Genomic DNA, 134,819 nt, shown 5'->3' with positions numbered 1-134,819 from the left:
TTATTGGACGGTCTTGCATATACCCGTATCTATTGTCTATGAAAGTAAAGTGAATATTAAGAAATCGATTATTTTACTTTGATTGAAAGCCTAGGAGGTACCTTCGACTTAACAACGTACCTACGATGTATCTCTTTTCTATTTTGAGTGGTTCTTGCAAATTAATCGCATATTCTAATAGTTAATCAGTAGATTAAAAATTTGATAACACGTTTTTTCCTATGCTACGGGAAAAGTTCTATAGAATTATTTCAAATATCGAAGGAAAATTTTTTTTATGACGTATGGAGCACTTCGAGGTATGCCAATTTTCGACGTTACTTGAACTAATATTTGACAAAATATTAATTGCAATTAATACCAATGAGCAGAAAGATATTCTATTTCACGAATATTTTTCATATGAGTTCGAACTTTGTACCAATCAGAAAAACTCGAAGTCTAACTTGTAATCATTAGCAAAACCGAAAGTTCTCATACTTATAAGATTCTTTATTCATTTTACTTATGTTAATCAATTTTTATTATACAAAAAATAGTAAAGAAATACTATAATGATGTCGAAGGTGTAATCTCAGATGTACCGGACGAAGTTTTACGTACCACGTTATCGTTTGCGAATTCTTTTGTAAAGAATGATAAAAACTGTAGATGTAGATGTCGACTTTACAGTGAGAGATGACTTTGGCTGCGTAGTAATTGGACTATTCAACAATTATTTCTATCAACCATAAATTTCATGTTACACTTGCCAACGAGCATCGACTCGAAAAATCAGCTGCAGCGAAAACCGCTCGGTGAAGTCTGGGCCAAATTGGCCTGACGTCTAGGGGATAACAAAGCTGCGTGTGGTAGAAACTGCGTGCGTTATTCGAAGAATATTATAGGCTGCGTAAAGAACTGCTCAAGCATGATACCCGGGGCGATGATACCCGATGATACCCGACAGCCTGCAGAGATAATTGGTGTGGACCACGGTGTAAGAATAATAGGTGGTCCGGCTGCCCTATCCCCGCAATGCTAAGGCTTGTGATTATTTTAGCATAATTCAGTGCTCGGCCACCAGGCGGATACATGTCGCAAGGGCCAATTGTAAACAATAATGGCGGCACGTTAGGTTTCATGCTCTAAGTTTCAATCACAACAGAGGAGGTATAACCATTGAAATATAAATCGTGAATATAATCAACGATAACGGTGTTCAACGATATAATATTTATTTATTATTTATTTAGATAAGAATACATTTAAATATGGTCAAGACTTGTTGTGTCTGTCATCAACGTGCTTCAGACGCGTATGGGAAGAACATATCTTTTTTCAACGTTCCGAAAGAAATTTATTTGTATAACAAATGGAAAGACTCAATTGCTCGTATTGGTGTAGTTTTGAAAAAGGTTTTTGGAATACCGACTCCTTACAAGTCATACTAAAATTGTAAAAAAGTGATTTTTTCCCTGATGTTTCGTTCCGTTCACGTTACTAACTTCAGCCTCATTAGAAAATAGTATCTAATCTATATTGCAGCAATTTTTTGGGATCATTCGGCAAGCAGGAGCTGCCAATGACCACCCTACGCTTCCTTCATTTTTGCAACTTTATAAATTGATATCAATATATCAACTGTTGAAACCCCCGAAATTTGGAAATTGTACAGTACAAGAAGATATGCACAAGCCTTTAGTTTCATCGGCAGATTACCCAATGATTTTCAAAAAGGATACTACACACATTTCAAAACATTTGCAAGAATTAAAGACAAAGTTAGACTCCATTATCCAAACAACAGAATGGGAATGCGAAGATATTGTCAGGTTTGACCATGATTATGCGTCGGCTTCGGTTGTCAATTGCATAATATATTATGTAACCGGATTTTTGTGTCGCAAATTAAGAAAACAAAATAAGTGTCAAGTATGTCAGAAAGCTTTTCAGTCTGTTAAAGATAATGATACTCTCAGCGAAGCAGAATTAATTAATATGAAAACCCGAGGTGGTTTAATTCATAGCAATATTTTTCTGTTTTCTCTTCTATCAGCGATCGAGAAATACTTTTGTAAGCACATAGAATCTGAAAATTGATCTGTATATGAATCGACTGTGTCTGACATATAGAATTATAGCTTTTCATTTCCTTGCGAACAACACAAGGATGAAATTGTGTCATATATCATGCACTAATCTATAACGATGAGAATGCGACAATGGGCAAAAATTCATACACGGGACATTTTAAAGCAGAGCCGTGAAAAGAGAAAATTATCAAGGTTGATGAGTACGTAGTTTTTAACAGGAAATTCGTAACGTTGCTGCAATAGAATATTGAAAAAAGGCACAATTTTGTGACTCAAATATTGTTATTGCAAAATAAGTGAGACACATAATGTTTGACTAAACTTCGAAAATTTTATCGTATAATTTCGTGTGTTTGAAAATTTCAAACTTTTATCAATCATTCTGTTGCGGCAACGTTATGAATTTCAACCTCATAAGTTTACTCGTATTTATTTTATATTACTTTACATGTTTTATATATTTTATAATTTGATATTATTGTTATTTTATGTTGGCAACTGCAACTTTTGCTCAAATTTTAATATACATGACACCCTCATCTCCTCTTTTTCGAACACTGTGTGTGCTATAATTGTTTACAATTGACCCTTGCGACACGTATCCGTCTGGTGGCCAAGCACTGAATTATGCTAAAATAATCACAGCCACCAAGCCCCAGCCGGACCACCTATTATTCTTACACCGTGGTGTGGACACAAATTTGTCGACGTGCCACCGTAATCGATCACCGAGTGTCGTTTAAAAACCATCGCGCGCTCATTTTATTATTTTTGTATCACTATCCAGAGAAATATTATCCTGATAGCTTTTTGCTCTGAAATTTGCTATCAGTCATCTGTTGAAGCCATGCCTATATGCTCTAAGGCTTATTATCTAATATTCGCCAATTACACCGGCACACAAAAAAAAAGTTGTCTGTACTTTTGACCGGACCCACCTACGGACATGTTAGTATTTCGACCCGCTGAATCCGAATTTGAAGTCCGTTTGGTCCGGTCACCCTCCAGATTTGAGTAAAATGCAAAAAACTCATTCCCTTTCTGTCGTCACGCTTTTCGGCCAGAAGGCTCCCTCCATCTACTATATGCTCTAAGTAATGAGCCGATTGCTCTTGGGTGGCGCAAGAGCCGCGGTGTTCGACGTCAACGAGATAGACGTGAGACCCGAAAAATTCTTGGAGTGTCTTGCAGTTCTTAATCATGCAGCGTTTGCGTGTGTGATCGTGCGTATGGAGGGGAAATCGCTGGGATGGCTTTATAGTGAAACGCTATCTATCTAGCGCCGACCGTATATAAATCGTGTGGAAACGGATTTGAACGATCATTAGTGAAAAGACGTTTCAAAAATGTTGCGGTTTTTAACACTCCTTCTAACGACTGTTGGTATTATTAATTGTGTTGAATCTCGTATCAATATCAAATTCGGTGCAGAAACTCAAAATGGACAATGGATTACAGAACACAGCATTTCTTTACCACTCACGGTTGGAGGCAAAAATTATTTTTTTGGTATACATGGAAGCAATTGGTTCATTCAAGAATTGAGAAGTAATGGAAGGATGGGTCAGGAAACGAGCCACGGTTCATTCAAATATTATTATGCCAAGGCATTCCAATATAACATCAACGGTAGACAATTCATCTATTGTATCAATGACTACTACTATTGGTTTATCCAAGAAATTTTACCGAACGGAGTAATGGGAGCTGAAACCGACAGAGGATACTGGCCATCGCTACCCACCATAATATTTCCAGTTAACGTTGGTGGTGAGCATTATGTATTTAGTCTGACCGGTAGGACTTGGTTCATTAAAAAATTGAAAACCAATGGACAATTGGGTGAGCAAACTGATAGTGGATCGTGGAATGATTATTACACCTTGGGATTCCCATTTTCCATACACGGCCGTCAATATTTTTATTGCCTCGAGGACACATATTGGTTTATTCAGGAAATTTTACCTTATGGTAAAATGGGTAAAGAAACCAACAACGGGCATTGGACGTCAAATCATATACTGTATCTTCCGATTAGTATGCACGGCAAATCCTATTTTTATGGTGTGTATCCTGGTCAAAAACATTGGTTTATCAAAGAATTGTTACCAGGTGGTAAAATGGGTTCTGAGAAAACAAATGATTGGTGGGAAAACTATTATGCCCTGTCGTTTTCGTTTCAAATTGATGGAAGACAATATTTCTATGGTCTTAGCGCATATTATTGGTTTATTCAAGAATTGATACAAGAACCCTCATTCCGTCTTATTTCAACCGATAGACGAAAATATTGCAATGCAGCAGAATATACCGTTGGATGGCGACGAACAAAAAGGCAAATTAATAATAGCACTTGCAACGTTGAATGTAGAGGATTGAATTTCGTCGAAGAATATGTTACCGATGTTAGAAATAACGACTTTTATCATACAGCATTTGTTACGAGTCCCACAATTGCCGTAACTTCGTACTCGAGTTTTCGAGTTTACGCGGATAGTAATCATGATACCGCTATCGATTTAACAGTGGTTATGGAAGCTACAATATATAGAAGACATATAGGTAATGCGAGACAGGATATATCTACCGAAGTGCACCGATCTATGAGACGAATGGACCGGCAAGGAGATGATGAAGCAGGACATCTTTTGGCAGATTCCTTAGGCGGTCCAGGAGCTACATATAATTTCGCTCCACAAAGTCCTCGGCTGAATCGAGGAGCTTCCGTGGCTGGAGGTTACGTACCTGGTGAGGACTGGTTTGAGATTGAAGGGTTAATTCGCAATTTCATCCGTGCGACCAACGGCCACGTACGTTGGAGTCTGATCGTACTCTACGGCGACTTGCAAAATTCCCGACGACCAACACATTTCTTATTATCGATAAGATTACTGAGTGAAAATGGCACTCTGATCAATTGGGAAGGAACTTCTGCCATTTCTGCATATCAATTTAGCAATATACCTACGGCAGCATGCACAGATTTTACGCATCCTTGGTGGAACATACGATATTAGGCTTTTCGGATATACAGAATTTTTAGTTTCAAGAAAATTATAATCATATGCAAATCTATTCCGTTCTATTTCATAATATACGGCAATCTTTTTGCCATTTTGTAGCTTATTAAATATTGTTTTCATCAAATAATAGTGAATTACCTGCTTTCGATACTGATAAGCGAACGCATACATTTTATACTTTTCTGTCACATTACGATAACTATCTGCAAGAACGTCTCTTCGAGAGAACTGGATATCATATCGTAGAAGTCATGGGCCGGCTCAACAGCGACATATACCGTGAACCACAGAGGACGGAATACCGCCACTCCGACTCGGCGTGGGTGCTGCCTACAAGGTTTGCGGATAGGGTCAGCTGGTTGCACGATACATGGTGCGCACCAATGTGGACCTCCAATCGGCTAGACTTATCTGCCAGGAGCTGAACCAACTATACCGCCTGCTATTCCGTCGGCTATCAAATACGGACGTGTTTGTGCGATACGCACGTTTCATCGGACGATCCTAGCGTGATCACAAGCCCAGAACGAGTAAGTGCTGGACCACGTGAAACTGGTGGGCCCTGCGTGAGGAACCAAGGCGAAGACCAACGCCCCAGCATGTCTCGGCACAACAGCTCTTTTGAACTAGTCACCAGCTGCCGCGCAGGAGAAATAGTCGGCAGGGAGAACATTAGCGTAGCGAGGATCCGCACCTCTCGGATATCGATGCCGCAGTATCGCCAGTCGGATCGCTATCTTCAATGGACCACGGTCTTACATACGACCGTGGTATGGATCCGATCCTCTCGCACATGGCGCGAAGCGGCTGATGCAACCGCTTCTACGCATTGCTTGATGGATCGATATTCTATCATACGACAACTTTCGTAACTGACTTCTCCCATGTCTTGCATTCCTGTATCGCTTACAATTTTTTACTGCTCTCTGTAGAAATTATCTTGACCGCTTTTGTTAAATATGATAATACTATTCTCTCCCTACGTTTTACCCGCTTACGCCTGAATTATCAGCATTTACTTTTAGTGATCTTAGATTGTGCATTGCATGCTAGCCTACTATTATCTGATCATTTTAAGCCTTGTTGTTCGATACGAACTCATAGTAATAGTATCGCGAACCACCAGCATCTCTATCTGTCGCTTATCACACGAATACCTGTCTCGTTGATCTCTCAACTCTCACTCTCACCTTTCTCTCTGGATGTAATTACTTTTCTTGAATCCTTCGACTGAACTCAATCTCTTGCTTATTGTCAATAAACTGGATACTATTACCTTTTCACCTGCGTTTCTTGTGTTTCATCTATTGGATACGACCCTTCCATTCTCCCATTATCTTGTCTAAACTGAGCGAATTGTGGAAGCCGTCGTAGAGCCTGATCTTGTCCACCTCAAATTTTCCTTCTACCTTTGGGTTATCTTGACAGTATCCTTTTCTTTCATCGTTTCGCCTATTGTATCCTCCCGTTTTTTGAGGTTCTATACTACCTATTTTCTTTCAGTTTTCATGTAAGCGAGTTTTTGTCAACGTTGCGAACACCCGAGTTCTATTTGGTTTTCCCTTCTCGTTACCGACCGTTTATATAATTTTATACCGTGCTTTGTGTTTTCTTATGGCTTATTTTACCTTATTTTTAATTATTGACCACGTCGTTGAGCCTTTATGACCGCCTGTGTTAGAATGCCTATACCTATGGCTATTGCCCATGTCTATTCAAGTTCCTGTATGATGTCGTATTTTGATATCGTTGTCTCGAATTAGATTGTGAGTCTTTTTGTATTAAATAAATAAACTAGTGATTGCAGTAATTTCGTAAGTAAAAGATGCTCGGACGCTCGTCCGTGCGCCTTCGGAAGGAGACGGAGAAGAGATCCAAGGAGAAGTACGCGACCTCCACGCTCCACTTGAAGGTGATTGACAAACTCTCGACTCACATCTTGTATCATTTCCTTAGAGCATATGCTCTAAGGTGTACCTAGAACTCCTACGACACGCCCCTTTCTTCGAGGTTAAAGCCTTCAAATGAGATGTGTACCAACTGTCCAAAGAAATCCCTATATTGTTAGGGAATTAGTTTTCTAGCGAACACTACCCTGATCGCTAATGCCATCATGTATAGTAGTAATGCGACTCGTTTAAAGTTCCGCTCATTGTTTCCCCACACAGATTCAGCATCACAACAATTAATCACCACCGATGTACGGTATTTTGGCGCCGTTGGTACACATCTTACTTAAATCCAGTCCAGTGCGAGAGAGAACCTTTTTTTGAGAAAGAAGATGCACTCTTAAGCACACCGTGTATACGCACACCACAGTACCTCCCACCCACAGCCTTCTGTGCTCCCCCATCCCCCTATAGTGGTACTACTAAGTAGGAATGCCACGTAGAGGCGATAAAAAATACAAAAATACTTCGATCGGCTAGCAGGTACCTTTGGTGTACGTTCCTCCATGTCTGCATGCTCTAAGCAACCAAGCTTACTGAAGCTTACCAATTTAAGCTATTCAACAGCTGCGCAGGTGCGTCAACGGACAAAATAAGACTTTCAATGTGCATAAGCGTAGTAAATGTGTGACTAATTCAGAATAAAATCAATAAAATAAACTAAAATATCGGAGTTTCAATATCAATATTTCAATATATCGATATCTCGCATATTTTTATCCGGTATCATAAAATAAAAAACAGAAAACATATACACTTCTCTTTAGTTTATTAAATGTAAAAAAAAAACGATTAATTGTTTATACATCCATGAGATACACCAATCCTCTCGAATTAAAAAATAGCAATATTTGTAAATGTTGACTGATCAGCCTATTATGCAGACCAGTCATGACAAGACCAGCGAGCGAAAATAAAAAGTTGGACGAAACTGAACTAGCAGTAATATACGAATATGTTATTACCAGTTTGTGGAGCTTTGATTGGCTATGTTGGTTTAAAATGTCGATAATATTTCTATTCATCGACCATACCATCACGAGCTAGCGCTCCAGCTCTTTCAATTTTATTTACATGGAATCAAATTGTCGTGGGAAAACCAAAAACTATCCATTGCAGTTGGAGTATCTTTAACTTTGCTATTATTTTCATATAAAAATTGTTCAGAGAAAGGAGTTATGAGTATTTTTGTTATTTTAGCGATAGCACTGGAGCCTCGATTATTGCAATGTCAAAATATTTGCGAATTGAATTTTCCGAAGTCGTTGTTTCAAAATAGTTGCCACCAGTAATAGAGTTACCTGTTCTATAATTTCAAATCTCTTTGTAAATTCTTCAAGAAGATTCTTCCAACGAAACCCTGATGCCGTGTTTGTTACAGATATGTCTAAATTATATTTCAATGACTTGACTACCGGTATAATTTGGCTCGCTATAACATAACTCTCCCCCAACACTAGTAAAGTTGCCTCTAAAGGGATTTCACAAATCAGTGAACTTTCTGATTGTCTGAAGTTAAGCATGCTGTTAACATTTCCGGAGTATGAACAGACTCGAAAAGTATAACACTAAGTTTATTCACCAATTCTGCAAATCTGGTTAGCATGTCATAGTAATTGCTTTAACACATTTTAGCAACCACAGATTTTTTTAAAAATGCCACAATAACTTCAACTTTATTACACAATGAGCTATTGATTTGATCTTTTTGAATAATTTTAGAATGTATTAAATTAAACAGATGCGCAAAGCATGGCAAATTGTTTCTCTGCACCAAAACAATCTACAACTGCTTCCTTAATATTTGCAGCACTATCACAAACAACGTCTAAAATACTGCTCATACCTACATTCCTATAACCACTTGCAATAGCCAATTTTGAATGTTCTCAGAGGTATGACGTTACTCTAATTTGGTGACGCCACTTGTTACATTTTTGTGAATATTTTCCACTAAAAAATGCGCAGTAACACCCAGGCAACTTTTAGTGTTTGTAACCAATATCGGCAAGGTAAATATCGGAATAAATATTGATATTCTTCTCTGGATAATATCAACATTCCAGTATATCGATATGTATATGCCGTGAAATTATCCATATACATACACTACCTGAAAATTTACAATCCTGGGAACTGACTTACTATGAGATGGAAACATTTACAAATCCACTTAAAATCTGTGAGAAAAGTTTGAAATTGTACCAAAAATTTGACATCAAGAAAATCATTTTAACCAGTTGAAATATACTAACCAGCTAATTCACATCTTCGTTAGCTAGTTTAACTGAATCGTATAAGTCTTTAGTAAGTACCAAAGTTCTTGGTTTATAGTATCTACAGAGTTATTGTTAAATCTTTCACTTGAACGGCAACTTAATGCACATAATTATATTGTTTTATTCTTAAGCCCATCTGATTTCTTTTTGACGTATGAAGAGAAAAGAGTCTGGTTCATGCCAATTATAAGAGTGTAAATACCATGGCATTATCGAACCTTATTACAACATAGCTGTCCATAGTGCTTGTGTTAAAGCAGGGCGATCCGTCACTTTCGCATGGCCAGATGAGGAGCGGAAACATGCAGTCAATAACCAGACTATGCTCTACGATGTAAGAAAACATCTTCATGGGCATGCTATAGTTAGTCTTGACCGATCAAAGATTCAATAATCTATGAAGAACAAATTGTATCTAGTTTACAGAAATTCACTGCTATCAAAAAGAAGTTTATTGTTAATGTATATTGTAAAGTGTAAGTGTATCACTTATATTGCCTATTATCAAAGTTTACACATGACTTACCTGATAAGGCTGCAGCCAGTAGAATTTTGTAGGCAATGTCAACCAGTATACCCAAACATTTTTGTTTCGCCCAATAACAGTATCAAAAAATTTATTCGTGTAATTGGTTGCGATTTTGACTGTCACCGATAGGCCTTTGATAACAGTAAAAATGTGTGACACATTGATTCTCAATGATGCACAAAAAATAAATTCTTCATACTAGTGAATTTTGCACGCAAACTCGAATAGGTTCATAAAATTTTTGTTTTTACTACTATTGTAATACAAAAAGAAATTTAATCTAACATTCATTCCACAAGTTTTGAGATAACAGTTGTTCTATGTATCTTCCAAATAAATATCACCCTTGCGTGATAAAAGAGTATGCACAAGGAATGTTTTAAAGCTGTTCTTCAAAACAGTCCAGACTTGTATCATTCGAAAATATACGTGTCAAATAAAAATTTTTACATATTTACTGCCCCGCCTCCCCGATCCCGGCACCGTCAATTATTATGAATCCTATATTCATACATTGTCCAATTCTTCTACGGAACCTGCCATTTCACGCTGGACAAATGTTAACAAATTAGAAATATTACATCAAACATTGGTTAAAGTCAGATCTACTTGAAAAATTTCCTTCGTTTCAATGACTTCATCTACTATTATGGGATTCTCGTGACTTTGACTATGAAATCATAGATGAAAAAAATTGCAATTTATTGCGAATTAAATGTCTCACGTAAGTGGGTCAGGGCATGAATAACATCGGGAGATGTTTCCTTGATATAAATATTTTGGTTTCAATGAAAATTCCAAATCTTCGTGTATTGATGAATTGTTCTGAATATAATTCAAGGTATTTGGTCTTAGATATAATTAGAAAATCTCATACTCGACTTATACATTAGGTTATGCTGTCACCGACATATAAATAATTATTCTTGGAATGAAATCCTAGAACGAGAAGTTATTTAACTTTCAAGGTAAGCTTGTATTCAGAATAATGCAGGAATTGAAAATACAGGAGGTTTACCTTTAAAATACAGTCAAGTAAATATCTGCATTGTGGCCTGCATTGTCATATACACAGTTGAATTTTTTAATGCAAGTCTATGAAAATTCACACAAGTTCATTTTCCTGCCAACATATAGCTTTGTAGAATTTTTGTACCAGAATTTTGGATGCATTTTATTTTAGTATGTTGCAGTACCAACGAGATTTCAAAATTTACTGAGACCTACAGAATTAACTGCAATTCGAAATATACTCTCATCAATTTACTCACGTAGAGCAGATAAAGTTTACATTCATATATTTATCTCAACCTGATCGCGTCAAATAAATTTGAAATGATATGGTTATTTTTACAACATTTTTTCAATTATAATATCAAGTTTTGAGTAATCCGACAACGGAAATTTTGTTGCATAAAAAAGTGAGAAATTTCATGAGAGTATATGTATAACAGGAATAGTACAGTTGAGAAAATTTACAACAATCGGAAAAAGTCTGAAGTCTTAATACATGCAACCACTGTTCAGAAATGTAGAGATATCACGATTGTAACCACAGATTATTTCGGTTAAAATTGATGGCAATTTCTTCGTTTCTATGCATAAACCTCCAATATTTTCTAGCTTTTAATGAAATATTTGTTTAGTGAAATAGGCTAAGATATTACTGATTCAAAACACATCTTTCAGAGACAAAAATACAATCTACTCATATAAATAATTGTATTAATGCTTCGATAGATTGGATTGGCACTTAAGAAAGAACAAGCTGGTTCAATGAAATAGTAGGAAAATGAATTCTCACAGTTTGCGTTATAAGCGGATTTCACGGTGGTTCAAACAAAAGTAACGAAATTCATTTTCATATGTTTCAATCAGATGATGAAACTTGTGCAATACGGAGCCGAATTGTTCGGCAGATAGATGTTCTTAATGTTCTTCTGGGACTCACAGATCACTAAATAAGTTTTGACTTCATTGGTAGTCACGACAGTTATAGCACGAGCGATATGCCTATATGGTTACATGACCACATCAGTTGTTGACTGAAGATCTATAAAGACTGCTACCCTTATAGACTTTGCTTCGCGGTTAAAGGTATGGTAACAGAGGATGAAGGGTTGAGAGAAAATTGAAGGATTCTGCTATGCTGACTGAATTTAACATTGAGATCCTATAAGATGGATCGGTAAGTGCAGAGCAAGAGAATTACCACCCAACCAGAAGCAATATTAGCCGAGGGCTGAGCCTTTTTACATATCTTCAGTCAACGCATTAGGCTCTGTTAACTAGCGGGCTTGAATTTGACTTCCTTAAGAATAGAAGGACCAGGTTTGGAAATCACCCAGTAGAACTTACAGGTTTTTTTTACAGGTGTCATAAATGGCATGAATTTTGTATAGTGTTAAAATTCACGACATTTTGAGAATCTACGATAAAAAGTAGAGGAGCTGTGAATAGATTAAATTTGTGCCCATCAAAATGAAAGATGTGGTCCTTCTAGTCGTAAGCATACATCTCAACCTGGAATGTAAAGATTCTGTCTTCAAAAAACCTTGACTTAAGAAAAAAGATTATTGACAAATTTGTTGTCTGGTATGCCAATGTAAGCAACGTTAAGAAAAAATAAAGTGTAGGAAACTACCATTCTAACCCAAATACTGCAACAGGCATTACGACCATCTAAATTAACTATAATATTTAATTTACAAATCATTATCAGATATAACAGTTGCCTATGCATGTAAACATATAAGGGGTATGTAAAATACTTGACAGAGAACGTAAAACTTTGCTGATAGGATAAGATCAGCTTCTTACACTTCTTTAAATTAGAGTTAACATGAATCCAAAATGCAGATATAAAATAAAAAACAATTGTATATAAGGTGAATGTGCTAGTGGTACTGGCTCAGATTGAAAATGGTTAGCCACTTATTTGGTTGAATGCGATTCGATTCTACAGAATATTCTCCTACAGAAAGAAATTCGAGATTGACATCAGAAATAATCCTGCATGAGTTATTCTACAGGGGAATTGCTTTATAGAATGTTTTTCTACATGAATTTTTCTGAATATTTTTCTACAGATTATGTTTGACGCAACGCTTATTCAGAGCAATCATCGAATCATCAGCATCATACATTTAATTGTCAATTTGGTAAATTTTGACTCAATTTAATTTAAATTATTTGTGTTAAATTTATGTATGTGTTGTGTCGAACGGGTATTGTGTTGGATGTGTGAAACTAGAATACTATTCTGTAGAAACGATTCTGTAGAACGTATTCTCCTGAAATGAGAACTGAAGGTAACCACACTGTTAACCGTATTTGAAAGATCAAATGTACTTTGATGTCTGTTTGTTTCGTTTGTTCACATTGTTTGCATGCTTATGTTTATCATACAAGCGAAGTGAATGTCAGCTCACTACAGTCAAAACGACGATACAACGCGAAACTAGCCAACAATAGGGGAGTTGCCAGTTCTGTAATATATGTCTGTGATCCATACTTATCATCCTTTATATCAGTTTTTATAAGTAGTTTTTGTAATCAAACATTTTTAGCGCAATAATGTATATGGTTTTGTTAGTTAATATGTGCTTTTTTATAACGCAATTGTTTAGTTAATGAGTTAACATGGAATAAATTTCCGTAATCAAATAGCTGTGGCCAACTTTTGGTTTAAGAGTGACCATCCACTGAGCCTGCTTATTGAAGTAGCTAACGACTAAACACATTCACCCTACATTCTTACGCCAGAAAATATTGGGATTAATTACAGAAGAAAAATTAGAGACCGAATATGAGGCGAGTCACCATGGCTTAATCAAAATTTCGACGGTGGGATTTAAAAAAAAAAAAAAAAAAAACGCATCCATATTTCAAACACTGAGACCTTCACTTCAGAATTGATAGTTCCGCTCTGTTTTTTTTTCCCTTTTGTTTTCATTATGAATAAACACAATGCAAGATTATCTGTCCATTCTGTGAAATTTTATCATGAATATTTGTGTTGAGTTGCATATGATGAAGAGAAATACAGATATTGTTGATTTGACCTGAATAAGAAAAAAAAATCAAGTTGGAATTCGAAAGTTTTGGCCGATCTTTTTAGAGGCGACCGGTTAAAATCTAAAAAAATATCATCGTAGGTATTGGATACATAATCCGACGTTTCATAAATTGATCATAAATGTAGTTATACTTGTACAAACTAAGAAATTATCTTACTTTTTCGATGTTTTAACTGTACATTTAACTATATATTCATTCGGATAGTGATATTAAAGCTACTCGACATCATCGCATGTGGTGATTGATCGTCTTTAATTCTATAATTCTGACAATCGTATAGTGAATGTTTGTGAGTCAAGTCATAGTACATTGCCATAACTATAACAATTGTGAATATAAAAATCAATATAAGGCTAACTTATCAAACTATTATTACAAACTATATTCTAGTGTATTCCATATGTCAGAGCCCAATTATTCTAGATTTGTAAAACAGCAACGAAAGTCTGTTATTAATAAACTAATATTGATATTGCAATTTTTATAATTTTACATGTATGTGTGTGTATATATCTATATATACACACACACACGCCCACATCTTTTTTAGGATAATGTGTGGTCATTGCATATTACGTACATATTAATTGCCATTTGCTACAATATTTTCATTAGAAGGTTATTTAACAAAGGAGCCCCACTGAGTCGCATCGATATCCTATTTTCAAAGTCAGTGCTGATTTCTGGAGGTAAAATGTCAGTCGATGTTGATACAAGTAGTCGGAATATTTACGGAGTATAGAAATTACCATATCATACTCGTCTATATTACTGACATCAAAATCCAGCATGTTTTCGACATTAATCATGAATTGACATTTGGTATTATTGTTCATTGCGGTAAGTTAATATTTAGAATTTTCCAATTAAAATGATATACAAAGGCAAAGCTATACTTGTGAATGTCGATCATTTTCTTAAATATTGCTGCTGATACTATAACAATGGTTTAGGAACACGAGATACTCTTCTCACAAAGGCGTGTAATTACGCAATTTTCTGTAAAATTTTAGTAACCAAACCTACGAAGTCCAAATTCCAGCAACTTCAAATAAGTCGTACTATTGGGAAGGAAACTGAACTCATACACACACTGCAGATAAAAATGGGACATAATTTGATTCTCATACATCAGTACTAACAGCAGTAATTGCTGTACGAATATCATATAGAGGGTCTAGAAATTGAAGGTATCACAATCGTTTTTGGTTGTTTTTTTGTAATAGAGAAGGAAGTTGAGAGCAAAAAATTTTCCGTTTCTTCTGTAGATTAGAATTGATTGAAAAGAAAAATAAATACTTTCAAATCTCCATGACTGCATGACAAGTAAGTAAAGTTTTAAAATTATGTTATTCAAAAGTAAATTTCAATCTTGTTTATGATTTTCAAGAGCACAAAACCTATCTTCTGTAAGTAGTATCCGCAGCTTCATGATTCACATATGACGATATGCGTGGAAACTGAAATAAATTTAGCTTGTTCTTAGTGTCCATAAAATTCTTAATTGTGGGAATATGATAATCAAATTTTTATCCGTGCCTACTAATTCTTCTGTGGAGAAATCAAATGCAGGTTGTAACTTCCGTGTAATAATATACTTAGAATGAATTTTATTTCATTCTGAAAAAGCATAAAATGTACATGTTTTGATTTTAGAACACCTTCTGAATGTTATGTTGTATGTACGTGGAACTTCAATTGGATCTTTTTGCTATTGTATTTTAATTTAAATTACTTGAATTAAATTATCTAACTGCAAATTAAAAAATGTCAAAACTAAGAGCATTGAAAAAATTTGCTGCTCTACCACCGACAACAACTCGACTACTTTGTAATTTTTGACAGGAAATAGCACAGAAAATAGGATTTCTGACATGTGCTATTATAGGGAGTTCTTGACTCGTATGAGTTCGCACTCACCTTCAGCTTGTGTGGCACTTTACACTCGTCAAGAAATCTCTATTTTATGCACATGTACCACAAAAACGACTATTATGGCATGAAAAATGACAGTACAAATCGTTCACGTTCATAACCCCTGTACCTTTCGATCATTACAAAAGAGATCATAATTTACAACTGGAGACACGGAATGCAGAAAAAAAAATCAAATAAATAAACCGAAGTTTATGAAAGACAAAATTCTGTAAAATTAATGAAAAACCTGCTTCAATTGTACATCACGTGGGTGAATTATATTTGGAAGAAACTGTATAACGACATAACGTAGATTTATTACTTCTGTTATCAATTTTTAATATTCCTTCAACGTGCAGTCTTTTTTCATATTAATTAACGTTGTAGAAGGTGCAATTGTGTACAAACATATGTTTAGAGAAATTACAGGAATTATATGTTATCTTTACGTTGTTTGAACAGCAAGGAAATAGTTGAAAAATAATTGATCAGAACTTATTTTAGTTGTAAATCTTACAAATACTGTTCTTATAAATATTATCTATAACAGTTAAAATTAGTTTTTCATCAAATACATCAGTGGAAGCCCCGTGGATGACATTTGACCTACTCAACATGATTACATGACAACCTATGCAGATGACAAAGTTTGTTAGAACTATCGGTTTCGCGAATTATTTTATATAAAAATGATAATTAAGAAAAAGCACTAACTGCGTCAAGAAAGTTCCAAGAAAAGAAAGAAAGTGTTTACACTGTCGAAAACGTTATTTCCCTACTCCGAGATACTAAAAAAAGATTAATTTTATATACATTGAAAAATATTCGACTTACCATGACAAGACCAATTTATCATTCATTGCTTTGAATAATGGATAGAAGATCGAAATGTTCATGATTTGATAGTTGATAGTAAATCGATCTTCTATACGTATTCTCTGACTTTTACTTTTTCACTGTTAATAATTAATCAGTAATTATTCATTATTCAAGACCATCAAAGTCTTCTGTTTTCAAAATTGTGTCACACAATTCAGCCGTCTGTAGACCAATATCTACCATCTCGTCTTCTGTATTCATCACTGGAAGAGAATAATTGAGAATACTTCACTTTAGAATTCAAACTTATTATTCAAATCATTTTGGCTCTGGGAAGGTCACCTAACATTTGTAAACCTCGTCGAGCATAACGGCCTGACCTTGACTTTGACTTTGACCTTGCCCTTGACCTTGACTAACAGTCACCGGCGTTGCTGAATTAACAACTACAACTTGTTGGGATTGTTGACCTTGTTGCTGAGCTTGTTGCTGTTGTTGTTGCTGATTGCTTGTGTTGGCTTGCTGCGCACTGTTTGCACTGTTACTGTTCTGATTTCTTGCTGTTTGACCATATTTTTCGTGAATCGCACGATGACGTTTCAGAGCAAAACGATCTGAGAAACCAATCTCACAAATGTCACACCTGTTGATTAAAAAAAAATATATGTACTCGACTTTTGTTTGCTACACGGAGCTTTATTAATGGAAAAGACGAGGTTAAACTTAATAACGTAGGATTGACCGTGCACCAGATTTGTGTACACCAGATTTCATAGGATTTAACAGAACTTTATAAGATTTCGTGAGAGATATGGCCAGTTTTCTAAGGCAGTTAACCCCATAGTCAGTAATGTTGTAATGTAATTGCGTCAGCGACTCCAGCAATTTGAAATGTCTCTCATTGCCACATCATTGATTATTTCAATTCAAAAAAAATTATCGGGTACTGTTTGAAGTTTCTTGAATAAGGCTTAATTAGTTTTATAAACCTTTTTAAAGATTAATATATCTGAAAAATTGTCCCAATTGATAATACCTTTGTTGTGCACCTGACGTGTAGAAAACCTTCGCGTATTGTCGAACAAGTTTTCCGAATACTTGTATTCGATATATGATGTATTCGAAAATTTCGGTCGAACATACATATGGTGTGTTTAACACCCCAGATGCACAACAGAGGTTAATGTTTGCAAAATAGGGTTCTTTGCGTTATTAGAGTTTACTGTGTTCCAGACAATCCTACAATTGCGAAATAAAAAGTTCCCCTGAAAATAAACAGTTACATTATAAAGGCATGAACTTCAACTGTACTTCAAAACAGAATATATCCACTAGGATGCGCCTCAATATGGTCGTCCAAAAGTGATTGGTTTCATCACATTACATGAATATCAGAACCTAAATGAACCGGATCCAAAACCAGTCAGCTAATACACAGCTTGTGCCAGTTCGAACTTCAATCACTAGTGCGCAGGTCATTCTTTTTGTTTGGGGGGCCCATTAATGTGGGATTGGTCAATCATAGGAAATGTTTAGAAGAATTTAATGTTAATGGAAGTGGAAGTAGGCGGCTCATCTTTTTCCGCTGCGAAGGCTTATCTCGCCAATTGAGTTCTTAGGAATATGCCGGGAGTATCTCGCAAATGACGGATAACCATTCCACATCCAGCAGGGGTGATGGCCAATCCTTCATTTGAGAATCCTTATTTTCAATCCCAATACCGCGAGGGTCTGATGAAGCAGCCCCCTGACACTCACGCCGTACACAGACTTTTCATTCTTTCAGACAATCGCAAACATTGTGATAAGTCTATGAATTTCTCTGCTCTACATCGACATGCCAGAAACGGTTACACATATACACCATGAGAATTGCTAGTTCTGATTACTATACAGTCCTTTCGAATGATCATCAGACGTACTATGTTTTCTTGTAAGTATTGCAACTGAATTACTTGCTGGGAATTGGTCTCTGACGTAAGTGTTCAAGGATCGCCTTACCAGATCCTCATGCAGCATGTACATATATATAATTTATTCTAACGTAAGTTGAATCCTTTATTATAATCTCACCTGTGTGGTTTTTCACCAGTGTGAACTTTAGCGTGGTTTTTCAGGTGAGTAGCCTGGTTGAATGCCGAACCACAAATATTGCATCGATACGGTTTTTCACCGGTATGAATCCTCCTATGATTCCAAAGCGTTGAATGTCTAGCAAATGTTTTTTCACAAACTTCACACTGATAAGGTCGTTCACCGGAATGAATTCGTTCGTGATTTTTTAAATGTGGACTTTGTGAAAATTGCATTCCACAAACACTACACTTGAATGGTTTTTCTCCAGTATGAACACGACCGTGATTTTTCAGGTACGCCGCTAAAGCAAACGAAATACATACTTGACAAAAATCTGATTTTTTTTAGGTTTTAGAGGGTAACAGATAGAGGGTTATTTATCGAATATTAGCCACCCGACCCTCGAGTGAGAGAGAGCCAGTTATTTTATCAGATCTCAGGTCACTTGTGGCTAGTATTTGATAAATTAATGACATTACAATTTACCCAAGTAATGGTTTCCTTGCACAGTGGGATTATAAGATGATTTTATGAAAAAACGTTCTCACTCTTCGCAGATATTTTTTTCTAGAACTCAACTATTGGGAACTGACATGGGGGTGGGATTAAAAAAAACATGTCTGACTATTGCTTTCAATGAAAAGTTCATGAAAATTTATTTGCCTTTTATTGGATTGAAATTAATCTCATGCTTTAATCACTTATTTAAGTGCACACCAAAACTTGTTTCATTTTTAAATTTTGTAAAGTGGTCAGTTCCCAATTTGGAAAGTGCGATAGTTTCACACTCAACCTCTATGAGGTGAACGGTATACGTGCAGACACATGATAAATATATGATCAATATCCTGACAATAGGCACGCAATATTTCAGCCCTTATTATCCAAAAATTACACTTTACAGTATAGTTACGATGTGATAGATGATCAATTGTTCATTTAGAAACTTTCTGTACAAGTAGATTTGTAAACTAGGCTTGATGTTCGATTTAATTCAGAAGTTAACTCATTGAATTTGGAATTCAAATATCTTTTTGGTACTTACATACTGAGACAGACACACTTGAAAACTTGAACAAGATTATAAAACAAAAAATTCTGGGCGAAGTTGAATCAAATCTATAAAAACGACGTAAATATAATTCATAATCAAGTCCAATGTGAAGCTGCGTTATGTTTTTATGTTAGGGGTTGTACTTCAATTATGTAACGCTCTTAGGATCACTTTTTTACCCCTATCCCCGTCATGTGATAGACCGTAACAAAACATTAAACTCCCCGTAACCACCGATACTGTATATAAGTTTTTAATTCTTGTAAATTTCTGGTTATTTTCAAGCAAACTTTTATATTAAGTGGCTGATCTTGTGTCAAGAATCGTTACATAGCGCTACTCTCAGGATGTTAACAGGTCTGCTATAGGCAAACTCTGGAGCGCCAAATTTATTTCACAGTTTTCCAACATCACTGTAAGCTTTTATTTTTATTTATTTCTATTTTAATGAATTACCTACAGACATTAAAACCCCCCCCCCCGGTATAGTAACAAATAGTAACAGGTTAGTTAGACTTTCCCTCACCCTAAATTTGTCACATAATTTAAGCACGTCCCCTTAGAGTTAGTGACAATCAATGATTTTGACAAAACTTTTTATGAGATGAGGACTGCTGAATTACCATCGTTACTTCAACATTTATCCATTGTCTACTTCATCCTCAACATCGGGTAAGTTTTTTCTGTACGCCACTAATCTATCCAGAATATGAATTATTGATAATTGATGTCAATTTTATTTCAAAGTAACTGAATAAGTACTTAAATGAAATGGTTCAATCGTAATTAAACCTGTGCTGATTGATGTTCACTGTAAGTATTTATTGTGGAAAGTAATAGTAGTCGCAACTTTTGGTAGATAAGGAAAAAAAATAAATAAAAATTTGAACCGTGAGTGGTTAATTTATGAAAAATGTAAGTAAAATAGTGAATAAACTGGTAGTGGATAGACAGCTAAACAAGTAACAATCTGTAATGACTTTTTTCTGAAGTACGAAATTTTCATATAGATTTTATGAAACATAGATATTATAGATATCATTGAATTTTTATATCAGACAAATATTAAATATAGTGGTGTACTCTGACGTAAATTCTGTAACTCGGAGAAGAAATCTAATGCAATTTACTTTCGCCAATTATTCAACAAATTGTTACTAGCATAATCAATATAATATCAATGAAATTCAGCGAACATCTGATACTGGGTTGCTATAGAAAATTTCTAAAAAAACCTGAAATTACCACCTTCACAGAGGAAAATTAATAATTGAGATCTTAAAAATTACCAATGAAAATTTTTTAAAGTAATTTTGATATTGAGCAAAGGCACAACAAAAGCACGTGTATCAAAAAAGTCCAATTTTCGAAAACAATATTGTATTTGTTGCGAATTTCCTTACCTTTTGCAAATGCCAAACCACAGACTTCGCATTTAAATGGTTTATCGCCAGAATGAAGTCGCTTATGGGACCACAGAGACGAATATCGGGAAAACGTTCCGTCGCAAACGTTACAATGGAAAGGTTTTTCAGGCTGGTTCTGACTGTTTTGCTTTCCACCTGAAATACAAAGGCAAGAATCGCATCAGCATTCCGCAAGGGCCAGTTCTACAAATGGTGCGCTTGAGGCTGACTTGTGACATGTCGAAAATGACATTTGTGATTTATCATGACGATAAAACTACTTCACCAAATGAATTTTTTTCTCATCAGTTGAAAACTTACAAGTCTCTTTTCTTTAGAAACTTGGGAATCTATGTGTTTACTCAAAAATTTAAGAGGTTTCGTAATACGATGTTATGAAATGTAGTAAAAAAATTAATATACAAAAACAAAGCTGACACATCATCCTGCTGTTAGTATATTCTGATGAGCAGTGAATTTAACCAGTCTGGTCGAGCGATCTACTAATCATTTATTCCAAATTGTTCGTTATATTTCCCTTCAAACAATTGAAATTTCAATGACTTTGAGGCTAACTTCGATTATGCGTGTTTTTCGATTTTCTTCTTGCTGCGGAATGTTTGGCACAGTCAATCAGAGAATATGCTAAGAAATGAGTATTCATAGAATATTGACGAGAACATCAATTGGAAACCTCTTAATGGTAAGTTGTAATAAATATTGCATTAAATGTATGAAAATCATCCATAAGTTTACGAGAAACCATTGGTGAAATTTATATTTACTTTTGCTGATTGAATAACAATGAAAATGATCAGGCTGCACGCATCAAACAAGTTTATAAAACTGTCCCTTAGGGGAGATTTTGTTCTCTTTTAACATCCTTAATTTTAGATGCTGGCAGTTCTACGAATAAAAAGTAAACTAATAAAAAGAAAAAGTAAAAAATATGAATGTGAGAGATAGCGACAATATTGACAACAATCTGAGTTGTTGACATACATTGAAAAGGGAAATATCAATTACTACTAACAGAGCATGCAAAATTGAGAGGTTGAATACACTGCGGCAGGATAGTATGACAATGAATCATAAAAAAAGAACCATACGTGTATTGAATTTTAGTCCAATTCACAAATTCGTCATCAAACTGCAGTGATACAAATGTCTGCTGTCGCATGTGCTGGTCTGATCCGCTAATGTAATCTTGACTCACTTGACAATAGAGGTTCGGTCAATCATTTACAAACAGATCATATAAAAACATAGAATCTACATTTCGAGGTAGAGAAAGAAGTTGTTATGCGTTTGTTGCGTAACTCTCACCTGCGAAGCAAACGTGATCTCAGGCTACATGAAACTCGCTATAACTTGGATTAGAATTGTAATTGAAAATCGTTTGCGTTTACATCTGAAACTAAACTTTGAGATCTGAATTACTGCTTTGTCAAAATATAACTCTCGTAGATTTTATGTTAATAATTAAATTATTTCATTTATTTGCCTGAAATATTGTTCTCGACAATCCAAGCTCTGCGGAATTTCACCTAAAACGTCATGCCATCTGAGCTACGCAACTAGTGTATTAATCAGATTTTCATCAATATCAGTGAATAGTATGTGTTATTCCGAGCAGTAAGTTAGTCAATAGTCGCCAGTATACATGGAAAAAAAAAAAAAAAAAAAATTATTTGTAAGGGGCACATTTACATAGTTAGAAGCTACATAAAATTACATACCAACTGCCCAAAAGTCAACCACCATACAAAATGTAGCATCCTTTAATTTAATACACATTAATTTATGAACCCGTTAATTTTATCGTTAACTGAATACATTTCAATACTTAAGAAAATCGGTATAGTCGGAATATTTAATCACAAGAGAAGAAAACTGAAGAAGGTAAATACACTAACTGTACAAATTTCATTGAAGCACGCTCTGTAATTTTATGATCATTGTGACTGGAGTACGATAAAATTTTATTTTGGTCTTCTTCATGACAGTGTGTCAGTATTCGATAAGAAATCATATCAACAATAATCTTATAATTCGGTTTCGACGTATCCCAGCAGACAACTGTTAAAATCAAATTAGCGTTGGAAATTTGTGAGAATCAAAGGGGGTTGTATTTCAACTATCTCTCATTTAGTAAAATACATTCATTCCAACATCTGTTTGGAAAGTATGGAACGATTTTTGAAACGTATGGATCGTTCCATATCATATTTACAATTGAAATATAAAATTACCTCAAATATTTTTTTCTTTAAAAATTCGTATTGAACATAGAAATAATAATTAACACGTATTATTTAAACATCATATGAAAAATTTCAGAGTTGTGAAGTCTTGAAGTTGCAAAGTCGAAAAATTCAAACTTTCTTTAAAAGCTCCTAGTTCGTAAAAAAATTTCATAAAGAAAAGCAATTTTCAAAGAAAATTACAGAATCGCTCAAACTGTGCATGTAGCAATGAATAAAAAAAATTACTTTGTTTATCGATACAACAAATATGCAATTGTTTGAACCAAATAGTATTTGCAATAAATAGACCTCTTTAAAATCGTTGTTTCAACCATAAGATGTTTATCATAGGCCATAGCATATCTCATAAAAATTTCAAAGTGAGCAACTTATGTCCTATTTCCGTACAGTGCGGTAAGACGACGTTAACGCATACGCACAACCGAAGTCCTCAATTTTAGATATTGGGGCTTCCTTTGAAGCATGTGCACTTTCGAATAACTTGATAATAACTGATAATAATTTTACGCACTATTACACGTAATTTACCTATCCCCAATTTTTCGCGCCAGTGGCATCTTTGTTGTATCTCAAATCAAACTTTCCTTCGCAGGTGTTGGAGCAAATAGTGTGTATCATACGCGCGGATGGGCTATCCTGACTCGTGTGATTAAAGCGCTCGCCTTTAGCTCATACTGCGTTTACATTAGTAATCGTGCAATTGCAGCATCTGCCTTCAACACGTACCGCCAACTTTGCACTCGTATTCGTGTGAACGCAGTACTCGACTTTGTGGCTCACATAAACTTCACGGTCATTGAAATCACCTACTTTCCACACTACTAAGCCAATATACTATTACCGAATTGTTAGAAGCCTAGAATAAGGTGGGGCATAAGGGAAAACTTCAGATAGCTTGATATAAAGCTCAGAAAAAGAAGTGAATATTAAATCCTTAACTACCAAGGCGTCAAGAAGTAATTCAATATTTTTGGTGTATCAGGTGAATATTTACTTTCGAAAACATCTGTTTTTTTTTTAAAAGAATTTTTCATGTCAAGGAATCGGATTATGATCATAAAAAGGTATTTTTACCGCGCATTCATACAGTTTTGAGCACTCGAAGTTGACTAATATTTTATAACTTTCTCAAATGGCGTCATAGAAGAAAGTACCATCATCTTTCTTCGGAATGAACTTTTCTTTTGAAAAACATTGAATAATAATATTTTTTAGTTTAAATACCAATTTCACCAATTACTGAGTAATTTTTCTATATAATATAACGTATAGTTACACTGTATAATAAATCACATTGACTCGGTAATTCTTGAAATTATTATAATTTTACTCAAAAATAGTATTATTCAGTATTTGTCAAAAGAAAAACGCATTGCGAAAAAAGAAAATGTTACTTTGTTCTACGACGCCATTGAAGAAAATGATTTTTTTTTAAATCGTCAATTTCCAGGGCTTACTTTAAAAAAAAAACTGTATGAATGCGCCGAAAATATCACTTTTTATGGTCATAATTCGATTCCTTGAGCTCAAAAATATTGAAAACACATATTTTCAGAAGTAAATATTCATCTGAGAGACCCAAAAACATTAAATTACTGTACGACGTCATTTCCGGATTTTTGGCAGTTACGCACGGGTGCGCTTGACGCCGCTATGACGTCTTGGCAATTAAGTGGTTAAAATCATATTTCGACAATTGTACCATTATACAGAGAAAATGTTTTATTTAGTCATTATTATATTTTTGAACTCTTCATCGTTTTTGTATTATTCCATGACTACCATGATTTAAAAGGTTAGAACAGCGTGAGACACGACCCGATATGTAAGTGTTTTAGAAATAAGTTACGTGTATAGTATAATTTGCTTATAATGTTGTGAATCCACATTTTCGCATGCTTTAATATACATATATCTACACTTGACATTCATAAAATGCTTGTAAAATACTGTGGTAATGAGCATAGTAAGGAGATAGGGGAAAAGCGGTAAATTCTTTTTAGGTGTGAATTCGTATCATTCTTGTTCGCGCAATTTATGCAACAGACACAATTTCACGAAAAAGTTTAAGAGTCATACTATTAAACTCATAGCGTTCTAACCGGAGAAACTTATTTATAGCCCAATGCTTGCGTTGAATTATTGCCAAGAAAAAACGTCAATAACCTTTTATCGATTGCACATCGAGTGTTGCCTAATCAAAAGAATTTCTGACCTTTAATTGTCTTTTAAAAAATACAGTAGACACTTTGTTAATTTTAATCCTTCAAATAAATTTACTGCAACGAAATGCTTCGATAATTATGCGTGTGATCAATGTGGTACCGACTAACAAATCAATTACTCTTGACGAATATTATATCATAATCATGTTTTGTTTTAAATTTGCGGTCAAAGTAGACAAGAGAAACAACTCATTTCTTTTGAAAAACCATATGAAAATTTTCAAACGCCTCTACATGATGATAGTATCAAAAATTACAAGACTGCAAAGTAAATCTGGTTTTCGAGATTATCTTGCTCATTTAAAACAGCTTCAATTAAGATAATGTCTTTACCGATCGGGTAAAATATGACTTACCCTAACTACCATACCGTATTCATCGCAATTGTACATATATACAATTCCGAACAAAGGTATCCAAAAACCTGTTTGCTTCATCCATCAATAAAGCCAAAAAATGTATTCCTGCAATGTATTTGACGCTTGGTCCCTATAAGTGGTGATTCAATTGCAGGAATGTATTTCTTGACATTATTATTGCGTAAAACAAACATTTTTTTGATCATCTGTATTCGGCATTGTATGTAGAATTGCGCTGATATCAGTTTTCACACATCAGTAATGCGTAGATTTCTATGAATAAAATGTACAGGTAGAAGCATGAGCCGATTGAAGGTGAAGTTGTGCAGGTCATACATTGTTCAAAGATGGAGGCCATAAGACATTTTACACATACTTCGGTTTTCTGAGTTTGCCTGAGAAAAGCTAACCTTTTCCAACAGATTACAGGCAGTCGAGACAAAAAATATCTGAACATCACCTCGTTTACGAATCAGTGCCAATATCCGAGCCCTATTTGATGAACCAATCAGCGAACGAATAAAGGCTCGACAGGACTTCGAGATTTCGATAATAGGAGATTCTAGAGTCCCACAACTTTTTCAATAAGGAGGCTTTCGTGACAGGATCTGTTCCGAGAGACGCGATTACCTTCAGCGTCAACACATGCACAAGTTTTCATTCGTAGCACTCGTATGCTACACTTGGCTCAGGAAAAAGTTGTGCATGTGTTGCCGCTGTAACCGCGTGGTTCGGAACGGGCCTTTTCACGAGACCTCTTTGAAAGCGTGCTGTGTTAAAAACGGCTTGACAAGCACCCTTATCATGCTATGCGTAAAGTGACATCGCAGACCCACCATTTTTGAACAATGTGTGACGAATCATCCTCATCACTAAATTTGCGGCTCGAGCTCCTTCTTGTACTTTTTATTTATTCGTAGGCTTTGATAGTCAAAATAAGCTACATATAACGCAATCGTTAGACTAACAATAGCATCCTCTTAAACGTTCGTCAAATTCAATTTTCTTCGGTGAAATTTCGGTGATATCGATTTTTTTGTTTTTTTACTGACTAAAAAAGATGTGATCAAAAATTCCTCCCAACAAAATTTAGAATATGGTTGTATGTGTCCTGAAAAAAAATTTCAATCTGCTGCGATGAAAGTCTATGCGCAAGAAACTTTTGGGAGCGATACGCTGGAAATTTTCTGGCAAAAGTTTCTTGCGCATAGACTTTCATCGCAGCAGATTGAAATTTTTTTTCAGGACACATACAACCATATTCTAAATTTTGTTGGGAGGAATTTTTGATCACATCTTTTTGAATCGTTTCAAAAATCACAAACTCGATATTATAAAAATTTCACTGTAATCCCCACCCTTAATGCACTTTGTGAGAGTGTCATTAATTTCTAATAGTTTAAATCGAATAAATTACAACAAAACTTATTATAATTCTCAAGAGTAGGGTCGTCTATGATTTAGTTCTTCACTGACGAAAATTTAATAAATTTTGCATCTGCTATTCATCAATACCGCTTAGATATGCGTCATTCACAGCTTCTCCCCTAAAATCGTTATTCAATAGTATTGAATGCTTCATTAGTAGCATGACACTTTTTATACAGAAGTAAAATAAATGGAAGATAAAAGTAAATAATAGCCAAAAATAATAGTGTCAGAGTGTTTATAAAATGGATTAATATAACACTATCAAGGTTTGATAAAACATTTAGAACTGTCACCATCTAAAAGTAACGGGATATACTTCAAAATGTGATTGAAATAAATTTCCCATTTCAATCCCACTTACTTCCAATGGTGACTCGACCTGTCGCCTTGCAGCCACCACACTTGGCGAGTGAACTGATCCCAGAATTTAGTTTATCCTCGTCTTTGCCTAACATACATCACCACAATGCGCAACCATGATGATAACAATAGTAACAACAGCAATAAGACTAACAATAACAACAATAACGATTATGACAAGGACGATAATGAAATACAAAAGAAACGTCAACTTGCAGGCAATTCTTATAGAATGTTATAACGTATACATATGTTTGGGAAAAGTGACAAACTGTTCGAAAAAGACTATTTCAATATGTCAGGTTGAATGCTACTATTACTTTATTAGATTCTCATAGTTTGAACACACGTTAAAAGTTTTTTGAGAACGCAAGATCCCGCACCAGTTTATTAAGATTATTCGAAGCAATGCTTCCAGCTGCGTGTAACATTTACACACATAGTAGCTAAGTGTGCATCGCTCCATACCTGAATCTAATAAGCATCATCTTTTGTTCTCATCCGTAGAACTTTGCGTTTCAATTCCACTTACATCCACGCAAAGTACGCTGTGGATCTGTGTAACTGTTACGCGAGACACGATGCTGAACTTAGCCACAGGTTTCAACCGCTGAGCAGTAGAGGCCAGGGACGAAGGTTTATGTGGCCCCCCTGTGTCATATTTTGATTTTTACTGTCCGACGAGTATAACAGGATATAAATGTTCAAACAAACGCTGTAAAATGCGGTTTTGTACAAAACTTCACCACTATTTTCAAGTAAAAATCAAGTATCCCACAGTTTCACCAGTTTTCAGTGAAATCAGATATCCATCTTCGATATTGAGATTACAGACTTCATTAAATATTCATTACTATACTTTCTAGAAAGAAGAACATTTAAAGACCACAACATTGAATGTTTAAATTTTTCAAGTTTCTGATTATTTCATCACATTGAAGTGATGATAATTTTTGTAAACTTTGAGACATTTGTTTAAAAGATAATGAATAAAATTTTATGATGTCTGTTGAAAATTCTTTAGACTTTCAAGCTCTTCAGTCACAATGCCAAGGGAAAAATATGCGTTTTCTCTTTAATTTTTCTAATTTCACAGTGAGGTACTAAAGCTGTGAGACATCTGTCTTATTTCCGCAAAATTGTAGTGAAATTTCATTCAAACTACGTTTTATAGTGTTTGTTCGAGCATGAGTATCCCAGTATACTCGTCAGACGGTGAAGATCAAGATATGACGCATGTGGGGCCTTATAACCCTATTCACCCCTGGCCTCTGCTGCTTGGCGGCTAAAACTTGTGGCCAACTTCAGCGCACTACTCAGGGGCAAATATTTATTTTGGAATAACTGAAATTACCTTCGTTCCGGGTTTTCGAATTATTTGTTAACGGATCCGTGAAATTAATTATTTCACTTATGATGTGCAGTTGAAAATATCTAACAATTATGGATCTTCGAGGTATTTAATACAGCCAAAAATCATTGTGGTTGAAATACCTAAATTGCTTTGTGTGCAAATCTGAGAATTTGTACGGTGTAGTTTCTACATTTCTGTCACCAAAGGTAGTAAATAAACAAAAAATACAGCCAAGTGTTCACTATTTTAAAATCTACGGTGGACTTGTAGTTATTAATTTTATTTCAGATCTAAGAAAAAAAGAATAATTTCAAAAAACTATAAATTTTTGACATTTTATCGGTAAAAATTACGCTGTTGATGATGCTGATTCATTTGGAGTCAAATGCTTCATAATAACGTAATAAATGCATAAACGAAAGCAAAACAAAATGAAATAACCTTTCAGCACTTCTGTATTCGATTTACTTAAAAATCTCAAGTCTCAGTTAGCAATAATTCAGGATTACTTCATGAGTATAGCATCGTCATTGTAGGACCCTTGGCATGAATAGTATACTGATTATTACTTTGTAGTGTGATAAAAGCAGAACTAGCCAGATCATTTTTATGGAGCAAAAAAATAAAAAAAATAAAAAAACTTTTCAATACGAAAATCACCAACTGAAAATAAATTATCAAGCGATCATTGCTGCAACTGTGTTGTTTTTAGAGTTCAAATAACTACGTTTCATTAGTAAAAAGGTGTAATCACAGGTATCTCGGATGTAACAGTCATGTTGGCAATTACAAATTTTATTTACCTGCAGTTTTGGCTACGACCCAGTTAGCTATATCAGGTTGGCAAACTAATTTTCACAATAGCAGGCACGAAACCAACTAAGCAAAAACTGCGTCGAAAGGAACAAATGATACATCCTACGTCTTGCAAGAAAAATCTGTGAATATTAATACAGTGTAAAACGTGGCAGCACTAAAAAATTCGGTCTATTACAGCACACTCTAACCTGTGAACATCAATTTTACTTCGAGAATCTTGATCTTATTGGTAAGCAAAGTAAAATAAATAACTGAAAAAAAAAACAAGTCGAAAAAGAGTTTTTCCGCAATACTTTTCATCACCGTGAAAAGAGAAGAGTCTGTCGACCGGTCGACTGAAAAATCTAAAACTGATAAGATTTGGCAGCCAAATGAAAAAGTTTTAAAAGAAAATTTAGCTTCCTGTAACCCATTTTATAATTAGTGCAGTTTCACTTCTAATAGAGACGGATTGTTCAATATCCGAAACTTGGAGGTATTACGCACCCCTGAATATCAATGTCCAGAAGAACAGAGCTTTGCTAATAAATTGAAATTTTTATTTGTTTTCATAATCTTCAGTTACGTTCAAATAAATTACAGATATGATAATGGCTGACGATGCTGAAGCCAAAATAGCATAGAAATAAAAATTTCAACAGCGAACATGACTATTACACTCCACGATGATTCTGAAATGGTTGATGAAAAAAATACTCCCAAATATGGTATGGCGTTTCATTTTAGTTAAAAGAGCATAGATGGAAATTGGTAAACATTTTGTGTGTGAAAAATTTCTATGTGATAATACGATCTAAGAATCAGTAGGTAATTCGATTACTGCATGATACTTTAGATTGCTCACAAATATCCCCTCGAAACAAACAATAAACAAGTTATTACTCGATATAAAAATAAAACAGAAACCATATAAAAGGACTGTCCATAAGTGATGTAACACACACTTTAATAAATGTTTCTCATTTCCCCAGCATAAGCATTACAAGTTACAAAAAGCAGTGGGTGATATTCGCTAGTAAGTTTGTACACCTGCAAAATGCTGGTTTTTATCAAACTTCATACCAGGCCATTTAACAAAGTATGAAATACCACAGTTTTTTTTATTTATAATTTCTCCTTGCTCTTCAAACAATCAACTGACAATATGCAAGGCAATGATGGCTATTTCCGATAAAATACCTACAAAATGGCTTTTTGACAAAAATAGCATACTAATGTTGAATTTGTTCGAAATCTCAATCGTTTGCTTTATCTCAACTGGAGCATGCCAGAGAAAAAAATTGACGAATTTGTCATGCGAGTTCATCGAAACTCAGTCTAATTACTATCATGTTTTCCCTAGCATACAGCTTTTCCTATCCGTTGAAAATAATGAAAATTGTACGCACCTAATGCAGTAAAAGGCGAACGCTACTATTTACCTGCCAAGGTTGATTCTGGAACTCTCTGTAGAAAATAATAGCGTCCCTACCAGCTGCCTGCTACTGGTTTGTATTATAATTTCAAAGTAAATCAACACCATAGAAACCATTTTTGTTTCAAAATCAACTTGCACGGTAGTACATACATATCATAGTCTGTATATAAAATACAAAGTATTTGAAATTACTAGATGTATGTAGTCGATACTGTCATATTTCACAAGACGAAAATTGAACAAAAGTTATTCGCAGATTTGGACACAAAGCGTGTGTGAACTCTCCACACCTGTAACATATTTGGCTCTACACATATGCTGCGCGAGATATGTTTCTTGTCATAGACGGAAATTACTGCACAACAATTATGTTCTCGTCAATTTTTTTAAAGTAACCCCGCGGCAAGGTAGTTTCAATTAGAGGAAAAATACGCTTCATTGTTTTTTTCACAAAACGCGACTGTGGTATCCACATATTGTAATATCGATACACCGTGTGTATGGGATATTCCATGCCAAATCAAACTACTATGTCAATTTGACTTTGACCATTAGGAGTTGTTCATATTTTACATAACGTAATTGCAGGAGAGACGGATATTGGCATTACATATAAACCTTTACGAATTACACTACACTGAAACCTTTGAGGAATCAATTACACAATTAAGTCTTGTGTCTTGTAGTCCAAGCTTTGTGAAAAATTCAAGGGCAATCCGAGGTTTGCATCTATTATATCTATAAAAATATAAAGTATTTTGTATTGCACGACACCACCTGCTGCAGATCTGGCTCAGTGAGTAAAGAGTGTAACTAGAAGACAAAAAAAAAAATCGTCAGATCTGCTTCAAGAAATTTAAGATTATCACTACAAGACTAGTAATTTCTTGCAGACCTCAGGGTGAGTAGAAATCACCAATGTAGTATTCTGTAGTATGAGACTTGAATTTTCATTTGTCTTGCCGCGAAATTTCCGTAAAAATTTCCAACGTGTATTTCTCAGAATGCCGTTTTCAGAGTTCGCAGGTATCATAATTAAGGCAAAGTAATTCTGAACGACTTGAAATTTACTAGAAAACTTTATATCATATTAACCCTCACAAACCCCAAATTGGAACCTTAAACTCGTGTTTTTCGAGAGAAAACATTTTTCATCCCACTATATCTCAGTAGTCTTTGTCTCTCACGATTTCTTGACCATCGTGAAAGTAAAAAAAACCAAAATACGACCATTTCACTCGAAGTTATAATAAAACATACGACCGCGTTTCACAGACCCCGTGTGTGGCAAGTATATTCCGAAAAAATAGATGAGTCAATCGACGGTTAATAATTATAGTCAAGAGACATGTAAAGTGAGTCAAGTGAGTAAGCATGAGTGACCTTATCCTACAAAATGGAGTGTAGTTATACGATATTTCGTGCTAGATCTCGAGTGAAGTGTTCTCTCGGTATCGTTAGAAGTTTCAGAGCAATCGAATTTTCGTCAGTAACTCCAGGGTCTGTTATTTTATTTTTTTTATTTGCCAAGCATGTAGTAGGTACAAGACGACTACTGTGTTCCAGCTCATTTGTGGTAGGATGGTAAACATGGGACCATGTACGGCGTCTGCCACGAGCCTGTCTGACTTAAGGAGGGAATCTGCATTAAAAGACCGTAGTACGTAGTTTTTGAAAATTTTCCGACAGCGAAGAATTGAATGGAATTTGTTGAATTCTGAGAATCTTTTATTACTAGCTTGAACTAAGTCTGGTAATTTTTTAAAGTCATTTGAACCATAATTAATCGAGTTATTAACTACGTCCTACGGTCTTCATTCCCATTGACACATTACCTTCACTCTGGAGGTTGCAATTTTGATGTGAAACCACGCAATACTGAAATATTTTCATTTTTAAATTGTTTCTAAGAACATGAACCTAAATATACCCATTAGAGTCTAAAATTTAATTTTGTACACGTGTTTTAAAAAAATGGTGTCATTTTTTTTATCATTTTTTCACAGCTTTCTGCAAGCAAAATGGGTACTTTAGACTATGCAATTACTTCAACGGTAGGTTAAGGTCTTAGAAATAATGTAAAAAATGAAACAATTCAGTTCATTGGATTCAGATCAAAACTCGAGAGTTTATGCAAATTGCCAAGTTAATGAAGACCTGATGTGGGACGTAGTTAATAACTGAATCAATTATAGTTCAAATGACATAAAAGCTACTAGATGTAGTTCGGGGTCCCGGATTTAAATCCCAGTCCAGTCCAAACTGTAAACATTTTTTCCACACCTGCCGAAACGCACGTCACGTATTTGTAAGTCGATTGCAAGCCTAACAAACTAAAGGTAGGTTAGTGGCACGTAATAATTTCATTTTGATGGATTCGATTGTCATCACGTCTACCGAAACTCAATTCTTGACAGTGCAAGTTAACTTTTGTTAGCACAGTTCCATATTTATCATCATATCAAAAATGAGATTTAACTTCGGCTACCTATCTACCGGTGCGTCGTCGTTCGCATCGCTGAGTTTCCATTCTCAGAATACTTTCGGTAAGCAAAAATTAGTAGTCACTTTTTGTCCAAAACAAATACTGTTCTGTTACTAGAGTGATGAAAAATAAAAACACTACCGAGCATTTCGATTTCCTGGAATAGTTGTTGTCGTTGATTAATGTTATTGTAGTTGTAAAGGTCAAAGGCCAATTTGACACAGAATACCCCATGAAGCATTTTCATCTATACACTAAATGGATTGTGATATGACGATATTTGCCCTAGATCTTTGTAAGAAATGTAGTTGGTGCAAAAAAAAAAAAAAAAAAAAAAACAAAACAGAAGTAATACGCTCACAAAGATTAGAACGTTTTGTTTCGTTAACTATATCATAGCATATATAGTAATAACATGTTTCAAGTTACTCCAAACACAAAGAAAGAACTTTTCAACTTACCGATGAAAATGATCCCAGTTCCATTGCACTTGTGGCATTTTGTTACACTGGTAACCCCGCGCCGTTTCACAGGATGATGGCCTGGTTTGATTGCTATAAACAGTAAAAAAAAATTTGTATCACTTGGTAATTAACTGATATTGACCATATTTCAAATATTTTTGTTCAACCCCAGAAAGGTACATTGTTTATTGCACAACCGGACCTTCCAATTAGTATCTCAAAACAACATGACTCGATTTATTTTATTTTGAGTTAGGTCAGAAATCTCCGTCTCCGAATATGGCACACTTGGCACATCAAATTTTGATCACTTCTGAGATTGGGAAATTCTCAGTCAGACTGGTCTAAGCACAATAGACTCATTGTAAATATCATAAATGGCTTGTGAGCAATTATAAACCAAAAGATATTTTCGCACATTTTTTAGTAGGATTGAATTTAATAAGTTGGTTGATCTTACATAAAAAAAAAGTTATCAGTTAAAAATCCATATGCCACGATTAATTGTAAAGAAAAACTTACTTTTCTTTACTTTTGTAGGATGGTGTTCACAAGGCTCATCACTACCGCAATCTTCACAAATTTGCACCTTAGGTTTTTGATGCATATTTGTTTTGTGGCTCTTTAATTCCCCTGGAAGGGCAAAGCAGGCTCCGCATACGTCACACGTATAAGGCCGATCCTGTGTACTAGCTACAGTAACTGTTGTTGGCGTCTGAACAACTTGCTGTGGTTGTTGTTGGAGGTTGCTCGGAGTTGTGTTGTGGATTCTTTTGTGATGATTTAGTAAACTCATATGTCCAAAAACTAGTCCACAAATGTCACATTTGAACGTAGCGTTCGTTGCTGCCGCTATACTCATTTGATTCAATAATGTATTATAACCAACAGGCTGTACATCAAACCGATAACACCCCTTGTCATCAGTTGTGATTGCACCGATAGTGCTAACTGCATTCGTTTGAACTTTCTGCAGCATATTTACGTTATAATAAAACGGGAACTCTGATGTAGCTGATGGCTTATCTTCTTTTTTCTCCGCTCCTGTCACGTACATTTGCTGTGATTGTTGCTGCTGCTGAGACTGCTGACCTTGTGGAGCTTGCTGTTGTTGAATTTGTTGAGGGTCAAACATCGTGGCCTGCTGCACAAAAAAATTCTCATTTTTTTTTACTCAAATATTTTTACATTGTTGGATTTCGTTTATGGAAACTTAGTTATACGTATAAAGGACTATTTTCAGGATGCATGGGCAAAAGCACATCTACATATTGAATTCGAACGTTATCTTGTACGCGAAGTAAATTATTTGTACCTTATGAATATATTTTTAATCAAATCCTCACATCCTAATTCAAAATATAAGGAATCTGTGCCAAAGATGGAAGACCCCAGGTATGAAGGTAGAGTGGGGGAAGCTATAAAACTAGCTCACTTGGGACTAAGTGGAAATTCTCTTATACTGAGGACTCACATTGTTTTTAGTTAAGTTTTCAGGCAAAATGATACATGGAACGAAATCGGAAAACAAGTTAGGAATGCGTCCCATCATTGAGCTATCTGCCAACTTGACGTGACATGAATTTGCATCTTTTTTTTTCCAGGGGTACTATCATCAAGTTTAATCACCTACGTAAGTAATAAAGTTCAATGTTTCGGATTATTTACTACCTTTGCGCGTGCTACGCAACCTTTTTACCCAGGGCCAGGTATAGCCTTATGGAGAAGGACTACGCGCTCTTACAGAGCTCCTGAAGCGGAGTCCAAAGGACAGAACTAGCCCTGCAGTGATCTGCTCTTTGTTGCGCGATCAAGACAGTGGGGAGCACCTGCCAGACAGGGAAAGTGATAAGACAAGCAGGGAGGTATACTTGTGTAAGCTGTGTTTCCTCTGCCAAGTCACTGATTAGAGTGAGAGGGAATGCCTGCAGCTGTTGTTCGCTCTATCTTGTTATGACTTCGACTTGGTGCACAGAGTGCGCAGTTTATCTCTATAAGTCTATGGGACCAGATTGGATGCACGTCACTCCTTGGCTGTGAAACGAGAGCGTGGCGACACAGGATCAAGATTCGACCATGATCAATTCCACTGAACGTAACCAAAGCACGGTTATTGCCTAGTCGCCCAACAAGATTGCAAATCGTAATCATGACTATTGGCTTGCGAGACTGGCCTATCGAAATTATGGTCTAAAGGGGCCAAGTTAATGTAGCCTAACCTTAAATTGTCATTGCCAATGTAATGTGGATAAGTTGTATCCTAAGAACATAATCAATTGAATTTTTACAATCAACTGAATGATCAGTTCTTCGTAATTGTAAACGCGACGAAACGTCAATAAAACCATTTGTTGAACCGAAAATCTCCAAAATTCTTGGTTAATGTCAAATTAGTGTTTATGGCTTTTGTAAATATTGTATATAATGTTCCCGCCAGATAGGACCAGTCGATGGCAGTGAGGGGAATACGATTTTTGGAAATTACTTCCTCCTACTAATAGCTCGGGCACGACTTGACGCAGTCGTCGTATTGCGTTTTGATTTTGAGGTAACAGTTTGTGTTCCACTTGGTTGTTGATAAGTGTAAAATAAGGAATAAAAAGTTCATACCAATAAAGGAATCACCGAGCAAGCGAGAGACACGTCAGTTGAATGACTTTGAAAGGCATGCTACTGCGAGTAACGAAATGCATGTTCCGAACAAAAATAATAATTCTACGGATTTATCTCATGATTTTCATCTATTGTCAGAGCCCTGGTGAATCCGAATAAAAGACGATTTATTTCATATTGCTCTTACCTACCGTTTGTTCACGAAAAGTATTAATTCATTTCGATGTTACAGTATTTGTTGCAGTATTTTCATGTATTCATACAACTGAAATGATTTGTACTAAAAAAAAAAAATATATAAAATTACGTGCATTCCCTGGCGTGCAAATTCTAACGTCAGAGTTATCATAATTATTTGTCAGAGAAATAATTTAAAGTATTTGATGTGATTCTAAATTTATATCTAAATTAACGTATAAAATTCTTTGTCTATTTGTCAGTTTGTTACCGATAAACTCGAGAACCAGTGAACCAATTTATATGAAACTTGCACCAAATTGTTCCTTAGTTCTGTCCGAGTAACATAGGTTGAATAGGTTCTACAGATATAATTATCCGAACACTTGGAGAGAGAAAGCAATAGGGCAAGCGCTCGAGCAAATAAGCAAAAAGCAAATCAAGGGCATAAAAAATAGCCACCGCCCTTTGCCTTAACCCTTTGCACTCGAGTGGTGGCTCTCGTTCACCACTCTGCTTGACGCTGTAACTCGTATATACGGAAAATCGTTTAGAATGCTGGTTTGCCCGAGCAAAAAGAACCTCGAGTGTAAAGGGATAATTTGAACTCCTGGTTCTACCGGAAATGAAACTATTTTCAATACTTTCCCAACAGACGTGTACTTTTTCTAAATGAACAATCATGTTTTTCAGAGTTCATTTAGTTATTGAAAAAAACGAAATTATAAATTTTTTGTTTCTCAAATAATTTTCTTTTTTAATTTTCTCTCAATACTTTTTTATTTATTTACAAAGTCCTCTAAGTTTCAGATTTTTCATTTAGCCGTTTTCGAGATCAATGCGAAAGTTTGTCGAACGGACCGGGAGAGTGCCGAAATGTCCCACCTTTTGATTGGCCTGCTTATTGAGCATGCGCAGTACCGTGCACACGAGTCCACAGATACCCTGTTGATTCTGTTTATATTTGCTCAGAATAGTATGTTTCATAGGTTAGGTAAGTTTTTTTTATGACACTGCGCTTGCGCAGGTTAACAGCCAATCAAAAATGAGCACAAATTACCTTTGCACCCTCCTCGTAATGCCCCCCGTACTTTCTATGTCCGTGGGCTTGCTACAGAATTTGAAGTGTCCGAATTCATAGAAGAGTCATGCTGTCAACATTGCGTACAAGATTTCTCATTTGTGACACTAATGACTAATGTGACCAGCTTGAAACAATTGTAAAACAAACAGTGCCGTATTCAGCGAAAGTATATTACCTGTCGCTGATCGCTGTAGCTGGAACCACTCTGCTCTGTTTGTGTGAAGCTATTAGTTTGTTCGGTCTGCGTAAACATAGAACACTTGACTGGTTGTCCTATTTGTTGATTTTGTTGATTTGGAATTTTAATCAGACTTCGTTGATACCTGTGTTCCTGTTGCTGCAGATGACGTTAGTTTTCGGCTGATTCCACCTGGAGCAGGTCCTCTTTTATCAGGTGCTGCACAATCCGATTCATAATATTCAATTTAAATGTCAACGTCACGTTAGAAACTAATTAGTATGAGATTATAAAAAACACTATCGAAAAATGAATAATAGCTTATTCCAGGAGTTTCCCATGAAGGGTCCTGAAGCTAACGGTCTTGCACCGGCAGATAGGCATCTGAAGTTACGTCTTAGAAGTTTTAAGCATACATCAAATGTAATGTCTGTAACATATCTATCGGCAAAACATTGTTCGCGTCGGGACCCTTCATCGAAAAGTCTCGGGTAATTGTCCCGTGGAATTGCTAGAACCACGGAGTAATAGGAAGGAGACAACACTCTGGGATAAAACTTGTCCACAATTTTGAAGTAACGTAAAATGCTTGGTCTACACATACACTTTAAGTGGGGGTCTTAAAGTCAGTATGTTCAAGTCTGATTGGGATAAAGTGTGTACTCAGCTACACACAGTACTTTAATGACAAAAATTTATTTCGAGTTGGTAAACCTGGAACTTTGTTGCGTTTAAAATGAAAATTTTGTGGCACTTGGAGGTTAGAAAGCCATGTAGCCATCAAACCACAATGTAAGAATAATTGTTCATCAAACGGAGTAACCAGAAGAACTTAAGGGTTGTTATCAGTAATGCAATATATGAAGCAATGTAATGCAATGTTCTCCGTAATTTTATTCATTAACCCTTAGCGGCACACATTTTTCCTTACTTATTATCGGCTTGAAATTTTGTACTCGAAGGTTTTTGGGGTTGCTGATTACGAATCTGCACTCAAAATTTGAAAATTCAAGATGGCGGATTCAATATGGCGGACCAAACGTGCAAAAACTCGTTTGAAGAGAGCGAAAGTTGGAACTCGGGGGTTTTCAGGGTCGCTGATTGCGAATCCGCACTCAAAAGTTAGAAATTCAAGGTGGCGGATCCAATATGGCGGACCAAAACGCAGAAAGTCGTTTGACCTTCGCAAATCATAAAACGCAAGATCTTTTCCATACTTTCAAATCAATGGCAATCGTTTTGCGGTCATAAAATCCGTCATTTGAAGTGTACAGCCGCCATATTGTGTCCGCCATTTTGAATTTTGCAAATCTGAAAACGGATTCGTAATCAGCGACCCTAAAAACCCCCGCCTACCAAAAATTGTAGGGATACTCTTAAAACTATTTTCAATAATACATTTTTTCTAAAAAAAGTGCTGTTTTTCAGAGTTTGTTAATTTATATAAACAAATTAACGAAACATAAAAACAATTTGAACATAAACTTTGATTCTCTAACATATCAAGATCATGAAATTACAAAAAAAAACGGTTAAATCGAATAAAACTACTCTAAAATCGTAAAAACGTGTTTTAAAACAGGTGGCATTCAGGAATGCCACTGTGCCGCTAAGGGTTAATTAATAATGACCTATCTATCTTTTATTTTCCATTTTTTGAATAGCTTATTATCAACATATCTCTTATCTGTAATTCGAAACGCATTTTTTTGTTACACACCCTGGTGATACTTACACATGGATTATATTTTCATTTTAATAATTGTTCAAGTAATAAATGGTTAGAACCGGAAAAAGAAGGGTCACAATAAGAAATTTTCGAAGAAGCCACCGCGACAATCTATTTCGTAGAATTTTCAAAATGTTGAAAGACGAAATGTAAAATAGTTGGAAGGTCAAAGTATAGAAACAAAAGTATAGACTTGTCAGAATTAAGGGGGGACTTCGGTGAAATTTCGGTGATATCGAGTTTTTTGTTTTTGCAACGACTAAAAAAGATGTGATTAAAAACTCCTTCCAAGAATATTTATCTTTTTCAGTCGTTTCAAAAATCAAACACTCAATATTATCAAAATTTCACTGTAGTCCCCCCCTTAATAAGAATATAATAGAATTCTGGCAATTGTAGGTGGTGGTTTTCTGTAATTTACCTTAGTGCATCTTTCCTTTTATTTATTTCGACATTCAACATCTACAAAGTTAAGAAAAACAGAATTCCAGGTGTTTTAAAATTTGGAATAGCAACCCTTTTAGGTTTCGATCTTTTCACATTTTTCACGGTACCCACTAATCAACTAAGATCCTCATATTTTTATTCACAGAAAACTTCCTACCACATAGAGAGCATATTAGAGACTATTATTTGTATTCCAATGTTAAAAGAGCTACGTACGATCAACGTCGAAACCTCGAAATCTCTTGAAATTCGAAGTATTGCTGAAATTTATTCAGGCGCGGATTGGACGGGCGGGTTGATTACTATTTTGTACTGGCTGTCAATGCGTGACAGTTTGTACAAGGGAACGACGAAAATAATATCATTGGCAATCGGGATACTAAGCGCTGCGCGCTCCAAATGCACTTATGACAGGTAAAGGTAGAGGATAGTCGATGTTACGAAATCTTGAAAAGATTACTGCGCATGATGTCTCGCATTAGGGAAGTACGAAAAGATTTACGATAGAAAAATGTAATTCGTTCATTTGTTTCGACAAGAGTTTTTCACAACTTAGTAGAGGGAAGCAATACACAGTTAATGAGTAGGTTATCAAAAGATTATTTATTTACGAATAATAAAGATTTTTTTGTAGTAGAAAAAAATGTGAAAATAGAACTTCGGTCACAGCGCGCGATAACGCGACACTAGTAATTTCCAAATTGCCTTATGCCTTAAACTTCCGGCTGACTTGTTTTCGGTGCGAAACAAAATACGACTTCGATTCTATACGAAATATGTAACAAGGCATTCCATTTCTCCACATCAGCTGTATCGCCGGTCATTGTCACATAATTGGTATAGAATCGAACTCGCGTTTTGTTTCGGACCGAAAACAAGGAAGCCGCAAGTGTATGGCACGAATGAATATCACTGTACGTCTTGTACTGTTCAGAGTCTTTTTTATTTTTAGCAATAAGATCGTTACAAATGAAACATGACTTCAGTTTAAAGTCCATCGACTAACTGCAATTGTTTTTAAATAATAAACCCCTACTAAATCCCCACTCGATCGTACGATTCTCTAATATTTCGTCAATTCTTAACACCGTAAGTCTCTGTACTCTCGAACGACTTTCATGTTAGGCAAGAGTTGTTGAAGGAGCAAGGATTCGTCCAAGGGCACAAGGATTGGCATCGCAGTTGTAGCGCTGCGAAGCAGTCTCGACCTCATTGATATCTTTGGGCTTGCTCCGTAGCCATTCGTAATCCACAATTGTAATTTTTCACAAATACTCCGAGACATTGTCCTATCAGACCGACGATAATCTACCGCGAACTCCAATTTAAAGTTTTGCTCTCTCTGACGCAGTCACGATCGACTTGAGAGTCGTGGGAATTGAAAACTGTGACCGACTCAATCTTAAAATCGTCATCAGTAAACCTTGTTATCCCATTATAGCAATGAATATCTGAATTCGATGACAGTTCTATTCTCAATTTCCTAATTATTGTCTTAGTTGTACGCAATTCAATTTTCCTTTATTTTCGACATTTTCTAATATTTAGGTTATGTTGACAAGTCGCGTTACTAATGCCAAAAGGGCGTATCAAAAAAAATTTTTATTCTGCAATCAACTTAAAAATGTGTAGAATGTATAAATCTATGGAAATTTTTTTTACCCATTTTTGATATAAATCTATACTATACATATTGTCGAATTTTTAAGTTGATTTCAGAAAAAAATAATTTTTTTTTGATACTCCATTTTGGCATTAGTAACGCGAAGTAATCTTTGAGGTTAAGAATGGCCGTGGCGGGATACCTTGCTCGATTTGAACACGAGGTGTAACTCTCGTTGCCTGCTTTCGAAGTACGGATCGTACCGGTTTTAGAAAAACTCATTGTATAAGGCAAATGTATTCTGTCTACACAGGGAAATGTTTTGATTATTCATACAAAATATGGACATTTGAAAAATGTTTGTATCCAAAACTTGTTTGAGAAGTTAGATTTTCCAAGCCTCTGAAACGGGCGTAAAGTGCCCCATTGCCGAACAGTGTGGTAAAACAATATATAGAGGCATGCGCACAGTTGAAATGCTACATTTTACACACTAGAGCTTTTTTCAAATATGCCCATTTTTCGAAAACTTAATTTTACGCAGTGTCATTGCGCGTAAGTTAATTAACCGTAATTTTATGCGCTGCTGGTGGCGCTTTCGTTGCTCCTCAAATAAAACTTTTTTTCATGGGTGTTGGGAAAAAATCGTGTGTCACGCTTGTGGATGGATGATATTTGCCTTGTTAGATTATACAACTCTTCTTGGCTCCTGGTGCGTTTTTAACTAGTATTTATGCGATTGCAGTACTCGTATTCATGTGAACCAGGCACTCGTCTTTTCGGCTCACGCTGCAGACCTCATACTCGTCGGTAATCGCCCACTTTCCACACTTGTAATACAATATGCTATTTGTATAGGGTTCTCAGTAGAAGGTCAATGACCTTGACATTAAATGACATTGACCTTCTACTGAGAACCCTATACATATTGATGATAAAGTCGACAAAAATTCAACACAATATGCTATTTTGTCTTACGTGTTCTAGCAGACTTTAATATTCGAATATAAAAATTTTCAAAAAATGTATTTAAACATTAAAGTAACATAACTTTTTCATAGAATGATGTTTTCAAAATGCTTCTACAATATTATTGTGCTGTACGGGGAGTTCACGAACGCTTAAGTATTGTATTAGTCGATTGCATCCCTGGTTTCGTAATTTTCACGCCAAGTTGATTAGTAATATCTTTGCTGTGCCATGCTTTATATGCATTATAGATTCGATTGTACAAAAGCTTACAAGCTCATGAAAGAAGTCACACCAGATTTCATAAGTGAATAATCCTTTGGTTTAAAGCATTCAGCAGGCTCATATCCTGATTTTGTCTGTCTTTAAGATTGAGTATAATTTATGTCAATGGATTGATAATAAGAACAATTCAGGTTTCTGTGAAAAGCATATAAAACAACGATCACATTCAAAACGAGAAACATGCAACTAGTCATGCAGTTATACTATAATTGAATCCTTATGAAGATTGTGGTCAGCTTCATATAATTATGAGTGATCTAGTAATAATATTGTACTCAGTGCATACCGTTGAAAGCGAGATATTAGGACTACATTAGATATGCCGCTGGAAGATCAGTGTTGCTAATGGATAGACAGATAAAGTTAGCGATTGGCAGGCCAGTGGAAGCTGGTTCAGGACAATGAGAGATACGTAGAGTGCCAACTCCAGAGCAGCTGTGGACCGTCTTTTGTGTCGCACATTGTCATGTTAAAGTGTCATGTGTGTCTGTTTCGAAGGATTGATAATCGAATAGGGATGGTCCAGATGACTGTAAAACATATGAAATAAAAGACAATCATGATGTCATTACGTATGTAGTTGTATGAAACAAACAAGCGATGACGGCTTATAACTGCGTTTGTATGTACGTATCATATGAGGTAAAGTGATTTTTCATGAATGTGGAAATTTATAGCGTACCATTTGAGTATAGTCATTGCCATTTATATCAGTCTTCTTGGTAAGCACTTAGTGATTCCAAAGTATCGGTAAATCAAGTTAGTGGTTGATAGTGTCGTGAAAGTTAGTTCGTGCTGATGACATACGTAGAGTGTTTGGTCCAAGTGACTGTGAAACGTACAAAATAATAAGCAACAAAAGAAAAGTTTCCATTTTGTTGCTTTTCATTTTTCAAGCGTGTTTCATGTGAATCAAGGTAACGTAACCGATATGGAATATCATAGTGTGTCAATGTTGACTGAGAGTTTCAAAACAGTAGGTAGACTTCGTTTTTGATTGTATGGTTTATTATCAATTTCAAATTTTATATTCGTCTAGTCTATTGGGTTGGTAATCAGGACATGTTCTAGGCGATGGTAGAAAACATACAAATGGATAAACAAATGAGTCAAGTATTTTGTGGAAATGAAAGGGTTGAGGCTGATCTATTAATCTTCTGATGACAAGAGCCCCTAATGCACATGTCAGTGATAATTAACATCAATCGGCATGAAACCACGGTCCTCGCAATTTTTCACTCTTACGACACTTGATCACTATTCCACTCACTCACTTATTTCATAAAATAATCTGCATGACTAATTTTCACAAAACTTACGAATTGATTTCAAGATTGGATGATATATAAATAAATAATCATAATTTATTATAAGTATTCTTACGATCGACAGCGTGACAGCGCCAGGAGGCGGCCATTAGAGTTAAACGATCTACAGCGCCATCGCACGATTATATTGTTAACTGCTCTACCCAGCGGCCATTTTTTTATTGACTCACTTCGTAACTTTATGATAATATACCAGCCGAATATGGATTTAGATTCGTATCAAAATCAATATAGTGCGAGATTTAGATGCAAAATATCAGTGTTTTAGACTTGAAGTCAATCAGTATACTCGTTCGATCACAATGGTATCCACAAGATGCTCTGGCGTGGAGGAGAAAAATTTTGTTCATCATCTTCGACAGCTAATACTGCCGAAACCACTTCACAGATTTCAATCAGTCTTCCACACTAAGGTTACATCGGCCGGGAGTACCAGCCGTGTAAGTCTCATTTAAAAATATTCACGCGTTCCTGAGGTATAATGGGATGCTTATACACGAAAAGATACGAAAGTCTTAGACCGGGTAAAGATTCTTGGCTATCGTTCGCCTCAAAGGTACTTATCGGCGATTCGCTGCCGCGAATCTTGATAAGTGACTGCAAATACAAAAAAATTCACATCTCGTATGTAAATCCTTAGTACATTCTATTATTGCATTCTTGCTATAATCCAGTGAATGAGTATTAACAAAATAGCCACGGCATTGGAAAATCGAAGTGGGAGTGAGGCAAGACGAATAGTCGAGTAAAGGATTTTTTCATGATCCCGTATTATATTTTCGAGGATTTCTTTATCATTCAAATAGTACAACGAAATTTCCAATTTTATTGAAATCATTCGCAATAAAATTTTTCCGCACCTTTCAATACTCAATTCATGTCTTTGCTGTTGTTAGTAATATCCACACGACTCTGATTTTTGGCAGAACAGATCTGTTTTCGAAAAAACTTTTTTCCATCAACATTCTCCAGAAATACATTTGCTTAGTTGGAAAAAAAAAATTATTTTTTGTAACGAATTAAGAGATATGTTTTATCACACGTGCATACAAAGTAAGGCCTTGCATAACAGTTTAGCGGGACAAACGTAGCCAGTGTTGTAAAGACAGATTTGCGCATGCGCAGTCCACAATTCCTACACTTTCATTCCTACGGAGAAGAAATTGACCACTCGCTTCTCGCAAAACTTATACACAAAGCCCCGCCACTTTCCATTCACTTGTTATAAAAATTATCGTGTACTCGGGCCGAAAATTGGGAATCTGCAACTCGTGCAATTGCGGCCCTTACTTCGCGCAGGTGCGACCTTCATACTGGTCTCAATCTTCAACTTTCGTCCCTTGTCGCAAAATATACTATTGCAATATGTTACATCTCTTTGAAAGCTGGAGAAGCTCAGCATAAAACCGGAAAAGCGAATTTTTCTATTTTCGTAACAGAAATTGTGAAAGTATGAGCTGTGTACCACGCGACTTCAGAGGCCTCACAGATCACTTCATTTGTTTGCCACGAAAATAACATTATTTATCTTCATGAAATAGAAGTTTGTAGCTCTAATGTAACAATGCAATTTCAAGAAAAACCATTGATTCGCAATTTTAGGATTGTCTGAGATTTAACAAGCCATAAGAAAGCTAAATATATTCACAGTTAGAGAATGAACTCTATCAGTCATTCTAATGTTGTCGAACTATTTATTTTTTAATTAATGATTCAGCATTAATTCTTCACTTAAACCTTGTTTGCCTTATTGGAATTAGTAATATTATCCGTCCAATCTCATCTTTCAATAACGGAACGTCAGTACTGATTTATGATTACTACCCTCACCAAAGCTAAGCCCTTGTAGTAACATGAAGTTGCAGCCAGTTCCTATGTTTTCTGTTGTAATAGGTAACTGCCCATTAAATTCTTGAATAGATACATAGAATGAATTTCTAACTACTGCACGTTCTGTAGTCTGCTTAAATTTAATGCGCACGTACTACAATCCAAGAGCGGCTGGTTTGCCAGGGTGACCAACCGTCATAAACGACAGTTCACCGCGATGTATGTGGCCTCAAAAATTTTGTACAGATATAAGTTGAGCGCAATTGCCACAGACAATTGTCAAAATTTTTGCAATTACATACATCACGGCGAACTGTGGTCTAAATTTATGACGGTTCGCCGCCCTGTCAAACAGCTACACGCGAGTTGTAGCGCGTGCTCATTAAATTTGGGCAGACGATAGAACGTGCAGTCGTTATAAATTCACTCTGTATAAATAAATGAATGATTTAAGAATCTAAAGGAAAAATCTCAGTATTAAAACTTCAGCAAGGTTAACAAAAATTACAGTTATTTGGTTATTGTATGTTATCAAAGAGATACATGGCCCAGTCCATATGGATTCACCGATCATTCTATGGCGACCACTTTCGATCAATTTATATCTTTGCCATATCAAGCATCATGCGATTTCATGAGACACGTATTTTTGCATTTTAGCGAAAAACGAATTTTCACCCCTGTTTCGCTAGTTTCAAATTTTTATGAAAGTTATGTTTTTTAGAAAATTAAATATCAATGTTTTCTTCAAATTGCCTCCATTAGGTCCGCACCAATCATTCAATTGCAACGATTTTTTTGCAAACATGCGGTAAATTATAAGCCCTAAGGTGATTATAAAGTCACGTTGTACACCTCGAAAACGCGGCAAGCCAAAATTTCTATACCGCTCAGGAGATTAGGATGAAACTTGGGCAATCGATGCCATATTTTGGTAAAAAGTGGGGCAATGTGTCGCTTCTTGAAAATAAAATAAAAAAATTTTACACAACAGTTATGACTCACCGAAATTGGGAAAATTTTCACAGTTGCATCAAAAGGCTCGAACTATCCGGTATAAAATTTTTTAAAAGTAATACGTCGCTCCACTTTTTGCCAAAATATGACATCAATTGCCCAAGTTTTATCAGCTTTGGCTCGCCGCGTTTTCGCAGTGTACAACGCGACTTTAGCAAGCACCTTAAGCTCATTTCTAGTAAACTGTGATTCAGGAAACATTCTCTGAGATAGAAGAGGAAGACTAAAAAATAGTCAATTTCAAAAGAAATGGATTTTCTCAAAAACACCATCGTCGATCACCGCAAAAATGAACACCTAAAAAGGCATTTTTCTGCCATGTGGCAACGTGTCATCTCACTTATTACGTGAGTTACAGCCTTGCGATGAAAAATGCAAATTTTTCAGGTTTCATCTGTACATGCATAACCGTGCAAACTGGAATCCTGATGTTATATTTAATACATTTAATACACCTAACAATTGACTTTTCTATGTTTAGTATATTTAATGGTTTTAGTATAATAAAGTCAATAAGGAAAACAAATAAACATGTATAGTTGAATGTTGATGAAATTACTTGTATAAGTGCCTGAATGTTTTCGTCTTATCATACTGATTTTATACGTTGGATTATTTTAAATGTCAGATTGTTTAAGTGAAAAAGACAATATTATTTAGTTGAATTCTATGTTAAATTATGATTTATACGAGTCAAAAACATCCGTAACATCAAGATTCGAATTTTCACGTTACGCATATGAATCTAAGACGTGAAAAAATTGCATTTTTCATCGCGAGGCTGTAACTCACGTACTAAGAAAGATGGCATCTTGCCACATGGCAGAAAAATGGCTTTTTGGGTGCTGAAAAGCATTAAATTTATCCGGAGGTCGAAGATGGTGTTTTTGAGAAAATCCATTTCTACTGAAATTGCCCAATTTTTAGTTTTACTTTTCTATCTCAGAGAATTTCCACTGAACCACAGTTTACTAGAAATGGGCTTTTTACTAGAAATTCATAAGGGTTATCAATTTACGCACGTTTTCAGAAAAAAATCGTTACAATTGGATGATTGAGGACGAAATGGCGGTAATTTGAAGAGTACATACATTTTTCAATTTCGGAAAATTATAATTTTCATGAAAATTTCAAATTAGCAAAACAGAGGTAGAAAATTGTTTTTCGCCAAAACGCAAAAAATTGCGAGAAGATCTAGGCAAGTGAGGTCGGATACAACGTCTAGAATTGGTAGACGTGCTCATATATATATATAATTATTACCTCGACATTTTTTTTCGTGATGCCTATGTTTTTTGCAGTTACTTTTCGACAAAAAAAAGACATGCGTATTTCTAAAAAACTTATTCTACATCTTCCGTTTTAACACCTATCAAAGTAGATTTTTTTTGCCTAGAGTGTATCCCCCGATAAAAAAAACCCTCCGATGATTTTTTCAAATAAATTCACTAAAAACTAAGTTAAAAATCATAACTTTTGAATGCTATTTCTTCATGCGAAAATCAATTTTCGATTTTTTCTATTGGTATGAAACTGTGAAAAATGTGTTTTCATTCGTAAAAAAGGAGTAAGTACACAGTTAACGTTGTCTATTTACTAATTAATTAAATTTACCAATGAAGGAAGTACACAGTTAACGTTGTTTATGTTATTATTTATTAATTCATTTTTAATGTAGTTTTTAATGCAGCTTTTAGTGAATTTACTTGAAAAAAATTAGAGGATACACTCTGGGCAAAAAAAAATTCTACTTTGAAAGGTGTTAAAGCGGAAGAGGATGAAAAAAGATTTTTTTTGGCGAAAAGTAACTGAAAAAAAAACGACGTCCAGTATATATAGGTATATTTATACTGGATCAGTGCTGTGTGCAAAATTCGGAGTAATCACAAAAATCATCCGATAGGTCATTTTACAGCTTAGGACATCTACTTTCAGATGCCATGTGTGCCTTTGCAAAATCTAATATGGCGATCCAGCATCGCGGCCGGAAACCTAAGAAAAATCGAGTTTCCACATTAAAAAGCTTGTAAGAATAAGAATTCGCAATCGATCTAGTTGATTTTTGGCTTAAATTGTAGCTGATGGACGTCTCTTACAAGCTGGTGTGGTAGGTTGGCACAATCCAGCATGGCGCATTCAATATGGCGACAAAAAGTTCAATAATTTGTACAAATTTTTAAAAATCAACCGATTTACACCAAATTTGATATGCGGGGGTTATTGGGGTCGCTGATTCCGAATCTGAGGTCAGATTTCCGCAATTCAAGATAGTGGATCCAACATGGCGGATGTTTTTTTGAAAATCAACAGATTTGCCCTAAATTTTCATAGAGATCTTCTGGCTCGCTAATGATGAATCCGAGGTCAGAGATTTACATAATTTTTGGCCATAATACACTGTGGTGTGATTTTTAATAATCTTGTTCCGAACCAGCGAGCCCAAGAACACCCGCATACCAAATTTGGTGCAAATATATTGATTCTCAAACGAACCGTCAGCCATATTGGATCCACTATCTTGAATTTCGCAAATCTGACCGCAGATTCGTAATCAAGGACCCTAAAAACCCCCGTGTACCAAGTTTAATACAAATCGGTTGATTTTCATATTGGATTTTGCAAAGGCGCACACAGAATCTGAAAGTAGATGTCCTAAGCTTTAAAATTAGCCCTCGGGTGACTTTTTTGACCATTCCAAATTTTGGATATTGCATTGATCCGGTTGACATGGATCGTCCTATATATACAATAAATTTCTTTTAATAGTGGACTTTGAGATTTGGAGATACATTAATATCGAAATCGATCAGGGCACTCGCTTAAGCAAGTTGAATCGCGCGTGTTACAAGTAGGTCCTTTCAAGAACTCTCAGTATAAAATACATAAATATGCCTCACGTTTCTAGCAAACACCACGAATTTTCTTTGTTGTGGAAGAATAGTAACATACTCAAACAATATTGAGTCAGCAATAATTTTGATCTCAGTATCAGTCAATAATTATACATACATCTATACATACATACCGGTGTTGTGTATGTCGATTTGGACACTCGACTGCTAAAAGTAGGCTGTTATTGGTTCCTCAGCTGAGCTGCTGGTGTCCTTAAGCTTTCTTGCACTGTAATTAAAACAATCAGTCAAATATAATTTTGTTTTGTAGATACACGTACCGTGTTAGAATGAGACAATGTGTGGTGCAATTATCGAAAAACTAATGAAAAATTGACAAGTGATCTCTTGAACTGTCTTCGACACAACTACCTCAGCTACATTTATTCATTGATTGGGAGTACTGTCAGAACTTTTTTCTACTAGGACGCTAATCTCTGCCTATGTTTTCAGTCCTGCGATATAATAATGGCATGGAACCATACTCAAATATCAAACATTCGAAACCTGGATCTGAAGTTACGATAGTAGAAAACATAAATAAATAGAGATAGGTATTTGTTCCTAATTTGATTATTTTATGAGCTGCACACATTTTGAGAATTTTTTAAGAAATACCTATATTAATAGTTACATCTGGAACGTTAACATAACAAGAACCTCTTTAATTGCAACATCAGAAAAAGTTTTTTCACATGGCATGCTCGTTGGCTATAATGTAAAATTTCATGAGCTAATTGGGGCTCTGCGTTTTATTTGCAGACACGTACTTAAAGTTCCAAGTGTTCATTTGAATGAACGTTTAAACAAATTCAGCTATGAAGGTTTTATCTACAAACACTTGCACAAATTAATTTGCAAATTTATTAGTTAGTTTATATTATTATATTAGTACTAATTTTTGAGAATACTGTCATCGGGAGTGAAGAAGTTGTGAAAATCAACTATCGTAGTGTAAGCCTGTTTGTTTTAAACGAACATTTCGAACTTAAGGCACATTTGCAGTACACCGTTTTGGAGGTACTCAATTAGGAACAATTTAATACATTTTTTTCTTAAATTTGAAATGCAAAACGACACTATACATTTTCCTACTTTTTCAACAGCGTCGTTTATATAATACCAGTCCATGACCATTGGGTTGGGACGACTAGTGCAACCCCCATGAACACAACCATGGCGTGAACCATTAAATTCGCAAATGTTTGCGATTATTAACAACATTGAACGCATTTCTAGCTAACTAATAAACTTATTCCAATTTCAATTGGTATTAGAATTTTTTAATTACCAATTATAATCATAATTGGTATTTACATCTTTTATCACCATGTAATTGTATGCACATATGTGTAAATAGACATGTGCTTAGTACCGGTTTTCTTTCTATTAACGAAATACAATTTTAATTAGAATTGAAATCGTTTCCAATTACAAATGGCAATTGGGTTCATATGAATATATTTTCCAATTATAAAATACAATTCTAATTACGTCTGAAATGTTTCGTAATTAAAATTCACAGTTGTATAACTTAATACCGAAAACATCTGGTGAAGTAACCATTTTCAGTTGGCTCCTCCACTTGAGTATAATGGGTCCACTCCACGAGATCCTCTTACGTTCAGCAGGCTAACTAGAGCATCGCAAACATTTGCGCAAGAGTAACTATTGTCATTTGTTTTTAATCTAGATAAATTGCTGATTAGTTTTTTTTATTCAATGGAAAAATTATATTATTGAAATGAGTAAATTAACCTTGATATAAACACATAAATCTAGTAATCTATGCTTGAGTTTCCATGAATACCCGCAAATCCATTTGGATTGCCTGAATATAACTATCCTCAAGTATTTGCTTATTTATGAGCGGGCTGAAGTGAAGATGAGTGTAGAAAATTTGCCACTACAGCAATATAGGATCACAGTGATGGGCAGAAAATATTGCAAGGTAATAGTAATCATAAATAAATACTGATAACCTATTTCAATTGAAATAGAAATTCAACTAAGCAAACTCGTGATTTGCTTCAAGTAAGTTCAGCGGAAATTCTAATAAATACAAACAGCAGGTACGTGCAAATGATTTGAGTGGTAAAATAAGCTTAATAACAGTCATGAGTGATGAATAAAAGACATTACATATGAAATTGATGGACACAAAATATTTGATAGATGAAGAAAATGTGACTCAATTTTCAGAATTTAGAAATTGTTGTAACTGCTTGGATTGAAATAATAATGCACGATAGACAGAATTAAATAAGATAATTATTAAAATGATCAAAGACTCATTCCTCGTGAATAGCTACTTTGGCGGAATACATGCCGTGAGTATTTCTAACAATCCATGCGTCTGAAGCAGGCAACTGGCGCTACACCTCATGTTCATGTTAAGCACCGAATCCCGCCACTTCATTATCGCAATGAATAACTGAATTTAATGACGGTCGTACTCTTAATTGCCTCATTATTTAATATTCAGGTTATTTTAACGACTAATGTTTGATGTTTGGGATGGCCATGGTGGGATACGGTGCTCAACCTGAATATGAGCTAAATCTCCAGTTATCTGCCTCAAGTGCATGGATCGTCCCACTGTTAGACAAACTCACGATATATATAATAAGGGCAATCGATTCACAATTTACCTCTGTAAAGTACGATGAATCGTATTTAAAATTTTTTTTCCATTTTGTAAGTAATGAAATCTTTTCACATCTTAGTGAACGAAAGAGCTTATGATTGTGCCAGTAGGTAAATTAAGAAAAGTTCAGAAATATTACAGAAGCATTCCGCTGTTTGCAGCGAGGTTTCAATTTTTATACCTTATCGCATAAACACAATCTTAAGTCGTATCATTTTCTAAATTTCAAAGAGATTTAATTATTCAGAAAAAGTGAGGATTGTCAAATACGATTTACTGTATTTGACAACGGCTCTACATTCTCAAAAACTCTGTTCTATTGGATAACAAATCGTAGACTCAAAAAAATCCGCATAAAAGAAACACCAATGATAGGGATCGTTTGGGGGTTTCGTAACATTACTGATCATAACAGAGAGTTTCAAAACATTGCATATCACAATATTGTGTAGGTGAGTATACATGATTAATTGACATACTCGGACTCGTACTCGTTAGGCAAATTTTTATACATATATGTTGTTTGGAAGGTAGGGGTGGCCAATATGAAGCATCGTTTGAACGTTGCATACTCTGCCCTATTACACGAGTTTTTTCAAACAACGACCAAAGTGCGTTATTTTCAAGATGTTAATTTTTATACCAATCAGAATATATTTGTGAAAATTGAATCAAATCTGGGACCAGCGGAAGCCTAACCGTGGACTTATATCAACTGGATCATGAAGCGTCCCTGCCATCGTCACGTTAATCTTACTCGTCTACTCAGTTCGACTCTGTAATTGTCAAATGGTATTGTGTATACAGCTTCCGCTGGTCCCAGATGCAATTTCCGCAATCGTCCGTTAGATTTTGCCATCGAAAGACTTCTCCTTCAATTTTCATACATACATTTTGTAATTAGCGATTCCGCTAAAAAAGTTCTACTTCAGAAATCTGGTAGTTTCCTTTGTTTTATCAACAACTGACCACAAGTTTGTGAATAAACACGTTTTGATAATATGAAGTATTAGATAATGAAGAATACATGTTATTACTTCAGTGATGCAATATAATGCGTGTAGATTCTCAGTGTCATAAGTCCGATGAAGACGGTAAAAAATATTTGATGTTTCATCCGTTTAAGGAGGGCCGCAATTTCAAGTATCTTTGAGTGTTTCCATTGGATCTATGACACCGAGAACCTACACTCATTAATTAGATAAGTTCGATAAAACATTTTAATAAGGTGTAATATAATTTCAAACAATGTGCGCCAAGTCCATTATTTATGAAGAAAAAATCTTAGCTGCAAAGGCGATTCCTCAAATTTATCTTGAATAACAAAGTTTTCAAACTTTTCTCGATTTTCGAAACTTTACAGCAAACTTGCTTGAGTATTCTTTAAACATTAAGAAACCTGCTCAAGTTTTGTTTAACCATTGGCAAAAATCTTCAATCTAATAATAAATTCATTATTCAAATTATCAAATACAAAAATTTACCATCAATAAGCGTATACTCACTTCTCTATAATATGATCTTGGATCGCAAATGTAAGTCCATCAATTGTCTTCTTTTTGTCGTTGTGTTACCCTGGCGTGGGGACTCTAATGCAGGCAATAGAATTTTCTTGACTCGAGATGATCTTCATATGGCTCACAAGTCTCCGACACAGGATCTAAAGGGAACAGCTTTGTGTGGTGTAGCAATCTCTACTAAATTATATATTACAAGGAAACATGACTAAGTGTATTACTATTGATATATATCAACGCCATAAAATAGTCTATAATGGATTTGTTTTATTCAATTCACTTTTTTCGTGGTCCTAATCTAAAGTGTTCTTCCGGACAGTATTAGTTCATATATATATACGATAATCAACAAAAATTTTATTATAAATATATGAAAATTATTTTTACCACCAGAAATAAATGCAACTCCTAAAATTAAAAAAAAAAAATTCTCAAAACTACTTGGCATGACCTGAATTTTTGTTTGCTTGCAAAACTTGATATCGTTTTCAAACTATCCAATTTATAATATCTGTGAAAAACTTTTGAAAATATCTATTTAAGTTATTTTATAGGGTATTCCATACAGTTTTTTAATTCTTGTTTTATTCATTTTTTGTTTGCTTTTTTTTGCTACTATAAAAAATTTTCGAAAAATAAGTTTTTGGCGTAAAAAATCTCAGCTTTCCTAAAATAATGTTCCGTCTTCGCTTATGTTGGTAAAACACTCTCAAAATTAAACCTAAAGTCTAAAAGGCTGTTTTTTTGCGGTTACCCAAATGTTGAAATTTTTTTTCAATATTTTCTTCTAAAGGCTGAGAAAATTACAGATCGTATACTTCATTCTCGAGATGGGTTCATCCGTAAACACACGAGGAATGAATTAATGTACGAAAATTGAAAAATATTTCAATTCATTTTATGCAATCAATAATTATTTATTTCCCCTCTTTTTGCTTTCTCACTCTGTTTGCCACTCTAGAAATTAACAAAAGAACATAAATTGAAGAAAATTTTCAGTTTATTTCATATATTTTATGTTAACATATAAGAAGTATTAGAATCAGATTAAAAAACTTTAGTTATCAAAGATCACGGGGATGTGGACACTGTCCTGATTGTGGTTAAACCTTCATTATCGGGACTAGGTAAAAAAAAAGTGCAGTGATCGAGTCCCTTTGACCGTTCTTAATTGAGAAGCTCGAGCATCTAGTTTTGTTTGCAATTTCAAATACTCAGTGTTTCCAACGAATTTGAAATAAATATTCTGCAACAATTTCTTCACCCATTGAAATAAATCATTTGGTAAGAGAATTGAAGTCCGGTTTCCATTTATAATAAGGCTTTTATAGCTAATCTTTTAACTGAACTACGATGCTCGAGCTTCTCAATCAAGAATGGTCGAAGGAATATTTTCCCTTTTTCCTATTCCCAATAATGCAGGATTAACCGCAATTAAAACAATGTCCACTTCCCCATCATCATCAATATCTAAAGTTTTTCAATCTAATTCTCATACTTTTTACATATTAACATAAAATATATGAAATAAATTTGAAATTTTCTTCAATTTGTGTTCTTGTATTCATTTCAAGGGTGGCAAAAAAAGAGTGAGAAAGTAAAAAGAAAAGAACAGAATTATTATTGAAGGCATAAAACGAATTAAAAATTTTCTACAATTTCTATACATTAATTCATTTCTCGTGTGTTTATGGAGAACTCATTTCGAAAATGACGTAAATACTGAAAAAATTTTCGAAATTTGGGCAACGGCAAAAATACAACTTTTCAGACCTTAAACTCAATTTGAGTGTTTTTCACAAACATAAGCGAAAAAGATTATTCTTTTTAGACGAACCTTTTTTACATAAAAAAAAGTTATTTTTCGAAATAATTTTACAGTGGCAAAAAACGCAAAATAAATGAATAAAAAAAGAATGGGAAAACTGTATGGAATACCCCATAAAATAACATGAGAAATAAGAGGGGAAAGAATCTGATAAAATTTGGGATACTATTTTTCGATCAGGACTTTCAGCGCAAAACGTTGCGAGAAGTTCTGACTCGCTCATGTGTGTGTCAGAGGACTCCTAACAAATGGACAACGGAGTTGCTCAGAGTAAAACTGATGGTGCGCATCCTCGAAAATAAACGGGATGTACAATGTAGCTAACAGTGGAATGTTTCAATGTACAAAATTCTAAAATTCTAAAGCAAAAGGAGTTATTGTGTCAGGTTGACCAACCGTCACAAGTTCAGATGACAGATCGCCACGATGTATGTATTGATAAAAATGTTTTTACTTTCAACTAGACGCAGGAAGAAAAAAACTTTAGGATGCGCACATATTTTATAGATAACGACACTGAATTAAACTATAAAAATTATGGTTTTGTGAAGTATACGTGAGTTTTGAGATTAAATGTATTATTTTTTTTCTGCTTCTTTGTTACGTTGGAAGTATGAACATCGTTCTGAAGCATCATATTGAATTTATCAGTCTATTTTAGTTGATGATGTGGGGGGGAGAAAAAAAAAAAAAAAAAAAAACAGTTGAAAAAAATGGCAAATTTTAATATATTTTACATCTAAAATTTCAATCGCTCACGTGTTAATACTATCCGAAAATTTCTATACTTGCAGGGGATTTTTTTCTGTAATTAAGACATATATTTAAGGGTAATAGAAAAATTCCAAAATTACCAGAATAACGGACACGCTAGATCTAAAATACACACACACACGCGCGCGCGCGTGCACACATGCACACATGCACACACACACACATATGTATATATGTGTAATCATTATAGTGAAATAAGAAAATTCTTGAGAGATATTTGATGAGAAACCTCACTCAAATGCCGAAGGAATTGAATAGTAAAAGAATTTTTAAACCCAAACAGATAATGTAGAAATGCAACATTTCTAATACTCACTTGTTATAGTTTATACTTCAACTCCGTTATTCTCGATGATTTTTTGAGTCTGTATCCATAATCTGCATTCCAGTAGACTCGTTATCACATTAAAAATGAAAAATTAGCAAATATGCACCTGCTGGGCCGTTAACAAAAGGCTACAGGCCAACGGCCAACGAGCATCAAGGTGGCCAGCATCCCAAATTCCCAGGCATAGGTTGACCATGAAGTCGACCAAGAAATCTCCTCAAACACTTATCTTTGCCAGGGGATTAGCTTCCAGCCGACAGTTTGGAAGGTTTCATGTGAAAAATACGGTACCGGTGATCGTTTGTAACCCCTCAGCTAAGGCGCTGGAGCCAAGCACTTGTCAGAGAATGTTTGAGTCCGGCAGACGTCTCTGATACCAAGCGAGCATTGGCCTTGCGTTTCACAGCATTACGCCTTCATGTAATTTGGAATTAAACTATCTCACACTCAGACCGCCAACTACAAACCCTAACCCTTATTATCCGTTCGAAAATTGGAGGCTCTATTGATCTATCGCGCGGATTCGTTAAGGCGTACCAAACGGAACCACGAAAGAGCGTCAACAAACTCACTGGCGGCCATTACGTTCAACAAGGATAACAATGGGCGGCCGGGCACGCGATTCTCGACCCCTTCACTCAGCAGCAGTGTTGCCATGTGTTACTCTAAAATGTCCCTAGTTGTGCATTAAGATATCCCTACAATCTCCCTATGCTCATTATTAGGAGTGCTTTTTGATATTAGCTCGCAGTGCCTTCAATAATCTTTTATTTTTTTTACGCTTTCGAGTTTCTAAATAGCTTTGCCATTGCTCTAGGGAGTTTTTAGGGCTACCAGCTAATTTCGGAACGCACTCTGCATACACGATGTCAGAAAAAGAGGTGGAAAAGAAGCCTATGCTTGCTCATACAAAGCGTTATAATTTTTAGTTGAAGTAGCGACCTTGCATACAGGTCCCGTGACTGCACTCAATTTTCGGTAGTGGGGCAGACTATTTAGGCTGAATTTACATAGGTGCGACAGCTTGGAGCACGGTTGAGCGGTAACCAATAAACATACATGAAATCTAGTGAACAGTATATTTTACGCATTTTGATTAGTTACCGCTCAACTGCGCCCCAAGCCACCGCGCCTATGTAAAACTAGCCTTAGGCTCATCTACAATTAGGTTCTTGTATATGTCGAGTAATATTCATTTATGACTTAAAGCTCCCAGCTAACTTTTTTTCGATTTGAAAAAAAAATTCGAGGTTCGTTCTATACGAATCTTGTGACAATGAGGGCTTTCCTTCAAGCTGACACAGAGCAACACAGCCAAACACATTACGCACAGTGCCCGGGTGTTGTTGGAATCGTTGGAATGCAGCATACTTCCAAACATAGCCGCCAGAGTGCACTGTGGGGTAAATTTAACACTTAGAATCCCTATAAAACGACAATTTACTAAAAATTAAAAAGACACTAATGGTAGGAAAAATAAAGGAAAATGAATAAATCGTAATAAGAATAATAAATAAAGAGAACCCTAGAAATCACCACAGAAATTGACAATCCTACGTCAACATAGACACTTCGAAAGCTGTGTCGCTAAAATTGTTTTTGTCGTGTTGAAAAGCACTAGTTAGACACTGTGTACGTTGACTATGCTGTTTACATACAAAGGATAGATTTCGTAGAATGAGTACCTTTCTCTCTCTCTCTCATAAAATGTGATTGGTCGGTTTAAAATAGAAAGTAGGTAAATAGAAAGTGACAAATCAAATGGTTCGAGCGTCAATTTTTACCGACATACCCTTTGGAATCAGGTTCTCATGTATATTTGATATTATACAGATTACTTGCAACGAGACACGAAATACATGCTTTTTAATATTGTATACGACATACAATAATAATTATATACGTAATTGCCATATATAATATTTACTATAAAGAAGGAAACATACACTCTTCAAAATGTAATACAAAATTTTAATTAGGTCCGTACTACATGCTCTAAGGGTTATAAATATATTTCTTACGTCCGTGGATGTTAGTAAAAAACATCGTACCATCGACTGTTTCAATTCTTTTATACCATCGAACTATCTATTTTCCTGTAGAAGCTTCGAAACATCGCAGCGATTGTTAACATCACTGATGGTAAAAACAATCGCTAACATTTTTAAAGCAGCTACAATTCTAAAAAGAAAAATGAGCGTGAAAATTTCAAGTGTTAAAATATCGTAATTGTTAAACAGAAGTATAAAATATAATAGTTTAATATAGATTAAATTAATTGAATATATGTATAATCAACAGCGAGAAATTGAGTAGAAAATGCATATTTATTATTAAACTTATTCACGTATACATCATACATGCGAAAATGATATAGATAGCTAATTGCCGACAGATGTTGGTACAGAAATTTAATTTACTCCCGACTCGACAATGTCGATAGTTCAATATCTTCTATCGATCTTACGTTATTCGACTAATGTATCGACTTTAAAGAAAATCGATGTTCCTGCAAACAAAACATCGATGGTCGAAGCGTCGATGTCATCGCCGTCCCAATTAGATTCAGTTAACCGACATTTGTGTGTGTATTTGGCATTTTCTAATCTTTGCAGGTATGCAAAATAGTGATGAGATATGATTGATAATTGAAGATTTTCCACTCATCGCATATCTATTTTTCTTACCTGACCTACAGGGAAGCATAGTTAAAAATGGAACTCGAGGGTAAGTTTATATAGCGAACTTTATGTAGACCTAACCTATGATTCCACACACCATTCACAGCACCGAATTTAGTCACACTGCTTTTAGTTCCGTATTGTATTCTAATTTTCACATTTATTTAGCAATAATATCACCATCGAATGGCCTTGTTATTTACTACCTTGTTACTGTAAATATAAATCTGAGCGCACAGAGAAAGTCATGTCTCGTGATCAGGAAGTAAATTCAGATTCAAAAATGATAAAAACAGGTTTAGAAATCAGGTATTTGAATCAAACTCAAGCAGTGGTTGCCCTCAGTGACGTAGTCCAGCAAATGCAAAGTAACGGTTACCAGGGTCTCAAGTGTTTGGAAAATTCACGAAAGCTGGGAATTATACAGGAATTTGCAAGTTACTTTGAAAATGTTAAAAGTAAATAAAAATTTCTAACAATTACTGGATATTCATTCTATAGTTAGGATTTTCTATATAGACACACTGAAAAACAGTTCATGTGTTTTGATATAATCATTTTTTTTTCCTCAAAATTCATCAATTTTAATCCTATATTTAATAATATTATGCATGTTCAAATGCATTGTGTTAAGCTGCTAGTATCTAACCATAGTAGCGCCGTGGCAGCATGCGAGACTATGAAATGAAGTGGGCTAGACCTCAAATTCTCAGTCAGGCGTTGCAGTTTTTCTGAGCAGTCTGTTGAGTATAAAATCTACAGACATTACATAGGGTGTAACCATTGGAGGCATTTGAAATATAGTTTCAAGAGTATAGAATAAACATTACATTAGATTTCATAGCATTTATTAGTAACCAGAATGCAGACATATATTATACTGGTAACAGAATCTTAAGAACTTAAACACAAATCAAACCTTCAAGATAAACAAATCATGAAATTTTTGTATCTTTTATTAATAAACAAGGAAGATACGTGTATATGTATGCTGATCAAACACAGTGAAACCAACTATTCAAAAAAATTAAATGTCCATTTATCCCATGCAGATATGCCACTAATTTAGCTCCGACGATGAAACGGATGGATTCGCGGATTGAATAGACTTCATGTTTTCGATTGTTACGAGAATTCATAGATGTTGCAAAATCCAACCTTACTTTATTGAATTCAGCAGGGACTTAAACAGCAGAATAAACTGACACTCGCATGTATCTCATATACAGTCGATTTAGCATTTACAAACCAGCATACATCGGTGCATCGATCCGAATCATTGGCTGACTAGTGCGGCAGGCGCTCGATCCAACACAGCGTGATCGTTTTTATGTGACACCTGTACTAGAACCCACCCATACGCGCTTTAGCCTAGCCAGTACCCATATTATTATTATAAACATTTTCAAAGCTAAAATGGGGCATGTTCAGGCGTAATATTGAAGTTTTCCACAGTTTTCTTCGCTCTTATAACGAATGTTAACTAATATTTAGCAATGTATTACATTGTCTACTGGAATTTATTTACCATGATTACTTCGGTGTAGAAGTAATGGGATCCAAAGTATAGGTGTGACGAAGCTATATGGCGTTGTATCTTAGTTAACAGGTGATCGATTTAGCGAAAATATATGAACACATAAAGACAGACAATTTTTTGCAAGTGATTCGACTCTTGTTTATGTACATTGAGTTAATACCAAGTGAAATATCTGTTGAAAAAAGACTTTTTTGATTCAATGCCATCCGTCAAGTGTAGTATATTTTTCTGCCACCAGTCAAATGCATGATGCGAAATTTAGCAAAAATAGATTCTAATAGGCTTTCTGATGGGGCCAACTATCACAATACTTTTTTGGGCAGCCTTACATTCTTTGATTATCCCCTTGTATTTACATAAAAAACATGAAGATACATTAACAAATGGTGAAATTGAAAAACAGATCAATTCACGATCAAAGGTCATAAGTACTGTCGGTTATGCCCTTTTATTAAGAACATTGCGAAAAATAATCACTTTCCGTTTACTCAGATATACCTGCTTGGAATTTTTTTGGAATTTCGTAATTGTCTGATCGATTCAATTAACTTTATCAGGTGCCAAAGTACGTGTGTACATCGTTTTCTAGCACATCGTTTTCACTAAATGGCAAGTCGACAACCATTTCCTGCGACACCTCGTAGAGTTCTAAAGTTTCTAAAGTGAAGTAAAAGAAAATGAAATGCCTCGTTCTCGTGATACCTGTTTTCGAAAACAAAATATTGCCTACATGGCCTATATCGGCAATATTCAAAGAATTCTATAGTTCATGAAACCTACAAAATGAGTTTTCAATTAGCTCTTAAATCCCACGTGATAAGTGATCAAACAAATTTTGCATCATTTCTTTCAGTGCAGGCTCTGATAGTTTTAAAAATAGATTTTCTTATAACAGATTACTACAAAAATTGTAGCTTTTTTCTTAATCCTGACTATGGAATTAGCGATGTGATTATTTTATCCTAAAGCCGGAAGGCCATTAAAATGCATATTGATGAAACCAACTAACTTGAAAAAATATGGAGATATTCATTAAGTTTTTTATTTGCAGAGAGTAAAAGTAGTTCCAATGACGACATGAATGGATCTCGATCTCGTTCACAAACATCCAGATCTCCGTCACGGTCTCGCTCCCCTTCAGCCGCTAAATCCAGATCCGGTTCGCCACAGTCTGAAGTGTCTCATGGATCTGTTGACCCAGTTATAAGAAATAGATCTCGCTCAAACTCTGGTAGTCGAAAAAGTTCACCAGAAAGGTATGCCAGCTTTCCCACTAAACTAAGTTCTCTATCCATTTTCTAATTATTAGTCAAGATCGATGAAGTTCATTAATTGATGTTAAAGGAAGTCAAGGATGATATGAATGAGGCAAGAGCATGTGGTTGGTAGATTATAATAGAAGATGCCATTGAAATAGTAGTCGTTAATAATTGATACTGCAGACCATGATAATGGCCCTCTTAAGAAATTTGAAAAGTTTTTATCCGTCGTGAATGATGTATGATGTGCAAAAAGATGAGGAAATCCAAAATACAGAAACAACCTAACTTAAAGTATGCTGAGCATGTTACTAGAGTGTGTGGTTGCGGTATGCATGTTTGAATTGTTTATATTGGAATTTATTTTACAATCACTCTCTATTTACGGTGGTGTATGCGCTGATAATAAGCAAGAACTGTCGTAAAACGATCTGTTAATGAGATATTACGCTTCCAAATATACAGGGACATTTATTAGAAATATTGGCTGGCGCCCCACCCTTAGACGTGAATGATCCATTTATGCGGGCTTCACATAAAATCCGCTGCATCCGTCTCACTCTTGGATTCAATATTTACGACCCTGTATGTAAAAATATATGCTCTCACAGTACTTCGAATAAACTAGGTTTTACTGTACGTTAAACATGGTACTTACTGGGATATTAATCCAATGCTATTCCCAGGCAACCAAGGTTCAGCAATCACAATATACGTATTAAACTGTTTTAGATTACGGAAATTTTCTCTATTTTTTTGCTAAGACCAGGTCTGAACGTTGGTTTTCAGCTGAACTAAAAATTCTTCCAAAGTAAAGCATTTTTAGCTATAAGGATGAAGTTAGTAACGTTACCATACGATGCATGTTTAGGAAAAATCGCATCTTTTATGACTTTCTGAAATTTAGTAAACCATTATAAACAAAATATACACTAATTCTAAAAAGCCAATTCCTCAAAAGTCATCCTAAAATTACCCAAAAATTACTCATTACTATTGTTTATGCTTTCTGAAACTTTATGACTGTTACACATTTTTATTCATTATAATATAATTATAAGTACTTTCGAATTTCCATACAGATGTCATATAATTCCACGGGAAGAAAAGAAGCCAAACCGTATGTTTGAAATGGCCTTCTTTCCACCCTACTTGCGCAATATACTATTTCTTCTGATGTATCGTTACGTTAACATTACTAACTTCAGTCTCATTTTTAGCTTGAGTCTTTTAACAGTCATATGCTGTAATTTGCCTCTTAGACTTGAGCTAAGAATTTGATACTTCGGTAGAATTAATTGTGGGGTAAAAACTAGTGTTTAGACCCTGCGCAGTAAAAGAATAGTCAATTATACATCAAGGTGGCAAAGTTGGTATTTTTATCTCGAGTGTGAGTTTGCAATATAAGTCATAAGCAAAACGCGCGTGCACGAGACGAAGGCAAACATTGCAAATATTCGACACGTAAAAGTACCTTACCTCCACGATACACATGATACTTTATGTGATAATTTGTATTGTGTTCTTCTTCTTTTTCTAATTTGAGGAACTCTAATTACCGGATCGTTTCAGTGCTCTCCTTTGTATTATCGCAGAACTGGTTATTAGTACAGAACACAAGCATGAAAAAATAATTCAGGCATGCTTACGTTATATAAAAATATTACATTCCTTTAAATTGAGAACCACACAGACAACACCTGCCAGTGCCTTTTGATTTGTCCATCGTGATGCTCACAAATACACTGATTTCTTGATTTTTACATAGTAGGGGAAAGACTATGGTAACAGATAAAGCTTACTTCTTTTTTTTCTTTTTACATTTACTTTGTAGTCAACGAAGTTTAATAAATATTGCTAATATTTTCAGTTGTTCATATGTACCAGTTGTAAAACTTGAAAGTATTGTCAAGATCTAATGTTTTTAAAATGTAAGTATGCGTGGTGACGAGTAATTAGACAGTGCGCAAAGAGAAGTGCATAGATTGAGAGGTATAGACAAGGTGTACAATTTAGAAGGTAGATGGGTAGTGACTTGGGGTGACCAGAAGGAAGCTTAAATGAGTGCAGAAAGCAGATTATATGATCAGGGTTTTGTAAACAAAAGGCAATAGTCAAGTATGCAAAGGATGAGCGAGGGATTGTCTAGTCTGGGGAAATGAAGAAGAATCCAGGTAAAAGAGAGGAAGAATAAGTTGTGAGTGCGAAATAGTGACGAGCACGAGTGTGTTTCTACTTGTTACAAATTCTCAGTCTTTGAAAGTTTCGAATCACGTTTTTTTTGTCAATTTTGAGATTGCAAGTCATGGTTGATTTGTCATAATACAAAATTTTATCCTGTTTATATCTGTTGAGTTCATTTATGTCCATTAGCTTGTGTAATATACAACTAATAGAATTGTCATAAGATATTTACCTAAGTCTGAAAATTTATTCAATAAAGTTTTATCTGGAGAATAAAAGCAATGTTAGGCCAATACATTGTAACGATCTATCAAAGAATTGAAAACAGGATGCAGGAATAGAGATCGAAAAATTTAGTGATAATTTAACCATCCTATGAGATGAATATTGGAATTGTAATCTTAAACTTAGATTCTCGTGCAATTCATTTTCGTAATTATCACTGTTTAGAGTTCTAAAAAATCATGCAATTTCATGATCCATCCTCATTGAAATATTTCAGTTCATAATATACTTCATGCTAATACACACGTGAACTGTTTTAGGTCAAATCAAGGTTCGCCAACACATTCGCGATCAGCATCGCCTATTCCAGTTGGTAATTCAAGAGAGCATCGTACCCGCTCTAAATCACGTACACCATCATTTCGAGATGGTTCATTATCGCCAGGTTCTCGAAAAGCAGATGTTCAGGATGAAATTCGATCCAGATCACCGTCTACATCCAAAAAGAGTGCATCTCGTTCAAGGTCCAGGAGCATGTCATTAGAAACATCAGTAGCTGATACGAAAGATTCACAATCTAAGTCAAAGAAAAATTTACAATCACCAACTGCTTCAGGGAAAAGCTCCAGATCGTCTTCTAGCTCAAGGAAAAGTTCAAAATCACCAGTGGTGACAAGAAGATCACGGTCCAAATCAAAATCTGGTTCCCCGAAGATTTTGTCTCCCAGAACAACGTCTAGGTCTCGTTCCAAGTCTCGTTCTAGCAAAGATGGTAGAAGTAGATCGAGGTCTAGATCGAAATCAAGAGATGAGAAAGGAGTCTCAAGATCACGATCACGGTCTAGATCAAGGTCCAGATCGCGGCAATCTGCTTCTCCCACATCAGGTTCAAGAAAACGTTCACGGTCAAAGTCTACGTCACCTTCTAAGGATAAAAAATCTACTTCTCGATCAAGATCCAGGTCTATGTCTGGATCTAAAAAAACTTCACTCTCCCCTGTTAGATCCAGGGAAGGATCTCCAGCCAGCCCTGCAGAACAAAGGCTGTCGAGATCAAGATCTCCATCAGAAAATGTGAAGGCTAAACGAGACTCTAGATCCAGATCTGCGTCTGGCTCCAGAAGAGCTTCTTGTTCACCATCTGGATCCAGAAAAGGGTCCCGTTCCAGATCGCGGTCGAGGTCTGGATCGAGGACATCACGATCCAGGTCAAGGTCTAGGTCGAACAGTCCGAAGTCTACGACATCGCTGTCCCGTTCCCAGAGAGATTCTCGATCAAGGACAAGAAATGGGCGAACAAGATCTCGCTCAGGATCTAAAGCTGCCTCTAAATCTAGATCTCGATCTCGATCTCGATCAGCATCAAATAAATCAAGGTCAAGATCACAGTCAAGATCTAAAAAATCCAGATCAAGATCACGGTCCGGTTCTAGAAAATCAAGATCGCGATCGCGATCACGGTCTGTACAATCCAAAGCAAGGTCGAGGTCACGGTCAAGGTCAAGGTCTAGGTCCAGGTCAAAGTCCAGATCCAGGTCCAGGTCCAGGTCCAGGTCCAGGTCCAGGTCTGGATCAAGGGCACGATCGTCACAGTCACGTTCTCGGTCGCGTTCGAAATCGCGATCCAGATCAAGAGCAAGATCAGGTTCAAGAGTAGGATCCAGATCGCGTTCGAAATCAAGGTCCAGGTCAAAATCAGGATCAAGATCGAGATCGAGATCAGTGTCGGGGTCTAGAAAGTCTCGGAGTCGAAGCAGGGATTCCAAAGAAGTTCTCAAAAATCGTAACAAACTACTGTCTGACTCTGAAGAAGAGGGTGATGGGATCAGGACTACGAAAAGAACAAAGCATCAGCTGTCTGATTCGGAAAATGAGGAGGAAGATGGCCCAACTGCAAAAAAAGCAAAAGGATCAGATAAAGAAGGAGAGCAAGGTCATGGCGAAGATCAGGAAGAAGAAACGGAAGCAAAACCAAACGAAGAAGACAAACAGGTGTCCCAAGATGCTGAGAATGAGGACTCTGATGATGGCATACGTCCTGGTGGCGGAGAGTGAGTAATCAATATTTCAAAGCCACACGTGCTTACGTATTGTTTGCCTATTTGGTTTAGGTGCCGTCTGCAGGGTGACAATATAAAATCGAATTAAAATTACAATGATTTTGGGGCTGTTGGGCCAAAATTCTAGTGATTAGTGTTTTCAGTTAAAGTAATTTATGATATTATGTCACTTTCTATCCTACGCCTAAACTGAGTAGGTAAATTTAATTGATTTTCAATTTCATTTTATTATCTTTTGCCTAGTAAATGAGTTGACGATTAGAGATTTGCAATGGTGCAGTATAATGCCAATGTTGAACGGAGGCAACTTCAGTATATACTTCTGTAGTGTAATTAAAATTCAACAGAGCATACTTATGAACACTCTGATATGATGGCATACTAGGTAAAATTCCATTGTATGCGTATGTGATTTTAAATCAATATGAATATATTTGGCTATAGAAATAAATATTCCGGCATAAATTTCCCTGTGCTTGGATTTTTGTCATCATGTGAAATAGAAAAAAAAAACACCAAAGACTGAATCTATCCTAAATCACTGTCAATTGGTGTCAAAAAAAAAAAAAAAAAAAAAAAAAAAATGAGGAACATGACAAAAGACGGACAGTAAAAATTCTCCTTACTTCCTTGGAAAAAGAACATATAATGAATGATTCAAAAATCGATTCGGTGACTTTGAATAGAACGGTTTGCATGATTTGAAATGGATTTTGCTCAAAATATTGCTTTAATAGAAAATTTTATTGGCAATTCTTGATGGCATTAAAGCACAGCATAAGCCTGTCAGCAAATAGTTTTACGCTCGGTCGTACCGAATAACATATCTGCAGCGATTTGGATTCACATTTATGCATTGAGTATTTCAGTTCAACATTCAGTACCACGCCCACAGATTTTATGAGGTATAGGAAGTTAATAATGTCATTGCAACGATGCATGTTTAGGCAAAATTGTTACTTTTCAATTTTAAGATTGTTTCAAATGCCGTAAACTGTAACGGAACAAAACGCACTCATATTTCAAAAACTAACTTCAAAGTCATTCTATAATTATGGAATAGTGATTTTTTTTTATAATTTCTAATTACATTAATGTTACTAACTGTAACGTTATCAGATCTTGACATTTTGAAAATTGCTGATGTCTTTCAATGTGTAGTATGATTAAAAAAATTTGATTGTGTTTTTTGGATATTTATTTTATTGCACTGCATTGATATGAACAATTGAAAAAGCTCCATTGTTTTTTATTTCGATATAATAATTTGTGGTCGATACCTCATAATTCGTTACGTACTTGAATAGAAAAAATGTATAATACAAAACATCTTAGGGTTTGAGTGTCGTACCATACTTTCTTTCAACTTTGACGTCACTCAAAACATATTTTTGATTTGAATAATCAACATAAACTATTTTTTTAGCCATAAGCCATCATCAATTATTTTGAAAAAAATTCAATGAACATTCACACACCTTGGCAGTAATGGCAACTCAATTGGTTCAGGATTTGCGATCACTTAAATATCAGAATACTAGAATTAAAAAATATCCGTAGTTAATTGAGAATGTTGTTAAATAAAGTAAAAACTCAGCAATTTAAAAAAAAACCAAGGTTTATGGTCTCCGTAATGTGCAGTTGGAGATTTATGCGAATGACGAAGTGCCACAAGAGACATCTTTTTACAGCAGTCTTTTTTTCTCTTCAAATCTGTACTTTATTTGCTTTATCTTCAGTAATTTCAAATGTTCTCATATTAAGTAAAATGGATATGCTGAAATTACGATTATTATTACCGCATATTAGAATTGACCAAATCTCTGAAGCCCTACGATCAAGTCTGACTTTCGTCGACTTGTACGCTACAATGAAATGATGTTTCTATTTTTATTCTATTGCTGCATAGATTTGGTGGTTATTCGTAAGTATATTAATTTCCTAATAATGTAAAAACTGGTTAGATTTTTGATGACTGATAAATTTACCGCCAACACGTGCACAAAGTCAAAACAAATACGGCTTATGAATTCTTCGGTGTTTACTATCTTGGTCAAAATAGGTGTTTAAAATTTATCTCTATCATTAGATGTACTTATAAATGAATAGAAAAATAGCATTCCGAAAGTGCACAATGTTCAAAAATATGAAGAGATTATTCGTGATCTTTGAAATTCGTTTTATTATCTGCCTTAAAATATAAGTTCTCATCTTCTAATTTATAAAAGTTTAGTTAAAAGTAAGTTATGTAGTTTATTACAAATGCAACTTGAAGTGGTTTCAATGGGGTGACCATAGACCTGGAGGATCTAAAATACCTGGAAATCTCAGGGAATTTTCGTCTCAGTTTTAGTCGAATCCAAGTATATTTCTCTTACGTACTCGATATAACTAACTTGAAATGGGCAGATAGTTAGTTTCGTGACAAATACGCACAAAATAGGAATTTCTTGACGAGTGTAAAACTCACACGAGTCAAGAAGTCCCTATATGCGCACATGATTCGGATTTTCTGTGCTACCTCCTTTCAAAAACGAAAATATTGTGTAGTTGTTATAGGCACTAGTGCTTAAAAGTCGACTTTTAAGCACTAGTGCTTATAAAAATTTACAAAGTAGTTGAGTTGTTGACGGAAGTAGCACAGAAAAATAATTCTCCCTAAAGTCCTCAAAATTTCCAGTAGAGAATACAAAGCTGAGCAAGAAAAATAATTTCTAATGTTTAAAAACACTTTCAAATATTTGTTATTTCCTCTACAGATCCTTCAAGAGTTAAAAGTCTGTAATCACTTACTACCCCAGAAATAAAAAATTATCTTTACGACAAACCTAGAAAAAGTTTCTATAACTTGTTATCTCCTACAAATATTTACTACAGCAAAAATATTCTAATAGATATGATATAGATGTTAGAATCAAATAACAAATTATATTTCATTTTGTAAAATTTCTGATTTGCAGCGACGACCATATGTCAGATTTCGACCGCATGCTGGCACGGAAAAAGGAGGAACAGACTCGTCGCCGCAAACGGAAAGACATTACGATCATCAACGACAATGATGACATTATTGCCCAGTTATTATCAGACATGAGAAACGCCTCGGAAGAGGACAGGAAATTCAATCAGCAGGGCAAACCTGCGACAAATAAAATAGCAATGCTTCCGAAGGTGCTGTCTCAACTGAAAAAACACGATTTACAATTGGCATTTCTCGAACACAATGTACTCAACATTCTCACCGATTGGCTTGCTCCAATGCCCGACCGCTCACTCCCATCTTTGAGGATCCGTGAAAGCATACTGAAATTGTTGTGGGAGGTAAGTGAAAATAATTAATCTTTCATAACTAAAAATTTCGGATGATACAGCCCACTACAATGAGTTGCTCGGAAAAGCGAAGATTACATTGCATTTGAATCATTCAAAGCGATATTATTCAGAATCACAGATACTTTTACTGATTTTTTATGATGTTATATGTCCCACGAATCAGAAGTTAAACGAACAATAGAACTAGGATGTGATTGTTTAGGCTGTCTACATTAAAAAAATTTGACTCAGTCTGAAAAATCAGGTAAATGTTAGAGAATTCGGGCACAGACCCGAGAAATTTCAGATTTCTTTCTTTACTACCATTATAAGGCTAATACTCTAATCAATATGTAAAACATCTGGAGAAAGTAAGTGCGTACAAGAAGTATGTATTTTAAACTGTGCCAAAAAAATCGACTCGTCGAATTTCAAGCTGCTCATTCGATTTGTTATAGAAGACACAAAATAAAACGATTCCCAAAGTTTCATTGAAATCGCGTTGATATTTGTGGGTCGCGATACTCAAAATATGTGTTTTTTGAATGATAATTGCCATTTTTAGCATGAAAATTTGTTGCTCTGCTTCACCACATTATTATTACAATGTTTTGTTAAAATTAAGTAAAATACATAATATTCAATACTTTGAAGGTTGTGAAGTGATATTCGTTCAGTATTGTGATGGTTAAATGTAATTTCAAAAGGGTCGATTTTCGTATCTTCAAAAACACGTTACATTTTTTCAATATTTAACCATATCCTATGGCAAGTTTCAGTTTGACAATAATAGAAATAATAATTGATGAAAAATTTCCAGATTTAAACTGTTGTTAACCAGGCTCACTGGTGGGCGCAAAATCAACGTTTTGTGCCAAAACTAGTAATGTTCCACGTAGAATCCACGGTTAAAAATTATGTAACCCCCCCGAACACCGAGTTTCCTCCAAATTGAGTGGCTTCCGGGATTTCGGTACTTCATATTGGATCGACCATTTTAAATTTCGAATTTTCATCTTAGATTCGTAATTGGCGACCCAAAAAAAAAAAAAAACCATCAGTGATAAAGTTTCATGTTGAATACAAAGTTATTCGCTCTTACCAGTTCTGGAAAAAAACTTTGATTTTCGGTCCACCAGTGAACCTGGTTAACAATAGTTTGAATTTATAAATTTGTTATCAATTACTTTTCTTCCATGTACAGTACGTTATTCTTAAACTAAAACTCGCCATAGGATACGGTTAAATAACTAAAAAAAAGTAACATGTTTCTAAAGAAATGATAATTGACCCTTTCGAAATTGCATTTAACCATCATAACACTAAATGAATATCACTTTAACAGCTTTAAGCTACGGTATATTATGTATTTCACTAAAGTTCAACAAAAAATTATTATAATAATGTGGTAAAGCTCCGCAACAAATTTTATGTCGAAAATGGCATAAATCATCCAAAAAACACAAATTTTGAGTTTGGTAATCCCTACATATCAACGGATTTCAATGAAACTTTGGGAATCAGTTTTACTTTGTGTCTTTTGTAATGTATTGAATGAACAGCTTCAAATTTGACAACTTGATTTTTCTGGCACAGTCAAATGTATATATGAATTAAACTTTACTTCTTTAAAAATACAGGAGAGTGTAAAATTTTGCAAGTAACAGTACTATAGCTAATTCACACTGTTCAATACACGTTCCTGAATTGAACTAACAGCTACGTGTGATTATATTTTATGTAAGTACATATATCAGGATGTGATTTCTTCAAATAAGAATGACAAATGTTCATTGAAATATTAAGTAATTGAAATTGGAGGAAGGTTGAATAGTTCAACTCACATTGAAGACATTATGTGTACAAATAATTCAAGTAATTTGTATAAGGAAAGCGAGTTTGTTCAACAAGAGTATTTAAAACGTGCCCAGGAAATCATGAATATTTTTGTATGGAAAAGGAAATTTGATGTGTCATCGTCGCGAGACACTGTCATGTTTTTTTTTTATCGGAATAAGAAAATAAATTTTTAAAGCTTTGATGTTTTAATGTTATCTGAATAAACGGTGCACAGAGTGTGAAGATAATCCCAATACATGACCCGGCAAAACTGATTTTGAGCTTGATATCAAAGGTTGAACATGGTGAAAAAGCATTTGATGGTTTGAAAAATCCTCCTGTCCCATATGAACAAAAGTTGTATAAAGACAGTGAGTCTCAAATGAGTCCGTGTCATGAAAAATCATTTCGACAGCAAAAAAAAAGGTTAATCGAAAAATTGAAAATTAGTACATTAGGTACCCATCGAATGCACGGATTATCTTTTGCAGTATCAATACTCAGTGGCCTATGTCTTCCACCTCCTCATTTCAAGAGATGTTAAAAAATCCGTAGTAACGATCTAAGTTAAATCTCATGGCAAATAACATAAATTTCACTGTGTTGATTAAATGTGAATTATTCTTCAGAAAGATCGTTCTTTAGAACAATTAATCATATCGAGAAGCCTTCATTTCTATTTGTTTAATACTAGTTTTTTGTTTTTCGAGACTTATGTGCTTCTTGAAGAGTAGAATTTTTGAAAATAATAAAACATGTTGACCGCATTTGACCTCTTCTATCAGGTTTAAGCGTTGTTTTGCAAGGTCATGTATAAGGCTTGTTTTACAAGTAACCAATCTCAAGTTGGAGAATTTAATTCCCCAATTATACAAAAAAATTCTGATCTCATCAGCAAACGTAGTATAAGCTGCAAAAGTTCCCAGGATCACCTGCACTGATGACTTGATTCTGCATCTTCTTATTCAAAAGTCCATTGAAATTGGTCAAGTTGTTCTTCTAGAATCCAAGATAAAAGTCTCTCGCATACACAAATAAATGTTGGAAAATGTTTGGAGGCCTTTGGCACCTTCAACTCACAACTCATTCTGCAAACAACGGCGCTCGACAAGAACCGCCTGCTTCCTTCCCTAAATGTATAAGATAATATTTTTGCCAACTGACATTCACTTTGACGTATCTACTAGGCACTCCCTTTCGCAATCATACCTAAAAATTCAAACTGCCCAATCAAATTTTTTCTGCATCAAAATTGTATCTCTTTCAATAACAAAACTACAGCGAAAAAATGAACAACAAGAAACAGAAGTTCCTAACAATGACAAACTGCAGCAGTAAAAGTTAATCAGAATTGTCATGGAAACAACGGACGTCTGCAATAACAATTCTACATGGTAACAAAACATTAAGTGAGGCATGAAAGTAAATGATGCTCAACCAGACTTCGTAAAAATATTTTCATACTTGATTAGAAAAAACATGCTCTTGACACATATTTCAGACTTTATTTGTAACTAGTATGACGTAAAATATCCTAAAAATCGGTGAACAATTTAAGATGGATCAAAATTTTGTTTCACTTTGAACATTATTCATCTAAGTAGTTCGTATGTGTTGGACAGATGAGTAATGTGTTGAGTGATTGAGATGCTTAAAAACCTGCCATTTAGAACGATTATGAGCACGAATCTGCATCATTTATGCATGTCTAAATATCGTAAAATAATCGTTCAAAATGAGCAAAATTCTAAAATTATCAATTTTTGTAATTACTGGGCACACCTTGATTTGGTATTCAATCAAAGATAATTTTCTCGAAAGTAACGGCGAAAATGAAGGTATTAATGTCCAATAATCGACTCCTGTGACATAAAGTAACTTGTTATTAAATACATTCAGAATTCGTTGTTAGGAAGAAAAAACTAAAGTTGTGTGACATGTATCGATAGAATTATCTGATGAATAATTGAATTTCCAGTTTCCAAGGATAGATCAATCTTCATTGAAGCATTCTGGCATAGGAAAGGCTGTGATGTACCTATACAAACACCCGAGAGAAACTAAGGAAAACAAAGAGCGTGCGGGGAAATTAATTAACGAATGGGCGCGTCCAATTTTCAATCTTTCTGCCGATTTCAAAGCAATGTCCAGAGAGGAAAGACTGCAACGAGATATGGAGCAAACGCCACAAAAAAGGCGTAAAAACGATGACGGCGAATCCTCACAGAAATCTCAAGACATCAATAAAGCCCTCAAAGGAGATGCTAAGTGAGACTATTTTCTTTTATATTCATTCTTCAATCAAAAATCATACACTACTGTTGCTGTGATTTAAAAAAAAATGTAAAAATGTAGCTGTAAAAATTTTAATATGTGTCAATGAAACGATAACATACACATGAAACTGGAAATTAGGGTTTGGAATCAAAATAATGTTTTACTCTAATGAACGTTTCTAATAGATGAGTTTCATAGTTATAGACACACGAAATTTAGTGAAAGCATGCGTGATATCATGCATTTACAATTCAAGATCCATAATTTTGGGGATTAACCGATTTTTTTTTCTATCTGAACGACACAATTTTTGTCAAACACTATTTTTACCGCACAGACCTTTGAGGCCTGGAGATCCTGGTTGGGTTGGCAGAGCACGAGTTCCTGTACCATCAAACAAAGACTACGTTGTACGTCCAGACTGGAAATCTGACGTTGATATTACCCGAGTAAGTTAAAATTGTTTAATTATTATATTGGTAGTGTTGCTTATTCAACTAAGTTTTGTACTGTAATGTTTAGTTTTTCGGTTATTCATTCTAATTTTTTTGCTTACCTACTTTCAGACTTCCAAAAAACAAATGAATCGTTTCGAACGACATATGAAGAATTACGTAGATGGGAAAAGGCTTAAAAAAGCACGCCGAGCTGTCGACATATCCATTGAGGGGCGGAAAATGTCTCTATGAAAACATAGATGTGCAATTGTTTTGATGGAAAAAAAGGAAAGTACACTGTGAATGTAACATAGGATAGATAATCAGCAATTTCAAGAGGAGTACCGGGATAATGATAAGGATATATAATTTGTCTATTCTGTTTGGGTGTAAGCTGCAGGGTGAACATTAAAATTGAGTTGAGGTTCTTAAGATTCTAGATAATTTTGAATGCTTAACAACTAATTGCAAACATTGGTCTTGTCATTTTTTTTATTGAGCACCATTTTAGCCATTGATCTTCGCGAATCCGCATGTATTTCTGATGTGGTGATCACTTTCTGCTGCATGTCCAGTGTCTTGTAGTAATAGGTAAATTGTAATTTAAAGGTGGATTATTGATTAAATATCGTTTTGAAAACATTTCATCTTCTAGTGATCTTTAGCCAAGCAATCAATTGAACGAAAAATTGATTTTGTTGATTCTGAAAAGAAAATATTCCGAATTCATGATGTTTCCAAAGTCAAGCATTCAAGAGGAGCAGCTTCTGAAATTTCATATTGCGAACAATAAGAAAAAGTAGTTTGGTCACCATATCCGGAATAATTATTTTCGAGATATAATAAGAAAAAATACTTTCGAGACAGTGTAGAAAACTCGACAGTATTCACAGATCGTATTACAGATCCATATGCTCTCAGATTCTTGGCAACTGTGGATTCAGGACTGAACGAAATTTCGTTTTATGATGTATAAACGCCATGTAATTACATTACATTGGTCAGAAAACCAAAAAATAATGCTAATTTTCATTCTTTCACACCATCTACCTCCATTCAAATCCTATTTTCTCTGCCGGAAAAAAACGTCAAGTGTTTTCGATTTATCGTCTTAGTCTCTAAAGTATTTCGAAAAATTGATCCTTGAGGAGAATGACATCGTCAGAAGATTGAAGAAATCATCAAGTATTGAAAGTCCATCATTTAAAATTTTCACCAACAGAGCCCTCGAAGTGAGTTGCATAATTTACCTTCTCTTTAATTTTACGAGTTGATAATCTGCTATTTCAACTTGTAGTTAAATCGAGTAATGCAGCCGCCTTTGAACTGAACTCTGTGCACCGTAATTTTTTTGAAAATGAAAAATTCTATTCGGTCCATAAAATTCTTCAAAATACGTTTTTCTTGCATCGCAAACTCAATGTACCTATTATGTTTCACAAGAATGTACCGTGTAGAGTTGACCGGTTAACTGGTATTGTATCATATACCTGGTCTAAATGTGGAAACAAGCCACCTTGGCACTTACAGACAGGCAATTGGAGTTGCAATTTGCCATCTCACGAACAAAATTGCAACATCTGGTATTCGTGCTGCGTTCACACTAGTACTCGTGCAATTGGAGCTCTCTCCTTCGGCTCATACCGCCAACTCACCTCACTCACCTTTGCGGCGAACACTGCCAACTTTACACTAGTAGGAAATCGCCTACTTTCCGCACCTGTAACACGACATACTATTTCCAACACCTGTTTGAGACTTCAGTTCAGTGCATGTGCCAACATCATGGATTTTCTCAGTGAAAACAAATTCAACAACACTTTTCACAAATTGGTGACAAACGGGTCTGACTGGAATTGAAATTAAGTTTCTGGTCGAATCTGTAAAACTGAACTCTGAGATAGCTAACTTTAAATGTCTGTTTCACAACACAAATGCCGATTACATCTGGTAAGATATACATGTTGCATAATGTGTCACCTAAGAGTCGTTCTTTCTCAGACTTACGATTAGAGTAGACACAATTGATATCTGACTATTAGAAAATTAAATGGTGATAACAAACGTGATCAACGGACGTTTTTTTTGTATCAAACCTGAGGCTCGCGCTTTTACTTCGCTGCTCCTTGGAATACAAGTTGGTGTAACGTGCTCAGTTCCACTTTGCACTCGCAATTTATTCCTCGTCCGTCTTATCTAGAAGCCTTTTCATTTTATTAGATTAAAAAATCTCTAGTATGTAGAGTACACACCTAACTATTTCCTCTCATTCCCAAAACCCTGATTATGGTTTCTGCACTCAAGCTTCGTTCTCCTCATCCCAAGTCACTTCATCTTTACCTCTGGACCTACATTTCTCATTTACCTTTGCATTTCTTTGCTTTTTCTCCACCTTTCAAACCAATTAATAAATATCAAACTTATATTCTAATATTACCACGTATTTATTCAACCCTACTGCTTGACTTTCTGGTTGCTTCTAAGCGCAAAAGTAAAGTTGAACCTAGTTGTACTTTATTCCTTATCGCTCAGGAATAAACGACCCTTAAGCCGTTACATAGGTAAAAACGAATTTATTCAAATATTCAAATTACAAATTGTACGTGTGTAGTACTTACAAAGTTGAAGAATATATAGAGTAATTTCGTCTTTTGAATTTTTTACAATTAGGTTCCATTTGCACAGAGTCATTACCATCTGTAAACAAAAAATTATAAATAAGGTTCAGTTTTCGACAAGCTTCAAGCCTGAGGAATTAGCAAAATTATCGAAATTATTTCTTTTGGGACGAGAGGGTTGAAATAAAAAAGACTTGAAATTTGTGTTAAAATTGAAAATTCGAAAAGAAATATTCAGGTATATGCATGCACCAAAGACAATTGACTGTTTGCAAATTATTTCATTATTTTTATTCCATTTCTTGCTGAAAATGGCGCGAATTGGAAATGAAAACCTAGAATTGGAAAGCATATATGAATTGTTCTCCACCAACTCATTTACTTTTTTCTTAACCTCTTGGATCTGTTCCATAATTGGTTATATAGTAGTACTACTTAAAGGTACTCTCTGTAAAGTTTTTCAAATTTTTGAATTCACTTGTTTTGGAAGGTTTTTTTTTTTAACCGGTATATCATGGAAAATTGAAGTTGGGCAAAAAATTTTAACATAAAAAAGTTATGTTTTTCCATTTACTATTTAATGGAATATGTGTTATTTGTTTTATGGATTCAAAAAGGCTATTCTTCTGCTTCAATGAAAAAAAAATGGAAATTTTTTTTTTCTCTCAATGCGACACCTTTGATTTGGTTGTAAATTGTAGAGGGTATTAGGCAATGTATTGGGAACGTATACAAAAATTGGCATCGTGGAACTCGACATTCTTGCCAAGTAGTAAAAATATTTTAACAAGAAAGGTGCGTTAAGGTTATTGGTGCATTATGTAATATATTGATGCCATCAAAAATATAACATATATCGCATTCAATAGTACATGGAAAAGAGGAACTCAGATGTACTTTAATCAACTTTTCTAGGTAAAATATTTTTTATATCTTCCTAATGCACTGCCAAATACCCTATAAAATTTATAACAAAACCAAAGGTTTTGCATTGATAGAGAAAAAAAATTTCTATTTTTCTTTTCTAAAAATAGCCTTTTCGAAGCCATCAAGAATATATCATATATTGCATTGAATAATGTTTTTTGTTAAAATTTTTTTTGCCCGACTTCAATTTTCCATTATATATGGGTTTAAAAAAAAAACCATTATCAAAATTAGTAAATTCAAAAATCTGATAAAATTCACACAGAGTACCTTTAAGTAGTACTACTATATAACCAATTGCGGAACAGATTCGGGAGAATGAAAAAAAAATGGTCGAGTTGGTGGATAATGCCTCATATACAGCATTTAATTCCTGTGCAGCAGTAATGTGGTTCTCGTCGATTTGAAATTATTTTTTCCTACAGTGAGAGCAGCGTGTTAAGGTAGCAAGGGTTGTTTATGTAGAATGTTATTTTGTACTACTGAACTTTTGATTGCATTCCACATTTTTTAATATCAACTGGATGTATCCTGTACAAGCTGTTAGCTTTCCTCTACCCCTTATTGCATTTTTGCATTTGTATGAACATAGAAATAAAAGTTTGGGGTCAGAATAAGCTGCAACAGGGTAGTGACAATTTTGCTGGAATAAGATTCCCTGGACTTTTCCGGCAGAAATTTGAGTATTTCCTGAATTGTTGCCTCCGAACTTACGCAATGTTTAGCGGTTTTTACTACCAATGACAGGGGGGAGGAATTTAAATTGAATAATATTAGGTAGTTACAAAAGCAAGTTCCGTTGAATTTATGAAGTACAGGTAAAGCTTCTGAATAATTGAGACAAAAACTGGTAAAAAATAACATATTTCCTGGTGGGAGAACGTAATTCCTTGACTTCTCCCGATTGACGAAATTCTCTAAATATATCCGGTTTTCCCGTTCCGTCACTACCCTGAGAAATAGTACTAAAATCCAGCAAGTTTTTGAATTTTTACAAATTGAGGGCGAAAACCTACGAGACTGGCCAATTCCAAGTATGAAATAAAACGTATAATCGTAAACATATATTACTAAAATCGAACAATTGGGGAATACAATTAAGATGAAAATTTATAAAGCCCTGTTGTTAAAAAATTATTCAAAATTGCTTGCCAATTTACGGGTAATTTATGTCAAGCGCGAGTTATGAACCTTTGTAGGCCTGAACTCTGGAGATGATTAAAAAATTAGAATATTTTAATACTGAATTTTGTGTAGTTTTCTAAAAAAAATTAAAAATAGTTGTTTTCCACTACTTTCAAATTTGAGTCTTATTACGAGAAAATTGGTACTTCCATACCTGAAAATACTAAATAATGTAGTTTTTTATTAGTCACTTTAACAATTTAACATCAGAATTTAGAAAAAAAAGTTCGCCGCGGTAGGTGATGTTAATAAATATTGCTATTCCAAAGCCATCCATGAAAAAATTCGTGTTCAACGATGACTTGACTATCATGTAAATAAATTATTCGAGGATTAGAGGGGATTACGGTCTTTGGTTTAGAATTTTTTAAAACCCCATGCATTGTGGAGTTTTGGTGTGATTTAAATTGTAGGATCTTGAAGCTATCCAAATAATGGATGGATTAGTACAGAGGATATTTTACAGTAATCAATAAAGTAACTTGATTAAAAATGTCTATGATAACGAACCCATATTAGGAATCTGTAATTCATCTTCTGTGGTGACGTTTACTGCAGCACTCTCTTCTTGTTCACTAGGCAAGTCTAAATTTTTTGATGGCGATGGAACTGTAAATGATGCCTCAAATTCAATCATTCCTTCCGCATCATTGTCTTCACTAAGGGAAAATTTTTCGGAGTCTTCTTCTATAGATGTTTGAGACACGTCTCTAGATTCGTGCCTCATATTTGATATATCAGTACTTGACTCATCATCAGATTTTGATTCTGTACGGCCTGCATCCACCATTTGTAATAAAACTACTGGATCATCAATCCCCAACAGGTTACAGAACTCTGTTGTTTGGGGGTTTATTTGAAGTTTAACTGACTTTTTAGTCCGCGAATCAGGGGATTCTGGTCTATAAGATGGTACAGTGCATTTAAAATTATCAGGAACTTCTAAATCGTGATTAAATTTCTTCAAAACATTTTCTTTTTCTGCGGTGGATGGTGTATAAATCCATCTCCCATTTCCAGCAGGACCTGGCATGTAATGTAGTCCATGTCTAACGCTCAATAAGTGATTGGTAAGAAATAATATTGTCAACCATTCCAAATCGTATGAAATTTTCAACGGTAAACTATCATCGTGTTTAATTTCTAAAACCTGAAGAAACTTTCGTTTTGGTAAACACTTGTCGAGTGCCAAAAATTTTGTAACTCTTTTGCCATTTTCTTCAGGAACTATGGCAGCAAATTTACAATGTAGATGAGCAGCAAACCAATAAGACGGATAATGGTGCTGCAGCAAGTCCATGAACGGTTGACTTCCTAGTGCGTCATTTGCAATATCTTCTCTGCAAGAAATCGCGTTTTTCATTACAACAGTACAACTATTCCATGATTATGGGGATTAATTCATCGGAAATCAATGATTTTAGAGTTTAAGAGGAAAACGTGTCAAAAACGTTATACGTGAGTTATTCATTCAGGATACGATTATTAAATCAACATAGTTCAAAGAATTCTAAATAAGGTCCCAGGATTGTACAAAAACGGTCTAGGAATTATTCTGATGCAATCACCAGTGATCAATTAGAGTTTCAAGAAATGAGGTGCATGGACAACTAAAACATGTGATGCTGTTAATAAAACATAAGTCTCACGAAAGGGGCTCCACACTTAATTTCAACTTTTTATAAAACAAATTATGGCAAAATTTCCAAATGATGGATGGGAGTGTCTTTTTTCAAAATAAAATAAATTTTCCAAGAATGGCAGTATCTTTTTAATTATTCACGTTCCGAATTGAATATTTTTAGTAAGCATGGAGCCTTTAATTACCTAATACGAACACCTGTACCATTTTCCTTACCTAAAATACGGCTTCTTTCTTAGCAATACCGCTTCATTGCCATATTTTGTTATTCCACTGGGCCAATCATGGGATAAAAATATATCGATATGGCTGCTAATCTAAGGGAAAAAATTGTCAGTTTAATCCTTTGTCACACTGAATAAACTTAGTACTTCCTGGAAAATTGTAGTTCAACTACGTTAAGATCACCTGTTTTATTCTAAATATTTCTAAATTCCGGGTATGATAAACACTTCTTAGAGTTTTGTCTGTGTACGGAGGCTTTTCATAATGACCCTGCATCCAATTATGGCTTTTGTATATTCCTGAAATTCCAGCTATCCTTATTCCTGCTACATTTATTACGCCTGCGTATCCCAGGTAATAAATGTTAGTAGCGACCCAACCCCCATAAGGTAATTCTTGAAGGTAATTTGAAGCCTCATGATTACCACCTATAAATATCGTCAGTATTGGAGCAATTTTTTCCCCAGAATAATATCTGCAACAGAATATTTATATACAAAATAATAACAATCGGTAATTATAGGGTTTATTATTGAAAGCAAAAATGTAACTCTGGATGTTCTGATTGATTAGTAACATGAAGCCACTGTGAAGGCTGAAACCTTATAGTTTTTTCAATATTTCAATCGAAGAGAATTTGTTTGCTACAGCTGAAAAAGTTATTTGGAAGATTATTATTATTGGTATATGTTTCTTCCAGCTTTTTACCATTTTAAAAATAATACAAACTTGAGACGGACCAAATTCTGCTTAAAATTTTAATTGTATCTTTATATCAGATATCACAAACCAAAGTTGACACCGTTAATGTGACAAAACATTGAAAAAGGATCACTATTTTCCAATTGCAGAATGGTTTGGAACAATTGGGTTTTCAAACAATCAATTAATTTTAACAAAATTAAAACTAATCTCCTTTGATACAACTTGGGCATGATACCGATCTTGGATTCCTCTTAGAATATATACCAAAATTCGTTTTACTATCCAATTATAACTTAAGACAAAAAGAAGGGAAAGATTAAATAAAAGATTTTTGGGATTGTAGGCATTGAATCGAATGATTGTATGAAATTATTGTCATACCGTCTATCGAATCGATTGTCTTGCATTTGCGATGGAAAAAAATAAGTAAGTTTGTATAGATATATTGTTATTGTATACATACTTGTAAAATGTACACATGTCTTTGTACTTGTCTGGTACGGCCATGCAATGCAGATCGTTTAAATTTCTCGTTGATTGAAAATCTCCACAACAAATCAATAAATCTATCTTTTTACCATCAATTTTTTCCAATTGTAGAATTGTGTCGTATATGATTTCCAGTTCTCCATGAGCACAACCTTCTACAGCAATCCTCATTATTATGATTGATGATAAAAAATTAATGTTTCCGTACTTGAAAATTGGCCAAGGAGTAAACTGTAAACAGGAACTCCAAAGATTGGGGTTGAGTAACGATAGCTACAGACAATACAGACTGCTAGTGCTAGCTATGTCCGCTATGGTGCGTTCCGAAAATAACTAGCAGTGAAAAGCTCCCTAGAACGGAGGCAGAGTTAGGGCGCGTTCTGAAATTAGCTGTTCGTGCTAAAAACTCCCTAGGACAGAAGCAGAACTACCCACGAACTCGCCAGCACAAAGAAGATAGAAGATCGTTGACAGCACTGGGAATCGGAAGGTTTGAAGGCGTCGATGGAAGGCGCTCTGTGCTGAAAAGCAACTAGATTTCAGTACTGAACGAGTTCCGGAATAAGGGACGTCGGCCTAAGTCCATAGTAAAACCACTGAACTCTATACAGTAAAACGAACTTTATTCACCGACAAAAGTCCGTACGGTTGGCTGTCTTTATCACACATATCTTGGCTCGTGTGTTCGATGGTGGACTTAATCCTAAACGAAAGTGAAATTTTCCGTAGATTGCAGCTGAAATTAGTAACTTTGATAAAAGACTATGATGGCCAATAAAGGGTGGAGAGTATGTGTACTGGTTGATTATTTCGTTGGATGATGAAATAACTCTTAATTAAGTTGTAGAGTAACCGAGTAAAATTATTTTATATATAATTTCAATCGATATAGCATCAAATTCAATTGCAGGTCGTGCAGGCTCACATACCTATGATTAAATTCCGTAAGGGTGACATTGAAAGAGGTGAATCATATACTTGACGCATATAGCACTATATATCTTTTTATTTTGGGTAACAGTAAAATTTTACAATTATATTCTTGGTTAGCTGTAAGAGATGTAATCGCGACTAATCAGTCAGCTGGTCCAGCATCGTCGCCACTGAAAACGACAAGCAGGGCGTCGGGCCCCGGCGTTGTGACCAGACCAGTTATTGAAGATTTCCAACTACCACCGAGATATCAGAGGCGTCCACTGGATATCCAAGAAATCGAATGTATTAATGTGAGTGAATGAAATTCTGATTTTTTTCCATACCAAGTTTTATTTGTTAGGGGGATGTCGGGCCTCCGTCAGATACGGTAAATTATATTTTACAATTGATACTTTTCCTGAGTAATGAATTCTTTCATAATTTCAGAAATATTAGGCCTGAGTATTGTGCGTGTGCTAAGATAAATTTGAATGATAAAATGCAGAAAATATCTGTTTCAGTTGTGGTAATGTAACATAACCTCAAATGCCCAAGCCCCCCCCCCCCCCCCCCCAAACCCACCACCCCCAATCCCAATCATAGGCTCTATCATTTACCAAACTTTGAGAAGGTTTTATCAATTGAGAAAAAAAAAAGAATTGTAGAATATAATTTGCGATATTTGATGAAGGTAAGAGATCTCATTACCGAGACGCTGAAGCAACTGATTTGTTTTTCGTCAATATGATCTTCAAAAATTTTCTTCCAACTTATGAATTATCTTTATTTGTTGCAAGGAAATTAGGAAACTGGCATTTTTTCAAACTATGATACATAATTTGTCCTGTCCAAATTTGTTACTCTGCTTAAATGTGACGTGTTGATATAATTTCCACATGTGACTGTTGGCTACGGATTTGTGACATAAATCAGTTCAGCTGCCCTTGACTTATACTCATCATATCTTTCATAATATTATTAAGCAAATAATCGTTTTTTTCAGCGTGGCGGACCCGAATAACGATATTCCAAGCGCACAAAAAGCTTTCGAATTCACAACAAGTCATCTCATAGTATTTAATCGGAATTTCCCAAGTTTCCGTATTTAACGTTGTAAATTATCAAACTCTTGTACATATATGTAAGATTGCAATTGCTTGACATTAAAGTAGAAATAAAACTCTCATAAATTTAATGGTTTGTAATTATCAAAATATCACTTTGCTTGCATTTTGTAAAGCTGTAGCTGACCATCTAAGATAGCTGTTGAACGTGTCAATGTTAATTATAGTTAAGTAAAATCTGATGAAACATCCGTAAAATTATTGGTTTGAAACATCGTTGCATTACATTATTCAAGATGACTTTAGCGCATATCCGCGTAACTAGCTGTTAGTTTTGAATTCATTAGTGCTTCAAGTACATTCATTCTATGAATTTTTTTTCGTAACTATATAATGTGCCATGGGATAACAAGAGGTCGGCATAGCAATGAATCAGGTGAGAAACAGAAAAACGCCAAGAGACAAAGGTCTGGTTGTGAAATTCTTTGAAATGTTACTTAAACCGATTACAGAATAAAGTTAGCTGCTCAACCAACTGGAGATGTCAATAAAGTCGGAGAAAAAAGTAAGTAATTGTGAAGATTCACCAACTCTGTGAGACAGAAAGTGATTGCGAAACTTGGAATTATAGATCCAATTTGCTGAATGTGGCGTATAAAGCTTTGACTGGTGTGATTTGACAGATAGATAAAGCAATTGGTTAAAGAGATAGGAAAGTGCAACGAATATTGACAGCAAATTCTCAGTCGAATAAATTGACTACCCATAATCACTTCCAACCCAATAAATGATAACATAACAATCTGAGATGAAAAAAGGGTAATTTCCTATGGCATTGGTACATATTTACCCGTAGAAGAATTGAGAAAATTTAGATTTAAGATGTTAAAAATAAAAACACAGTTAAGTACACAAATTTAAGCAAAGAAGTTTCACATAAATTGCGGGGTCAGATGAATTTGAAGGGTCAGGACTTGGGTTTGGAAAAATGATGAATCGGGAATTCGATTGGTTGAACATGTAGCGGGTCGAGAATCTGGTCTTGGAGGAAATTGTCGATTCAGGTATGTAGTCTGGTTGGGAGAAAAACGATTAGGGAAAACGATGCAACCATGGGTACGATAAAATATTCATTGCGCGTGCGCAGCTTAAGATGTCATCCAAATTCAACGGCTGCAGTTTTTACAAGCTGCCTGCATGCGTAAGAGACTACTATCTTCAGGAGCATAATATCCTCTAAGGAAACACCAGTGTCGTCGTTGGGTACTGTCAAAGACCATAATTTATTTAGAAAGTAATCTTGACGGGTTGTATTACGTTGCCAGTCACTTTTTCGTGATACAAACCGTCCTTTCAGGGTGCGTTTCGAAACTGGCTGGGGGTGCTTAAAACTCCCTAGGACAGAGAGAGAGCTAGTCACGAATTCGGCAGTGCAAAAAAGATAAGAGATTGTTGATAGCACTGGGAGCTAATTTTGGAACGCTTTCTTAGATGCTTTAAATTTTCACGATCGATGGCTTTTCGGCGCATGCGACACCTGGACTCGACTAGTGAACCTTAGTAAAATAGATCACAGCATGCAGCGCGAGTCGGGCCACCCTTATTCCTACACCGTTTCTATGGTATAATTTGCGTCGAACAATCAGCTGATAAGCTCATCGTTGACGTAGATTTGTTTTAGCCCCGCCCACTTTTTGGTACCGAATCGATTTGAAACGTAATATGAATGGGATTATTCGCTGTATTTTGTAAAAAATTTTGTGATTCTTTTACCGAACCGTGCTTTATCGAATCGCGAAATTCTTAAATCAAGCCTTTAAATGCAACGAATAGAACCATTTTTCTCTACAATAAATTGAACAAAAATAGAGTTGAATAAGGCAAACTTGCACTTGAAATTGATGAATAGACTTAAGCTTTTTCTGCCGCATGCTAATTTCAAGGCCTGATCAGTGTTTACACAGTTTCAGCAGGTACAGCCCTGGGGCTCCGCCAAAAATAGCAGATGACAGTGTGCTCCTCGGTTGTGCTTGACCCGGTGTTGTCTGCCAGAGCTTGGCGTTTGGGACTTGCTGCGTTTTTTCGACGAATGTGTGCCACACATAGACAGAATAGCCGTAACTAGTTGAAACGAAAATTGAAAAAAAGAAATTTGAACCTACTGCGAACGAATAATTGAAGATAAAAAATACGACAATTTCGGTAATTAAGATTAAGGAAGATAAAAAAACGAAAAAAAAAAGAAATGGCAGAAACCTCGGAATTCGGGCCGAGAAGGACGATTTTCATTCTCGCAATCGTTGCTGGATGTTTTGCAGTTCTTTGGCCAAGGATTTTTTATCCTATGATCACTTCTTCTGTCATCTCACATCCAGCACCTTCTGACGGATCTGGTGAGTTCCATTTTCAAGATATATGTACTAGGTTTTTTTTTTTTTTTTCTTTTTCCTTGTCGCTCGAAGCTAATATTTATTTCAAACAGTAGCTCGCAATAGAAAAAAAGCCCTTGTTTCTTCGGTTATCTGACCATGATCCGTTTTTCGTCGATACAGCGCTTTAACAACTTGGTTTCTAAATGATTTATAAATATTGTTATATATATTTTTTAATTTTATTTAAATGATATTATGTATTGAATAAAAAATTAACATATACGTTGTAAACGTATCTCTCGATTTTAATAAAAACACTGAATTGTGGAACATCTTTTTTGATATCATTGGTATTTCCAAGGTTGAAGTTGATGATGTTAACATTACGAAACATTGAAAGAACAATTGAATATTTCATGTCTTTAAAATTTATCGATCAAACAATTCTAATGCGGTGAAATAACGACTTTGCCTGAAACTGGCTCGTTAGATTATAATTTTCAAACTGCAAGCTCATAGGAGCTTAGAAGCCGTAACAGTGAGAGTCAGTGTGACATTAAGGTGGTGATGAATTTTAGATTCACCGAGCATTTAGTTAATATCGGAGAATTGTCAGTATGAAAAAGCCAGAAAAATTTGGCAGAAGGATATGTAAAAATGATGCCAGCGACTTGACTCATGGCTCAGCCACATGAAACATAATGTTTCAGTAACATAGAATATTTTTCATTTTTGAAGATTCTCAAATTATGTCAAAAATAATATTAAATATATACAAGGTTTTGATTAATCAAACATAAGCTAATACGGTTCTGATAGTATTGGCATAGTGTTCAAGTTATTTATAATTTTATGATTTTGTACTTGCAACTATATAACCAGGTTGCATTTACTTTTCAGTAGTAGGGATAACTTGAGCTCTTGATGAAGCTTGATTGATTGGAATTTTTCGTTCATAATATTGAATGGTAATATCCAAATAAAAATTGAAATCTTTAGAATCTTGAACATCAATTCCATTATTACATTCCACAACTCATACTCCAGTCCAGTTTCATAATCGATACATCAAAATTAATTTTTTAATAGAAAATCTGGAGAAGTCAGAAAATTTCACATGTCTGATTTTATGGTTACTCTGTAAAAGTTGAGGCTTCTATTTTTATATGAAATCATCGCTGTAAAAATAGAAACAGAGGTTTTCACGGACAACTGTACATGTAGCTTGTCAACACGGACAACTGAATTTTGATTATCGTGTGAGTGTTACCATACTTCCGTGTCTCGAATAATCTGAAATGCGTTAAATGATGCAGACTGTTTTATTTAATTTAGTATACAAAGTTCAGAACACCTGACCAGGCTTTATCATTTGTAAAACAATAAAAATTGTATAAGAACGTTGGTCATGTGTTTAAAATTAGGTTGCATGTGTGGAACTCTTTGAGACATAAAGGCGAATAGACAAACACTTGCTTCTGATTCAATTGGAATAGAAAAATTAACTTTATTAGCAAATATTGCTCACAGAGTTGGTAATGAGTTTATTGTTCTTTATATTCTTGATCACATTTTGGATCCTTTTCAAATACACATTTTTTACATAGAATCTTGTTCATGTTACAGTAGAGAAGAGGTAGAATAAGAAGCCTAAAGTTCACCGGATATCATATCATTTTATTGGCATTTGAGTTGGAGCAAAAGTAGTAGACCGTAGCAAAAAATGTTGAACTTTGCAGTTAGTGTTCCCTATACACTGAGAAATTTCATTCTGGAATTCTGAAAAGTCACCAGAAATTTTTCATTTAAGTAATCACCATTTTAGGTTCTTAGAAAACCATTAAATTTTTAATCCTGATGGATTTAGGGTCATGTACTAAATACAACTCTGTGATCGAATATGTTTATCATATAATATATAAAAATAGTTCAGTCATTGTATGATTATAGGACGTTAGGAAAATATTGTTCTCTATAGTCATGTACGTTTATTAAACTATACAATATACAGAGTGTCTCATTTTAATCAATCCAGTCAAATAACTCGAGAACCAAAAGTGTGAGTAAAATATATTTCAGACACAAGTTGTAAAGTTCGGAAGGGGAAACAAGTTGAGAGTGCCAGACTTGCCATAAGTGGACCCACGGAGGTCAACTTGGTTTTTTGAAATGAAACAGTACATTTTTTTCATCTGACATTGGCGGGTCCTCTTACGCCAAATATGGCACTCTCATCTCCTTTTCCCTTCTGAACCTGATACAACTTTTGTCTGAAACATTTTTTATTCACACTTTTGCTTTCAAGATATTTGACTGGATTTATTAAAATCAGATATGCTATATATAATGTAACATGTTATAATATTAACATGGTGGCCATTTGTTTGGGAGAAATGGGACGTTAGCAAAAAGGTCTGGATTTCAAAAAATAGTTGGGAACATTAGGGAAAAGTCGGGGAATTTTGTGGCCCAATGGAAAAAGAGAAAGAAGCTTCTCTCAAAAAAGCAGAATTCTTAGAACAATTTTTACCGAGATTTTTACCGATGTTCTCGGTTCTGCATGATCATTCAATAGATCATAAACGTATTTTGAAACACCGATTGATTTCGAGCTTCACTTCTAAGATAGTCTAATTGGTACTATTAGTTCGGATTTTAGTCCGGGAAAAGTTATAACTTGGTCAGGGAAAGACGGGAAATTTCTTCGACGATTTTCAGTAGCCAGCGTAATTATTATGTATAATATCGGGTATGATTTGTAATAAACGGAGAATCTACGTCGTAGATGACTTTAGAATTTCATTTAGTGTACGACCTAAAATCACCGAAGAGTGTTCGAATTTAATGGTCATCTAGGAACCTAAAGACATGGTCCCATGACAATATTGTTATGGGTCGGTTTCGAGGATTTCAGATGAAAATTTCTCAGCGTATAGGAAAGTACTGATTTCGAAAACGAAAGACCGCAGCAATAATCTTATGGAAATTGAGTTCAGTGAAATCGTTTGAATTTTTTGTATCTTGTAGATCTTGGGATTCTGAAAAAAAGTCTCCAAATGTTCATCCTATATCCAGTATTCCTTTGTGCAAGAAAAGCTAAGAAAAAAATTATTATTTGTAATAAATAAAACTTGGATGCGTAACCGGACATGGCCGCTTCAAGTCTATGGACTCATTCCCTCCTCCAACCACAATGATCTTACCTGTAGAAGACGCCACCTGGTGGGACCTGGTGCAAATAAGTGTTTTTGGTTCTCCGATGAAAAAATGGACATTAGAGGATAAAAAATGTCACTGCGTATCAAATAAATTGAAGGAGGTTTTATTTGAAACGCGGTGCCGTTTTTCATACAGTGAATCCTATCAATTAATCCCCGCTTCCCCCAAGTAAAGGAGACCGGGGCAAGAAATGACAGGGGTAGGTTGTTACAACAGTTATTATTTCTAACCTATCGAAGATGGTACTCCAGCGCAGGTAAGCTGCGCGCTCGAATTTCACACGTCGGCGGCGGTGGAATATACCCGCTCGGGGAAGAAGTATTTTCAGTATATTCAGAGCGTCAGTATTGGTTTATTAATGATTCGATTAAAAATATTGACTAATCAACGTCTGTTCTATTATTTGCAACGTATTTTAACTTATGCTTCCAATATATGGGGCATTCTACGTCGAACCAACGGGTCCTGGACCTGACCCTCTGGGATTTTTATGTACAACGGATTTTCTGTTTTTTTTTCGTTCAAAAATGATACCTTTAATTTTTCGAAATTTTTCTGCTGTTTTGGAAAACTGTGGCGATCCGAAATATCCTTTACACGAAGATGCACATTTTTCATATCGGTGAAACTTTTTTGTAATATCAGGGACTCGAAAACACATCTTTTCGTCATAACTGTAGAAAAGGGGATGAAAATGTTAAATACTTTGATTTTTTAATTAGCGTTTAAAAAAGAAAAAAAAATATTTTATGGAATTTATTTTTAAAGACGGTTTCTTGTAATAAGAAATAAAATAAAAAGAAACTTCGTCCTAGTAAAATTCAATTTACTTTCAAATTCAAGAGTAAAACGAAGAAAACGATGCTTAATTCGAAAAAAATGGTTTTCATCGTTTTACTCTCGAATTTAATAGAAAATCAAATTTCACCAGGACGAAGTTTCTTTTTATTTCATTTCTTAATACAAGAAACCATCATTAAAAATAAATTCCAAGAAACAAATTTTTTTTTTTTAACACTAATTAAAAAAATAAAACCGTCATTTCGCCAATTATGGGTACAAGTTGTACCGAGTGGCCAAAATTTTGAATAGTTGAATTTGCCTTTCGAAGGACAGTACTAAAAAAGATAGCCACGACTTTTTTCTTTCGGCCATCATTTTTTGAGTAATAGCGGTGGCAAATTTTCAAGTTTTCAAAATCACTGAATATTCAACTCAATATATCTTTTTTTCCTTAATAGATAGAAAATAACTCGTAAGACGTTTTTGTCTCGTAAAACTCTGAATTTTTCAATAAAAAATATACCAATACCTAATATCATGTTTATCACGCCGAAAATCAAATTTGAAATCCAAAAATTGATTTTTCAGCTTTTGCCCCAAGTTGTAGACTGTTGAAAATATATTTTTTTTTTAAATTCAAAGTTTTTCACATGAAAAATGCCTTAAAATAACTTGGATTCTTAGCCATAATAACGTAGGACAAAAATTAAAATCAAAAATAACATACGGCGAAATTCACCATATTCTGTTTACATTTTTTTTTTATTGATCATTTTTTACGTAAATAAATTATTTGCCATAATTTTCAGAATAATTAACAAAACAACTATGAACTTATTTAAAAAACTTATTTAAAGTTCTTGATACAAAATATTGAAGCTTTCAGTTAAATAATTCATGCTATTTATAATGAATACGGCTTACACCAGTCATTCATCTAATTTTCTTACAACAATTCATTTGCAATGAATAAACTAGAATAAGTAAAGCTAGACTAGCTTAATGCAGCTCACAACACATCGACCCTAGAATAGAAATCTTAATCGACAATTGTCGCGTGCGATGCAAGGAAGGCTGGTACTTCGGAGAAGTTAGCGCACAAATCTCGCCAGCGAGCGGGCGGCGCATAGTAGAGAAACCTAATTCACAAATAAACGCTTCCCGTTTCCGCTACGCCCGGGTTTATAGAGGGTTCACTGTATTCTGTAATGTCCACCACTAGGTGACGTCGTCTACATGTAATGAGTGTCACGTTACCCCTCTAGGGTATGCTTATGTAAGCTCTAGATATGCATTTTCGGTTATCGGCACTCTTTAATCTCCATTTTCCCATCGGAGAACCAAAAACACTTATTTTCACCAGGTCCAACCAGGTAACGTTATCTACAGATAAGATCATTGAGGTTAGAGAATGGGATGAGTCCATAATCTTGAAGTGGCCATGTCTGGTCTCGTGCTTAAGTTTTATTTAATAGAAATAATAATTTTTTTTTCGGTTTTTCTTGCACAAAGGAATACTGGATATTGGATGAACATTTTTCTAGTGCCTAAACTATTCATAGCGGAGGATCGTGCCCATTTTTTTCAGAATGCCAAGATCTACAACATGTAAAAAATCCAAACGATTTCACTGAAACTCAATTCCCATAAGATTATTGCGGGTTCTTTGTTATGCTGATCGTATTTTTAGCTGATTTTTTTTTTGCCTCACCCCAATTAGCAGTCATCTTCAGAACTGTAATGTTGATCATACATTTATTGTGAGTAGCGATATGCCAAATACTTTCTCTACAAACCGCGATATTACAGGAAATTTGATTTCCATGTTATGTGTACACTTGAATTACATTTTCTAACTTTTTCATTACTTTCGTAACAGAAATGAAAGGTTTTTAGGATTAAAAATATTATGTCAGCAGATAAGACCGTACCTGTTGTAGTTCGTTACGTGAAGCTTAAAGTTAGTCACGTATTCAGATGGTATTCAGTAAAGTACTCATTGTCAGTAGATCCCACGTATGAGTAAAGTTACAGGGGTGGAAGCAATCCAGTGATACGATTCATCTATTGTCGAGTACTTACAAGCGGTAAAATTTTAACGTCCGTAAAGCTAGCTCTCTCCTTGTTCAAAAAAGTTTAGAATAATTACATCGGCACACAAAAAAAATGGTCTGTTCATTCGACTGGACCCACCTAGGGTTATGTATTTCGATGCGCTGAATCCGAATTTGTGATCCATTTGGTTCATACATCCCCAAAATTTTTAATAAATTACAAAAAATCGAGAAAAAATACAGTTAAAATTTGTTTTCGAACAAAATCAGGTGTGTTTCTTACGTATTTTGATGCCCTGAATCCAAATAACAAGCTAATTTAGCTCGTAGATCCTCCAAAGTTAGAGTAAATTGCGAATAACCGCTGAATATCGCAAAAAAATCGTGAAATATTGCAATTATACAGATGAAAAAAAATTTGCTAAACTGGATCAAATATTTTTCTTATGTATTTTAATGTGCAGAATCCAAATCCAACGTCGGTTTGGCTTGTACACCCTCCAACTGTGTGAATAAATTGTGGCAAAACGCTCAGAATAGCAAAAAATCATAAAAAATAGTCATTAAGTAATAGATAATATCAAAAAATAGTATTGTTCTTACTCACAGTAATAAACGAAACATGCTTCCAGCAAAAATCTGTCATCATGTTGACGTTACAATTTCCTTGATACCTACTCTCCATTTGACTTATAGCTATTTTCCTGATAATCTTGGAGACTACAGTGAAGAACAAGGAGAACGATTTCTTCAAGACATAAGTGAAATGTTTTTTGATATTATCTACTACTTAATTTTTAACATTTTTCCACAATTTATTCAAAGTTGGAGGTCGTACAAGCCAAACCGACTTTAGATTTAGATTCTGCGCATTAAAATACATAAGAAAAATACTTGATCTAGTTCAGGAAATTTTTTTTTTGTCTATAATTGCAATTTTTCACGAACTTTTAGCGATTTTCAGCGGTCATTCGCAATTGACTCTAACTTTGGAGGGTCTACGAGCTGAATTAACTTGTGATTTGGATTCAGGGCATCGAAATACATAAGAAAGATACTTGATCTAGTTCGAAAAAAAATTTCTTGTTTACATAAGTGCATTTTTTCGAGATTTTTATTAATTGATAGCGGTTTTTTGCTGTTTACTCTAAATTTGGAGGGTTGACGAGCTAAATCAACTACGGATTTGGATTCAGCGCATCGAAATACATAAGAAACATACTTGGCTAGTTTGAAAAAAAAATTTTCGTTTGCATTTAAGCATTTTTTCGCGATTTTTAGCCAATTTTAAGGGATTTTTTGCAATTTACTCAAAATTTTGGGGTGGTATGGACCAAATAGACCACAAATTCGGATTCAACGCATCGAAATACATAACCCTAGGTGGGTCTAGTCAAATGTACAGATCACTTTTGTTTTTTGTGTGCCGGTGTTATCAATTAAAGAACTATTTATGGGCTCTGAACCCCGTAAACTTCAGTTTTTGAGCTCATCTCATCCGTTGCGAGATAATTAATCTTGAAAAATGGGGCCGACTACCAGCGCCACAGTGCGGCGGGGACATTTTGCAAGTCGGATTTATTCACCAGTATCATCCCCCCGGTCCTGTAACAAACTCAATAGCGATACTATAAAGCCGCTCCACCGCATAGGGACTTGGTCAATCAACCGTTGCAATATCACGGTTTTAAAAGAAAATTTATGGAAGAGACTGGGGCTGAAACCGTAACAGTGCGTTCATCTCCTCAAGTAAGAGAAAGAAGTGGATGATTGCAACGTGAGAACAACCAGTAGCAGGCCATTCGCTTCAGCACCTTCTTCTCACTTTTACTTGTGGAGATAACGGGAGTATTTGCGGAAATGACACAGTCCGAAGCCAGGCACAATAGGCCCATGTAGCGCGCGCTCTCTTGCGAGACTGAAGTCAGTAACGTTGTCGTAACGGAACATTCTTAATTTTGTAATGATTTTGAAGGAACTAACATTTTGAAATATGAGTTTGTTTTGTTTTATTACGGAGTACTGAATTTCAAACAATTTTGAAATCGCGAAATAACGGGTTTTCCTCAGCATGAATCGGTACTATAACATTACTAACTTTTATACGATGCTCTCTCGTCAGTGAGTTCGAGTATGCTCGACAAAAGAGCTACATGGGCCGCTCGTGCCTGGCTTTGGACTGGTTGATTTCTAAAAATACTCACCGTAGGTGGATAAATATCTTACGAAAAATCTTCGGTAGCCATATAAACCCATCTTGTTGAATTGAGTATACTTGTCTTATGTCTTGCGCATCACCTTTCAGAAATTCTGTAGAAAATAAAAATATTACCTTACCTGTAACACGTGTTTCAAAAGAAAAAAATAAAATCCGCTACCAGCCTTGTGAATAAGTAATTAATGTAATAAGACGATTTCTTACACAAAAAATTAAAAACAAGAAATGATCAAACTGGAACAAAAATATCAATTATCATTGATTAGAGATTTTAATTAACAGCTTGCTGTGATGTAATTTTTGAGAGCGATGTTAACGTGGTGGACATCATGCAAGAAATGTGCCAAAACATCGTTACACATCATCAGGTCGACCCCCGGGTCCGAGATGCCTTGAGGACAACCAAACTAACGCCTCAGAGCATCAGTTTATGCCACGAAGAGGTGCTTGCAAGATGTGGTATAGACTTGTCTTCTTTCTTAGCAGAAAAAGAAAGGCTGGGCAAATCTTATAAGCAAGTATTGGAAGAGATTAGGTCTTTCAACAGTTCTGTCTGCTTGAAACTGAATTTCGGAGTACCTTTATCGCAGCTGGGAACGCCGCATCTCATAAGATATCACATACTGATGCCCCATAGTAAGACAAGCAATATTCTTAAAGCAAACCTAACCTAACGAATGACAAAAAGCTAACGCCCTCATTAGGGTGTTTAAAAAAGGAATCGATTTTTTTTTGCTCCAACCCCTAAAAACTTTGCACAGAGCTTTGGTAGAAAAAAGGATCCTCGCACCGGTCGAGCTCTGCAGCCTAATGTAAAGCTGCCAATCATTGAACATTCCTCATTATATCAGCCAATGGTGAATGGTCTATGTCTATGGTCTATGGTGAAGTTTTTAGAAAGAAAAATTTTTTAGACCACGGGGATTGTATTTTAAGTTGAAAACAAAATTATCATTGAATACACAAGTTTTCCTATTTCAAAACTCCAATTGTTGATGAAAAAATTATCAACAATTATTTTCAAATTGCAAACTTAATCTTATCAATAGAATCAATCTGAATTGTTATGTAGAACACGCTGGTGTCGAAAAAATACGTTTAAATCAAAATTGCAAACTGAGTTTTGCGGCGTAGAGCAAAAAAAAAATCAATTTTCTCTTTGACACCCTAGCCTTCATACTAAATTGTTTTTTAGAGTCCCCGCTTGACTAGTATTGTGATACTAACTCGATGAAATTACGTGTTTCGTCATTTGTTTGCGTTTATAATGTTTCAAATGTATGCATTCGTCAGTATAGTTCGAAGAATACGTACATGTCATTAACTCTAGAACGGTAAGTTATTTTTCTTACCTATCCCGGTGACGGGGGAGTGAAAAAACGCAATCTTGTAAATTCCACCTCTTGGATACATCATACCGTTAAGGGTCCTAGAGGTTTTAATTTTCTTCATTTTTTAACAAAGAATCACGTAGGCCAAAAAACTTTTTGCATAAGTTCCAAAAAAGTGGTTGGAAATCAGTTTGGGTTGAGACGAAAACGCAAGGTGTTCTCTCGCGATGGAAAATTCCAATTTCCGTGAGGTGTTTTTTCAGCACCCGTTATCCTTCTAGGGTTAAAAAAAATCTGTTCGCTTGAAAAATGGAGAAGTTTCATGAAATTTTCATATTTCATATTTTAGTGTTTTTGGCATGTTCCTTCTTCTTTCATTTCAATTAAAATTGAAGACAATATAACAGGTCGAAAAAAGATACTATGTCGCTTCACCCATGCTAAAGTATATCTATACCAGGAGAATTCCGCGAAGGCGAACGAATCTCAAAGTATCGAATTTTCCGACCAATTTACCATTTTAATGAAGCCGTTTGCGATCCAGCTTACCGTGAAATAATCATGTTTAAATTTATTAGATTTTGTGCTGCATTGCTATCGGAGTTTTGAGCAATCTTCAAAAATCCACGCAATTTGAGTACACATTTGAGGAAACTCAACTTTTGACAGCACAAGCTAACCTCTTTGAAGGGAGTTCGTGTCAGCTGTATCAGCTGCACACGGTCCCTTATTTATCATCCTACAAAGAATGAGATGTAACTTCGGTTGCCAATCTATCGGCGCATCTTCGTTTGTATCGTTTCCTTGTGGGAATCCTTTTGATATATTCTACATCGAGAACTGCAAAATTCAATTGCATATAACTTTTGTAATTATGATTTTAGACGAAAATGAAAAAATATAACCGAATTATTTTGAATACTCAACATTTTATCTATTCAAAAGCCAGAATTTTTTTACCCCGAAATGTCCCTTTTCGGCTATTACTGATCTAACAGTGACACTGGTCCGGGCGGTACGGTCGTCGCAGAATACGCCGTGGAAACGGTTGCGCCCCCTTCCACTGGATCCTGGTGAGTTTGATCAGAGTCGAGTTTAGAAAAAGGAGCGGAGTATAGATCAGTAAGTGCTCGGTACTTGTCACTCTGAAAGTAGGGTGAGTTTAATTAAGCTCTTCACGAGTATCTATGAACATAGAAGAAACAGAAAGACTGCGTTCTCACATTGAGGGAATTACAACTAACCCATATAATGTAGTGTGCTGAATATACACCGTGAATATCTAATGAAAGAGCTCTTTCCGTACTAATTTTCTGTGAGCCACGTGAGGGGGCAAAATAATGCTAACTTACCAAAAATGGCGACCTGCTCGAGGATCTTGAAGCCCGCGAGCGTCATGGTAACCGATGGCGTCAGTGACCCACAGAGAGGTTAGAATTAATTTTGGGGACGCCGTCCGGCGTCCGACGCAACGCCCCGACGCAGAGAGAATTGTTGAGAGCACGAACACCTCGTTATACATGATTACCGATTCGATTATGAAATGTGGTGAGAACAATTTGATTAGAAACGATTATTCCACTGAATGGAAATTGTTATTTTGGAATAATTCATTTCAAATCAAGTAAATCAGAACAGCATGCGAGTGAAACATGCTGTTTGATGACATGAATTTTATTGTAAAGAAATTAGTAACAGGACTCCGAACAATCCGTTTAATGATAATTTACTCAAATTCTGATTATTCAATCAATTTCATATTAAATTTTGTCCATTTGAAGCCTGGAACTACGTACGCTATTAATTAAGGCACACAACGGACGAGTAATATAACACACAAAATATAAATTTAGACTTGTGGCATGATGGAACACAATATTTTTAGCTCACGGCTCTATGGCACACATGCATTGTGGCACATAGCATTTGGTATACAAGAAATATAAGACGTGGATTTATGGCAAACCAATTTATCTCAAGGGATTTGTCATATAATTGAGAAGAAATCAAAAATGATGAAGGCATTATATATGAATGCGTGTAATGCTTATTCAAACACTTTGTGTAGTTCTACAATGAATTAAATGAACGAAGCTATCTCATTTCGAATTTTTCTTCATTCAACAAAGAGATTGTGATTATGAGTACGCTGCTGTGTTATAATTTCTATACGCTAAAAGGCTGTGTGCATTGCTCGTGTGCCATAATACCTGCGCGCCATAATGCCACGTGTTGAAATTCTCTAGTGTCGAATTACTCTATGTAAAAAATCTTATAGTCCATTAAGGTACTTATAAAAACGCGTTATACACCTCAAAAACGCGGGGATGCAAAACTCCTATACCGCTGCAGCGATCAGAGTGAAACTTGGGTAGTTGATGCCTTATTTTGGCAAAAAGTGGAGCGTCTTTTTACTTTTTCAAAATTTCGAAAAAAAATTTACAGATTGGTTACCATCCACAGAAACTGGCAAAATTTTCACAGTTGCACTGATTCGATCGAACTATTCGGTATGATGCCACTCGGCAGTGATGAAACATACATTTTGAGCCCAGTTCCATGAGATTTGATGGTGAAATAACGAAATGGCAGCTGGTCTGGTTTTCGATTACGAAGAACACCGAAATCTCATTTTGGCGACATTTGTTACCGACCTTTCACACATGCTGGTAATTTTTTACCGACATTACACGCATACATTACCGGCATGCGCGTAATGTCGGTAACAAATATCACCAAAATGAGATTTCGATGTACTTCGTAATCGAAAACCAGATCAGCTGCCATTTCGTCATTTCACCATCACATCTCATGGAACTAGGCTCAAAATGTGTGTTTTATCACCGCCGAGTGGCATCATACCGGATAGTTCGATCCATTCAGTGCAACTGTAAAAATTTGGGTAATTTCTGTGGGTAGTAACCAATCTGTAAATTTTTTTTCGAAATTTTGAAAAAGTAAAAAGACGCTCCACTTTTTGCTAAAATAAGGCATTAACTGCCCAAGTTTCACTCTGATCGCTTGAGCGGTATAGGAGTTTTGCATCCCCGCGTTTTCGAGATGTACAACGGGTCTTTATAGCAACTTAAGCCACGAGTCTGAATTTTTATTATGTAGCCATCTTTTTCGTACGTCTCTGCTCTCTGTCCCATTGCGCAGTGTTCCATAATTTTGTGTGCCATGTCAAGTCCAGCGCGCAAATTTTTTTTCTGCGTCTCTAGATTACACGTTGGTGAGCGTAACATCTGTCAGCGATTGTAGTACAGTATTACGTTATGCATTACTACAGCACATCATAGAATCAATAAAATCTATAAGGTATACTTCGGATTTTTTCCTTCAGAATGATATTATACACAATATTCTCAGGGATTTCCAGTGCACTCATTTCTTGTAAGAAAAACACAGAGTGATAAAATAAAAATTCGAACACAATTTATTTGAAACGAAGTCCATTTTTCGTGTAATATTATTAAATTATTTACACTATTAGAAAATTTCCTACGAGAAAAACAATGGTGTACAAGAAAAAATTGATTTGACATTGTTTCTTGCAAGAACAAAAAAGAAAACCGCTATCCGCATGTCATGGATAATAACGAACAATAAACTAACGTTGTTGGCTGGCTGCCGTGTGTCTTGTGTATTATTAACTTTATACTTGTCAAATAAACCATGAAAAACCATATTAATGTCCACGGGTACTGTAAGCCAGAGTTCTTTTTCCACATTATTAATCGAAATATCTTCTTCAGGCATTATAAAACAAGAACGGCGAACACCCCCGCATGCCGGTGGGCTTCACCCGGCAATGCGAGAACGTGGAAGAGCTATTCCTTCTTCACATATTGTTCCGAAGATAACTGATAGACCTGATCACGTTGCTGTGCCAAAAATGAGACCACCAATGGGTGGTGCTGGACACGTTGTACCACCACCAAAAGGAAATGGCACGATGGGAATTATTATGCCACTTTACACTCTTGGCATCGTTTTGTTCTTTCTCTACACAATCGTCAAGGTATATTATCAAGTTTGAACTTCTGATATGTAATTTTAATTGATATGTACACGTCCCATACTGAATTTTAAACGATTTGAGGCCACGAGTGACGTTTGTTACCATCTATTAAACCTGCACACAAACGACATGGATGATCTTTAACCAGTCAGAATTTACCGCGGGAGGCTTACAGCCATAAATTGCAACCAGCTTCGTTAGATGTGCCATATATGGGTAGGCTCTGATTCGAGAGGAGCCTAGCCATGATAGTTTTACATTAATGTGGCTCCGATGGATACACGCGAATACCTGCTGACTCTTTCATCTAGTTTTTTTCTTTCCTCGATTTATCGCATAATTGGCAAGTCGGAGAATAATTTGAAGCACTCTGATGATCGCTGATCATTTTCGTTGACTTGCTTATACACGCAACCATCGGGCTGTTACAGTACTGTAGTTTATGCTAGGTCGGATTAGCGGAAGTTCGAATAATACAATAGTAATGTTGGATGTTGTAAGACCGAGAATATTATCAGAAACGTAGTGTAAACACAATAGTGAATAAATTTTTTATTTTGCCATATAATGTACCACTTTAATTCACATTCATATCAATCTAACTTCACTTACGTGTAGAGTAAATTAAAATATTTTCAATTTTACGTTCTTGTTCTTCGACATTTGTTTTTTTTTACAGCGTACCGCGTTTTTTACAACGTATGTATTCTCAATTTTCGGCGTTTCTTCTGGATGACTGAAATAGCCGTGTTTCGAATGAGGGCTATTTACAATTTGTGCAGGCACGTTGGGGAGGGGGGTGAGGGAGAGAAGTATATTTATTTATTCATAGCAATATTGGATAATATTGCAAACGTAATCAACAGAAAGAAGACACAGGGAAAAGCATGAGGTAGAGGTAGAAAAAGATGGGAAACAAAATTATTGAAGAAAGCAAATGGGGAGCGCTTTGGGACGAGTCCCCTCAGGCAGCATATGATATGTAGTACGGACATAGGAAAATTGTATCGAAATAAAATGAAAATAAAAATATACTTTAGAAACAGTATATAAAGCTGCACGAAATAAAGAAACAATAGTATATTATGCGTCAACGGGGAGAAGTGGGACTTCTTTAGACCGAGTGCTTATATTTTCAGTACGAGTTGTAGGCGAGTACTGAAAATATCACACGAGGTGTAAAAAGTCCCATCCTCATGACACGCACGATATTTTGTATAACAAACGTAGGAATATGGCTGCTTTTCATGCCTGTGGCGGAGGGGGGAGAATCGCTTTTCGACCTGGGTCACGTGAGCGGGAGTAAACGTGAGCTGACGTCACACTTTTTACTCCCTAGGGAATAGAAGCTCACCTGAAAGGGTTAGGGGGAGGGGAGTAATTTTCTGCAAAAAGTACTTAAGCAATTTATGAACAGCTCGAATGAAGTGATCCGATAACGGAGGTTTGGATAATTGATGTGCTACTGTAGCTGGCCTGTCAATTTTAGTTACAATTGACTCAAATTGGCCCCCTAATTATTAGTTTATAGTATTTTTTATACCTATGCTCATTACGATGCGCGTGGTCTAGCATTTCACTCATGATTTTAGGTTGAGGTGGCGTAGGTGCTCAGTTTTACTTGGGTAACTCCTCCTCTCCAAAAAAGCCATAAGTTTTGATTATATTTTTAACCGAATATTCACACATGTAGACAATTCCTTGCGACGGTATATTTAGAATTTTTTATTTTTTAATCTTCATGTAATGGATCAGTTCGACATTTACAAAACGGTTTCAATAGAGTATAATTATGTTCCCTCTTCAGCCCAGGAGAATTTTTGTACCAGTCCATACGACCTAGAATTATATTTAAGTATGCAGTCTTTCACGAAAGTTATGTGCGATATCGTTTCGATTATCATTCATCAATGCTAGCTATTAGCGATCACGATGCTTAGACTCTACGCTTCTTGTACATTCCCGCATCTTGGCGCAACGAATCTTACATTACTGGCTGCAAGTGAGGCGAAGACTACAGAGACGTAGCTCGGAAAGTCTCTGACCAGCGGGAAACTCCTTCGTGAACACAATGCTCGACATTGCATTTCGTCATACTTGTTATTTCGACGCCGATCGCTCTTCTCTTTAACATCCTGCCGCGTTGACGAAATTACCAAAGTATCGGACTGAGGTGTGACGTTGAAAAGCCGTCCATTTGATAACTTTTTAGAGCCCCGTCTAGGAGTGTCACATTTGATAAGCGCTTGTAATTTTGTGATACTTACTAGTACTTAATACACTAGGGGCCCGCCCCTGCGAGCTTCTCGTATCATGGCGGCTAGCGTTTCGCGCTTCATAAATTGTCAATGAGGAATATGGGTTTGCCATAAGTAGGTATTAAAAATTTTAGAAGCAAATCCAAGTCGGTATCGCATCGGACTTGACCCGTTAATGCATACGTTTTTCCTTACATGCGATCACTTGAAATTTTGTTTTCACGGGATTTTGGGCTTGCTCATTATGAATCTGAACTCATAATTCGAAAATTCAAAATAGCGAATTCAATATGGCCGGTGTAAATTCAAAAAGTCATTTAATTTTGATAAAACTTTATGTTACATAGTTTTTAGGATCACTGATTACGAATCTCAACTCGAAATGGTTTTTGATTGAGCAACAGTTAAACCAAAAACTAAATCCATATTTCATCGGACTCAAAAGATATCATCAATCAGTAATCACGTTTCACCCCTTTTCATACCCTTCGGAGTTGAATTTAGAAAAATCCATTTTCGGCGGGACTCCCTAAATTTCATAGTTCTAGGTTCAGAGGTTTGACCTGGGCGTATAAAGATCAAAATTATACAGGTTTTATGTACCGAGTGAAAGTTAGCAGGCTGAGCTACTGGTTGCGCATGCGTGAGCTATGTCATTTTCTCCCCCAGGCTGGTCACCCGAATAAGCCTAAACAACGCAAATTTTTTTCAGGATAAGTAAACTTCAAATAATTCATGTAGTGTTCTTATCGCTGTCGACGGAGTTACGTTGCAGACCGTTTTGTATTGCTCGCCTGGACGTAGAATTGCCAGTTGGCCGATTTTTTTTTGGGTGGCTAGTCTTGCCCCATCATCCCTTTTATCGAAATCTCTAGCATTTTATATATCGATATAAGTACAACGCAGAAAGCCCTTACGTTACTTATTTTTGAGCGAAACTGAAAAGCTTAAGTAGTGTGGTATAAAATACTAAATTCTTACAGGTGCTACGAAAAAACACTGACAGCGACGTACCGAACGATTACCCGGTGGCTGCAGCTGAAACCGAATTCAGAAAAATGGTATTTAGTCCAGAAACTTTAACAAGTGCTGTCACAGGAACCCTGTATAGACAAAAAAAAGAGAGATCTCCTTCAGTGCCTAGACCCGCACCAACTTTAGAAGAATTGAAGGCTCGTAAGTATCGATGCTTTTCCAGATTTTTTACTTTACATTACAAAATTTTTCACATTTTAACTGGAATATGGACAATGTTTTTCAAAAATATTTTCACAAACTATTTTCTCTCAGCGCAACAGTAACGCTTAGAGTTTTTAGTTATAATATTGCGAATTATATTTTCGGTTTCATTCTTGTAGTTACGATCATGTTCTTACAATCTTACTGTGCTCACGAAAACAAATGTGAAAAAGCGTATTTCTCTGAAACATATGAAATTCTCCGGTAATTTATCTTGGAAAAGGAGTTGAAAAATTCTGTAATCAGATGCTCATTATATTATTTTGGAGGCAGACTTTGCATCTACCTTGAATGTCGCCATGTAGTACAGATTTTGTCAATTGATTTATAAATGATGAAAAAACAAAATTTAAGTAGGCTTTAAGAAGGTAAAGCCTGGGAATTAAATACGCTAGCGAATTTGACCAAAGCTCAAAATAAATGTAGCAGTAAGGATATTGATAGTTTTGGACACTGTTTGAACTTCACTAATGTCGCCTGTCGATTCATAACACATGCCGGTGACAATGTAAAACGTTATTGATTTTAACAATAGTATATTCGGATAGTAATAGTAATAATAATAGTATCATAGTGATGTCATTAGGCATGTGTGAATGAAATGGAATAACACATAATGTTTCCGTTCAGATGACGTTGCAAATCGTTAAATAGTGATTTTTTTTTCTATCTTTTCGTTACGCTCATGTTACCGAACGAAACTCACACATTCTTTCACCTTAAATCAAGTTATGTAATATATTATTTACATTTTAGTCGAAACTTCAAAATGTTGCTCGCAGTGATCTGAAATATGTTTCTTTAAACAGAGTCTTTGATTGGTTTCTAAAGGTGAGTGTGACTAACGCAGTATATTCCAGCTGAAGCCGACATAAACTGCTCTTTTTTACTCCAGGGTTAGGTATTCAGTAACCGATATAGGTAGGATTTCTTTTGATATCAAAATATAAAAAGTAAAGTGTGTGGTACCATTTTAATAGAGTATTTTTAAGCGAAATTTTGAGCTTTGGTTAAGATTATCAGTTCAACCTTTTATCTAACTACATTCTATTGAAAACCGCTAACATCGTGTTGATTCATGGTTTCCTATTGAGGGGGGTAAGAAATTAGGAAAAGTAGAAAATAAAGGTGCCGGAAAATTATTTCAGCACAAGACTCATAGAAATAAGAATCCATTCACCTAAAAATCATAATTTCGAACGCTCATCCATCCAACAGCTTTCTAGTATAAACATTTTGTACTAAAACTGACAGGGTCTATAGCATTCAAACGCTAAGGTTCATGGGGATTAAGACTTTGTGGTTACTGGGGTCCTTAAAACCTCCGAGAAAGTTTTTGGCTAAAATTCTTCATCTCCAAAATGAAAAAATGATTTATTCACCTAATTTGCTCCATCACAGATCATATGTTTGATTTTAAAATTTAGCTAAAAATTCATCACTTTAATCTTTAAAATAAATATACTTTCTTAAGCAGCAATATTTTAACTCGTCGTCAATTCAAAATTTCGTAATACGCCCTTAAATTTTTACAAAGGACAAATAAAACTTAGAAACTACAGATTGATAAGGAGTGAGTACCTATCTTAACCTGTATGAGCCTTTGTAGAAACCTACTCCTCTTTGGGAGTCTAACGAATCAGAATTATACACGTCGAAAGTAAACATTTTGAAATAGCGAGATGTACAAGCTATTTAAAGTATAAATTGGTTTATATTATTAATGGTAAAATGCAGAATGATCGGAATAAGGTTCTGACCTATCTGATATATTACGATTCTATAATATGTTGTTAACTTTTACATTCCTACCGTTTCGATTAAATGCACTTTAATTTTTTTCATCTCGATCTGTATATTATTTGAATAATTTGTCTTTGGGGTATTTGATGTTTTCGAAATCTTAAAATACCTTGCCGTTCGATAATTTCCTATTTTGAAAAATCTATGTTCAGGAATATTATCTGTTAATTTTTCACATTTGTTAGTTCTAGCTATACAGTTGCCTCTACTTACCTTGCCACTTTCCCTCGTTTACGCTCGAGCTCCACACCTACCACCTGCTGATCCGCGTTGCTAAATACATGAAGAATAAAGTTGAATCGCATTGAGTATTGGTTGGGCTCGATAGCGGGGAACATCGTTTCTACAAAAATTATTCCCCTACGGTCCTAACCGCGGCAAGGTACGTAGAGGCGTCTGTATAAACATTGAAGGTATATTTTTTGCCGAATTCCGAGTCTTATAAATTTTTCAAATTTTCGACTTTGATCCTTCTATTTTCTACATTTTCGAATCTCTTGCCCCTACCCATTCGAACCCAAACTAGAATTGAAGTTTTTCGTAAACGTTTCTAAGAATCGTTCAGGCTCACAATCTGTTTAATGTTTTAAAAAAACTTTATTTTGTCGTCCTACGATAATCTAATCAAATCCCATGTACAATAATTGCTGTTTGTGAACCGAGGACAAAATTCATTCTCCTCGAATAAGTGAAGTTACGCAAAATCCAAATGACTACGAAGGTAATTTCAATCATAAACTATTCGATCATTCGTTGTTAAGAACATCGATTGTTGTTTGTGAACATAATTTATTACGGATTCGTGGAATACACACGTGTGTATATTATCACGTGAATTCATTTAAGCTGAGTATAAAAATGTCTGTAAGAATGAATTTACTACTGTTTCGCATGCTGGGACACTAGAAGCAGCAGGAGACATAGAGATAGATCAGCTCAGGCAACGGCTGGTCGAAACAGAGGCAGCGATGGAACGAATTGTCGCTCAGATGGGCAATTTATCACGTTCTGTAACGCATAGTCCGAGCCCACAGCCCGAGGCAAAGGTTGACTAATCAGTTTTATTGAAAACAATTCACATTTTCAGTTTCATGTAGATTTTAGAAACATGCACGCTGCTGTGATCTGAATGTGATTTGAGCTTATGTGTTCGTTTTCCAAGTTTTATCCCACAGCAGAAGCATTCTTTGCCCACTGGTTCACGCATTGAAACCGTCGGCAATGTTTTGATCTCTACTTACATGTCTTTTAGCGTCGACTAGAGGGAAGTTTAAATTTCATTCTCCTGTAAATCATCCACAGTTTACGAAGACCATGCTCGATGCAAATGTTTGAAACTAGAATTTACAGTAAATTAATACTTCCCAGCCCCTAATATATCCACATTCCACCGTGGACAAGCCTCTCATTGTAGTCTTAACATCAAGGCTGTTGACCTTTCTCCAGCTTTTTGAATCAGAAAAGGTCCGACCAACATTTATGCGGATCGTCTCACGTGTGACTGCGTTTTAAAATTAAATAACGACCGGAGTATCTTTTAAGAAGTTTAATTTTTATCAAACATGGTATTTCCAAATTTCTTAACAAAGAGTTTTCCAATTCATTGCATTTTCAACGAGTCATTTAGAATATCTCGAAAACTAAGCGTGCTACAAAAAGTTTTGGATAAAAGTTGTTCACTTGCTTGTTCATTTTCAAGGGGAAAATGTATTAGAGAATTTGACGTCATTGTAGATTGTGTCACGTTTGAAAAATCTGACTGAGGACCATTGAAAGAAAAAAAAAAAATAGAAACCAATTTTACCCTCGCATAAAACTTGTAGGCAATGATTAAACCGAGGGGCGGTTCACTATCGAATCAACCGTTTTTAATGCACAAAATCAGTATGCAATCTGCTGCAAACAACGGCAAGTTACATAAAATTATGTAAATAGTGTTGCAAATTTAGAAATCTAGTGGAAAAGTACGAATTTTTTGTACTGCGTTGAAATCACTAACGCAATAAGCGAGTTTAAGGAGCGAATGATCGCGAATCAGGCCTGACAATGGGAGGGCGCTAGCTTGGGGTCATGGATTTCAGGGCCCTTCTGGGGTTGAAAAGTACTTCGAAATAGCAAACCACAGGCCATGCAGGAGCACCCAATACTCAGTCGTTTTCGAGAAAAATCGATTTGAAAATCGTAGCGCTATCAATTAATTTTTTCTCTGTCTTGCCACCTGACAACGCATGTTCACCCACCAACAATGTTTTCAATCTACTTACAAAATGAGTGGATTTCAAGACCATTATTTTGCATTGTTAAACACTTGATTTATTACAAAGGTTTTTATGTATTTTATTTCAGAAAGTATTCTTGTTTATAATGTATTTTGGTTGACAGTCCCTTATGATTCGCTATCATTGCCATCTGTAGAGGTGTTGCATATATTCGGATAGTACACATCATAAAAGCATTAAAAACATAAATTCTCCTCACACCATGCGCATTTTGTGAATGCAACGTTCTCACACCAGTAATTTTTTTTCAAAAGCCACAGAGGAAAGCATACGTCGCTGACGGACACAAATGTAGTCTTTTCTTCTATCAATTTGGCGGCAAACCAAGCATAATTCAAAATATTGGGACATGTCGGAGCGCTTAATTGATTGTGAACCGAACTGGTTTCGAGACGAAAATACGATGCGTGATATAATAAATTAGTGTTTAACAATGAAAAATAATGGTGTTGCAATCCATTCATTTTGTAAGTAGATCGAAAAAATTGTTGGTAGGTGAACATGCGTTGTCAGGTGGCAAGAAAGAGAAAAAATTAATTGATAGTGCTACGATTTTCAAATCGATTTTTATTGAAAATGACTGAGAATTGGGCGCTCCTGCTTGGGCTGTGGTTTGCTATTTCGAAGTACTTTTCAACCCCAGAAGGGTCCTGAAATCCGTGACCCCAAGCTCGCGTCCTTCCCTTGTGAGTTGAAGGGAATAAGAGGGAGTCAGACACAGGTAGTGAAAATAACAATAGACTGAGTTCAGGGCTCAACTTTCGTTGATCGTGGATTGTACTTTTTTGATAAATTGAATTGTACAATCCGGACTCGGGTAGTCCGTTGAGTAAATTTCACTTTTATCGTTTCAAAGAAAAATTTATTATTCGTGAGAGATGAAGATATATAGTTGGGCACTCATTTTAGCAAAGCTAATGAATGTAGAAATAAGCTGTCTTTCTTTAACATATTTTTTTAACATAGATTTGAATGGATTGTTGATATTTTTTGGGTCACTAATCACGAATCTAAGGTCAGATCGGCAAAATTTAAATTTGGCGTATTCAATGAGCTGAAAAAAGAACTAAAAACATTTGGATTTTGATGAAAATTGGTACCCGTTGGTTTATTGAGTTGCTGATCACGAATCTGAGGTCAAATTTGCGAAATCCAACATATCGAATCCTATATGTGAATGACCACAGTTTCTTGAAAATTTGAAAATTTCGGAAAAAATTTGTGAAAAATCAAAGTAAGCGACTAATTTCACGCTGAAAAATTTGGTTCTTGAATTTTCAAGAAACTGTGCTCCACCAAACCTCAAAAATGGACCACCAAGCACCACCAAACGAACACCGATAGATACCAAAAAAAGTTTGTAAATCCGTAGTGGGGAGCGGCGGCCCAACTTCACATGAGCGAATGCCCGAGAAAGGGGTGGTTCTGGGAAAGTGGGTCGGACGTCTTTCGGCAGCGAATAATGAGTGAATAATTCACACGTCGATAAAATTTTGAATTTTGGGTTGTCGTGTAAACAGTTCGGTTTTTCGACGTCAGGGGTGGAATATCCAAGGAGGGTTGTTCTGCGAAAGTGGGACCTACGTCTATTGGCAGTGACTAATTAGTGAACAATTTACGCTTCGATATATTAACAAATTACGTATGTACAAATAGTTTTACGGCATGATTGAACAAGGGGGGTGGAATATCAAGGGTTGGGGTGGTTTTAGGAGAATGAAACTGATATAAATCGATAGCGAATAATTAGCGAATAAATCTTGCGATGGGATTTTTCGTTTTCAACTTCATTTGCACAATTTTTATAATTTGGCGATGTTTGCCTAATTATGAGCTGGGTCTGCTGCGTTTTTTTTCGAAAATAGCTGGAGCAAAAAATTTTCATTTCCATAATTGAACAGCGTTCAATTTGCGACCAATTTTCCAATTTGACCCGAGTGATCATGCTACAATGGGATAGCCAACTTAACGGAGGTCTTTCATTATTTAACAAATTGAAATCGTTTTGAATCATGTGAAATCGTTTGATAATATTCATTGACTCGAGAGTCAACGACCCCGAAACTAAACGACTTCGTACTTTATGCCTCCCACCACGTCGCTGCGCTAGTGGAACGCGACTACTAGCAATTTATACTTCAATTCGATAGTTTATTTTCATGTTTAATCTTTGAGGTATGGATGAGGTACGGTATTTTTGTCAAATCTCAATATCATTGACATTGATAATAAATCGCAAATACGTAAAACAAGTGGATCTTCGGTTCTAGTGAAAATGAAGAGGTATTTTTTTCAAATTTCCGTTTCGAAAACGAAATAACAGTATAAAATGGTTTCTGTGAGTTAATGATTACAGTCAATAATCGTATTTATTGAATGGAAAATTTTGTATTTTCCATTATTTTTCATGTGAATCGACGGAGTCTTTTTTTCATAACCTTATAAATCTCCATATCTGTAACTACCACCATTATTTTTTTGGACGCTATAACCTTATCGCCTCTCATTTTATTGGTATCAGAATATTAGTTGAAAATCGCTATTTGTTGTTTTAATATGCGAGATGGTCAAATGATTTTTTGACAGACTCTTAAGGCACAGATTTTATACGCAACGTGTGAGTTTCGAAAGTATGCATTGACAATTAAGGGAATTCTATAAAAATGGAATTTTTTTGAAGAATTTAGTTAATTGCAATTTGCGGCTGGCCTAAAAAAAAATTTTCTTACGCACGAAGATAAAACCTACAACTTTTCCATTCAAGATTTTTCATCACCCATAAGAACAAAATTAAAAAGTAAATTGCGATTTTTTTCTTTGAAAATTTTTTCAAGCAATGTTCTAACCGTAAGAAGTATAGCTATGAGAGTTCTGAACCGATTAGAGTTAGTCCATGTACGTCTGAGTTATCTAGTGATAGTGTATGTATGTGTGTCAACCTCTGCCTTACCGACCGGAGGTGAAAATCGCGCTGTCTTATCAACAATTTTATCAAGCGAAGATCAGAACCGCACTGTTTTACCAACAATTTTTATCGATTGAAGGTCATAATCCCGCTACTTTACCAACAATCTTGCTCTCATCGCCACTACCGACGGTCGAGATATAGCGGAGGTGCAAACCCTTCCGTTCCCTGTGTGATCAGCCCGCCAGCCTCAGGAATGTTCTGGTTAACCTTGAATGGCTTCCGGCATGATATCAGCCACCCTACATTCTACAATTAATAGTTTCGAGATAAAATAGTGATGAATCTTGAGGGCGCGTTTGCGGTTTTCATCCCGAATTGGCTAGTGAAAACCTTATTGGAAGACGAAGAGCTCTTCCAGCGAATGGTGGTGGCTAGCAGCTAGAGTCGCGAGGCTCTGACTGTTCCTCAACCTTGCACTCTATCCTTCAATCAGTCCGTTCAAAACCTCATCTTAGAGTTTACATTACAGTTACGAGGTTCAAACGCAGCTTGATAACCTTCACCTTTCCTCGTTGGTATTCAGAATAGCACTTTCTTAGATTCAAAACGCAATTCAAAGTTAAGGTTCTTATAAAGACACGTTGTACAATTCGAAAACGCGGGGATGCAAGACTCTTGTACCGCTTGAGCGATCAGAGTGAAACTTGGGCATTTGATGCCTTATTTTGGCAAAAAGTGGAGCGCCTTTTTACTTTTTAAAAATCTGGAAAAAATTTTTACAGATTGGTCACCACCCACAGAAATTAGCCAAATTTTTACAGTTGCACTGAATGGATCGAACTATACGGTATGATGCCACTCGGCGGTGATGAAACACACATTTGAGCCCAGTGCCATGAGATTTGATGGTGAAATGACGAAATGGCAGCTGATCTGGTTTTCGATTACGAAGAACACCGAAATCTCATTTTGGCGACATTTGTCGGTTTTTTACCGACATTACACGCATACATTACCGGCATGCGCGTAATGTCGGTAACAAATGTCGCCAAAATGAGATTTCGGTGTTCTTCGTAATCGAAAACTGGATCAACTGCCATTTCGTCATTTCACCATCAAATCTCATGGCACTGGGCTCAAATGTGTGTTTCATCACCGCCGAGTGGCATCATACCGGATAGGTCGATCCATTCAGTGCAACTGTGAAAATTTGGCTAATTTCTGTGAGTGCTAACCAATCTGTAAAATTTGTTTCAAAATTTTGAAAAAGTAAAAAAAACGCTCCACTTTTTGCCAAAATAAGGCATTAACTGCCCAAGTTTCACTCTGATCGCTTGAGCGGTACAGGAGTTTTGCATTCCCACGTTTTCGAGGTGTACAACGGGTCTTTATAAGCACCTTAAATCTATTTCACGAAATAGAACCTGCATAGCTTGCACTGTTCACCTATCGGATCGTTAATATACTGAGATATGTTGGGATAAGGGTATACAGGGTGGCTTAAAGCTAAGTGACAAATACACACAATTTTAATCTTTTTATTAATTATTACAAAGTATCCAGTACAATGTTTGTTGTATAAGGTTTTTTCAAAATCTTTAATCGTTTTATTTAATATTAAAAGTATCACTAGGTAATGTAAGGTACGAAATTTATACTCGATACTTAAATTACACGTAAATGAATTCAAGTTGGTTGTATGGTTCACCCAGGCAGTGCAGATGCAACCGACTCTCGTTACTAGCTGTCACCATCCTCTGAAACAGCTCTTCATCTTATTGTAAGACTTTCATCAGTCGATTCAGCATAAAAACCGTAAACGAATCCTCCAGATCCATCAGTATTTTAATTCAAAATTTCGTCTTAACTCGACGACTTCTGCTCACTCGGTAATCAAAGTCGGTTTCAAGATCCGCGAGCTTTTTCAAGGGGAGAAACGTATCCAACTATGCAACTTCGTTCATATTCGAGAAATCTATGATTCTAATTTGGCTTAATTGTCTTGTGAGTTAATGCAGTCCAGATTCAATTCGCAGCAGATGTTTCACTTCGTCAATATTTTTGATCAGCAGTTTTAGTCGCTTCTTTAATTCACGTTGTTGGGAAGTACGTTTCATTTGCAGGAAGAACAGCATCAGACTGACAATGAAGTTTTTGATTCTGACTTTTATAACGTCTTCACCACATGCATTTGAAACTTGGTGGGGGGGAAATTTCACGTGGTTGACACCACACCGGACTTTGGACCCACAAAGAGTTCATGGGGAAAGGATGTTACGTGCTTGATATCGTGGGCAATGAATGTGGGGTGGTTGATATTACAAACAGTTCTTGGTCATGGAAAAAGAATGTCACGTGGTTGATATTACACCAACATCCGGTTCGGCAAAAATAATTCTCGGAACTATTTATTGTGAAATGTAGGGTGTTTGATATCACACGAGAAGTAGCCCAAATTTAACCAGAACATACCAGAAACTGGCAAGCTGATCGCACGGAGAACAGAAGGGTTTACACCTCCGCTATACCTCGACCGTCGGTAGGGGGATGACAGCGAGATTCGAACCTTCGGTTGATTATATTGTTGGTAAGAAAGTGCAGTTTTGACCCTCGGTCATTGAAATTGTTGGTAAGGCAGCGCGATTTTGACCTTCAGTAGGTACAGCAAGGGTTGACACACATAAATACACTAACGCCAAGATAAATCACACGTACACGTACTAATCGGTCCAGAACTATACTACTACCATAGCTATACTACTACCATATAATGAAATCGCAAAATCAGGGTCAAATTGAGGTTAAATGTACCTTCGGGAAATCGGCGTTGCTGCACTCCGAAAGAATACGAGTCGGTGGATTTTATGTCGAATCCGACTGGACCCTTGGATATTGTAGGACGACTGCAGACCCATAATAGTGGTCACTAATTCCTCCCCTCTCTTACTCCGCACAAGCCTAACGGCTCATGAGGACATACCCTATGGGATGCCTATGGGCTACCAATATAGTTGGTGGTAATAGTATTATTATTCTTGTTATTATAGGACTTGACCATAAAGGAAGAAGTAATGCCTCAGTCCTTCGAAGTGATAGTGTAATGTTTGCATTCCAAATAACTTCAGGTACTTAACAAGACGGTAGAGATATGTATATTTACATAATATATACCTTTACTCGAGAAAATATATGATATCTCAAAATAATTTTGGTTTCGTAACGACCAAAAAAATGTCCAGCCCTAATTCATTTTTCATACATCTTCATCCAACGTACGTAGAGTAAAGTTATAGGTCGTGGATACGAACAGTTTCTAAGGCAGTATGGGATATCTTTAGGACCTCCTTAGAACAGGCACAAAACGTTGAAAGAGATTTACTTCTGACAATACATCGGCATTGCACGATATCCTCAGAATCTCTCATGGAAGTCCCATTAAGTTCGCTAAAAACTGTTTTTAAGATCGTGAAAGATATTTATAAAATAGCCTGAGTACATACATGTGAGATATATTAAAGACACTAGAGATCGAATTGTGGTATCCGGCAATAGTGCTATATTAAGTACCGCTTACAAGGGGAGATCGTGCATCTAAAGTGGCCGATTTAGTAAGGTAACTGATCGCGAATGTTGAGTGAGCACTTGCAGTTACTTAGATATGTGCTGGTTTTCACTCAAACGAAGGACATCGGAGATGGTTGCGGGGAATCAGCGAGCGCTTGCCACTGTGTAAGTAATCGTTAGTTTCTTCAAAGCCCTGTTGGAGGCTTAAGGTCGAATGAGAATTAGAAGTGTTTCACGGTACTCACTGTTTGAGACAGACTGTGGTTTCAACCCGTGTATTTTAATGTAGCCAGAAAATGATCCCGTGACTCACGTAACAAGGAGTGTTGGAATAACGATGACATGACTTTCTGAAACGTCTATTCTGCAATTAACGGAGTACTGGCCCAGTTCATCGAGGAGACTATACATAGAGAGAACAGAGAAATACATGATAAAAAGAGACCGAAATTCATTAAGGACAGAAAGTCGATCATCAGCATGATGCAAAGGGAACAGAGACCACCAGAATATGTGAAGAAATATAGAGTACATATAATGGACCGATACATGAATCTTCGGTCAGTTTTTTAGGGTTTAGTTTACGATTTGGTTGGAATTTTTAATGTGTAGTGTACACTGACATATGAGAATCCCCAGTTCTTAGGTCTCTGGCCTTTACCGTTTCCGAGGAACACGTTGATGAATTTCATCACTTTTTCGAATTGGACCTTCGTCTCCAGGCAAACATCGATGACATCGATCAACGTGTTTCTCGGAAACGATATGAACTAGATACATATAAATTGGAGAATATTGATATATTTGTGTACAGTAAAAGATCATGGAACAGGCCATCTACACATACGGTGAGCATCCCCAGACAAGCAATCCAAGTTGCAGCTCATCTTCAAGATGAGCATCGTATCCCGTCACAGCCAATGTTACCAAATTCGACAGATAATCTTTGACGTCATTTGATAAATAATATTTGATGTTACGGATGGCCGTGGCGGGATACGGTCCTCAACTAGAAATGTTTACTAGATATTACAAAGAAATAAGAGCTGTAACTCCAGTTGCTTGAGTAAGGTGCACATATCGTTCCGCATCTAGGGGTATCACAGTACACAGTTTAAAGAACGATTGTCGAATTACATAATTATTTGGGATTGGCGGTATGTTGCTCAATTTAAAAATAATTGTTAGTTTCGCGGTAATAATAAGTGATCGACTGAATGAGCTAATAAGAGAGTTGTGATCTTGAATGTGAATTCGAATTATACTGAGCCTTGGACTGAACTGGTCTGGGAAAGTGACTGAATATGAATGATGAATGACCGACGAATGACCATTTGGTTGGTGCTCTGTCCCTTATTTTTACAACCATACAGTTAGCGGGCCCATGTCGAAAAAAGAGTGATTAAATTCATACCAAAATTTAGGTGCTGCATTCTTTAATCGATAAAAATTGATTTAAAGTATTGCTGTTATGGTGGACGTGACTCCTTACTTGGCGGGACGAAATTTCAATTCATGATAGGCCAAAAATCCCCACTGGACCGTAAAAAATACGTGTCTAATAAAATATAGTCTAGTTTCACTGGTTTCAAGTACATCGAAATCGGCCACCCCCAGAAGCATGGCCTTCCTTTGCTAGCTCCTGAGCCTTTGCGCTCGATCCCAATATGCCTTCGGGATATTTTAGACATTAGTTAATATTAACATATTAACCTCGATAAATTTGCGAAAGTCTACATAGAATGTGATTTACTGTGCCCATTTCTGCAACAAAATTATAATTACCGACAAGCGGTTAAGTTCGCCATTCTCAACTCGACTACGCAATCGTCTTACCCTGTTCGATACTTGCGGTGATTTTCCTTTACACACATATATATGTCGCTGTCTACGTCGATCTGAGTTATTTCCAAACTTCACCACCCTAATTTCTCCCATCGGATACATTTTTTTCCTATTTATGAAAACTTTTTGTGATTTTTTTCAGATTTTTATAGTCCATCATTATCATGGCGGAACTAGTGGAGACATTGTACAATTTTTTTTCAAACCGTTATATCTCGAAAGCTATTCATTGAAAAGTAAAATTCAAAGTCATTTTATGGAAGAGTATGGAATCTATGGAATAAAGAAATTCCAATTTTTGGTTGCCCCGTGGCACATCAATAAATAAATTATGGGTTCTTCGAAAAGATATTGTGATTAAATTCGGAGTGAACCATTTACTTATGAATTTTTTGGTCTACATGAATTTTGGAACAGTATTGCCAATTTCAGCGAAAGTGTTACTATTCATAATACATGAAAATATTACTTATCGATTCTTCGCATATACTTCTTTTGTTCTTTTTTTAGATAAAATGCAACCGTTACAGATCTTAGTACAGAATTTTATGTTTTAAGTAGTTGATGCGGCTCCAAAATCCAATGGTCTGGCAGGGGCCGGTTTCATTTCGAAGGTATATTCCTTGCGTCCAGTATGTTTTAACACTTATAACAAGTATGTGTTTACTTTGAATTTTCTATGTACATGGGGCTTTCATGCAAACTAATACACGTCTCCCTTCTCATAGCACTAATTCCGTGGCAGTTTACAGATGTTGTTGTAGTATTATCAGAGTAGATAAGCCATTTACTTATAATTCAACTGCTGTATGATATAAACCGTTTACCAATTTTCTATAAAAAAAGAGAGTTTTGGATTATTTTATTTATCTTTTTGGTCAGCTTGTATCTTGTAATTGGCAGATCAAAGCTACATAATATACAAGATAATTGTTTTTATACATTTGTCAGTGGCCTGTAAAGAACAGAAATAATTTCAGTGTATCGATATGTATGTAATTGGACCAAATTCAGTTGTTTTAGTATTTATTTAAATACCCCTAGAAGAAATATTAGGTCATACCTTTTCTTTTTCCAATTGCACAAAAATTATACCTTATAAGTTGGATTGAAAATAATAGAATTATAACGTCATCCATGCTAACTATAAGATATACTATATACCTATACAGCGAAAATTCTGAAATTCAGTTGCCTGAAACATTCGCATTTGTTACATTCAACAAAAAAAAAATATATATATATATATATATATATAAGTCATAATAATTTTGAGTAACTGTGCTTATCAGCATTAAAAATGAAAATTTAGGATAAAGGCTAATCTCGATTTTCTGGACTTACTAATTCCTTGAATGGGATCGTCGTGTTGACCGAGTTAGTGATTGTGGAATATTGTAATTTTCCATATGCTCTGCTGGCCTCTTGCCCATCAAAACCTCGGCTGTTCCATAAGATTTGCCATTTTGTGCGTGGTTTCGTCAATGGTGCATGTGTTCATAAATTTTTGACTTGGAGAGTACTGCACCGTCTATTGGGTGCATCAAAAGTACGGATATCGCGGAAGAGAAAAAGTGGCATAGTCTATGACAGACAGCCTTGTCCTAGATGTTTCTCCTACTCATACTTGCAGCAAAACGTATCTGTTCGAGTCAAAGAATAAATTTCGAAAAATCAAGGATGTATAACTAAATGGTTCTAAGTGATGATTGAAATTCCTAATTCCTGTTTAACATCTTGCTTAACTTTTAATTCTGGTAACTGTTTCTTGATTTTAATCTAGTATTCTGTGTGAGAGTTGATTTACTAAAAATACGGTCCTTATTCTGAAGGATATGCCTTCACATTCTTCAGTACGTCAGCACTGCCGTAAAAGGGAACGGTTTGGCACCATCTACTTACTAAGCAATCCACTAAGTATATGGTTTTTAATGTTGTGAAGTTAAAATTAAAATCTATCACAACTTTTCGTATTTTTTAGGCCTTTTCATGCAACAAATTCTTCACGGATTTTATTCAATTCAAATGCCGACGGTGTCTTAACATTAATTATCAGTTGTATATGTGTTAAAATAACAAAATATTCTCTTTAAAATTACAGGAAACTATAGCATACACCCAAGTTGAAGTAAATGGCGATAAGGAAATGGAAAATATCGATGAATCCTCACCGACAGTCAAAGTTGTGGGAATGGAAATGACTGCTAGTTGCAAAGATGGGCAGAAGTGGAGTCGACCTAGTACTCCGGTGGTACCAGCAGTTCAGAGGTAATCTCTCGAATAAAAATGCAACATGTTGTATAAGTTGAAGCTGATTTAAAAATATGCTATACTCGATTTCAATAAGGACACAGATATCTCCAAATATCTAAGTACATGTTAAAATCAAGTATAGCATTTCCTTAAGGTGCTTATAAAGACGCGTTTTGTACACCTCGAAAACGCGGTGCAGCAAAACTCCTATACCGCTCAAGTGAAAATTTGGCCAATTTCTGTGAGTGGTAACCAATTTGTAAAATTTTTTTCCAAATTTTGAAAAAGTAAAAAGACGCTCCACTTTTTGCCAAAATAAGGCATTAATTGCCCAAGTTTCACTCTGATCGCTTGAGCGGTATAGGAGTTTTGCTTCCCCGCGTTTTCGAGGTGTACGACGGGTCTTTATAAGCACCTTAACCGTAATTTTTCACCTCTTATGTCTTATTATTCGCGTTTCAAGCCACTCGGAACAGGACAAGATACCCCCGAAGCCGATCTATCTTGAAGGAGCATTACCATCACAGTGCGAGCTTCTAGTGACGGATTCTGAGACGCAAGCTGAGGAATCCAACGTGGACGTACAAGCGCCGATAGTTCTTTCCGGCAAAATGACTCTTTCTCTCATCAGTCTCGATCAGATATCATCTGTAAGAAAGTATTACAATCACTAACACAACTCATTTGATACTGCATAGCTGTATTTTACTTGCTGATTCTTTTTATTTCATTTCAATCTTTGGATTGATATAGCTCGTGAGTAGTTAGCATATGATAGTTTCGGACCACTTATTTTTAGTGTTGGTGAGTACGTGTGAGTTGTATGTGACTTAGTTTCTACATGTCAGTTACCGACTGTGATGGTAACTGAAGTGCTAATTACCAACCGCAATGATGATTATTGACCCAATTACAACTGTAATTACAATTACCGATCACAATGATAACCGCCATCGCGATTACCGATCGCAACAATAACTGCAATTGTATTTACCGGCCGCAATTGTAACCGAAGTGTTCATTACCGACGGTAGTGCCATCTATTGCGGAATGAGCAATAATCAATACTGACATCATTGGTAATCGATACCAGCTTAAATAGGATGTTATGGCGGTGGGTAATTAACACTTTCATTGCGGCCAGTAATTGAACAATCTCAAGTTGGCCTGTGACCTTCGAATTTCCTAAAGAAGTTTACACCAAAAAATTGCTCCCTGATTGCTCGTAATTGCTCTCTATTTCTTATTATTTGGTCCCGCACGGTTTTCGAGAAAATCGAAAAAACATGAATATGTATTTCGGAGAGCGCCCAGGTGAATCGCGAATTTCTGAAAAATTCTTGTAGGTACCGAGTATTTGCTCCTTAATTGCTCCCAATTGCTTCATAAGTTTTATTATTTACTCCCACACGGCTTTCGAGAATAACGGAAAAAACGTTTCGGAGAGGATCAGTAAAATGGTGCCAAATTCAAACGAATTTTTTACAAAAACCGATGGTTATTCCAACGAAACACGATAAGCTCTGAATTGCTCCTTATTTACTCCCGAATGTTCTATCATTTTTGTAAATTCCTTCTGCATGGTTTTCGGATGAATAAAGAAAAACCGAGAACGGCGTTTTCACAAGGCTAGGAACTGTGGTCAAATTCGATTTGACATATAGCTCAGGCAAATGAAGAAATGGACGAGCAGCAAATTTGAAGTCGTATCGGAAACAAAAAATGTCAATTTGGTACAAGTAACGCTTGCTTCTGATCACTGCGCGATGTCTTCGATCTTCGAGAGTTTTAACTGCCGCTACTCGACCCTTTGCCGCGTAGCGAGTACGTACCGTTTTCCCAGTTTTCTCGGAACCTCTGTGGGAGCAAATGACAAAATTGGCAGTCCATCGAAAGTGAGTCGGCGAGCATTCAAAAGCAATTGTTACTTGTACCGAATTGAAATTTTTCATTTCGGATACAATTTCGAATTCGCCGCTCGTCGATATAACCTACAAATTATACACTGTGGTTTTTTTTTTTAGTTTCCTCGATAATTAGGTAGGAGCAAATGTTTAAATTGTAAGAATGCTCACAAACGTTCGAGGAGCAATTAGAAGAGATTGGCACTCGGACCGAATTTTCCATTTTTTTGTATCGTATACAATTTGGTATTCACCGCCCGTCGACATAACCTAAAAACCCCCTCTTTTCCCAGTTTGCTCGAAAACTATGACTCAACAAATTATGAGATTTGCGGAGCAATTACCAGCGATTCCAGAGCAATCAGTAGCAATTATAGGATTTGGCACATCTTCATTTCTCTGAGCAACGTATCAAATCGAATTCGACCACACTTCACCTCATAAAAATCCCTCTTTCGGGTTTTCCTGATTTATCCGAAAACCACGCAGAAGCAATCCATAAAAAGGACAGAATAATTGTGAGAAAATAAGGAGCAATTCAGAGCTTAGCGTATTTCGTTGGAATAATCATTGTTTTTTCCAAACATTCGTTTGAATTTGGCGCCACTTTATTGTTCCTCCCTGGAACGTTTTATTCGTTATTCTCGAAAACCGTGTGGGAGTAAATAATGTGGGAAAAATTAAGGAACAATTACTCAGTATAAGAATTTTTCGGAAATTCCAGGATTTACGAAAATCTGCGAATCACTTGGCCGCTCCAGGAAATACATTTCCGTTTTTTTCGATTTTCTCGAAAACCGTGCGGGACCAAATAATAAAAAATAGAGAGCAATTAAAAGCAATTCGGGAGTCATTTTCTGGTGTGAAATTTTTTTTTTTAATTCGAGGGTCGCAAACCAACTTCAAAAAGGTTAGTAATTGCAATTGCGGTCGGTAATTAACATTGTGGTCGGTACTTAGCACTTCAGTTACCATCGCGGTCCGTAACCATCCGCGACACGTACACACTAATACTAAGTGGTCCGAAACCATCTCATACTAACTACTTTCTGACATCAATTCTTTAGCTGAGTGGTTGAAGGTGACAAATAGTATGTATGTATGTACATTGAATATTGAAATTTGTATCTGGGAGAAATCACTGTCTTCCTGTGTCAACTGTTTCCATTGTTGGAAAATAGCCAATTCTTGTAGGAAAAAAATATACAAACCGAAAGAAAAAAAAATTTACGATGAGTTGCAATGGAGATGTTCCATCTGTTAGCTTAGCGGCGCAGTGGCGCCCTCAATTTTGAATTTCGGAACTTCGATTTTTTTCTATATTCACAATCCGTGATTTGTTCATTCGGAATGTAGACTGTTCTGAAAACACCTTTCGGGATGAACGGGCGTTTGGTTAAATAAACTTTCGGAAAAACAGTTATTCTACTGGGTGATTTATCTAAAATCTCAAAGTCGATGCACGGATCATTCTTTCTTTTGAAACTCGTATCTTGAAAATTTCGCGTTTCTGACCTATCGATTTTTTCGGGATTTTAAACCCCATGCTATACCACCATCTGCATCCTACGAAAAGTTGAGTAACTAAATGGTAAACTACACGGGAAGAAACTGATAATGTGACGAAGCAATTCTGTATGTGAATGCTCATGTGTTTGTCGAAATTATATTTCCAATAATACAGACCGACCTTTCAATATGAACGCCCCCAGTGTGTTTGAGCATCATCATCATGCGCTCTCCTTGCTCATTAACTCTCTCTGTCTCTTCGCACGCAAATAATCACAGTGAAATTTCAATCATATGTTTTCCAAGGGGTATGACAATACTGACGTATGAATAAGAATAACGTTAAAGTGAAATACCTACATATTCCAAATCTCCGTGATTGAAAAGTGAAAAATTGATGATTTTTAGTGGTTTTATATGTATCATTTCGTCATATCTGCATTCACCTTTAACGAAATCGACTAATATTATTAACTAATTTTAGCATGTTACCGCAGCGCGCGTCCGGTTAAGTTAATCCAGTGACGGCAAGTAAAGAATTTTCCTGTAGATGAGGCGCTGACAATGAGCTGAACTGGCCAGAACGTGTTTGGGATAGAAATAGGCATATATGTCAAGCTACGCAATCCAGCCCAATCCAGCCATAGACAAGTACACGAAACATTAAAACGTATGCACCATCTAACGGTAGGCAAGTTGAACATCAAATCGAAAGTTTCAACTAAGAAGTAAGCTGTAATATCGTATAATTGAACAGAAAACAGCGCTAGGGATGGAATACGTAGCGTATAAGTGCGAAGAACGTACAAGTGAAATATTTTTACACAGTTTATCGGCAAAAATTGCCAGGTCTAAGAAAATTTAACCTATAAACGAGAAAAACATATAACTGAGGTTTCACTGTATAACTTTGAGGTTAAGTCGAAGTGAAGGAAGTGTGCGAGCAAGAAACTGGGGAAGCGTCCTTATTGCGGGCGTTTTTATTGAGAAGTCGAACTGTACCTGTAAATGTAAAAAAAAAATATAGATTTTATTGAAATGAATAATAGCACACGATATACGATTTAAACGGTTTAATTTCATTTTAAGATGTATATTATTTATAAATTTAAGACCTTCCAAAAAAAAATATTGAAGAATAAACTAAATAATTGACCATATTCAGACTGTACATTTCGTTTTATTTTGTGCGTTATTTTATTTTATATTATGTACTGGATCAGTTTGTTGCACCAAGATCAATTCGAAAAGAGCTGTGATTAATTTTTTTCATTTAGAATCAGTTAAAACCAAATTTTTGTAATGCCTTAGTAATAAACTCATTGTGTCAGGAACTTCAGAGCCAAAGATCCCTCGGCAATCCGCATGCAGAACTTCATTGTTCTCTGAGGTCTGCATGAAAAATGCATATTCGAATTAATGCTTCACTCATTTTGTTTAGCAACATGTAATGTTCCTTCTAGTCTGAAGTATGCATGTTCTTCATTGCTGCATTGCTTCATTGTATGATCAAATAGTTCATACTTATAAGTAATGACAACTTTCCGATGTAACAAATCTTTAAATATTTCCTGTATTCGTTAGAAAAATTTAGTTGGACTGTTACAAAGCCTAAATGGTGACTTCAAAAATTAAAACTGTTCACTCACAGTTACGAATGACCTGCACTTCCAATTGGAACGTGGCAGAATTCTATTTTCTAAATCAATAACCGAAAATGGACTTGTGCTTCTGTTAATGCGTCAAGCCGATCCTCCATCAACGGTACAAAGAAATTATCTCTCACCATCCACTTATTCAATCGACAATAGTCGATACACCTTCGGTAAACTTCATTTTTCTTCGAAACCATATCCACTGGGCTGGAAAACCGAGCCTCCTACTTGCCTGGGTTATTCTATTACTGAACCAATTTTCGAATTGCTTATTTATTATTACGTTTCATTTTGGCACTAACGTGGTAGATGAGACGCGTTTTCTTCGGAACTTCTTTGAAATTCATGAACGTGCCTTTTTACCAAAGACATACGGCCAATTTCTGTAACTATAAAACACCAACATTATTGCAAGACCGAGGTAAAAAACTCTTGGTCTAACCACAGATGATGAAATTTCAACATATCATTTGTCAGTAATCACAACCAAAAAACCCCACATTTACCTTGATTTGAATTATTTTTATCAGTTTCTAATTGATTAAATTTAGTCATTTGAGATCCGTGACCTTTTCCTCTTAGTCTGTAAGTAGACATATACACATGTTTTTCACTCTATCTAAGGTAAATGAAAATAATAATCATCACTTCTAGAATCCTGGGAGTGATGATGAAGTCAAAGTGAATGGGGTCGATGCCACAACCTGTTTGAACGACAAACAAAATGGAAAAGGAGGAGGAATTCATGATGCTGAAGTCGCGGTTAATAATGTACAAATAAATGACATTGAAGGAGCTAGGGGTAAGGCAATACCAAAGGAAGAAATTGAAGAAGCGGGGGAAGTGGATGAATATGAAGAGTACAGAGCAGAAGAAGAGAATAGTGAGGGAGAAGAAGAGGTGGTGGAGGAAGATGAGGAAGAGGAAGAAGAGGTGGAGGAAGAAGAGGTGGAAGAAGAGGAGGAGGAGGTAGATGAGGATGAGGAAGAGGAAGAGGGTGGGGTGGAGAAAAACGAAAAAATAATAAAATGATGAGGAACATAAAATATTACTCAAATAAGTGAAACGTTTAGTAATTCCGAGAAAGTTAACTTACCAAGTCAATACGTTTAACCCGTAAATGGTCGTGGAGATGAATAAAATTTTTTTATAAGATATGGTAGGTGGTTAGAGACATGAAGTTTGAAACATATGCGTCTGAAATTGTATCTTCAAACTTGGTATGTATTAACTGGTAATAATTAGACCAATATGACCTGTTGGAAAAAACGCTAAATTTGATGTTTTATTGATGAAGTGGTAGCCATAATAAATTTCCAACATCTTTAAATTTATAGGTATTTTATTTATTCAAATTACCTTATAAATAATTATGCAGCGGGATCTTCGTCATCATTTCGATACATACTCGTGTATAATTTACTTCGAAAACCGATAGATAGAAAACCAAGATAGGCAAGTAGAATTGTGCAGAGAACGAAATTAAGTATCTTAGCGCAACACCACAAACGTCACGAATGTTTTAGCCTTACGATCCTCCGGTCAGACTGAGTACTGTCGTCTTGAATATAAACTTTATTCTGTCTTGAAAGCTAATATCATGAGTGAGATTGGTCGACAGCTACACGGTGAGTGATATCCGTAGAAAGTGCATTGTTAGATCGATGGCCTGTGAAAGTAAGGTATTGAAAGGTAAGGTACTAGCTGAAGTCGAAGTTGAAGATTCTAGTTTAGTTAAGTCTGGAGGCCGTTCCTTACACGTACGAAAGTAAAATTTTCTGGGCGCGTTATCGATGGACCGATTTCACACTTTTAAAAATCTATGATATTGAGTGCTTCTAAGCATAACTTCGTCGTTCAAAATGTTCACTCACCTTCCAAGATCAACTACATCGAAAATATTAATTTGGTGCGCAGTGAGGCCTATGGCAAGTTCAAAATTCTTTGTATACAATTGTAAACCAGGAGCACTATATGCAAATCAAAGCATCCGTGCCACATGAAGATATCGCTGGGCATCAATTCCTAGATTAATTGTGAGCAGGGTCGGCAAGTGATGTATAGAGAGTGTGGAGACCTCCACATTCGACAGTTTTGGTTGGATTCTTATGGGCGTCAAATTGACGCAACGGCAACATGCTGCGTGTCGAAACCCAGGTGGTCAGGTCAATGGATCTCAATTGTATTTTTATTCAAAGAATTTAGAAAAACTCAGATTGTTAATTGGAAGTTTGAAAAAATGGGTAAAAATGAAGAAGCGAAATCAAGTAGCTGATTGCGTATTCGAACTATGCGCAATCGATTCTTCTCGCAATTAGTCCATATGAAAATCGTCGAAATTTTCAGCAAAATTCAAAAAATGCTAGTCTCAATTTTTTCGTGATTTTCTTATCAAAAAATTTTTTGTATCAGAATCTATTCGTTCGACTCATCCTAAAAAATTCGGCGTTTAAATCATCGTGGAACCAACAGTTGACAAGTAAATGTCCCCCCTTCCCGATTTCGGCATGCATTTTTTTTATCTGCGGATAAATGGTTTAAAGGGGTGAAATCAACCCCATAAGTTGGTCATCTTCAGTGGTAGTTTCGCAGTTTTGCATACTTCCAGTTGAGATGTTTAAATGAAACCAATTAGAGCATAATTCTCATGGCGAATGACGAAAAATGCATTCTGTCCGATTACGATGGGGTGAAATGGTAAAAATTATAGGGGTTGAAAGTTACAAATTATTTATAACTAAAAAACCATTGTCCATATTTGATTGCAATTACTTGCATTAGAAAGAGGAAAAAAAGTAGGGGACAGATGTTTTTGCGTTTTTCGATATAATGTCACGTAAGGAGTGAGTTACCCCCTTACACGTGCAACCTAGTTCCCATTAAATTGGTACTGTTTTGCTTCGGTTTGTCTTATTTAATACTACGAAGCTCTTTCTAAGCAACAATTAAGGTGCCGCTGAAGTGACTTGAAAATATCAAATCGTGACGTCATAAATACGTGCAGCGCCTCTGAACGTTGAACGGTGAACTAAGGCCGCTGATTTCATTAGCTTGTTCTGTTAGATCCAACCAATGATGTCAGTTACAGATCGGAACATACTTCTTGTGGACCATAAACGGGCTGCTGTCACATGAAAAACGCGTATACGAATCGAGCCATGTTTACAAAAAAATAACTGATAGTATAAGTTTTCCCGGATAACGTGTGTGCTTTTGTACGTGTGAATCTCCCTGGCGAGGGTGAAAGAAATTGTGGAACAGTGCAATCAGTGAATATTCAACATGCGGTAGCTCCGATCGGCCATGTTTGTTGTCGCGTGATTTTATTCACTTCATCATTCTTTATTATAAACATTATCAGCTATTTGCCTGAGCAGTGACTGAGATTCACACGTACGCTATTATTCAAGCTACGATTTAAAATATTTCCGAGTAAGATTCATACTCTCGTTATCGCAGGATTCGTATAGGCGTTTTCACCCAATTTCCCCGCTTCTGACGTCACGAAATATATATATGACATGCCAGGTCAGCGGGGCCTTAAGGAGGTTATTCGGTCATCTCTAGATTCGACTTATGAGTATAATTACGGGTATTCATTACCTAAAGATCTTTTCTGTGAATTAATTTGGCCGCGAGGGACTACACCCAAGCTTCCGAGAAAAATTCATAAAAGTGAAAAATCTGTATATTTCGAAAGCTAATCAATTTAACAAAAACTTTTTTTTCATCATTTCATTCATTTAGGTGTAAATCACCTCCTTTTTTTGTGAGTGGCGAGGCACGTCGAAAGTGATGATTTTTGCACTTTTTCCCCATTCTTTCACTATTTTCGACCATGCGTTGAGAAAAAGTTGTTTGAATAGTTACAGAATATCGGGATTTGCCTTTTAAATGTTACTATACCTAATATCCAGCCTCGCCACACTGTATATGAGAGCTTTGAGTTGATGAAATATTTTATTTCAAGGCTAAAAATCAGAGTGCGATTATAGTATTACCGTTTTTATACCACTTTGCTGTAACACCGTGTGTGCTGAAATCTGCATACAAATTTTCCTGACTCCCTGAAAAGAAAAATGTCATTATTTATGATTTTCTCTGCAACTATGGATGGAAATGAAATTATTTTTAATATTTCAAAACTCAATTTATCACTCCCTTGCACGTAGTAGTAGTTTGTGAAATATGCATATCTGGGAAACTTCCTGTTTTTTTTTAAATAATTTTAAAATCCCCTAATCGTTATAATCACGGAGGAGTTTCCTTAGATTTTCCTAATTTTCCCGATTTGCAGGTACGGTATACAGCCCTTTGTGTAAAATATTTCGAGACTGACTGGATAATTTATGAGACAAAATAAAAAAGAAAAATCTTTTCAATGATTACAAGATTCAATTCATGTTAATTTTTCACAGTAAGACAGAAATGTATACAAAGTACAATTAGCTATACTCATTTTCTTACAATCAGTCTTTGCGTCGAGCCATTTCCTGTAAATTCAATGGGAGTAAAGCATTACCCAACAACTAGAAAAAATCCCTCATCGAACCACTGAATATTTCTCTAGCTTCGATAAAAAAAAAACTCGATAAAAGCAATACACCTACCTGTTAAAATCGATGATATATAAAATCTTGAAGAAAAATTGTGTCTTGGTTCAATTAATTATCGGAGAATACGTGTTCTGCCCTTGCTTCGTCGACTGAACATTTCTACTTTGGTTTAGATCATTTTTACGTAGATTAAATTATCAAATCTCATGCAGAACATTATCACGACATTACTCATGACGTACTGAAGGATACAGCAGCTGTCCAAATTGACTACAAATACGATAAAACATTTTTATAGAATTATTGAACTGTACGACACGTGTATTTGCCATTGAAATGCATACCTTTTGATTCGACTATACATATACTGTTCGTCGTACACTCCAGTGGCAGGCCGCTAAACTATACGGGGTGACTCAGTATACGTGGGCCACCGCTGACGGATTCCTTGCGAAGAAATAGGACTAAAATTACTCTTGACAATTTTTTTTTAAATCAACGGTTTTTGAGTTAGAGCCGTTTTAAGTCCACCAATCACGGCGCGCGAGCCTAGCGCGAGGCTAGCGTAGGTTGCATCGGTCTCAGCTACACTAGCCTCGCGCCTGGTTTGCGCGCTCGACCCCATCTGCGCCGTGATTGGTGGACTTCGAACGGCTTTAACTCAAAAACCGTTGCTTTAAAAAAAAATTGTCAAGAGTAATTTTAGTCCTGTTCCTTTCCCAGGAATCCATCAGTGCCCGGTGGTCCGCGCGTACTTGGCCACCCCGTATACCCTGGCCGTACATTTGCGCAACAAATGAAGTCTATTATTGCTCCGTGGTATTTGGGCGTTTCACTTGGCTTACGTAAATGTTGTGCGTGTGTTTGCGCATGCGCACTCCGTGGATCGGAAGAGGTTCTTTCACTAGAAATTCCCTGTATAATCTTCATCCGACTTTCGATGTTGAATGCTTAGTATTCGCGAATTTTAATATTCAAATACGAGCAAAATATGCAAGTGACAATTAAGATTTTATACCAACAATTGTTATTTATATGAGGACTCCAAGTGTTTAATGTATATTACTAGAAAATATTCAATTATTTGAATGGAAAAAGTCCCACAAACCTAATGAAAGGCCTTTACATCCACTGTGGGATATGATTTCAAAAAGTTCTGAAAATACTCTGTGAGATTTCATCATCTACTCATCTAGTAAACAACATATCATACAGATCCTTAATATGATTATGCGATTTTTATTAAAATTTTCCTTATTGAAATAATACTGCTTATTTTGATCTGATTTTACAGTCAAATGCAAATTTAAGTTATGTTATGTTTCACTATAAACACTAGAATGATTTAGCTACGTTTAGCATAAATCAGTCACTGACAAGATCAAATTCTTCAAAGTTTTCCTCTTCGTGACATCATGAGTTATAATTTTCACGGGGTGCTGATCCTTGACAGCAAATTTTTTTCTTCATTTCTTCATCCCGATCATGTTTTCACTTATTCTTTTCGTTATTCTCCTGCTTCACTTGATCACTTTTCGCCTGTTGTTTTTGCCTCCGCTTCTCCCTCCTCGCCTTCTTTGCTTCTTCAGCAGCCTTTCTGGCTTTAGCTTGCTTTTTGGCACCGGCAGGATCAATGCAAGGATCAATACTTGGATACAACGGTACAGACTCATATTTTTTCATACTATTCTCCGATTCATTCGCCTTCCCTTTATCCTTATTGTCTTTATCCTTACACTCGCCCATTTTATACGGTTTCACTTTTGGCAGTCGCTTACCGAATTTCTGTAACACACACGATCACGGAAGTATAAATGATTCGTCAAAAAATATGAAAATCATCACACATAAGCCGTATAATAGCTATGAAGAGTGCAGAAAAGTATTCAATTGTTATGGGTTCGCAACTTTGATGAATTAAATGATTGAAGTAAAGTCAAATAACGTAGCAAAAACGGTAATAATTATATTTGACAAAGCAAATAACATGTGACAAACAGTCATACAAAAATAACAAATGAAAGATGACAGATACTCGTTAGAATATAACAAAAATACATAACCGCTCATTCGCATGATGAAGTACAATAATGACAAGTGCAAATGCGAAAAAAGGAAGGAAAAATAACACGTAACAAAATATTCAAGTATGAAATATATGAAAAAGCCGAATAACAAATTACAATTATGTAGATCACGAATGGTAAAATACAAATAACTAGCAATAAATTAACGAGTAAAAATATTATCGAATAACAGATACCGAACATCGAGACAGAATTGCAATACAATTAACAGCTAGAGAATGATGATGATGGATAAATAACTAATAAAAAAATAGCTGCACAGCCTAATCAAAAATAACATATAATGAATATTCGTACAACGAGATACATAATGCAAAACCAGAATCCAAAGAATCGATGACTAATGAAAAATATCAAACAATAATAGCGCAAATAAAAATGTGAAATCAGGTATTGGAAAATGTCCTCATGACCTCACGGTCTGGTTATCGGCGCCATTTTATCACTATATAACCTAAGTTTTCGATTTTGATGGAGGCAGATCGTAATTCTTCGGGTTTCAAATTACTCATGTCACATAAATTTGAAAAAAATACGGTCAACGGTCAGGTATTGAGCTTGATTGTTTTTTTTCCACCAGATGACGCATTGCAAAGTGATATTCCCAATAACTGACTCGTGAATACTTACCGGCTGGGGAAATATCGGAGCACCGAAAGCGTTCTTCTCTCGTGGTGGTGGTCTTTCAACAGGATCGGCAGGATGATTCGGTTTCGCCATTTCGGATACCCGTGCAGAAGCTGATCCTGAGAGGGCGCTCTTTTTAACGCCGAAGGCGTCGTCTCTGCACGCCGTGCTGACGTGAATATGAGGCTTTGCCAATTCCTCCGTACGCGTGGATGCTGATGCAATGTGAAACGAGAAGAATAAAAGCCTATTATTTACATCACGATTATAAGTTTGTGCAAAAACGATAGTGACTACGAAAAAAACTTTTCTTGTCCAACAAAATCAATTTGTAGACGTATTTTGTGGAATTTTTTTAATGGGTCACGATGTTTTATGACGAATTTCAAAACAATTCAAAAGAGTGCACCGAGATTGAAATAATATAAGACTCAATATATTCTGATTTCAATAAAATACCAAATTTAGTGGTGTCAAACACCATTGAACGAGGTTACCATCGACGATAGAAATTTCACGGTGTTGATCTAAATTCGTAATCGCAACAGAATCTTCCGGATTGTGGCAACAAACGTCGTCGTAGAAAAGACTAAAATATTTATGTTTCATATACAAAATATCATTATTCAAACAACTTTCATGTGAATAATACACTTCTCCAAGTGATGTTCTACTGACTCCGGAGTCATTAAAGAACCACCTTAATCTCTGTTACAGTATTAGTTGTTTGTTCAGTTGAAAAAACTTTCTGAATAGGACTGTACAGACAAAGACATATTGTATATATGAAGCCATCTGTGCGCGTTTCAGTGGGGTGATCGGTCAAAGTCTTTAAGTAAGTTTTGTACCAACTGTCTAAGAAATTTTTACCGGCCCACTCCCCAAATTCAAAATGGCGGATCCGATATGATGGACCGAAATCAAAAAAATAATTCGATTTCGATGAAACTCGATATATGGGGATTTTCAAGGTCACTAATTGCGAATCTGAACTCGAAGTTACGAAATTCGAAAACGTGGATTCAATATGGCGACATCGAGTGACTTTTGGCATTTTGCTCCACCACGTTGGATCCGCCATTTTGAATTTTGAAATTTCGAGTGCAGATTCGTAATCAGCGACCCAATAAACCCTCCTATATCAAATTTTATCGAAACCTGTTCGGTAGATTAATGTGCCCATGAAAGGGTTAAATGGTGGAATCGACCCTCTTGTGGCACGGGTTAGAAATTAAAAAAGTTGAGATGAAAATCTGAAAAAACTAGGGAATTATTTTTTAATTATGTCACGCCAATTTATAGGGTGACCCGGGGGAAATTAAAAAATGACCTTTTTACGAACCACCCTAAACAGCATATTAACTCTCAAATTTACTGACAGTAACACAATTTTGGTGTTAAAGAATAAACATTTTTCTGACTGCACACAACGTTACCACACTTATTATACCTTTTGCATTCAGAGCTGCTTTTGAAACTGATCCGTAATTATCCTTGCAGGGTCCCGGTTCTTTTCGCCATTTTTTACGCTCCTTAGATTTCCTCTCCTCTTCTTTCTTCTGCTCTTCTTCCTTCTTATCCTTCTTCTGGTCCTCTTCGTCAGGCGTTTCGTCGGTACCTTTGTCCCCGTTCGCCATTTCACCTTTCTTATTTTCCTTCTTCTTCTTTCCTTTTTGCCTCTTCTCCTTTTTCTTTCGCTCCTTCTCCTCTTCTTGCTTCCGCTGTTCTTCTAGAACCTTTTTTCCTCTGTTATCGCTTTCTTCAATTTTTTTTTTCATCTCTTGAGCTTCCTGGTCTCGGCGATCTTTCAGGAAACGGTACGAGGGCAGAGCCAAAGTCAATACCCATTCTGTTATCTGATTGTGAATACAATTTCTACGGATTAAATATCTTAAAATATTTTTAACTGGATTTGTCGATAACCTTTTCATGGAGATTAAACCATAGAAAACGCTCTTGAAAGTGAATCCTATTTCCTCATTTCCAAACTTTCCAAACAAGCTGAAGAACCTGTTTCACATATTGAATTTGATTTGACTCTTTTCTTTTAAAAAATCAATTTCATTCCATTACACCTGAAAAGTGTTTGAATAAACGCGTAACCTATAAAATGATATTCAGATTCGAAATTTATTCCTAACTTATCAGATGTGATCATATAAAGAAACTGCAGAAATACAGAATATCAAAATTATCAATGCACCTTAGATAAAATAGTGAAAATGGAAGTACAAATTACTTTGTAGGTAAGAGCGCTTCTCTTGATGCCAGTGGGCGTGAAAAGCCTGGCGATTTCCTCTTCGGTCAAAGAGTTCGGGCAGTCTCGCACCTTCTTGGCCAGGGACATAATCTTCTCCCTCTTCGTGGTCTTGTGCTTCAAGGCCTTCTTCGAAATGGCGATGTCGCGACAGCTCTCCGTCTCGTGGATATGGGGCTGAGCCATTTCAATGATTCTGGGTGTGGCCTTGAAGTTCAAGGCCGCCTTGGTTATCGGGTTCGGCATTTCCTTCCCCGGGTCTTCGTCCTTCCACACGAACATCGCGAGCTCCTTGATACGCTTCGATGGCTTCGCCTTCAACGCCGCCTTCGAAACGCTCAGATCCAGTCGACACAGTAATCCCGGATCCGACTTTGGGGCTGGCTGCGATATCACGAGCAATCGCTTCTTCAACTGGCTCAAGGGCTTCACGACTCGTACCTGCGAATAATTATGCAGGACGAATCAGAGCCAAGCATTGGTTTCCAGAAGAATTTGAAGCACTGCTCCTTTCACAATTTAATTGATAATGTTTTGAGCCTGATACTAACGATTGGTTCTGGTTCCGGAACTTTTCTCGGCAAGGCATTCAGCTTTGCCCATGCATCGAACCTTGCCCAGTCCGCCGCCGTCTTCAGCCATCCCTTCAAGTTCAACTTGTGCCTTTTCTGCTTTCTTAAAATCAAATATTACTGGGAAGCAGAATATTCTTGGAACAATTCTCAGAGATATTTGGAATGAATCGAATATTGTACTCTAGCTGACCCGTCCCAGCTTCGCACAGATAGATGATAGATTTAGATAAATAGATTTTTATCAAAATGAATTATAGCTTATGTTAAGCAGGGATACTTTATCTT

At 35.7% G+C, this 134,819-nt stretch overlaps 6 protein-coding genes across 13 annotated transcripts; 3 read left to right on the top strand and 3 right to left on the bottom strand.

Moving 5' to 3' along the window:
- Nucleotides 1–14,365: 14,365 nt before the first annotated feature.
- On the bottom strand, nucleotides 14,366–58,297 carry LOC124414993 (zinc finger protein OZF-like). 5 transcript variants are annotated; one of them, XM_046896208.1, is made up of 12 exons: nucleotides 57,622–58,296; nucleotides 54,692–54,846; nucleotides 50,674–50,768; nucleotides 38,586–38,659; nucleotides 38,438–38,503; nucleotides 34,911–35,532; nucleotides 34,386–34,478; nucleotides 27,851–27,937; nucleotides 21,205–21,363; nucleotides 18,745–19,048; nucleotides 17,052–17,314; nucleotides 14,366–16,934 (listed from the first exon to the last, which is right to left on the bottom strand). In XM_046896208.1, exons 6-12 carry the CDS (start codon nucleotides 35,521–35,523, stop codon nucleotides 16,837–16,839), a joined length of 1,617 nt encoding a protein of 538 aa, XP_046752164.1. In that variant the 5' UTR covers nucleotides 35,524–35,532; nucleotides 38,438–38,503; nucleotides 38,586–38,659; nucleotides 50,674–50,768; nucleotides 54,692–54,846; nucleotides 57,622–58,296; the 3' UTR covers nucleotides 14,366–16,836. The 5 variants fall into 5 exon arrangements, with proteins under 5 accessions (XP_046752164.1, XP_046752162.1, XP_046752161.1 ...); XM_046896206.1 differs by having other exon boundaries at nucleotides 38,438–38,659; nucleotides 54,692–54,883; XM_046896205.1 differs by having other exon boundaries at nucleotides 38,438–38,659.
- A 1,895-nt stretch (nucleotides 58,298–60,192) lies between these two features.
- LOC124414991 (IWS1-like protein) lies at nucleotides 60,193–75,725 on the top strand. Of its 3 annotated transcripts, XM_046896203.1 has the most exons (9): nucleotides 60,193–60,360; nucleotides 62,906–63,110; nucleotides 65,843–67,003; nucleotides 67,070–67,573; nucleotides 69,492–69,506; nucleotides 70,543–70,903; nucleotides 74,712–75,001; nucleotides 75,348–75,459; nucleotides 75,577–75,725. In XM_046896203.1, the coding sequence occupies exons 1-9, from the start codon at nucleotides 60,348–60,350 to the stop codon at nucleotides 75,697–75,699; spliced, it is 2,784 nt and encodes a 927-aa protein (XP_046752159.1). In that variant the 5' UTR covers nucleotides 60,193–60,347; the 3' UTR covers nucleotides 75,700–75,725. The 3 variants fall into 3 exon arrangements, with proteins under 3 accessions (XP_046752159.1, XP_046752160.1, XP_046752158.1); XM_046896204.1 differs by lacking the exon at nucleotides 69,492–69,506; XM_046896202.1 differs by having other exon boundaries at nucleotides 65,843–67,573.
- Nucleotides 75,726–78,005: 2,280 nt separating this feature from the next.
- Nucleotides 78,006–83,432, bottom strand: LOC124414994 (lariat debranching enzyme). The gene is made up of 5 exons (XM_046896211.1): nucleotides 83,213–83,432; nucleotides 82,228–82,519; nucleotides 82,036–82,136; nucleotides 80,688–81,517; nucleotides 78,006–78,144 (listed from the first exon to the last, which is right to left on the bottom strand). Exons 1-5 carry the CDS (start codon nucleotides 83,407–83,409, stop codon nucleotides 78,062–78,064), a joined length of 1,503 nt encoding a protein of 500 aa, XP_046752167.1. The 5' UTR covers nucleotides 83,410–83,432; the 3' UTR covers nucleotides 78,006–78,061.
- A 447-nt stretch (nucleotides 83,433–83,879) lies between these two features.
- LOC124414995 (28S ribosomal protein S36, mitochondrial) lies at nucleotides 83,880–85,348 on the top strand. The gene is made up of 4 exons (XM_046896212.1): nucleotides 83,880–84,026; nucleotides 84,149–84,203; nucleotides 84,289–84,464; nucleotides 85,157–85,348. Exons 1-4 carry the CDS (start codon nucleotides 84,003–84,005, stop codon nucleotides 85,172–85,174), a joined length of 273 nt encoding a protein of 90 aa, XP_046752168.1. The 5' UTR covers nucleotides 83,880–84,002; the 3' UTR covers nucleotides 85,175–85,348.
- Nucleotides 85,349–86,909: 1,561 nt separating this feature from the next.
- LOC124414410 (sodium/potassium/calcium exchanger 1) lies at nucleotides 86,910–125,757 on the top strand. 2 transcript variants are annotated; one of them, XM_046895354.1, is made up of 9 exons: nucleotides 86,910–87,610; nucleotides 96,146–96,499; nucleotides 100,950–101,215; nucleotides 104,457–104,649; nucleotides 107,422–107,561; nucleotides 119,213–119,379; nucleotides 119,828–120,014; nucleotides 125,087–125,332; nucleotides 125,411–125,757. In XM_046895354.1, the coding sequence occupies exons 1-9, from the start codon at nucleotides 87,463–87,465 to the stop codon at nucleotides 125,462–125,464; spliced, it is 1,755 nt and encodes a 584-aa protein (XP_046751310.1). In that variant the 5' UTR covers nucleotides 86,910–87,462; the 3' UTR covers nucleotides 125,465–125,757. The 2 variants fall into 2 exon arrangements, with proteins under 2 accessions (XP_046751310.1, XP_046751309.1); XM_046895353.1 differs by having other exon boundaries at nucleotides 125,087–125,757.
- Nucleotides 125,758–130,331: 4,574 nt separating this feature from the next.
- Nucleotides 130,332–133,339, bottom strand: LOC124414444. The gene is made up of 3 exons (XM_046895388.1): nucleotides 133,153–133,339; nucleotides 131,706–132,019; nucleotides 130,332–130,773 (listed from the first exon to the last, which is right to left on the bottom strand). Exons 1-3 carry the CDS (start codon nucleotides 133,337–133,339, stop codon nucleotides 130,480–130,482), a joined length of 795 nt encoding a protein of 264 aa, XP_046751344.1. The 3' UTR covers nucleotides 130,332–130,479.
- Nucleotides 133,340–134,819: the final 1,480 nt, after the last annotated feature.

The sequence above is a fragment of the Diprion similis genome, chromosome 14, assembly GCF_021155765.1.
Source record: "Diprion similis isolate iyDipSimi1 chromosome 14, iyDipSimi1.1, whole genome shotgun sequence".
Taxonomy (NCBI): domain Eukaryota; kingdom Metazoa; phylum Arthropoda; class Insecta; order Hymenoptera; family Diprionidae; genus Diprion; species Diprion similis.
The sequence above is the reverse complement of the archived record's forward strand: the minus strand, read 5'-3'. Positions and strand labels throughout refer to the sequence as shown.

Excerpts from the sequence above, each read along its gene's own strand:
- LOC124414993 (XM_046896206.1), bottom strand. The coding sequence starts at position 38,515 with ATGTTTACGCAGACCGAACAAACTAATAGCTTCACACAAACAGAGCAG. Across the intron at positions 27,938-34,385 it reads AACTGGGATCATTTTCATCG|GCAAAGACGAGGATAAACTA; the intron begins GTAAGTTGAAAA and ends GATGTATGTTAG. Across the intron at positions 16,935-17,051 it reads AGGTCAAAGTCAAAGTCAAG|TGATGAATACAGAAGACGAG; the intron begins GTCAGGCCGTTA and ends ATTCTCTTCCAG.
- LOC124414991 (XM_046896202.1), top strand. Across the intron at positions 70,904-74,711 it reads TACTGAAATTGTTGTGGGAG|TTTCCAAGGATAGATCAATC; the intron begins GTAAGTGAAAAT and ends TTGAATTTCCAG. Across the intron at positions 75,460-75,576 it reads CTGACGTTGATATTACCCGA|ACTTCCAAAAAACAAATGAA; the intron begins GTAAGTTAAAAT and ends ACCTACTTTCAG.
- LOC124414994 (XM_046896211.1), bottom strand. The coding sequence starts at position 83,409 with ATGAGGATTGCTGTAGAAGGTTGTGCTCATGGAGAACTGGAAATCATA. Across the intron at positions 82,137-82,227 it reads AAATATTTAGAATAAAACAG|ATTAGCAGCCATATCGATAT; the intron begins GTGATCTTAACG and ends TTTTTCCCTTAG. Across the intron at positions 81,518-82,035 it reads AGAAAGAAGCCGTATTTTAG|AGAAGATATTGCAAATGACG; the intron begins GTAAGGAAAATG and ends GATTTCTTGCAG.
- LOC124414995 (XM_046896212.1), top strand. The coding sequence starts at position 84,003 with ATGATGGCCAATAAAGGGTGGAGA. Across the intron at positions 84,027-84,148 it reads TGGCCAATAAAGGGTGGAGA|GTCGTGCAGGCTCACATACC; the intron begins GTATGTGTACTG and ends ATTCAATTGCAG. Across the intron at positions 84,204-84,288 it reads TAAGGGTGACATTGAAAGAG|CTGTAAGAGATGTAATCGCG; the intron begins GTGAATCATATA and ends ATTCTTGGTTAG.
- LOC124414410 (XM_046895353.1), top strand. The coding sequence starts at position 87,463 with ATGGCAGAAACCTCGGAATTCGGGCCGAGAAGGACGATTTTCATTCTC. Across the intron at positions 101,216-104,456 it reads TTCTCTACACAATCGTCAAG|GTGCTACGAAAAAACACTGA; the intron begins GTATATTATCAA and ends AAATTCTTACAG. Across the intron at positions 104,650-107,421 it reads TTTAGAAGAATTGAAGGCTC|AAGCAGCAGGAGACATAGAG; the intron begins GTAAGTATCGAT and ends CTGGGACACTAG.
- LOC124414444 (XM_046895388.1), bottom strand. The coding sequence starts at position 133,339 with ATGGCGAACGGGGACAAAGGTACCGACGAAACGCCTGACGAAGAGGAC. Across the intron at positions 132,020-133,152 it reads AGCAGCTCTGAATGCAAAAG|GGACAAGAAAAGTTTTTTTC; the intron begins GTATAATAAGTG and ends ATTGATTTTGTT. Across the intron at positions 130,774-131,705 it reads CTCCGATATTTCCCCAGCCG|AAATTCGGTAAGCGACTGCC; the intron begins GTAAGTATTCAC and ends TGTGTGTTACAG.